At 45.2% G+C, this 118,673-nt stretch overlaps 1 protein-coding gene across 1 annotated transcript; it reads right to left on the reverse strand.

Annotated features, from left to right (window-relative positions):
* Positions 1-16,779: 16,779 nt before the first annotated feature.
* pot (papillote) lies at positions 16,780-107,516 on the reverse strand. The gene is made up of 11 exons (XM_070092090.1): positions 107,263-107,516; positions 76,430-76,502; positions 42,449-42,555; positions 30,240-30,474; positions 25,802-25,944; positions 24,039-25,218; positions 22,956-23,356; positions 22,550-22,693; positions 21,644-21,778; positions 20,856-21,129; positions 16,780-20,461 (listed from the first exon to the last, which is right to left on the reverse strand). Exons 2-11 carry the CDS (start codon positions 76,430-76,432, stop codon positions 20,081-20,083), a joined length of 3,003 nt encoding a protein of 1,000 aa, XP_069948191.1. The 5' UTR covers positions 76,433-76,502; positions 107,263-107,516; the 3' UTR covers positions 16,780-20,080.
* Between the last annotated feature and the right edge of the window lie 11,157 nt (positions 107,517-118,673).

Genomic DNA, 118,673 nt, shown 5'->3' on the forward strand with positions numbered 1-118,673 from the left:
CTACCCACCTTCACCAGCGCTGTATAGCCCTTGTGGCTTAGCGCTTCTTTTTGATTATAATAATAATACCCACCTTCACACCCGTTGGCAACAACATTGGTCTACTCTGCTCAGTAAAAAACTTCAGTCTATTAAACTGAGTATTGGTTACTGGCCGTCTTCTTGTCACCAGTGTCGAGGTTGGGAGACTACTCTCTCCCGTCTTCGCATTGGCCATACTCGTCTTACTCATGGATATCTCATGGAGAGGCGCCCTGCTCCTCTCTGTGAGAATTGTCAGGTTCCATTATCGGTCAGCCACATTCTATTAGACTGCCCACTTTATCAATGAGCACGCAGAATATACCTCCAACGTCGTCTTCGCTCCGCTGCTCTCTCTTTACCTTCCCTTCTCACTGATGGACCCTCCTTTCATCTGGACTCTCTCATTGACTTTTTGACAACAACTGACTTACTTCACAAACTCTGATGATACCTTCAGCCCTTTCTACCTCAATCTCTTGCTACCCTCTACCCCCGCACTACCCCCTGCCCCGCTGTTTTCTGTAACCTACTTGCCCCTCAAGGAAGGTTCCTTGATGTTGGTGAGGGGCTCTTGATTTAGGGAACTGGATCTGTGCTCCAGTTCCCCGAATTAAGCCTGAATGCCTTCCACATATCCCCCCCCCCCAGGCGCTGTATAATCCTCCGGGTTTAGCGCTTCCCCCTTGATTATAATAATAATAATATGTAACCTACTGATCATCCCTCCCCCCTTCTGCCACCCAATACCCTCACTTCCTTCCCTACCCTGCAGCGCTGCATAGCCCTTGTGGCTTAGCGCTTCTTTTTGATAATAATAATAATAATAATAGTAATTTTGTAATTACTGACTTGTACTCGTTGGAACGCAGGAGAGAGATATACATGTATCATAATCTACACTTGAAAAATCCTAGAAGGAATGGTCCCGAATCTGCACACAGAAATCACTCCCTACGAAAGTAAAAGACTGGGCAGGCGATGCAAAATACCCCCAATTAAAAGTAGGGGCACCATTGGTATGCTAAGAGAAAACACCACAAGTGTCTGGGGCCCAAGACTGTTCAACAGTCTCCCACCAAGCATAAGGGGAATTACCAATAGGCCCCTGGCTGCCTTCAAGAGGGAGCTGGACATACCTAAAGTCAGTGCTGGATCAGCCGGGCTGTGGTTTGTACATAGGACTATGTGTGGCCAGCAGTTACAGCCTGGTTGATCTGGCCCTGATCTGCCAGGAGACCTGGTCGTGGACCGGGCCGTGGGGGCGTTGATCCCTGGAATAACCTCCAGATAGACTCCGGGTATTTAAGAGTACAGTATTGGGAATATAAGTGACCTAATTTAAATCCTTTTCCCCACCTCTTGTATTGGGGGGGTTCAGTCTTCATTGATGCCTTGTGCCACACTGACTAAAGCTTCCTATGCCAGTGTGACTATAGTCACAGATACTAATCAAACACTTCTTCAGTTGCTTTTTCATGCTTATGCAGCACTTTAGTAGTTGTCGAGAGATTGCAGAGGTGGGTATTGGGGCTGGGATCATCATCTACTGGCTAGCAAGTTAAAGTATTAATTGAGCTGTTTCAGGAATAATGGATAAGTCATAAAACTAATAAACAGAAATAATGAGTAGATTTAAGGGTGCAGTATTAGCATGCAGTAGAAGTTTGTGGATATAGAATGATGGGTGCAGGTGGTAAGGGAGAAAAAGTTGGCATATGGAAAAGTGGAGAGAATATTTTGAGGTACCACAGCATGTTCACAGCCCTTTCTACCTCAATCTCTTGCTACCCTCTACCCCTGCACTATCCACTGCCCTGCTGCACTCCATGACCTAATAATCATCCTTCTCCCTCTTGCTACCCAATACCCTTGCATCCTTCCCTGCCTGGTGGCACTGTATGACCCTTGTAGGTTTAGTGCTTCTTTTTATTATAATAACCACTGCATGTTGAAGAAAGGGAGGCAGAATATCCTACAAGAATAAGGAAGAGTCAGATGTGAGTTTGGGGTAATATAATGTCCCATAGCTCGATCACTAGCGCACTCAGCTCGCACACACTGAGGTCCGGAGTTCGAATCTCCAGTACAGCTACCTGGAGGGGATTTCGGGGATCAACGCCCCCGCGGCCCGGTCCACAACCAGGGACGTGTTTCCATAAGACACCTGCTGTCCCTGTTCACCCATCAGGATAAAATGGGTACCTGGTGTGGGTCACATCCTGGGACAAAATTGACCTAATTCGCCTGAAATGCTCAGCATAACAAGCGGCTTTCTATATACGTAGTAGTATGTCATTGATATCAGCTAGGCCTGTATACCTTGTACATGTTCCTGTAGAAACATATTAACAACTGGTGCAATAAGCCAGTTTCAGTTAAATCAATCGGGGTTGCTTCTCAACCCAGGAAGCAACATCCTCTGCTAGGTTTATTCAAGCATTGATGCCAGTGAAGGACTCTTGACTAAAAGAATTAGAGCTAATATTGCTTTCCTTGGCTTGAGTATGATTACCTCCCAGTCCCCATGCAATGTATGACCTCTACAGGTTTTGTGCTTTCACCTGGTAATAATAATGGGTGTCTTTTTCCTAGGTGAGAGACTTTTGATTAAAGGAGTTTGAGCCATCATTATACTTCCAATTTCCCCGGGTGCTGGTGACCCCTACGGGTTCTGAGCCCCTCCCCCCCCCCCGCCATTGGATTCAAAATAATAGTCTCCATGAACATATAATTGGCCCGATAAATCGGAAAATCAATCGATGTTTGACTGCCAGCGAGGCATTACTCTCAGCTTGGCTGGTGCGAGTCCTGGCCCAGGTCTTGTCCATGAAGTGACCTGGGCTGTGAATCTTGCCTAACCTGCAAGTACCAGAGAAGAGAATCAAGAAGCCTCCATCGCTAATGATGAATGACCCACACGAGTTTAGCGCTTGGTGAAATACAAAAAAATATCTGCCAATACTCAGGTTCCTTGATGCTGGTGAGGATCTTTTGAGCCAAAGAATTGTTCCTGATATCTCTTTTATATCTCTAGACAGAACCATTTTCCCCAGGTGCTGAGTGAACTCTGAGTCAAGCGAGTCTGATGTAAATGGTTCAGAAAAGTGACAAGTTGAAGAATTAGGCACTATTGCAACATTTGGGAACACTTTTCTGAAGACTGATGGACTGAACACAACGACTCAAAGCTGAGGACAGCGCTGCATAACCCTTTTGAGTTTAGCGCTTAGTTATAATTATAATAAAAATCAAGGTTGATGGACTGATTACCTCAAATGCCTCTTTTTCCACCATTCATCTCTGTACCGGACTGAGGAAGCCACTTATTGACGAAACGTTTAAAAAATAGAGATTCTCAGATATTATAAGTGTAATACCCTTGTGGTTTAGCGCTTTTTTATTATAATAATAATACAAGTGTAATTCGTCAAGCGAGCTGTTCCCACGACTGACGGATGAAAGGTCTGCCAAATACGTCATGATTTTGTGTTAAAACATTTATTTTGTTTAATACCAGAAATATAATTACGGTTTGATTAAGGACGTCTTCTTGATCACCGACGGGTTTAGCACGTAGTTATGATTATAATAATAATAACTGATCACTAACATGGCCTTTCAAAGAGTTTCTTTTTTTTTACGGTACAGTGATCTTGATATAAAGAACCGCAGCTAACCGTACTCTCAGTTCCTCGGATTAAACCTAAATACTCCATCCCTTCCTTTCAGTCTAATTAGCAAATACTTCCCCCATTTATCACATGCGGGTTATGCGCTTCCCGGTGAATATATTAATCCCCATTCATTCCACAAACACAGAACTGCTCACAGAAAGTAGTGAGCTCTACAGATGACCAAGTTATATAGGATGTATGTATTGGAGCCTCATTCAACAGGACGAAAGAAAAAAAAACGAGCCTAATTTTTAATAATAGTACTTGTACAGCCAACTACAGTCCCCTAGTATGATTACTTCCCATTCTCGTAAGGGTCTGGTACATCTCTATAAGTATACCTGGATACCTGGAGGTTACCTGGAGGTTATTCCGGGGATCAACGCCCCCGCGGCCCGGTCCACGACCAGGCCTCCCGATGGATCAGGGCCTGATCAACTAGGCTGTTACTGCTGGCCGCACGCAGTCCAACGTACGAGCCACAGCCCGGCTGATCCGGCACTGACTTTAGGTATCTGTCCAGCTCTCTCTTGAAGGCAGCCAGGGGTTTATTGGCAATTCCCCTAATGCTTGATGGGAGGCTGTTGAACAGTTTTGGGCCCCGGACACTTATGGTGTTTTCCCTTAGTGTACCAATGGCGCCCCTACTTTTTATTGGGGGCATTTTGCATCGCCTGCCCAGTCTTTTACTTTCGTAGGGAGTGATTTCTGTGTGCAGATTTGGGACCATTCCTTCCAAGATTTTCCAAGTGTAGATTATGATATATCTCTCCCTCCTGCGTTCCAACGAGTACAAGCCAAGTGCTTCCAAGCGTTCCCAGTAGTTAAGGTGCTTGACAGAACTTATACGTGCAGTAAAGGATCTCTGTACACTCTCTAGATCTGCGATTTCACCTGCTTTGAATGGAGATGTTAATGTACAGCAGTATTCCAGCCTAGAGAGAACAAGTGATTTGAAAAGGATCATCATGGGCTTGGCATCTCTCGTTTTGAAAGTTTTCATTATCCATCCTATCATTTTCTTTGCACGTGCGATCGTGGCACTATTGTGATCCTTGAAAGTGAGATCCTCAGACATTGCTACTCCCAGGTCCCTTACATTATTTTCCGCTCTATTGTATGGCCGGAGTCAGTAGTATACTCTGTTCTAGTTATTATCTCCTCCAGTTTTCCATAACGGAGTAGTTGGAATTTGTCCTCATTGAACATCATATTGTTTACCGTTGCCCACTGGAAAACTTTGTTTATATCTTCTTGGAGGTTAACTGCGTCCTCAATAGATGACAGCCTCATGCAGATCCTAGTATCATCCGCAAAGGATGATACGGTGCTGTGGTGTACATCTCTGTTTATGTCTGATATGAGGATAAGGAATAAGATGGGGGCGAGTACTGTGCCTTGTGGAACAGAGCTCTTCACTATGGCAGCCTCCGATTTAACTCTGTTGACTACTCTTTGTGTTCGATTTGTTAGGAAGTTGAAGATCCATCTCCCCACTTTCCCAGTTATTCCTTTAGCATGTATTTTATGGGCTATTACGCCATGATCGCATTTGTCAAATGCTTTTGCAAAGTCTGTGTATATTACATCTGCATTCTGATTTTCTTCCAGTGCATCCAAGGCCATGTCATAGTGATCCAGTAGTTGTGAGAGGCAGGAGCGACCTGCCCTGAACCCATGTTGCCCTGGATTGTGCAGATTTTGGGAATCCAGGTGATTTGCAATCCTGCTTCTTAGCACTCTTTCAAAGATTTTTATGATGTGGGACGTCAGAGCTATTGGTCTATAGTTCTTAGCTAATGCTTTGCTGCCACCTTTATGGAGTGGGGCTATATCCGTTGTTTTAAGTGACTGTGGAATTTCACCCATGTCCAAGCTCCTCCTCCATAGTGTACTTAGGGCACACGAGAGGGGTTTCTTGCAGTTCTTAATGAAAACAGAGTTCCACGAGTCTGGGCCCGGGGCTGAGTGCATAGGCATGTTGTCAATGGCTTTTTCGAAATCTATCGGAGTTAGGGTAATGTCGGAAATCTGGCATACATTTATGGAGTTTGAGGCTCATTCATGAAGAAATCATTTGGGTCGTCGATCCTCAGACCGATTAGTGGTTTACTAAACACAGAGTCGTACTGGGATTTCAATATTTCACTCATTTCCTTGTTGTCATCTGTGTAAGTCCCATCCTGTCTGAGTAAGGGCCCGATACTAGATGTGGTATTTGCCTTGTTTTTGGCATATGAAAAGAAATATTTTGAATTTCTTTCAATTTCACTAATAGCTTTAAGCTCCTCCTGCCTCTCCTGGTTCCTGTAAGAGTCATTTAGCTTAAGTTCGATAGTTTCCACTTCCCTGGTCAGCGCCTCCTTTCGTGTATCAGATATTCTAGCACTCCTGAGGAGCTCAGTGACTCTTCGTCGTCTTCTGTAGAGGGAGCGTCTTTTTCTCTCCAGTTTACTCCTGCTCTTCTTCTTTCTTAGGGGAATATGCCTAGAACATGCTTCGGCTACCAGGAAGTTGATCCTTTCAAGGCACTGGTTTGGATCCATGTCATTTAAGACATCTTCCCAACATGTTTCATTTAGGACATGGTTTACCTGGTCCCAGTTGATGTTCTTGTTGTTGAAATTGTATTTTGTGAAGACACCTTCACAGGTACATGCATTCTGCTGTTCAGGACCCCTATGCATGTACGTCTGGACTTCGATTAGATTGTGATCGGAATTAGTTGTTTTTGATATTCTTATGTCTCTTATCAGGTCCTCATTATTTGTGAAGATAAGGTCAAGTGTGTTTTCTAGTCTTGTTGGCTCCACTATCTGCTGGCTTAAGGTGTGTTTTTCGCAGAGACTTAGTAGCTCATGTGTGTGTGACCTTTCATCTGCGCTACCTCCGGGGATTGTTTCAGCTATAACATTATTTGCTACATTCTTCCATTTTGTATGCCTTAGGTTGAAATCACCAAGCAGTAAGATGTTTGGGGATGGAGCGGGAAGGTTTTCCAAAAAGTAATCGATTTTCAGTAGCTGTTCCTTGAACTGTTGTGAGGTTGCATCTGGTGGCTTGTATACAACCACAATGACTAGGTTGGTTGTCGATCTTTATTGATAGAACTTCAACTACCTCATTTGTGGTGTTCAGCAACTCCGTGCAGATAAGGGACTCTTTGACATACAGGCCAACCCCCCCTTGTTGCCTGTTTTTTCTGTCGCATCTAAAAAGGTTGTAACCACTTATCCATATTTCACTGTCAAAGTGATCTTTTGTGTGAGTCTCTGTGAAGGCTGCAAACATTGCATTAGACTCCACTAGAAGTCCACTGATAAAAGGTATTTTGTTGTTGGTGGATGGCTTAAGGCCCTGTATATTAGCAAATGTGAACGAGGTTGTATTCTGTGTTTGTTGGGGGGATTTTGTTATTGGCATCAGTAGTTGTAATTCTGGAGGGCCATGGGTGGCCACTGGCTGCGCCTCCAGTCCAACAAGGCTCCAAGGTGGTGGACTATTTTTTGTTATTTCCTTCCATTTTCTTTTTTCGTTTCCTGCCACTAAAAAATCACCTGGAGTTGGGTTGTTGTAGCTACTATTGTTTGTCTTGTGGGGTCTGTGCCTCCTGGTCCCTTTTAGATGGTATGCAGCGTACTCGATGTTGTAACACTGTTTCTGGAGGACCGAGGAGTGGCACATTTTTGGGTGAAAGAAAGTACAGGAAGAAGAACGACACACTCCTTTAGACAGGAGGTCGCTACATTTTTTGGGATGGTCAAAGTTGCATGTCCCATTTTTTTCCCCTGTTATTCCATGCTTACAGATGCCCCAAGCATAATATTTGCACAAATTCACCTTTGGTTGAGAATTGTTGGGAGGTGTGTTGTCAATTTCTGCAGGTTCTGGGACTGCACTATAATCCTCAGTATCCAAGCCAGCTGGGTTACAAGTATCTTTGGCAGGTTAAATCACCACCACCAGATGTAGACCAAACGAAATGTAAACTTTGCCAGATGGACTATTGTCACACATTGCGTCATTATGTACTGGAGTGTGATAAAATTAATGAATTTAGAAACAACTCACTCAGAAGTGTTCAAGAAATGGCTAAGTATTTTATCCACAGTGGTATATTGCAGACCATTCTGGAGAAATACCCTGACTTTGCTAGCTGTAAATAAAGCATTACCACATGTGTGCATGTGTGCATGTGTGTGTGTGTGTGTGTCTGTGTGTGTGTGTGTGTGTGTGTGTGTGTGTGTGTGTGTGGGTGTGTGTGAGGGTGTGTGAGGGTGTGTGTGTGTGTGTGTGTGTGTGTGTGTGTGTGTGTGTGTGTGTGTGTGTGTGCGTGCGTGTGTGTGGGTGTGTGTGAGGGTGTGTGTGCGGGTGTGTGTGAGGGTGTGTGTGTGCGTGTGTGTGTGTGTGTGTGTGTGCGTGTGTGGGTGTGTGTGTGCGTGTGTGCGTGTGTGGGTGTGTGTGTGTGTGTGTGTGTGTGTGTGTATGTGTGTGTGGGTGTGTGTGAGGGTGTGTGTGTGGGTGTGTGTGAGGGTGTGTGTGTGTGGGTGTTGGTGTGTGGGTGTGTGTGTGTGTGGGTGTGCGTCCTTGTGTGTATGCATATATTTGTACGCTCGTGTGCACATGTCCGTGCGTGCGCCCTCGTGTGTGTATGTGTGCGCGCGCGCTAGTGTGGGTGTATGATCCACTTAATATTTGTATTTATAACTCATTACAATTGTGACCAGGTGTGGACGTATCAGTGGTTCATTACTTTGTAATTTGTTCATGACTGTAACCATGTATAGGAGTGAAGCTGATTCATTACCTCTGTAACTTGCCATGATTAGTGACCAGATCTACCTGGAGTTCATTACCTTTGTAACTAGTTCAGCTATCATAACTTTGGGGTCCAGTCACTGGACCCATTATGTACCTTTGTAATCTTTTGACTACCGCCCACAGGATGGGTATGGGGTGCATAAAGATATTAAACTAAAGTGTGTGTGTGTGTGTGTGTGTGTGTGTGTGTGTGTGTGTGTGTGTGTGTGTGTGTGTGTGTGTGTGGTGTGTGTGACTCAACAATCAATATTTGCACCAATAACTCATTACAGTTGTGACCGGGTGTGGAAGTGTGAATTGCTCATTACTCTATAATTTGTTCATGATTGTAGCCAAAGTATAAACGTAAGTAACCATTCTACAGAATTCATTACCTTTGTAACTTGTGAGCTCATTACCTTTGTACCTAGTTCAGCTATCAAAACTTTGGGGGCCCAGTCCCTGGACCCATTACGTACCTCTGTAATCTGTAAATACCTTTGTAACTTGTCATGATTGTGACCAGACTTACCTGGAGTTCATTACCTTTGTAAATTGTGAGTTCATTACCTTTGTAAATTGTGAGTTCATTACCTTTGTAAATTGTGAGTTCATTACCTTTGGGCCACCCCGTCCTGGATTCCATCTACTTTCCCCAGTAGAGGAAGAAGGAGGAGACTCCTCTCCAACATCTGTACTGTGGGCCACGGTCTTGTGCAATGATGGTTGTATATTTACTGTTTTTGTGGTGGTTTGGGTAGTGTCCCTAGGAGAGTCTGGGCTGGCAGTAAGGCTGGTGGCTGGGTCTGGGTCAGCACTGGGGCTGGGGGCTGGGGCTGGGTCTGGGTCAGCGGCTGGGCCTGGGCCAGCACCAGCACTGTGGGTATTTATTTATTTATTTATTTATTTAGTAATTTAAGCATACAAACAGAGGTACAAAAAATACAGGTAAGAGCAGCATGCCAAAGCCACTTATATGCATAGCATTACGGGCTGGCTTAAAATTAACTTAAGATTAACTAAGCAATGATGAAATCAGTGATAAAACATTATTGTAAACAGATAACTATAAAGCACAAATGAGTATTACAAAGACAGGTCATATGGTTGCTTGCATTGCTGTACATTCAGTCGAATGGAGTATTCTGTTAGGTAGTGTATTTAAAAAAATAATAAAGTTAGATTGGGTCCTAGGTTTAACATTTGTGTGACATAATTGTGAGTAACATATAGGATATACAATTTATAAGGTTCAGTTATTCAGTATTTATTTGGTTTTGAGTGAGTAAGTGATCTTTGAGAAGAGACTTGAATTTATAAACAGGTAGTGTTTCTTTTATATTTACAGGTAATGAATTCCAGATTTTAGGGCCTTTTATGTGCATTGAGTTTTTGCATAGAGTGAGATGGACACGAGGAACATCAAAGAGTGATCTGTGCCTTGTGTTATGGTCATGTGTTCTGTTGAGGTTGGCAAGGAGATGTTTGAGGGGAGGGTTAATATCAGAGTTAAGTGTTCTATGTATGTAATAGGTGCAATAATAAGTATGGATGTTTTGTATGGTGAGTAGGTTGAGTGTTTTGAATATTGGTGGAGTGTGTTGCCTGTAGTGAGAATTTGTTATCATTCTAACTGCAGCCTTTTGTTGGGTAATTAGTGGTCTGAGATGGTTAATTGTTGTTGAGCCCCATGCACAAATTCCATAGGTGAGATAGGGGTAAATAAGAGAGTGATAAAGGGCCAGGAGGGCTGACTGTGGAACATAGTACCGTATCTTCGATAGTATGCCTACAGTCTTGGAGATTTTCTTAGAAATTTGTTGTATATGTGTATGAAATTTGAGTCTATTATCGAGGTGGATTCCTAGGAATTTTCCCTCTGTTAGCTTTGTGATAGGTGATCCGTTTATTGTTATGTTAAGAGGTACATCTGTAGCTCTGTTACCAAACTGAATGAAGTAGGTTTTGTCAATGTTTAGTGTAAGTTTGTTAGTCCTCATCCAGGTAGATATTTTCTGTAATTCGGTGTTTACAGTATTGGCTAGCGTGACTGGGCTCGGGTGAGAGAAGACATATGTAGTGTCATCTGCAAAAAGTGTGGGTTTGAGTAATTGCGAAGCGTTTGGTAGGTCATTTATGTATAGGAGAAAGATAAGAGGGCCAAGGACACTTCCCTGTGGGACACCAACTGTAATTGGTTGTGCGGAAGAGCTTGCCCCATTTGCGTACACATATTGGCTTCTGTTGCTGAGGTAAGACTTGAGGTAGTTGAGGGAGTGCCCTCTAATACCATAGTGTGACAATTTTATGTTATTAGTGCTATGCCTGGGGGAGCCTGGGCCAGCACAAGCACTGTAGGTATTAGTGCTATAAGTAAGTAAGTAAGTAAGTAAGTAAGTTTATTCAGGTATACACAAATACAGTTACATAGAATTATCATACATAGCAGCATATGTGTAGAGAACCTAGGATAACCCAAAAAAGTCAGAGTGACTGGGGGATGGGTCTGGCTTAGCACCATGTGGGTGACTAGATAGTTTCGAGTCATCTGTTGTGGTATGGACATTCTGCATTTTTTGATACACTATCTCTTGCTCCCATGTTTTATATATTTTTGGTAGACTATCCAAGAGGTCATCCTTGTTTTCTTGATTATTTTTATCATTTATTACTCTCCTTAGTACCTTTCTGATACCTGCCCAAAGTTCTACATCTTTATTGCACAACCGAAAGCACCTTGCTAGTTCGAGGTCATTTTTTGAGGCTGTATTTAGTTTAGTACAAGAGATATGGTGTTTGGAAGAGCATAGGTTGTATGTGATTCTGGATTTCCTTCCAAGGATTTTTTTACATGTCCCACAGATATGCTGTGCTGACATCCTGTCTGTATCCTACTACACTCTGTATGCCACGGAAGAAAACTGATTTCCACTTTACCTTTCTCTTGCTGGTGCCAGTAATATGCAAGATGTATTTATACGAACCGAGTTTGCAGTATGTGGGTGGTGATGTAGGGTGGGTGGTGGGTGTAGGGTGGGTGTGAGCCGGGCAGACTTGCCCACACTGTCACACTTCACTATTTTTTTTATTACTATTATTATTATTATTATTATTATTATTATTATTATTATTATTTAAATTCCTTTTATGTAGTGCTGTACACTGGTTATCTCAAGGATATACACTGTATTCTTTCAAAATACACTTTTCACTGCGTTATACTGGGATCATTGTTTTATTATTTACAGAGCAGCTAGTCCTACGCTAACTTTACCCTACACTTCTATGAAAAAGATTATTTCCTGTTTAGTAGAGGTAACGGTTGTATGCTCAATTTATGTATGCTGTGATTCCCTGCACCTCAATGCTACCACCACTCGTTTCATATCTTATGACTATAGTAGTTACTTATCCGTTATTAACACTTCACTGGACCTCTGGCAATAGTTCGCTAGTGCCAGTCGCTTGTAAGATATTCCCCTATCTACACTTTATATTGTACGCTATACTTGGGGATAATTAAGAATACTCTTATCTACAATTTAGTTCACTATGTCACTGCACATATATATCCTTGTCACTCATTATATTACTTATAGATAGATCGATATTTGTTTATTTCCACTTGTGTCGACATCCGGCAATAATTCACTAGTGCTGGTCAGGTCTATTTCCCACGGTAACCGTTCCTCCACCGGCACTCTCCATGTGACACTATAATCCATATTTTCCTATTTAGCGTTCACTGATATTCCTTTTTTGTTTGTTCAAAGGAGTATATGCACTTTATGGTTGCACACGCTTATTTCCCGCATTCTGTTCCTTCTGCTACTATCAAGACACGCAGTTTTTGACGGAGCACAAACGCGCGCGACTGTCCCCTCACACTGTGCACATTGTATAATATCGAAAACAAATCCAGAGGTCTGGATAAAGGCGGCTCCAGCTCTGGTCTGCTCAGATTATTATTATTATTATTATTATTATTATTATTATTATTATTATTATTATTATTATTATTATTATTATTATTATTATTATTATTATTGTGGAAAATTGCATTTATCTGAATGTTACTAATTATGTACATAACAGTAAATGATAACAAAGATAATTATTATTTATCAATGTTACATAGACAAGTAGGAATTTGGGACACGTAGGTCGCAAAAAATGTCCCCCTTCGATACCTACCACTGTCATAACCACAAGTTGCTCTGGACCTATTAATTATATGAAATATACATACACCAGGAATGCTGGTAAATATATAAATTTGTGGACTGTATATTAAAAATAATAAATGGTTATATATATACACAATTACATAACAGAAGGAAAATATATCTTAATATCACTCACCAATTTAACCGGAGATTAATGTGCCATGTACAGGACCCCCCCTTTTTCCTGCATTTATGAAAATTTTTCTGGCCAGAAAATAAACATAAATTAGACAGCTTATCTGAGGTTCCTGGAGTTGTCCTGTCCTGTCGCCTGATATCTCAAGTTATGCAGGAATGCACATCCAACAATTTCGTCTCCTATTTGAGAGGTGTCAGCCCAATTTTAACCTCTAGAGCACGAAAAATTCTTCCCATTACACTAACGTTCTATTCAATTCAAAACCAAGATGGCGAGTCTCTTCTTTTTTTCGATAACATATTTCTTTTAAAAATACAATATAGGACATCTATTTACCTATAAATTACCGTATTTCCGGAAAATATATACAGTATTTTCCACAATTATTATCAGAAGTAGTAGTAGTAGTGACAGTATTACTATTATTACATTATTAGTATTTTGTTAGTATTTTATTATTATTATTACTTATTATTATTATGAAGAGGAGTGCCAGGTCAGTGGATATTATACAGCACTAGAAAAATGGGAGAAAATCAGATTTATTAAAAGGCGAGAGCAGTTGCAATTCTTCGGATCAGGAATCCTTTATCGGCATCAAGGTTTGTAAGGTGGCTGACCGGAGAACAGGTTACCATTGCTCTTGAAGGCAGGCAACCTGATACCAGTGAAGGGCTCTTGATTCAGAGAATTGGAGGGTCTCTCTCCACTTCTTGACTCGAATCTAAGTGTCACTCATTTCCCCGGACGCTGTGTGACCATCACAAGGTTATTATTCATTAGAGATTTGCCAGTACTTCCGGCCCGGGTCTTCTCCAGATGGCGACCCGGCGATCACAAGGTTTTGGCGTTCCTCATGAATGGAAAAATATTAACCTGGACACGATTAGCGGACGAAGAATTAAGTCTCCACCACTAGTACACAGGTCTATGATTCAATAAATACAATATATAGAGTACAATCCGGCAGGTCCTTATGGCCTCGTTTGCGAGGCTAAGAAATGTCTCCCGAATTTTTTCTTACAGTTTCTATGCTATTTAAATTACAAACAACAAGCTATTTTCATAAATTGTCATATTAATTTGACACTTCCACTATTTACAACATAGCAGCAAAAATAAAATATGAGAAGTTTAAAAAAATAAAAAAATGGGTGACTAAACGCTTGAAGTCCGTAGTCATTTTTTTTAATTACATATAAAATTTATTAATGCTACATCCTCAACCCGCCTTGTTGGATCACCGAGGGGGTGGCACAGATTGAGCGGCTTTGCCTAAGTATCCAGCAACACATGAAGCCTGGTCTCAGACCGGGCCGCGGGGGCGTTGACCCCCGAAACCCTCTCCAGGTAAACATCATATGGCCGACACTAGAGATTCTGACATAATATTTTGCTCCCCACGACGTAAGAGAAGGGAATCTCTTGATCAAACCAATTGTATCCCATTTCCAAGGCGCTGTATTACCCCCGTGAGGGTTTAGCAATCCCCCCATGAATGCAGTCGTTATTTAATCTTATTCATCAACATGAATGTAATAATTCGAAGGTTTGAAACCTACCAGCAGATATCAGAAATACTGATGGAACAAGTGTAGAAACCTTCAAAAGGAAACAAGTTCACTGTTTCTTCCGTAGAATGCCAGATCAAACAGGCTATGATGGATACGAGGGCCAGCGGGCCACCAACAGCAACAACTTAGTCGACCAGGAAGGCTTTCCTCTGGGGTAGCCGCGGGTGTGGGAAAACTCCCGAAACAGGTCAAAGATAAAATCAAAATAGTGCTCTTAAGTTATTGCACGGAAAACTTTGTAGAAAAAGAATCCCCTCTGGAGGTGCTATATCATCCCTAGAAGTGTAGAGCTTCTCCGTGATTTTAATAATAAAATATGGAATGAATTAGTACTAAAACAATATTTGTACTCAAAACGTCTGGGGAGAGATGTTCAGTGTACGAGGACAATGGCATCCCCACACACCGTCTTCACAATAATCTTCTTGAACAATTCCCAGCTGTGGGACTTTGTTTCAGTAATTTACACTGGAGCACTAAAGTTCTGATATAACTAATTACTGCAGGATGCAGTGCTAACACCACATTCACGTGGACTGTATTGGCTGAAGGAATATTCATAGATCAGTCACAAGTGATTCAGGATTCATTTTTACTAATTTAAAAGAGATTACGTTATGTGATTATTAAATCCTGATTACTTTTACTTTACATTATGCGTCATGATGCTACCTTTTAGTAACACATTACCAGGTAGCTTGAGAATATAATTTGGTGGCGTCAGGGAATTATGGACCCTCAGGCTGCTGGACTGTTTCCTCGGGCACAATTTACGCTCCTCTGATTCCTTTATAACAATTTATCCAGCACTATTTGAGCCTTGAGGAAAGATGTGGAAAGTCGCCCCGCGTCGACACTCCGTTATTAACGTGAAATTTAACTTAAAAAATGTTCCGTCAAGAGAGTACGTGTCACTTTCCCGAACTATGAAATAAGAGTTTAGTTAGTTTATGTTTATTATGCACACCATACTCATCCTGTGGGCGGTAGTCAAAAGATTACAGAGGTACATAATGGGTCCAGGGACTGGGCCCCAAAGATTTGATAGCTGAGCAAGTTACAAAGGTAATGAACTCCAGGTAGATCTGGTCACAATCATGACAAGATTGACTAACTTTGGCAACTTTTCGTCCGTCTTTCCCACACTCTTGCGAGGGAAAGTTCAGTTATTGGAAGACATTTATCTTTAATACTATTAATGTGATTATTAATGAGTCCAGCCCTTCAAAGTTTAGATTATTTAATAGGTTATCTGTCGTTGTTATTATTTTTACATTCATGGTGGAACGCTAAACTTGTAGGGGTTACATAGCCTGGGGGAATAAGGGGAGGCATCCAAATTCACTCCAAGGAAGGGGAAACACAATTCCACTTCCTTAGATCAAAAGCTCCCTCTCCGGCATCAAGGAACATCCCCTGAGAAAGGTATCAATTAGTATAGATTTAATGTCTCGGTTTAAATTAAACTTCCCAACATAAGTATGTTAACAGGATGATCAGTGACCAACCTGCGAGTGATTCAGCTTATGTTGATGACACCAGTAATAGTCAAAAGTACATTTTTTTAGTCATATTCGAAGAAGCTGAGAAGAATGGCGGTAGCCGGCTGGTACTTACCTATATGCGGTTTCAGGGGGTCGATTCATAGCTCCTGACCCCGTGCTTTGCAATGTTTGTGATAGTATGGTTTAATCGAGTATTATTGATATGTTTATAACTAAGGACGAAGCTACTCTAATCAATACAAATCGATTAATATTATTGACAGTGACACTTGTTACTGTCCCCAGGTTAATCTAATTAAAAATCATAATTCTTCCACTACCTGTACGTAGTAATAGGAATTAATATAATAAAGCTGAAAATCTTATTATATTTTTCACAAACAAGTTTCTATTAGAAATCCTTCAAAGGAAATGTCGATATTACCATGAAGTGATGTAGGTTATCATATTTAGGAAGCGCTAAACCGGTAGGGGAGTAATATAGCACCGGGGAAATAGGAGATAAACAGGTTCGATCCAAGAAAGGGGGACACACATTCAGTTCCTTGGATCACGAGCCCCTCACCAGCATCAAGACTCCTCTCTCTGTAGAGGAAGAACTGTTAGAGCCAAAAACTTGTATTACTATATATAAGCTCTTTATAAACCATACGGGTTTAGCACTTCTTTAATATTAAATTTAAGGGGACGCGGTAAACCATCCTCTCTTTCTTTTAAGAACCTGTCAACCTTCCAGTGTCTAGGGTATGACCCGCATGAGTTTAGCGCCTCTACATGCACATTATAACTCCCAGCAGAAGCCGCGGGGAAACTGAGGAAAATAAAACACAGGGAATATCATTAGAAACTATTATGGCCTGCATTTAAAGCATTAATACACAATGTGTTTACTATGCTTTTTTTTTTTTTCACTTGTTGAAGGATGAGATTTTTTTTTCCACTGATCAGGTACATCTGCGGGCCGAGCTGATATATTGAAGCAGGTTCCTGAAGTGCAGTCATCATACCATTTCACAAATTAGTTCATGGTACTGATTCACAGACAGGTTCCTGAAGCTGGTTTATGTGACATATTCATGAAACAGGGACCGATTCATTATACAAATCATTTTTTTTTTGTGGCTGAAGAAGTTAGTTCATAAATACCAATTCAGAAATCTTGTTTTTAAACAAGACGGATCGAGATAACCAACGTTCAGGATGATTTGTTTCTCAAAGAAATAATTATGATGTTTAGACAGGTTATTGGTTCTTCCTATAAATGAAGTGAAAATTTAATTTAAAATGTTATATGAGGTTCTATATGCACGTTTGGATTTAGTTTAGAGTAAGACTAATAAGCAGTGTTTTTTTTTTAATATTTTCACTGAATTCAGTTCACTTTGGCAGATTTTGAAATTCTTGGTGAAGCAAATTTATAAATTGTACAGTGAAGATAAGTAAATATGTTCACGAATAAAGCTCCAGTACTCGGCCCTGGGTGCATATTTTTCATGTGTAATAACGAACAAATATAAGCTCTAGGTACATGTGAAATACGTATTTTTTTAATCAACTGCAAAAACGAAACGCCAATTAAGGAGCAATTCTGTGCAATTTTGAGTTATGAAACAGTCTCTCTCACATACAAGTTAGAGCTCAAATTTGTTACCATGTAAACTAATAGGGCAGGAGTGTCTTTATGTAAAACTTAAGTAATTTGTTAAAGGTTAGTTGTATTATAAGATGCTTCAAATATTAATCTTGGTTCCTATCTACCTTCTTGCCAACTGCCTCAGCCCTTCTCTCGGTTCCAGAGGAACTTATACAGAACTTTCCTCTCACGTCGCACCTTTAAGAGAAACATTTCACAATATAATAAGCCCTATATATTAACTTTACCAGTCTTGTTTGGCTTGATTAAAATCCTCCAGAATAAAACAACAATACAAGCTTGTCACTATGTGATATTTCTCTTCACATTTTTAATGGACAATCTTTGACTTACAGGCGCACCTCAAGGAGCTTTAATGAAATCTAATAATTAAAACTGTCTTCATAGTTGTTATTGATCTTTCTTGCTTAATGAATTATATATACTATATATTAGACTGAGGCGCTGAACAGAATTATTTTCAAGATGAGATCATTCTCCTTAATGGCTCCTTAATGGCTACTTTTCTGAATGCCGCATAAAAACTGGTTATTTTTTACTCTTCTAGTCATCATCTACAACTCACATTAATCCTTACAAAATAGTCTTCATAACAAAATAAGCAATTAAAAATCTGTTGTAATTTTTACCTATTATGTATATATATTACAATATATGTATGATGTTAGTGAAAAAATACGAAATATTTGTATACAGAAAAGTTTTTTACCTGCCCTAAATAGCAATTTTTTTTTTTTACAGTGAATTTAGTCGGGAGAAAATGTGACCACGGTGACCCATTAATGGCTAGTCATATGGCCCTCATCTCAAATTCCCGAAAACATCCAAAGTTTATAAGCTTGTGTGAAAATAAGCACGTCGAAGCTTTGGCAAAAATTATTATTCTGCTTGTACCTGAATCAGATATACTCATCTGAGTTAAAAAAATCGTAGTGTATCTTGAAAGCTTAGAAGAAACAAAGTGGACGTTAGTACATTGAAAATCATGGTTAATTTCAATTGATCATACATCTCTATAACAAACGTTTCTCTTGTTATATTGGCTGACAAGTAACGTTTTTCCAGTCCGAATTCCCAAAGCCCTTTTCCCGAGCGATGCGAGAGCACTGCCACATCTCAAGGCAGGAACGTTTTAAAGAAGTCACAATAACCATCCATTCTTCACCGTAAACCCTCCACCCAACCTGTCCAATTTACAACCATTTCTCCTTATCGTTCGGTCACAGCCATCCTGTCATACAGTCAGTACATTTCATCGAACCCCCATCATCCAGCCAAAAGATCTGGGCGCAATCATTCCCTAGTCAGTCTAGTTACCCTTCACAAGATCACCAGTAAAAGATACTCACCCAATCATCGGCTTTTTATTTTTACCATCGAGTTATCATAATCACAGAAATTATCTGGTCAACTATTCTCTTTATTCCAAAATAAAATCATTAATCACATGATACTCGTCTTCCTAGACCTCACCACTCCTCAAGCCTCCACAAGTTATGCTTTCTTGTCTGACATTCTCCAACGAACAACTTTCTCTGAGACTTCCTTTAAAACGTTGACTGTTCAAAGCCAGTCAATCTGCCGTGGGTGTGGGAGCGACGGTCCTAGCGGCCCCTCATGACTGGTCAGTCCAACACACGGTGACTAGGAATTATAACTGTGGTTGTCCTGCATGTCGATGCACTGTTATTTCGTGCTTTTGGTAAACAAACGAATTTTATCCTCTAGTGGTAACAAGCTTTAAAAAAAGCTGCGTTAGTCTTGATGGTTAAAATGGTGCCAAACGTGTTTACACTCGTCAATGGTTTTAACAGTGCCTCGATGGTGTCAGTGCGAGGGGCTGATAAGAACACCGCTTTCGTTTCTCACCTGTATTAGTATGCAGTTTTTGCAAGCTGCGGCAAGCCTGCTTCGTAGCATGGCACCCACATGTCGAGGGTTCAGTAGCTACAGTATCCGCAGGGAGAATGCTCAGTAGTTACAGTACCTGCAGGGAGAGTGCTCAGTAGCTACTGTACCCGCAGGGTACAGGCCAAGTGCTCTGTAGCAACGGTTCCTGTAGTTACTGTACTTGCAGATCCAGTGCTGGGTCTGCGTCCTCCACCGCACTTTTATAAGCACCAGAAATATTCACTGGCACTAAATCTGCATTGTTACAAAACTTCTCCAGTGACAGTTGGCTTTGATTGTTAATAATGTTAGCATGATACACTTGTGCCCTTGGGCCGTTAGTTTACTAGTAGTGTCCATATCACTAGTGTTAGATTCAGGACCTTCACCTTCGGCTTGATGGTGTCCCATTTACGCTTTTCACGTCAGCCTATGCTCTGCCGATGGCTTAGTAAGCCCGTGTTCAGTGTATCCATGGGATTCTGTACCAATGTCTATATTGTGCGTGTTCCCGGCAGTGAAGTAAATCTTGGGACTTGGCGTTTGAGTGCCATCCACTGAGGCACTGAGTTATGAAGCCGCGGACTCGGACACTTAGTGTTTACGAGCCCAGCCAGAGACTTCTGTCTCTGCCACGGAGTACATCTCCTCGCGGCCAGAATGTGTTGAGCGATCAGAGCGATGCTCCTGCTGATGGGTGCGGCGCGTGGTCCGTACCACGAACTCTCCATCCACCACGTCTTCGTCCTCAAGGTAGTGCGGGTCGAACTGATCGTTGTCGAAGTCGTAGGAATGGTACTGGCGTTGGAACCTAGCTATGGGGCGTGGGGAGGCGTCTGGAGAGTGGTCAGGGGAGGTCATAACGTCGCTCAAGTGTGGTGGCTCTTCGAAGTACTCTGTGGTGGAGCGCTCTAACTGACGACGTTTGCTGTCAATGGATGAACCAGATACGTGGGAGTACCTGTCCAGTGGCTCCTGTATGGGTGGGGAAATAAAATATAAGTAAAACAGTAAACCATGTAAAACTGAACTCATCGATCATTTTAAAACTTTAAATTCAAAGCCTAATTAGACACCTTTACATCATATTAAATTTCACATCAAATCAAAGAACGGGTGGGAATCGAACCCAGGGCAATGTGAGTCCTAAAACTCTCACGCCAGTGAGTTAACCACCAATCAAAATATATATTTCTTAACACAATAGGATGGCCTGTTGGCATGGGCCACCACTGTGACCACAAATGCAGACTTTCATGGAAGAATCCCACATGGGTTCGATTCATCACATGAACTTATAACATAAACTATAACATGTGGCTCATTTAGAAAAATATAATTGAAAATTTGCGATGAAAAATCAACTCACGTGATGCCTCCAGTCTTCTGTGAACTCTGAGGCAGATCGTGCCAGAGACCTTCCGGTCCTCGCCGACATGCGATCATCGAAGTCAGTGTCCGGGTACTCATCGTCGGGCAGCACCGGCACATTATAGGTGATTTCGGGCTGTGAGCGGTCGGCTATGGAGCGAGCCCCACTGGCCATGCTGGGTCCACTAGCCTCACTCCAGGTGTCGGCCCGGGTGAAGTTCACCTCCGTCTCTGTCATGGATCGCACGTCTATCCCAGAGTGTATGCTCGACCTAAGGTAAATATGAGGGGCATAATATATTCAGAATAACAAGAAATCATGGTATATGTTGTCTGAAAATGTTGCATATGAACATTTAAATAGTGGGAGACGAGATACAAAGAAACAGGTGATGGGAAATACTGAGGCTTCTTCCACTTTTGCTGTGTCCTCAATGGATGTCACCCACTGAGAACAGAGTAAATTTCGAAGGTGATATAAACTAAGTCTTCAGTGGGCCATACAAAACGGTATGATGTTCAAAGAGAACAAATTTTAATTGCCTCGTTATGGGAAAATTTAGGAAATAACAGCTAGAACGGAGTAGGAAGATGGAAACAAAATGAAAATCAATATTTTGTTCCTAGCGATATGCACTTTGTTCGAAGAACAATTAACACTGAGCTCTGATATCGAAATGCGCTTGTTTAATCACCAAACACTAGCAGATATACGAGCTACCAGGCATAAAATTAACTTAGCCAATGTAGAATGTTGTGAGTGCTACAAAGTAAACCAGAACTGACTTCGAGGACCGTCGGGAGCGAGCAGAGGGTGGTCCAGGGCGACGGAGGATGACAGGGTTGCCCTCAGAGTCATACTCGTACAGTGGAGGCAGTGACGGTCGTCGCCCGGACGGGACGCTCTCGTGTTTACGGTACCTAGGGAAAGCGAAGAGGTTAATGAAGGCTGAAGGTGTGGATGTTCTTGCTACAAAGATTCCTTGAAGACAACTAGCTTAAGATCAGTGGCGCAGCCAGAATTTCAATCTAGGAGGGTCTTAAAACATCACAAGATGCTGAAATAGTTAAAGCAATCTTTAAGAAAAAAAAACATGTTATCAGTATATATGTGAAATTTCACTGTATTATGCTGACCAAGAGCTTTCGTGGTCACTGGTCAATATAATATAGTGAAAATTACCTATTAATTGAAAAATAAAAAGTTTTGCATCTGGGAATTTTTTTTAGCCTCCCCCGTGGCTGTGACACTGAGTTAAACGTCAGAGTGGGATGTGAAGCTTTATATTATACCTCAAGTAGAATTAGAGGGAAGGTGAGGGAGTGTCATTCCTTAGCAAACTGAGGAAGAGTGGGCAAGAGGTGAGGAAAAACGGGAAGGCTTAGGGAAAACCCACACTACTGGTACAGTGAGAGTATTTGGAGAGTATGTGAAGAATATTTAGAATATATGCATTTGCATAGTGTAGATTAACTGAGATGAACTAGGTATAGTAAGAATATAGAAACGGATATCTAGGAATATACTTGTAAACTTTAAAGGTCATATGAAAATAACAGAATGTTGGTATGTTGAGACAGCAAGATTACTTCGTATTATGTAACGAGTATTATTAGGAATTTTTATTTATCAAGTTTACCAAGATAATATTTTTGGCCAGCGTATGTTTAAGATTAGAATGAAAGATTTACCTTCGGCCGTCCCTCGAGGGCAGACTCTCAGTGTCGGCTTCAGACGGAGCCTCTGAGGAGGAGTCTACACGGTCATGGGTGTACGGTGGGGAGAGGATCCTGATGATCACGTCCCACTTGCGAGGCTCAAACAGCTTTTCGTACCTGATGTCAATGGAAAACGTTTCTTGCTCATAAACAACATAAACTATTAAACACCTCGTGTATTACGACTGGTGTATAGTGGCACAATGTCTCCTAAAATATGTTCATGCCAGATATTTAATGATATACCGATACATGAATCTGTAAACAACTTAGTTGAATGGCTATATATATCCTTGTCTGTGGTCACAGGCGTCTGAGAATCACTTCTCAAGTGAATATCCCAGAAAAACGATCTAAACATCAGAGATTCGTTGCATACCTCTGGTCGTGACGAATACGCTCGTAATCTTCCTTCACAGTAGCATAAGTGAGCATTGTACGCAAGGTAGACTCGGTGGAGATGATTTGACGCCACTTCTCTCTGTCCTCCTTCGTCAGAACGTACTGGATGGCCTTCTCCGTGGGTGGAGGCTCCAGCACACGCAGGAGAACATTCCAGTTAGGTGGATGCGGATGTTCCAGTGCCTCCACCTCCAGCTGAGTCAGATCATCTTCATCAGCATGGAACATGTGCTGGCGGAAGACGTCTGAGCCAGGCTCACTGTAACCTTCCCATTCAGGTCCGGATGACTCGACCTCGTCGGCATATTTGGGTCCAGGATAGTGACGGATGGCAACGTTCCACTTGGGTGGAGGCAGCGCCTTGGGCTTCACGTGGTACTGTTGGGGGGGGGTAATAGATAATGTTAAATAAGCTTTCCACGTGCGAAACAACGCTAACAGTTAAGGACATTATCCTGAGGTGCCAAGTATACCAGGTGTGTGTGAAATTCAGTCTGAGATAGAGCAAACAAATAATGGCACGCATGTAAGAAATATTTACATACAATAATTTTCAGAGTAATATGTGCATATGAATAAATGGTTTAGGAAATCGACACGTTGCACAAGTGTTTCGTTTAAATAACAAAAAAAGGCACAATACCGTGACTGGAAAGACACACAAATAACCCGCACATGAAAGAGAGAAGCTTACGACGACGTTTCGATTAGACTTGGACCATTGACAGTCACACTGTGACTTTGTCAAAGGTCCAAATCGGACCGAAACGTCGTCGTAAGCTTCTCTCTTTCATGTGCGGGTTATTTGTGTATAAGTGTCTCGTTTATCAATATGTGCATAATTCTAACCAAAGAAATAAATAACCCTAGAAAATAGTGCAAATATGTACATATGCATATATACCTTAGATGACGATGTGAGTAGTGTAGGATCTACTTTTATTTATTTCATTTTAATCAGGGTGAAAGTGGTAAACGGTAGGCGGTTATGCAGCGCCTGGGAATGGGAAGAAATAAGGTTTGATTCTGTAGAGAAAAAAGAGAGATCAGTGTAGCTTACTTGTTTGATGAAGCGTCTATGTCGTTCTATGTCCTCCGTGGTGCGTGTCTCCGTGATGGTGGAGACGTGACGGTCGTCCACGACATGGCTGGTGATCTCTGGTTTCCTGGGCACCACTGACAGCTCCTCCACCACGTCGGTGACGCTGCGCGCCTCTGATGGGTACTCTGAGTCTGGCTCTGAGGGAGGAGGAGGACGGATCATGTAGCGGCGCCCGTGGCGTTCCACCGTCTCTTGGATGTCTGTAGTTTCTGTCGTTATATTCTCGATGTTTTCGATGTGTCGGAGATCTCGTCGGATGTTCTCGCGTACGTCCAGTTGGAGGTCGTGTTCTGACACTGATCGTGCCACCGAGCTAAATTCGGAGGGTGGAGGCGGCACGCCTACAAAGCGTTCCAGCGTGTTACGGTGGATTTGGGCGTACGATGGCGGCGGCACGATCACAGGTGGTGGGATTAGGTCCCCGGGTTCAGACACGAGCAGGGCGTGCTCGGACCCCGGCAGACTCTCTGCTCGGAAGCTCTCGTCATTCTCCAGGATAGTGGTGAGGGACTGTGACTGAGCCAGCTGAAGTGGGTAGTCTGGCTCAGGCGTCTTGGGAGGCGTCGGGGCACGCTTGACCCTTACCATGAAGGTGGGCTGCGGGGGACGGCTCACCTGTGCTGCTGTCACCAGTTCTGCGTCACTCTGCATCATGGCGTCTGAGTACACGGAAGACAGTTTGTCTTCGTCCATGATAAACGCATGGTTCTGGAAGGAATGAAGCCTCTCCTCTTGCATTTGCATGTGAGCTGAGATCATCGAAGACCTGCGTTCCACTGACCGCATATCCAGCTCCTCCACTTCCGACCCACTGGAAGGTGGATCAGACGGGTAGTCGGAGGGAATGGTGTCCGACTGCGAGACAAGCGCGGTGTCGGAGTCGGAGGTGGAGGTAGCGTGGGCTCGCGGGATCTTGACGCCATCGAACATAAGCGAAGACCCAGACATCTTGGTAATGTCTGACGGCGCCAGGGACATGGGTCGTCGACGCACCAGTTTGATGTTGCGCTTCTTGAGGCATGTGTAGGAGCAGGCCATCCCCACTAGCAGCAGCGCCAGGAACACGATGGCGCAGATGATAAGCAAGATCTCCACTTCACTCACTGGCGCCGGCACTCCTATGGGAGCAGGAGGCGCTCTGTGGAAAATAGTCACGTGTCAACTTGTAGCGTAATTCTGTTTGGTATGGCATACAGTTAGGGTTGATAAAGACACAAAGTTAAGATTGCAAACGTTGGAAAATGGTATGGTGATATCGACAAGATGTTGAAAGACACTTATGTACAGTTGAGGACATTTATTAGAGGAAACACTTCCTCTAATAAATATCCTGAACTACATAAGTGTCTTTTTCCACAATGGAAACTTTATTTAGCCTTGAAAAAGTCTTGCACTGGCGATGTTATCTTAATGAAGTTTCTACATACTTTTTTGTGTCTTTATCAAACTATAATTTCAATATGTATAATAATATCCAGCATTATGTCTCGTTATCGTATATAAAAACGTGGGACATGTCCCTCCTCTCCATATAAGAACTACTGCTCAACTCAAAATTTTAACGAGCAATGATGCCAGCATTAATGCTCTGAAATCTGAGAGTTAATAATACCTAAAAAATGATTGCAAACCCCCAGAAAGTGCTTAATCAGAATTATTATTATATTCATATCCAACTATAAACTCGTGTGGGTGAGAAAGAAGAGGTGTGAGGAACGTACATGATAGGGACGGGAGGACCAGGAGGAGGGATGACCTTGGGACTCGGGTATCTACATATAATAGTCTTGATCTCGTCGCCTTCTAGTTCCAGGCCCGGGTGGAACCTCACGATGATATTGTTGACGAACACACGACGCTCCACCTGTGGGTGGACGTGATGGTTAGTGGCGGGGAAGTGGAATGAAGGATGTAGGGGGAGTAGAATGAAGAGTGTAGGGGGAGTGGAATGAAGGGTGTAAGGGGAGTGGAATGAAGGGTGTAGGGGGAGTGGAATGAAGGATGTAGGGGGGAGTAGAATGAAGAGTGTAGGGGAGTGGAATGAAGGGTGTAGGGGGAGTGGAATGAAGGGTGTAGGGGGAGTGGAATGAAGGGTGTAGGGGGAGTGGAATGAAGGGTGTAGGGGGAGTGGAATGAAGGATGTAGGGGGAGTAGAATGAAGAGTGTAGGGGGAGTGGAATGAAGGGTGTAGGGGGAGTGGAATGAAGGGTGTAGGGGCAATGGAGTGATGGCTACAGGTGCAATAATAATAATGTTTATATAAGTACATGATACAACTTATACAGACCATGGCTGTCATCAACTATATACTATATAGAAAGCTCCTGTTTATGCAGAGCATTTCGGGAAAATTAGGTTAATTTTGCCACCCAGGATGCGACCCACACCAGTCGATTAACACCCAGGTACCTACTTACTGCTAGGTGAACAGGAACACCAGGTGTCTTAAGGAAATATGTCCAATGTTTCTACCCGTTCAGGGGATCGAACCACGGACACTCAGTGTGTGAGCTGAGTGCACTACCAGTGCATAATTGAATAATACAACTATTAGTATTTGCCACAAGTGTATATGACACCAGCATGTCACTGCTACTGTGTGGGTGCCATGTGACACCAGCATGTCACTGCTACTGTGTGGGTGCCATGTGACACCAGCATGTCACTGCTACTGTGTGGGTGCCATGTGACACTAGCATATCACTGCTACTCTGTGGGTGCCATGTGACACCAGCATGTCACTGCTACTGTGTGGGTGCCATGTGACACCAGCATGCCACTGCTACTGTGTGGGTGTCATGTGACACCAGCATGCCACTGCTACTGTGTGGGTGTCATGTGACACCAGCATGTCACTGCTACTGTGTGGGTGCCATGTGACACCAGCATGTCACTGCTACTGTGTGGGTGCCATGTGACACCAGCATGTCACTGCTACTGTGTGGATGCCATGTGACACCAGCATGTCACTGCTACTGTGTGGGTGCCATGTGACACCAGCATGTCACTGCTACTGTGTGGGTGCCATGTGACACCAGCATGTCACTGCTACTGCGTGAGTGCCATGTGACATCAGCATGTCACTGCTACGGTGTGGGTGTAATATGACACCAGCATGTCACTGCTACTGTGTGAGTGCCATGTGGCACCAGCATGTCACTGCTACTGCGTGGGTGCCATGTGACACCAGCATGTCACTGCTACTGTGTGGGTGCCATGTGACACCAGCATGTCACTGCTACTGTGTGGGTGCCATGTGACACCAGCATGTCACTGCTACTGTGTGGGTGTCATGTGACACTAGCATGTCACTGCTACTGTGTGGGTGTCATGTGACACCAGCATGTCACTGCTAATGCGTGGGTGCCATGTGACACCAGCATGTCAGTGCTACTGTGTGGGTGCCATGTGACACCAACATGTCACTGCTACTGTGTGGGTGCCATGTGACACCAGCATGCCACTGCTACTGTGTGGGTGCCATGTGACACCAGCATGTCACTGCTACTGTGTGGGTGCCATGTGACACCAGCATGTCACTGCTACTGTGTGGGTGCCATGTGACACCAGCATGTCACTGCTACTGTGTGGGTGCCATGTGACACCAGCATGTCACTGCTACTGTGTGGGTGCCATGTGACACCAGCATGTCACTGCTACTGTGTGGGTGCCATGTGACACCAGCATGTCACTGCTACTGCGTGAGTGCCATGTGACATCAGCATGTCACTGCTACGGTGTGGGTGTAATATGACACCAGCATGTCACTGCTACTGTGTGAGTGCCATGTGACACCAGCATGTCGCTGCTACTGCGTGGGTGCCATGTGACACCAGCATGTCACTGCTACTGTGTGGGTGCCATGTGACACCAGCATGTCACTGCTACTGTGTGGGTGTCATGTGACACTAGCATGTCACTGCTACTGTGTGGGTGTCATGTGACACCAGCATGTCACTGCTACTGCGTGGGTGCCATGTGACACCAGCATGTCACTGCTTCTGTGTGGGTGTCCTGTGACACTAGCATGTCACTGCTACTGTGTGGGTGTCATGTGACACCAGCATCTCACTGCTACTGTGTGGGTGTCATGTGACACCAGCATCTCACTGCTTCTGTGTGGGTGTCATGTGACACCAGCATGTCACTGCTACTGCGTGGGTGCCATGTGACACCAGCATGTCACTGCTTCTGTGTGGGTGTCCTGTGACACTAGCATGTCACTGCTACTGTGTGGGTGTCATATGACACCAGCATCTCACTGCTACTGTGTGGGTGTCATGTGACACCAGCATCTCACTGCTTCTGTGTGGGTGTCATGCGTCACCAGCATGTCACTGCTACTGTGTGTCACGTGACACCAGCATGCCACTGCTACTGTGTGGGTGTCATGTGACACTAGCATGTCACTGCTACTGTGTGGGTTCCATGTGACACCAGCATGTCACTGCTACTGTGTGGGTGCCATGTGACACCAGCATGTCACTGCTACTGTGTGGGTGTCATGTGACACCAGTTACAGTGGTGAATGTCACACGAGCAAGTAAAAAACAAACACGCAAAAGGAGGCAGAAAAACGAGGAGAGAACTGTGCTCTGGAATTGTAATTTTTATGTCAATAGTACTGTAATGTGTGTGTGTGTGTGTGTGTGTGTGTGTGTGTGTGTGTGTGTGTGTGAGGAGTGTAATTTAAAAGCAGAGTTTCGTCTGATAATTAACAACGTCATCAAAACTACACTGATCAGGTTAGGTAACTTCCCAGTTGCATACGACTGGTATACAATACCGCCAAGATGAAGAATTACACATGTACAACATCTGGGCAACTTTACTGTAGACGTTTCGCCATCCAGTGGCTTTATCGGCACAAATTCAAGGATATAACTGGAAGACAGTAGAAGTATGTAGAAAAGATGAGATAATGAGTCCCTCAGTCTTGGAGTTGGTGTGAGGAACACCGTAGTCGTCAAGAATCTAGAGCACAGGCAAGAAGGCTGGCGCTTATTCTTGACGACTACGGTGTACTTCACACCAACTCCAAGACTGAGGGATTCATTATCTCATCTTTTCTATATAATTCTACTGTCTTCCAGTTATGTCATTGAATTTGTATTGATAAAGCCACTGGATGGCGAAACGTCTACAATAAAGGTACCCAGATGTTGCACATGTGACTAATTTTTCAACTTCCCAGTTCCTGAAATATAAGGCTGTCAACAAACAAAATATAAGGCTGTCGGCAAAAAAAAAGGGGGGTCTCTCATTGGTTAAATTTTCCTACGAAAATCGAGATATAGAATTAACCTACATATAAAATGTATATATTTATTAAAAGAACATTTTACTTGCAAAGGTATTGAGTGGAGAGAGTGTGGCAGACTGTGGCGTCCTTGTGTGTTGGGGGCGAGAACATCCCCAGAGGCACAGAGCCAAGAATGTGGCCCTTTTGGACGACCCTCCAGCCCTAAGCTACACTGCTTTCCTAACCTTACGTAACTAAATTGTGCAAATATTACATCACAGGTTGTAAATAAATTTTTATAACTTATTATTGTCAGACTTATATAAGGCTAATTATTATTATTGTTATTATTATTATTATTATTGTTATTATTATTATTCGGCATGCATAGCTTTTAAAAATTATATCAATAACACCTCTTATCAGTTATGATTTCAGTAGTCATCTAGTAACTGGAAAATGTTAGTGTGAAATACCTATTTTATTTATACTGGGGATAATGTGGAGAATAAGCCACGTGGGGATGGAAATCTTTAGCTCTAGATCTTTCACACTTTCGTGCATCGTCAGGAGCTATGCAATGCTGCAAGACAGCAACAAATAGAAGGGGAAATTCTCTGAAGCAAGGTAGAAAGTATCAATAGCTGTCCATAATACAGAGTGTCATGGATTCCCACTGATACCTTCTGCCTTGCCTCAGAGAATTTCCCCTTCTATCTGTTGCTGTCTTGCAGCATTGCATAGCTCCTGACGAAGCACGAGAGTGTGAAAGGTCTAGAGCCAAAGATTTCCATCTCCATGTGGCTTGTTCTCCAATGTTAAGATCGCCTGTTTGCGACTGTATTGCATGGGAATAATATATGAATATGGTTGCAAGAGACTACTACTAAGTTCGCAGATTTTGAGTTTCAACTGACCCTGTTAGTGCCGCAGCCTTTGAGTGGTAGTTCGAGGTGGTACTTGGTCTTGCCCTGGCCCTGGATGCGGCACGCAGAGTTGCGGGAGCCATTAGGATAGATGATTCCGTAGAAGGGTTCTTTAAACTCCACGTCCACCAGCATGTACCCCGAGGCACAGTTGAGTGTGGTGTTGGTCTTGTCTGTGTAAATCTTGGGACCGATCTGGTCCAGGTCTCGCGATGCACCGCCGATCCTGCACCAGAGAAGGAAGGTACTAGGTAAATCATGACACGAAGACCAAAACCTTCCACCCTACACATACACATACACACACACACACACACACACACACACACACACACACACACACACACACACACACACACACACACACACACACACACACACACACACACACACACAGTGGTGGAGGCAATCTCCATACACAGTTTTAAGAACAGATACGACAGGGCCCACGAAGCTAAAAGGGAGTGCATCTACGAAGTGGCAAATTAAGAGGCAGGGCCATGATCTAAAAATCGACCTCTGCAACCACAAATGAGTATACACACACACACACACACTAGGTGAGTACACACACACACACTAGGTGAGTACACACACACACACACTAGGTGATTACACACACACACACACACACACACACACATACACAAACGTTCACGGGAGTACTTTACGAAGTGATTCAATGTGATTCTTATAATCTAAGTCGATAATGTATCAATTTAGATAAACCAAAATCAATATGCACAATGAAACAAAGACATTTTGTGCATTTATATAAATAGCTTCATTCCTTTACACCTTCACGCCCATGTCTGCCACCCACTGTGACTATCCCCACGCCCACGCCCATGCCTGATACCTAAAGAAATAAAAATTGTATTGTGTATTCCCTTGCCCTATTTTTCTGCCATTTCAATGTTGCCATTCACTCGACGACCATACCTGTGACCGACTTCATGAGTCCTTGCCGTCTTGTACGCAAGTCTAGGGTCAGCCAGGCTTCCCTGGTGAGGCAAGCTGTGTCTGCCCACGGTCCTCAGGCCCTCACAACCACCACAACCTGGCCGATTAGGCATTTCCTGCAGAAATTCCTCTGGTTTCCCCCCTAATCATTTCTACATTTGTTCCAGCAACGTCTCTTACATCTGAGGTAGAAGGTTGAAGAGTCTTGGCGCCATGGATGCTGACACATATTCACTAATTGTACCAATGGCGACCCTGCTTTTCACTGTGTTTATACCATACTTCCTCTCACCTTTCAAATTTCTCATTCCAGTAATTTCTTATGGTAGTGTGCAGATTGGGCCCAATATAACATAATATGCACACACACCCACACATACAGGACCAGGAGTTATGAATCGACCCTTGCAACCACATACAGGTGAGTACATACATACACACGATAATGTTCATGGAGCTGGAGAAAGTGGACCTAGAAGAGACCAGCGAAAGGGCCAGGAGCTGTGACACGACCCCTGCAACCGCAAATAGGCGAGTACACACACACACACACACACACATATATATATATATATATATATATATATATATATATATATATATATATATATATATATATATATATATTATATATATATATATATATATATATATATATATATATATATATATATATATATATATATATATATATATATATATATATATATATATATATATATATATATATATATATATATATATATATATATATATATATATATATATATATATATATATATATATATATATATATATATATATATATATATATATATATATATATATATATATATATATATATATATATATATATATATATATATATATATATATATATAAATATATATATATATATATATAAATATATATATATATATATATATATATATATATATATATATATATATATATATATATATATATATATATATATATATATACTGGAGGTATGAAGAATGTTGCAGAAGTGAGAGAAGAAGGAATTTTAAGAGTACCATCAGTGTCGTGACCGGACTGATTTTAAAATTTATAATCCAGCCTATCACCTCATCGGCCCTGGCTCCATTTGCTTTATTGAGTTCTCTAAACGATAGATAATGTGGCATTATTACTCCCAGGTCTTTCACACGCTCCCTCCTTTCACTGATAAGGTTTAAGTGTTTTCTGCGTTCGTGTGAACTTTGTCACTGTTGAACACTACATGATTTAACTTCGTCCACTGGAAGATTCTGTTCTTATAATTCACATGCAGCTACCCCCCACATGCTCCAGCTACCCCCCACATGCTCCAGCTACCTCCACATGCTCCAGCTACCCCCACATGCTCCAGCTACCCCCACATGCTCCAGCTACCCCCACATGCTCCAGCTACCCCCACATGATCCAGTTACCCCCACATGCTCCAGCTACCCCCCACATGCTCCCAGCCACTACTCCCACATACTCCCAGGCACTTCCCACACCGACTTCTGTCAGACGTCAGGTGTTCAACACATCTCCAGAGAATGTTTCGAGTCGTTCTGACACTCGGGCTGCGGCCTGAGTGCCAGGAATGACTCAAACTGGAGTTGAAAGAGTCACCGTGCCCTTGTCATAGAGCTGCCCTCACCACAGGGCTGTGTACTCTACTTGATACGAAGTCGACTCGCTGCGCCCTTGCCATAGGGTTGCCCCCGCCATAGTGCTACAAGAATGTTCACCGTGTCCCTGCCGTAGGGCTGTAAACGGTACATCACCTGTATAAACTCCGACACTCCTTTGGGAGTCACATAAACATTGAATGAACTTCCCACACGCTCCAACTCCCCCCACATGTTCCCAGCTACCCCCACATGCTCCCAGCTACCCCCACATGCTTCCAGCTACCCCCACATGCTCCCAGCTACCCCCACATGCTTCCAGCTACCCCCACATGCTCCCAGCTACCCCCACATGCTCCTAGCTACCCCCACAGCCTCCAGCTACCCCCACACCCTCCAGCTACCCCCACACCTTCCAGCTACCCCAACACCCACCAGCTACCCCTACACACACTCCAGCTACCCCTGCACACACTCCAGCTACTCCCACACCCTTCAGCTACCCCTCCACACCCTCCAGCTACCCCTCCACACCCTCCAGCTACCCCCACATCCTCCACCTACCCCCACACCTTCCAGCTACCCCCACATATTTCAGCTACCCCCAAATCCTTCTAGTTACTTCCCACACACCTCAAGCCTCTCCTATACGACTCCCAATCACTTCTCACATACCCCAAGCTTCTTCTACACGCCCACACCCACTTCCCACACACTCAAGCCTCTTCCACGCGTCCACAGTCACTTTCCACACACCCCAAGCCTCTTCCAGACGCCCACAGACACTTCCCACATACCCCAAGCCTCTTACACGCGTCCACAGTCACTTTCCACACACCCCAAGCCTCTTCCACAGGCCCCCAGTCACTTTCCACACACCCCAAGCCTCTTCCACAGGCCCCCAGTCACTTTCCACATACCCCAAGCCTCTTCCACAGGCCCCCAGTCACTTTCCACATACCCCAAGCCTCTTCCACAGGCCCCCAGTCACTTTCCACATACCCCAAGCCTCTTCCACAGGCCCCCAGTCACTTTCCACATACCCCAAGCCTCTTCCACAGGCCCCCAGTCACTTTCCACATACCCCAAGCCTCTTCCACAGGCCCCCAGTCACTTTCCACACACCCCAAGCCTCTTCCACAGGCCCCCAGTCACTTTCCACATACCCCAAGCCTCTTTCACAGGCCCCCAGTCACTTTCCACATACCCCAAGCCTCTTCCACAGGCCCCCAGTCACTTTCCACATACCCCAAGCCTCTTCCACAGGCCCCCAGTCACTTTCCACATACCCTAAGCCTCTTCCACAGGCCCCCAATCACTTTCCACATACCCCAAGTCTCTTCCACAGGCCCCCAGTCACTTTCCACATACCCGAAGCCTGTTCCACAGGCCCCCAGTCACTTTCCACATACCCCAAGCCTCTTCCACAGGCCCCCAGTCACTTTCCACATACCCCAAGCCTCTTCCACAGGCCCCCAGTCACTTTCCACATACCCCAAGCCTCTTCCACAGGCCCCCAGTCACTTTCCACACACCCCAAGCCTCTTCCACAGGCCCCCAGTCACTTTCCACACACCCCAAGCCTCTTCCACAGGCCCCCAGTCACTTTCCACATACCCCAAGCCTCTTCCACAGGCCCCCAGTCACTTTCCACACACCCCAAGTCTCTTCCACACACCCACAGTCACTTTCCACACACCCCAAGTCTCTTCCACACACCCACAGTCACTTTCCACACACCCCAAGCCTCTTCCACACACCCACAGTCACTTTCCACATACCCCAAGCCTCTTCCACACACCCACAGTCACTTTCCACACACCCCAAGTCTCTTCCACACACCCACAGTCACTTTCCACATACCCCAAGCCTCTTCCACAGGCCCCCAGTCACTTTCCACACACCCCAAGCCTCTTCCACACACCCACAGTCACCGGCCTCATTCATCACGCCTCTGCCATTGCAATCAGCCAAGGTCCATGGTATTAAAGATAAAACTGGTGAGACTTTCACTTTACACGCAAGACCAGACCAGGGCAAGCCAGGCCAGGCAAGGCTAGGCCAGACCTGAGCAGCACAAGTCAAGCCAGGCTAGTCCAGACCAGACCAGACCAGACCAGGCCAGACCACGCCAGACCAGGCTCTCCGAAGCTCTTTCGGTAAAAGAGTCTGCCTTTGTTATGGCATTTGTTCTGGATTATCTTAAAGCAACATTATCTCTGTTTCAGTCCTGTTCATACATTTGCTTGTTCGTTCTCCCTTTCTCCTCCTAACTTTTACTTTCCCCTCTCACCTCTCTCTCTCTCTCTCTCTCTCTCTCTCTCTCTCTCTCTCTCTCTCTCTCTCTCTCTGTGTGTGTGTTTATGTGTGTCACATCCTTACAGAGAATGCAGTAGTTGCTGCTCACATAAGCCATGTCACAATTCATCGTCTAGACCTGAAGTACTTAATCTTTTTATGATTTCAGACGCCCAGTGGATTGCCCATACCCCCTTGTTACAAAAAACGCGATTCTAAAAGGTTAGAAATCTCCAGAGAATACTAGAAAGGACTGCCCTTCTAGCATCCAGCCTGTTACTGGGTTTTCGTAACAAGTAGTCAGTATCCTTGTCCAATTATCCAATAAAATTCAGTATGGTTCAATAGTGCTTTAGGATTACAACTGGTAGGCTACTAACTAGAGAAATTAAAATTTAATAAATTTATTAAGTCTATAAGTTGTCTAGAGGTATATTATCAAATTAAATTAATTACAACAATCAAAATAAAATCAATCTCTCGAGTTCAATATTATTGTGCTGAAAGCACATATCACATTTATAATTCTTAAGTACCGTCAGGTTCATTAACATTTAATAAGATATTACAAATATGTACAAGTGTGTGTATGCGTATAAGTGCTCTTAAGTAGTTAGCTGTGTCTCAAGACTCGAATTAGACTTAAACAAGTGACTGACAAAGTCCTCAAATAAACTAACTTCTTGACCGACTGGCAACCCGAACAGTCTGCTTGAACAACAAAGAATGCTAAGCCCAATAGCAATGCAATATCAAGCGACTGCGACACAGAATCAGGAACTGGGAAATAATATAACGACACTAAGTAGGGACCATCTGCAGATCCTCCACAAGTTACAAAACTCCCATAAAACTGAATCTACGTTCAGCATAGGAAAAACTGAGACTGTGACAATACACAGGAACCAGTACAAAGTTAGGTCAGAAGCTATAGCTCGGGACCTGAGATGCTCAGAGTGTCTATGTGACACACAACCTCAGTACAACGTCGAAAATCACTAAGTCTTTACAATGTTCTGTGAACAAAGTTCTACAGAACTAACAAGAATAATGAGACAGACAATCTGTACAACCAGCAAGCGAGTCTCCAGCAGACTGAATACTTCACACGAGGTGAGGACACCCCCCCCTCGATCACGTGATAGCTACGTGGACAACTGCAGCTCAGAAGCCGGCAGTATAACGAGCGACAAGCGATAATTACAGTAGTTTGACAATCAAGACTAACTGAGCACATTTTATGGACATCCTAACAACATAAGCTAAATAACAATATAACAGTCAAATAATAATATAAAGTCATACATTTACGATTTAGCTATTATCGCAAATATAAGCAATATAAAATTAAATGAAAAGATAATATACATTACATATATACATAATAATCATTGTAACCCATTCAGGGGTTGCAACACCCCTTCACCAGACTCTGGAAATCATCATCATCAGTCCTATAAGATACCATCACCAGTCCTATAAGATACCATCACCAGTCCTATAAGATACCATCACCAGTCCTATAAGGTACCATCACCAGTCCTATAAGGTACCATCACCAGTCATATAAGGTACCATCACCAGTCCTATAAGGTACCATCACCAGTCCTATAAGGTACCATCACCAGTCCTATAAGATACCATCACCAGTCCTATAAGGTACCATCACCAGTCATATAAGGTACCATCACCAGTCCTATAAGATACCATCACCAGTCCTATAAGGTACCATCACCAGTCCTATAAGATACCATCACCAGTCCTATAAGGTACCATCACCAGTCCTATAAGGTACCATCACTAGTCCTATAAGATACCATCACCAGTCCTATAAGGTACCATCACCAGTCATATAAGGTACCATCACCAGTCCTATAAGGTACCATCACTAGTCCTATAAGATACCATCACCAGTCCTATAAGGTACCATCACCATTCCTATAAGATACCATCACCAGTCCTATAAGGTACCATCACCAGTCCTATAAGATACCATCACCAGTCCTATAAGGTACCATCACCATTCCTATAAGATACCATCACCAGTCATATAAGGTACCATCACCAGTCATATAAGATACCATCACCAGTCACATAAGGTACCATCACCAGTCCTATAAGGTACCATCACCAGTCCTATAAGGTACCATCACCAGTCCTATAAGGTACCATCACCAGTCCTATAAGGCACCATCACCAGTCATATAAGGTACCATCACTAGTCATATAAGATACCATCACCAGTCATATAAGGTACCATCACCAGTCATATAAGGTACCATCACCAGTCCTATAAGGTACCATCACCAGTCCTATAAGATACCATCACCAGTCATATAAGGTACCATCAGCAGTCATATAAGATACCATCACAAGTCCTACAAGGTACCATCACCAGTTCTATAAGGTACCATCACCAGTCCTATAAGGTACCATCACCAGTCCTATAAGGTACCATCATCAGTCCTATAAGGTACCATCACCAGTCCTATAAGGTACCATCACCAGTCCTATAAGGTACCATCACTAGTCCTATAAGATACCATCACCAGTCCTATAAGGTACCATCACCAGTCCTATAAGATACCATCACCAGTCATATAAGGTACCATCACCAGTCATATAAGATACCATCACCAGTCACATAAGGTACCATCACCAGTCCTATAAGGTACCATCACCAGTCCTATAAGGTACCATCACCAGTCCTATAAGGTACCATCACCAGTCCTATAAGGTACCATCACCAGTCATATAAGGTACCATCACTAGTCATATAAGATACCATCACTAGTCATATAAGGTACCATCACCAGTCATATAAGGTACCATCACCAGTCCTATAAGGTACCATCACCAGTCCTATAAGGTACCATCACCAGTCATATAAGGTACCATCACCAGTCATATAAGATACCATCACCAGTCATATAAGGTACCATCACCAGTCATATAAGATACCATCACCAGTCCTACAAGGTACCATCACCAGTCCTATAAGGTACCATCACCAGTCCTATAAGGTACCATCACCAGTCCTATAAGGTACCATCATCAGTCCTATAAGGTACCATCACCAGTCCTATAAGATACCATCACCAGTCCTATAAGGTCCCATCACCAGTCATATAAGGTACCATGAGTCCTATAAGGTACCATCACCAGTCATATAAGGTACCATCACCAGTCCTATAAGTCATATAAGGTACCATCACCAGTCCTATAAGGTACCATCACCAGTCCTATAAGGTACCATCACCAGTCATATAAGGTACCATCACCAGTCATATAAGGTACCATCACCAGTCATATAAGGTACCATCACCAGTCCTATAAGGTACCATCACCAGTCATATAAGGTACCATCACCAGTCATATAAGGTACCATCACCAGTCATATAAGGTACCATCACCAGTCATATAAGGTACCATCACCAGTCATATAAGGTACCATCACCAGTCATATAAGGTACCATCACCAGTCATATAAGGTACCATCACCAGTCATATAAGGTACCATCACCAGTCCTATAAGGTACCATCACCAGTCATATAAGATACCATCATCAGTCCTATAAGGTACCATCACCAGTCATATAAGGTACCATCATCAGTCCTATAAGGTACCATCACCAGTCCTATAAGGTACCATCACCAGTCATATAAGGTACCACCATCAGTCCTATAAGGTACCATCACCAGTCATATAATATACCATCACCAGTCATATAAGGTACCATCACCAGTCCTATAAGGTACCATCACCAGTCCTATAAGGTACCATCACCAGTCCTATAAGGTACCATCACCAGTCCTATAAGGTACCATCACCAGTCCTATAAGGTACCATCACCAGTCCTATAAGATACCATCACCAGTCCTATAAGATACCATCACCAGTCATATAAGATACCATCACCAGTCATATAAGGTACCATCACCAGTCCTATAAGATACCATCACCAGTCCCATAAGGTACCATCACCAGTCCTATAATATACCATCACCAGTCCCATAAGGTACCATCACCAGTCATATAAGGTACCATCACCAGTCATATAAGGTACCATCATCAGTCATATAAGGTACCATCATCAGTCCTATAAGGTACCATCATCAGTCATATAAGGTACCATCACCAGTCCAGATACCATCACCAGTCCTATAAGGTACCATCACCAGTCATATAAGGTACCATCACCAGTCATATAAGGTACCATCACCAGTCCTATAAGGTACCATCACCAGTCATATAAGGTACCATCACCAGTCCTATAAGGTACCATCACCAGTCATATAAGGTACCATCACCAGTCATATAAGGTACCATCACCAGTCCTATAAGGTACCATCACCAGTCATATAAGGTACCATCACCAGTCATATAAGGTACCATCACCAGTCCTATAAGGTACCATCACCAGTCATATAAGATACCATCACCAGTCATATAAGGTACCATCACCAGTCATATAAGGTACCATCACCAGTCATATAAGGTACCATCACCAGTCATATAAGGTACCATCACCAGTCATATAAGATACCATCACCAGTCATATAAGGTACCATCACCAGTCATATAAGATACCATCACCAGTCATATAAGGTACCATCACCAGTCATATAAGATACCAACACCAGTCCTATAAGGTACCATCACCAGTCCTATAAGATACCATCACCAGTCCTATAAGGTACCATCACCAGTCATATAAGATACCATCACCAGTCCTATAAGATACCATCACCAGTCCTATAAGATACCATCACCAGTCCTATAAGGTACCATCACCAGTCCTATAAGGTACCATCACCAGTCCTATAAGGTACCATCACCAGTCCTATAAGGTACCATCACCAGTCCTATAAGGTACCATCACCAGTCCTATAAGGTACCATCACCAGTCCTATAAGGTACCATCACCAGTCATATAAGGTACCATCATCAGTCATATAAGGTACCATCACCAGTCATATAAGATACCATCACCAGTCCTATAAGGTACCATCACCAGTCATATAAGGTACCATCACCAGTCATATAAGGTACCATCACCAGTCATATAAGGTACCATCACCAGTCCTATAAGGTACCATCACCAGTCCTATAAGATACCATCACCAGTCCTATAAGGTACCATCACCAGTCATATAAGGTACCATCACCAGTCATATAAGGTACCATCACCAGTCATATAAGGTACCATCACCAGTCCTATAAGGTACCATCACCAGTCATATAAGATACCATCACCAGTCCTATAAGGTACCATCACCAGTCATATAAGGTACCATCACCAGTCATATAAGGTACCATCACCAGTCATATAAGGTACCATCACCAGTCCTATAAGGTACCATCACCAGTCCTATAAGGTACCATCACCAGTCATATAAGGTACCATCACCAGTCATATAAGGTGCCATCACCAGTCCTATAAGGTACCATCATCAGTCCTATAAGGTACCATCACCAGTCATATAAGGTACCATCACCAGTCATATAAGGTACCATCACCAGTCCTATAAGGTACCATCATCAGTCCTATAAGGTACCATCACCAGTCATATAAGGTACCATCACCAGTCCTATAAGGTACCATCATCAGTGTCACTCATACTGTGACAGTACTGGACAGTGTCACTCATACTGTGACAGTACTGGACAGTGCCACTCATACTGTGACAGTACTGGACAGTGTCACTCACACTGTGACAGTACTGGACAGTGCCACTCATACTGTGACAGTACTGGACAGTGTCACTCATACTGTGACAGTACTGGACAGTGTCACTCATACTGTGACAGTACTGGACAGTGCCACTCATACTGTGACAGTACTGGACAGTGCCACTCATACTGTGACAGTACTGGACAGTGTCACTCAACTGTGACAGTATTGGACAGTGTCACTCATACTGTGACAGTACTGGACAGTGCCACTGATACTGTGACAGTACTGGACAGTGCCACTCATACTGTGACAGTACTGGACAGTGTCACTCATACTGTAACAGTACTGGACAGTGCCACTCATACTGTGACAGCAACGGACAGTGCCACTCATACTGTGACAGTACCGGACAGTGTCACTCATACCGTGACAGTACTGGACAGTGTCACTCATACTGTGACAGTACTGGACAGTGCCACTCATACTGTGACAGTACTGGACAGTGTCACTCATACTGTGACAGCAGCGAACAGTGTCACTCATACTGTGACAGTACTGGACAGTGCCACTCATACTGTGATAGTACTGCACAGTGCCACTCATACTGTGACAGTACTGGACAGTGTCACTCATACTGTGACAGTACTGGACAGTGCCACTCAAACTGTGACAGCACCGGACTGTGCCACTCATACTGTAACAGCACCGAACAGTGTCACTCATACTGTGACAGTACTGGACAGTGCCACTCATACTGTGATTGTACTGCACAGTGCCACTCATACTGTGACAGTACTGGACAGTGTCACTCATACTGTAACAGCACCGAACAGTGTCACTCATACTGTGACAGTACTGGACAGTGCCACTCATACTGTGATAGTACTGCACAGTGCCACTCATACTGTGACAGTACTGGACAGTGTCACTCATACTGTAACAGCACCGAACAGTGTCACTCATACTGTGACAGTACTGGACAGTGCCACTCATACTGTGATAGTACTGCACAGTGTCACTCATACTGTGACAGTACTGGACAGTGTCACTCATACTGTGACAGTACTATACAGTGCCACTCATACTGTGACAGTACTGGACAGTGCCACTCATACTGTGACAGTACTGGACAGTGCCACTCATACTGTGACAGTACTATACAGTGCCACTCATACTGTGACAGTACTGGACAGTGCCACTCATACTGTGGCAGTAATGGACAGTGCCACTCATACTGTGACAGTACTGGACAGGGGCACTCATACTGTGGCAGTACTGGACAGTGCCACTCATACTGTGACAGTACTGGACAGTGCCACTCATACTGTGACAGTACTGGACAGTGTCACTCATACTGTGACAGTACTGGACAGTGTCACTCATACTGTGACAGTACTGGACAGTGCCACTCATACTGTGACAGTACTGGACAGTGCCACTCATACTGTGACAGTACTGGACAGTGCCACTCATACTGTGACAGTACTGGACAGTGCCACTCATACTGTGACAGTACTGGACAGTGCCACTCGTACTGTGAGTAAACACGGTAAACACGGCACTACAGAAGTACCATTACAACACAAACAGCTGACACGCCAATAGCGACATTTCGCCCCAGAAACATCAATCTACTCACACTGCCGTCTGTTGTATGTTAGAGAGTTTTTCCTCCCCTATGTACTGGGCGGCCGCCCACGCCCACACCGCCGCCCACACCACCGCCCATATCTTGTGTCGAGACATCTGTAGAATAAAGAAAATAATAGATTAGAAAAACCGTAAAATTATTATTTGACTTTTAAGCAAACAATACAAGGAATACAAGCAATACAATACAAGCAATACAATACAAGCAATACAATACAAGCAATACAATACAAGCAATACAATACAAGCAATACAATACAAGCAATACAATACAAGCAATAAAATACAAGCAATAAAATACAAGCAATACAATACAAGCAATACAATACAAGCAATACAATACAAGCAATACAAGTAATGCATTCCATACTTCGAGAGAAAGCAAAGAATAACATCACACAGGATTGGTTACCCCTATCACACTCCATCACACAGGATGGGTTACCCCTATCACACTCCATCACACAGGATGGGTTACCCCTATCACACTCCATCACACAGGATTGGTTACCCCTATCACACTCCATCACACAGGATGGGTTACCCCTATCACACTCCATCACACAGGATGGGTTACCCCTGTCACACTCCATCACACAGGATGGGTTATCCCTGTCACACTCCATCACACAGGATTGGTTACCCCTATCACACTCCATCACACAGGATGGGTTACCCCTGTCACACTCCATCACACAGGATTGGTTACCCCTATCACACTCCATCACACAGGATTGGTTACCCCTATCACACTCCATCACACAGGATGGGTTATCCCTGTCACACTCCATCACACAGGATTGGTTACCCCTATCACACTCCATCACACAGGATGGGTTACCCCTGTCACACTCCATCACACAGGATTGGTTACCCCTATCACACTCCATCACACAGGATGGGTTATCCCTGTCACACTCCATCACACAGGATTGGTTACCCCTATCACACTCCATCACACAGGATGGGTTACCCCTGTCACACTCCATCACACAGGATGGGTTACCCCTATCACACTCCATCACACAGGATGGGTTACCCCTATCACACTCCATCACACAGGATGGGTTACCCCTGTCACACTCCATCACACAGGATGGGTTACCCCTATCACACTCCATCACACAGGATGGGTTACCCCTATCACACTCCATCACACAGGATGGGTTACCCCTGTCACACTCCATCACACAGGATGGGTTACCCCTGTCACACTCCATCACACAGCATGGGTTACCCCTATCACACTCCATCACACAGGATGGGTTACCCCTGTCACACTCCATCACACAGGATGGGTTACCCCTATCACACTCAATCACACAGGATGGGTTACCCCTGTCACACTCCATCACACAGGATGGGTTACCCCTATCACACTCCATCACACAGGATGGGTTATCCCTGTCACACTCCATCACACAGGATTGGTTACCCCTATCACACTCCATCACACAGGATGGGTTACCCCTGTCACACTCCACACAGGATGGGTTATCCCTGTCACACTCCATCACACAGGATGGGTTACCCCTGTCACACTCCATCACACAGGATGGGTTACCCCTGTCACACTCCATCACACAGCATGGGTTACCCCTGTCACACTCCATCACACAGGATGGGTTACCCCTGTCACACTCCATCACACAGGATGGGTTATCCCTGTCACACTCCATCACACAGGATGGGTTACCCCTGTCACACTCCATCACACAGGATGGGTTACCCCTGTCACACTCCATCACACAGGATGGGTTACCCCTGTCACACTCCATCACACAGCATGGGTTACCCCTGTCACACTCCATCACACAGGATTGGTTACCCCTATCACACTCCATCACACAGGATGGGTTACCCCTGTCACACTCCATCACACAGGATGGGTTATCCCTGTCACACTCCATCACACAGGATGGGTTACCCCTGTCACACTCCATCACACAGGATGGGTTACCCCTGTCACACTCCATCACACAGGATTGGTTACCCCTATCACACTCCATCACACAGGATGGGTTACCCCTGTCACACTCCATCACACAGGATGGGTTACCCCTATCACACTCCATCACACAGGATGGGTTACCCCTGTCACACTCCATCACACAGGATGGGTTACCCCTGTCACACTCCATCACACAGGATGGGTTACCCCTGTCACACTCCATCACACAGGATGGGTTACCCCTGTCACACTCCATCACACAGGATGGGTTACCCCTGTCACACTCCATCACATAGCATGGGTTACCCCTGTCACACTCCATCACACAGGATTGGTTACCCCTATCACACTCCATCACACAGGATGGGTTACCCCTGTCACACTCCATCACACAGGATGGGTTATCCCTGTCACACTCCATCACACAGGATGGGTTACCCCTGTCACACTCCATCACACAGGATGGGTTACCCCTGTCACACTCCATCACACAGGATGGGTTACCCCTGTCACACTCCATCACACAGGATGGGTTACCCCTGTCACACTCCATCACACAGGATGGGTTACCCCTATCACACTCCATCACACAGGATGGGTTACACCTGTCAAACTCCATCACACAGGATGGGTTACCCCTGTCACACTCCATCACACAGGATGGGTTACCCCTGTCACACTCCATCACACAGGATGGGTTACCTCTGTCACACTCCATCACACAGGATGGGTTACCCCTGTCACACTCCATCACACAGGATGGGTTACCTCTGTCACACTCCATCACACAGGATGGGTTACCTCTGTCACACTCCATCACACAGGATGGGTTACCTCTGTCACACTCCATCACACAGGATGGGTTACCCCTATCACACTCCATCACACAGGATGGGTTACCCCTGTCACACTCCATCACACAGGATGGGTTACCCCTGTCACACTCCATCACACAGGATGGGTTACCCCTGTCACACTCCATCACACAGGATGGGTTACCTCTGTCACACTCCATCACATAGGATGGGTTACCCCTGTCACACTCCATCACACAGGATTGGTTACCCCTGTCACACTCCATCACACAGGATGGGTTACCCCTGTCACACTCCATCACACAGGATGGGTTACCCCTGTCACACTCCATCACACAGGATGGGTTACCCCTGTCACACTCCATCACACAGGATGGGTTACCCCTGTCACACTCCATCACACAGGATGGGTTACCTCAGGATGGGTTACCCCTGTCACACTCCATCACACAGGATGGGTTACCCCTGTCACACTCCATCACACAGGATGGGTTACCCCTGTCACACTCCATCACACAGGATGGGTTACCCCTGTCACACTCCATCACACAGGATGGGTTACCCCTGTCACACTCCATCACACAGGATGGGTTACCTCTGTCACACTCCATCACACAGGATAGGTTACCCCTGTCACACTCCATCACACAGGATTGGTTACCCCTGTCACACTCCATCACACAGGATGGGTTACCCCTGTCACACTCCATCACACAGGATGGATTACCCCTGTCACACTCCATCACACAGGATGGGTTACCCCTGTCACACTCCATCACACAGGATGGGTTACCCCTGTCACACTCCATCACACAGGATGGGTTACCTCTGTCACACTCCATCACACAGGATGGGTTACCCCTGTCACACTCCATCACACAGGATGGGTTACCTCTGTCACACTCCATCACACAGGATGGGTTACCCCTGTCACACTCCATCACACAGGATGGGTTACCCCTGTCACACTCCATCACACAGGATGGGTTACCCCTGTCACACTCCATCACACAGGATGGGTTACCCCTGTCACACTCCATCACACAGGATGGGTTACCCCTGTCACACTCCATCACACAGGATGGGTTACCCCTGTCAAACTCCACACAGGATTGGTTACCCCTGTCACACTCCATCACACAGGATGGGTTACCCCTGTCACACTCCATCACACAGGATGGGTTACCCCTGTCACACTCCATCACACAGGATGGGTTACCCCTGTCACACTCCATCACACAGGATGGGTTACCCCTGTCACACTCCATCACACAGGATGGGTTACCCCTGTCACACTCCATCACACAGGATGGGTTACCCCTGTCACACTCCATCACACAGGATGGGTTACCCCTGTCACACTCCATCACACAGGATGGGTTACCCCTGTCACACTCCATCACACAGGATGGGTTACCCCTGTCACACTCCATCACACAGGATGGGTTACCCCTGTCACACTCCATCACACAGGATGGGTTACCTCTGTCACACTCCATCACACAGGATGGGTTACCCCTGTCACACTCCATCACACAGGATGGGTTACCCCTGTCACACTCCATCACACAGGATTGGTTACCCCTGTCACACTCTATCACACAGGATGGGTTACCCCTGTCACACTCCATCACACAGGATGGGTTACCCCTATCACACTCCATCACACAGGATGGGTTACCCCGTCACACTCCATCACACAGCATGGGTTACCCCTGTCACACTCCATCACACAGGATGGGTTACCCCTGTCACACTCCATCACACAGGATTGGTTACCCCTGTCACACTCCATCACACAGGATGGGTTACCCCTGTCACACACCATCACACAGGATGGGTTACCCCTGTCACACTCCATCACACAGGATGGGTTACCCCTGTCACACTCCATCACACAGGATGGGTTACCCCTGTCACACTCCATCACACAGGATGGGTTACCCCTGTCACACTCCATCACACAGGATGGGTTACCCCTGTCACACTCCATCACACAGGATGGGTTACCCCTGTCACACTCCATCACACAGGATGGGTTACCCCTGTCACACTCCATCACACAGGATGGGTTACCCCTGTCACACTCCATCACACAGGATAGGTTACCCCTGTCACACTCCATCACACAGGATGGGTTACCCCTGTCACACTCCATCACACAGGATAGGTTACCCCTGTCACACTCCATCACACAGGATGGGTTACCCCTGTCACACTCCATCACACAGGATGGGTTACCCCTGTCACACTCCATCACACAGGATGGGTTACCCCTGTCACACTCCATCACACAGGATGGGTTACCCCTGTCACATTCCATCACACAGGATGGGTTACCATCAGGTGTGAGAAACATTGCCTGACCAGGTAGAATCATGTATCCTGCATGAATTGCCATCTTACTGTGTTATCGTAACTTAATTATCCATTGTACAGTTTGGTCTGTTCATAAACGTAAGTTAAAAATTTAATTATGTAAAAATAATAATAATAATAATAATAATAATAATAATAATAATAATAATAATAATAATAATAATAATAATAATAATAATAATAATAATAATAATAATAATAATCTTTATTTCTACATATGGCACATACACAGACCATAGCTGACATCAATGACATACATATGGAACATTTCAGGTAAATTAGGTTATTTTTTCCCAGGATGCGACCCACACCATTCTACTAACACCCAGGTATCTATTGTACTGCTAGGTGAACAAGGACAGCAAGTATATTAAGGAAACATGCCCTAATATTGGCATCCGTACCGGTGATCGACCCATGGACCTCAGTGTGTGAGCTGAGTCCGCTACCACTCGACCTTAAATAAAAGCATAACTGCTTATTGGCAATACACCCCACTGAGTATATTTACCTCCTGAGGTGTATATATCTCAGTGTATGTACCCCTTGAGGTATAGATCTCTCAGTGTATGTTCCACTTGAGGTATAGATCTCTCAGTGTATGTTCCACTTGAGGTATAGATCTCTCCATGTATGTACCTTGTGAGATGTATTTCTCAGTGCATAATAAGAGTTGACTTTAATCCCCATTTTCTAGGTGTTAAATTATGCTTGAGATTCTTGTAGTCGATAAGCTTGTAGTCTTGTAGTCGATAAGGCCTGGTCACAGACCGAGCCGCGGGGGCGCTGAGCCCCGGAACTCTCTCCAGGTAAACTCCAGGTAAACCATGACTTAGACCGGTTGATCATATTTCAACGGAGGACCCAGGAGCTGATTCTCAATCCCAGCTAGTATAAGCTAGCGAATATACTTGTATAACTGCTGCTGACGAGTGGGAAGATCAGGATAAATAAGAGGACGCTACATTTCGCTCATTTAGAACTTCACCAAGCCTACTGTATGCGCGAAACGTTTATTAAATAAACAATTTACTCTATAAACAGCGTCCTCGTATCAAAGATAGTAGTTGCAAGCAGTGGCGGACCTACATTTCTGGGGCCCTGAAGCTTGAACTGGTATGGGGCCCCTCCGGAACCCCTTCTCATGCAATAGACCCCAAAAAATTAAGTAATGTGGACAAAAGTGGATTCTAGGACCCCTCCGGAATTAGGGGACCCCTGAAGATTAAGCTTCATTAGTTTGATAGTAGATCCGTCCCTGCTGACACGTAGGAATGGGTAATGACGAGTGTAGTTAAAGTACGCCAGGGATCTTGAACGCTGTGAAGGGTTCAAACCGCGGAAACCAACACACGGGAGGTTCAGAACAATAAGAACCTTGAACCGGGGGATATTAAAGTCATACCCACACACACACACACACACACACACAAACATCAGAAGGTTAAGCGGGTTGAGTAACTGGTATTGGACTCTCGCGTGGACATAATGTATGTGTGTACTCGTCAGGTACTCACTAAGTACTCGATGAATACACACATCATGTAGATAAGAGAATAAATTAAAGTCAATGTGAACTATTTCCATTAAGGCTAGTAAAGTACTTGCATAACCGTTCGTCAACACACACGTTTAGTGGTCAGCATAAAACCTGAGGTTTTCGCCTCAGTTGAGACATGAAAAAGGCAACAGCAGTCACTCAAGGCCCTCCTGTCTCCATACAACAGTCACTCAGGTACTCAAGGACCTTTCGTGTCCATACCACAGCCACCCAGTCATTCAAGGACCTCCTGCCTCCATACAACAGTCACTCAAGTACTCAAGGACCTTTCGTGTCCATACCACAGCCACCCAGTAATTCAAGGACCTCCTGCCTCCATACAACAGTCACTCAGGTACTCAAGGACCTTTCGTGTCCATACCACAGCCACCCAGTCATTCAAGGACCTCCTGCCTCCATACAACTTTTCCTTATTTTTTTCCCCTCTAACTGGAACCTGTCATGACTAGTGAAACCAGGTACTTCATAACGCACACCTCAGTGAACTCAGGTACCTCTTAACTCTCAACTCAGTGAAGCCAGGTACCTCGTAACGCAAGTTATAGAGCATTCGAGTCACAACCAAAAAGACTATAAGATAAGAAATAAGATTTTCTTCGGATTTTTAACCCTGAAGGGTTAGCGACAACGTGACAACAGGTGTAAGGAAACACGTCGAAAAGTTTTCACTCCGCCGGGAATCGAACCCGGGCCCTCCGTGTGTTAAGCGAGAGCTTTAGCCACTTGTGCGAGGGGAGATATAGGTGGTTATAATTATTATACTTTCATTTGCTTCTACAAGTGCATGATACAACTTATACAGACCATAGCTCACATCAATGACATACTATATAGAAAGCCCCTGGTTATGCAGAGCATTTCGGGTAAATTAGGTAAATTTTGTTCCCGGGATGCGACCCACACCAGTCGACTAACACCCAGGTGCCTACTTACTGCTAGGTGAACAGGGACAGCAGGTGTCTTAAGGAGACACGTCCCCATTGTTTCCACCCGTACCGGGGATCGAACTGTGGACTTTAATGTGTGAGTTGTGTGTACCATCAACATATGCGTAAACTACCTACCATAACCCCCAAAAAAGTCAAGACAAAGCGACTTATTTCCATTGAGGACCTTGATTTCCATTGGGTCCCTGATTTTCACTGGGGTCCCTGATTTCCACTGGGGTCTCTGATTTTCACTGGGGTCCCTGATTTTCACTGGGTCCCTGATTTCCACTGGGGTCCCTGATTTTCAGTCATTGATTTTTCAGAAGTCCCTGATTTGTACTGGGTTCCTGATTTCCATTGGGTCCCTGATTTCCACTGGGATCCCTGATTTCTATTGAGGTCCCTGAAGGTGTCCCGTGGCCTGGTAGGCAACGCTCTAGCTTCATACATTGAGTGGTCATGTTTTGATCCCCGGCCGGGTGGAAACACTGGGTGTGTTTCCTTACACCTGTTGTCCCCGTTAACCTAGCAAGCAAGTAGGTACCTGGGTGTTAGTGGACTGGTGTGGGTGGCATCCTGGGGGACAAGACTGAAGGACCACAATGGAAATAAGACGGACAGTCCTTGATGGAGCATTGACTTTCTTGGGTTATCCTGGGTGGCTAACCCTCCCTACCCTGAGTTATCCTGGGTGGCTAACCCTCCCTACCCCGGGTTATCCTGGGTGGCTAACCCTCCATACCCTGGGTTATCCTGGGTGGCTAACCCTCCATACCCTGGGTTATCCTGGGTGGCTAACCCTCCCTACCCTGGGTTATCCTGGGTGGCTAACCCTCCATACCCTGGGTTATCCTGGGTGGCTAACCCTTCGGGGTTAAAAATACAAAAAAAAAATTCTCTCTCTCTCTCTTATCTGTCACACCGATTGAATTTCTCGGATTATCCTAGGTAATATACACAAATGCTACTATATAAGACAACTGTAATCACGCAAAACTCGTGTGATTGTACTCATGGATAATTGTACCTTAGATAATTTACACTATATGTGGACCCCCGCATAACGATTACCTCCGAATGCGACCAATTATGTAAGTGTATTTATGTAAGTGCATTTGTACGTGTATGTTTGGGGGTCTGAAATGAACTAATCTACTTCACAATATTCCTTATGGGAATAAAATCGGTCAGTACTGGCACCTGAACATACTTCTGGAGTGAAAAAATATCGTTAACCGGGGGTCCACTGATAATTGCAGTTACGTGTGCCAGTACCTAAATGAACATCCTCACCTATTTAACTCAATTTTATTTTAGATTCCCCTTGAAGGACTTCGTTTTATATTATTTAATGGCATCGTGAAGCCCATTTTCTAATGTCCATTATTAAGTTTTTATTCAGATACACATAAATACAGTTACATAAATTATCATAAGCCCGAATGCCTTCCACATTCCCCCCCCCCAGGCGCTGTATAATCCTCCGAGTTTAGCGCTTCCCCCTTGATTATAATAATAATAATAATAAATTATCATACATTATTATTATTATTATTATTATTATTATTATTAAACAGGATTGAATGTGTCAGCCTGAGCTGGGAGACTTTCTTAATTAAGTGATAAAGATATTGTCAAGGACCTATGGGTACAGTAACTATGGTAGCTACAAAGGTTACTTCACTGTGGGTACAGTAACTATGGTAGCTACAAAGGTTACTTCACTGTGGGTACAGTAACTATGGTAGCTACAAAGGTTACTTCACTGTGGGTACAGTAACTATGGTAGCTACAAAGGTTACTTCACTGTGGGTACAGTAACTATGGTAGCTACAAAGGTTACTTCACTGTGGGTACAGTACCTATGGTAGCTACAAAGGTTACTTCACTGTGGGTACAGTAACTATGGTAGCTACAAAGGTTACTTCACTGTGGGTACAGTAACTATGGTAGCTACAAAGGTTACTTCACTGTGGGTGCAGTACCTATGGAAGCTACAAAGGTTACTTCACTGTGGGTACAGTAACTATGGTAGCTACAAAGGTTACTTCACTGTGGGTACAGTAACTATGGTAGCTACAAAGGTTACTTCACTGTGGGTACAGTACCTATGGTAGCTACAAAGGTTACTTCACTGTGGGTACAGTAACTATGGTAGCTACAAAGGTTACCTCACTGTGGGTACAGTACCTATGGTAGCTACAAAGGTTACTTCACTGTGGGTACAGTAACTATGGTAGCTACAAAGGTTACTTCACTGTGGGTACAGTAACTATGGTAGCTACAAAGGTTACTTCACTGTGGGTACAGTAACTATGGTAGCTACAAAGGTTACTTCACTGTGGGTACAGTAACTATGGTAGCTACAAAGGTTACTTCACTGTGGGTACAGTACCTATGGTAGCTACAAAGGTTACTTCACTGTGGGTACAGTACCTATGGTAGCTACAAAGGTTACTTCACTGTGGGTACAGTACCTATGGTAGCTACAAAGGTTACTTCACTGTGGGTACAGTAACTATGGTAGCTACAAAGGTTACTTCACTGTGGGTACAGTAATTATGGTAGCTACAAAGGTTACTTCACTGTGGGTACAGTAACTATGGTAGCTACAAAGGTTACTTCACTGTGGGTACAGTACCTATGGCAGCTACAAAGGTTACTTCACTGTGGGTACAGTAACTATGGTAGCTACAAAGGTTACTTCACTGTGGGTACAGTAACTATGGTAGCTACAAAGATTACTTCACTGTGGGTACAGTAACTATGGTAGCTACAAAGGTTACTTCACTGTGGGTACAGTAACTATGGTAGCTACAAAGGTTACTTCACTGTGGGTACAGTACCTATGGTAGCTACAAAGGTTACTTCACTGTGGGTACAGTAACTATGGTAGCTACAAAGGTTACTTCACTGTGGGTACAGTAACTATGGTAGCTACAAAGGTTACTTCACTGTGGGTGCAGTACCTATGGTAGCTACAAAGGTTACTTCACTGTGGGTACAGTAACTATGGTAGCTACAAAGGTTACTTCACTGTGGGTACAGTAACTATGGTAGCTACAAAGGTTACTTCACTGTGGGTACAGTAACTATGGTAGCTACAAAGGTTACTTCACTGTGGGTACAGTAACTATGGTAGCTACAAAGGTTACTTCACTGTGGGTACAGTACCTATGGTAGCTACAAAGGTTACTTCACTGTGGGTACAGTACCTATGGTAGCTACAAAGGTTACTTCACTGTGGGTACAGTACCTATGGTAGCTACAAAGGTTACTTCACTGTGGGTACAGTAACTATGGTAGCTACAAAGGTTACTTCACTGTGGGTACAGTAATTATGGTAGCTACAAAGGTTACTTCACTGTGGGTACAGTAACTATGGTAGCTACAAAGGTTACTTCACTGTGGGTACAGTACCTATGGCAGCTACAAAGGTTACTTCACTGTGGGTACAGTAACTATGGTAGCTACAAAGGTTACTTCACTGTGGGTACAGTAACTATGGTAGCTACAAAGGTTACTTCACTGTGGGTACAGTAACTATGGTAGCTACAAAGGTTACTTCACTGTGGGTACAGTAACTATGGTAGCTACAAAGGTTACTTCACTGTGGGTACAGTACCTATGGTAGCTACAAAGGTTACTTCACTGTGGGTACAGTAACTATGGTAGCTACAAAGGTTACTTCACTGTGGGTACAGTAACTATGGTAGCTACAAAGGTTACTTCACTGTGGGTGCAGTACCTATGGTAGCTACAAAGGTTACTTCACTGTGGGTACAGTACCTATGGTAGCTACAAAGGTTACTTCACTGTGGGTACAGTACCTATGGTAGCTACAAAGGTTACTTCACTGTGGGTACAGTACCTATGGTAGCTACAAAGGTTACTTCACTGTGGGTACAGTAACTATGGTAGCTACAAAGGTTACTTCACTGTGGGTACAGTACCTATGGTAGCTACAAAGGTTACTTCACTGTGGGTACAGTAACTATGGTAGCTACAAAGGTTATTTCACTGTGGGTACAGTACCTATGGTAGCTACAAAGGTTACTTCACTGTGGGTACAGTAACTATGGTAGCTACAAAGGTTACTTCACTGTGGGTACAGTAACTATGGTAGCTACAAAGGTTACTTCACTGTGGGTACAGTAACTATGGTAGCTACAAAGGTTACTTCAATGTGGGTACAGTAACTATGGTAGCTACAAAGGTTACTTCACTGTGGGTACAGTAACTATGGTAGCTACAAAGGTTACTTCACTGTGGGTACAGTAACTATGGTAGCTACAAAGGTTACTTCACTGTGGGCACAGTAACTATGGCAGCTACAAATGTTACTTCACTGTGGGTACAGTAACTATGGTAGCTACAAAGGTTACTTCACTGTGGGTGCAGTACCTATGGTAGCTACAAATGTTACTTCACTGTGGGTACAGTACCTATAGTAGCTACAAAGGTTACTTCACTGTGGGTACAGTACCTATGGTAGCTACAAAGGTTACTTCACTGTGGGTACAGTACCTATGGTAGCTACAAATGTTACTTCACTGTGGGTACAGTACCTATGGTAGCTACAAAGGTTACTTCACTGTGGGTACAGTACCTATTGTAGCTACAAAGGTTACTTCACTGTGGGTACAGTACCTATGGTAGCTACAAAGGTTACTTCACTGTGGGTACAGTACCTATGGTAGCTACAAAGGTTACTTCACTGTGGGTACAGTACCTATGGTAGCTACAAAGGTTACTTCACTGTTGGTACAGTACGTATGGTAGCTACAAAGGTTACCTCACTATGGGTACAGTACCTATGGTAGCTACAAAGGTTACTTCACTGTGGGTACAGTAACTATGGTAGCTACAAAGGTTACTTCACTGTGGGTACAGTAACTATCGTAGCTACAAAGGTTATCTCACTATGGGTACAGTACCTATGGTAGCTACAAAGGTTGCTTCACTGTGGGTACAGTAACTATCGTAGCTACAAAGGTTACCTCACTATGGGTACAGTACCTATGGTAGCTACAAAAGTTACCTCACTGTGGGTACAGTAACTATGGTAGCTACAAAGGTTACCTCACTATGGGTACAGTAACTATGGTAGCTACAAAGGTTACCTCACTATGGGTACAGTAACTATGGTAGCTACAAAGGTTACCTCACTATGGGTACAGTAACTATGGTAGCTACAAAGGTTACTTCACTGTGGGTACAGTAACTACGACAGCTTCAAAGGTTTCTTTCCAGAAGAACTGGAATCACTATTACCTGGGAATTTCTGATTGTGTGGGAGGGATGGGGAGTGGGCGACCTCGACCTGCTGCCCCACTCTATTACTCCCATCACCTCTCACCCTCCCTTCCATCCCTCCTTCCCACTCTCTTCCTCATCCCTCCCCCTCCTTCCTTCTCTTTGTATTTCACTATACTGTTATTCCCCATCTTGGACTATTTACTATTGCCACTACTAATAATATTACTATTATTACTGTTACTACTATTACCACTAGTACTACTACCTGGTATTATTAATACTCCTATTACTACTACTACTGCTACTAGCGCAAAAGGGACTATTATTCAAGGCTTGAAGTCCATTCTGAGACGTGTAATTATCGTTCGTAAGGTCTCAGACCACAATGGTTTGTAAATAGATCCTGTCTCAGGAGAGAGGGATGCTAGTTCTCTCTCTCTCTCTCTCTCTCTCTCTCTCTCTCTCTCTCTCTCTCTCTCTCTCTCTCTCTCTCTCTCTCTCTCTCTCTCTCTGCAGATACAGTGGGGGTAGTTTGTTGATTTTTGTTGTTCATGATACTGTTGTGAATTGTTCCAACTGTGATTGGCAGAAAAAGACTTAGGAACTGAGGTTAGCAGAAAAGACTTAGGGGCTGTGGTGTGGTTAATAGAGACCTGAAACCAAGGCAAACAGTGAGTTAAGTGTCAGCAATAAGACTAATAAGACTTCTTGGCCTTATAACAAGACGTATAAGAAAAGTCTCAGGGCTATACTGCAAGTCTGTGGCTGCTGGTATGTCCTCTTGTGAGACACAGTATAAACAACAATAAAGCACAATACCGTGACAGGAACAATACACGAATAACCCGCACATAGGAGATAAAAAGCTATCTACAACGTTTTGGTCCTACCATTTACAAAGTCACACTATGTGACTCTGTAAATGGTTCAAGACGGACCGAAACGTCGTCATTAGTTTCTCTCTCCTATGTGCGGGTTATTTATGTCTTCTTGTGGGACATACTCCACACCTGTGGTCTCCAAATTACACAGTGGACATTCCCTCGTGTCCCGGGACTGGTCATGCAAACCTTCGGACCATTTGAAGTGTCCGAACAGATGTTGGGTTAAATGAGGCGACTGGTATGACACAGGTCGTTTACAAGGTGTTTCTATAAACTTCTCTAATATTCGTGAAAGCTATCCCTGGGAATCCCCACCCTGCCACAAGTGTCCAAGCTATGTGACTAACGCGCACCTAGAGAGATATGTTGGTTGTAGTGCTCATCCCCAGGCCCTTCATCGATGTTTATTGCTTACAATGAAATTTCTGTAAGAAATTGAGGTTACTTCAGGCTGTTGCTTCTCACTGGCAGTTGTTACCCTGCAATTGGCAAAAATCCTAACTTACAGTAACTCTGCTCAATACTACGGTCCTTACACGCCGGAGGGAGTGAAGGATGGGGTGAGACCCTTCTGATTTTCTGTTCTTGACTCTTACACCTAGATAATCCAAGAAAGTCCTTAATCTAGATAGAGGTAGATAGTTCTTGGCAGACAGCCTAAGTGTGGACTCCCAGGTCCTCTGCTATCCGTCTTTTCCTTGTACTCTCATGTACTCCACACTTAGTTAATGCTGCTCTTGTTAACACTACATTAACTTGGTCTTAATCATGCTTAATGCTGCAGTTGGTTTCGCTGTCGCATTCAGAAAAAGCGACAGCATTTTGAGCAGATTTCCAGAGTCTGAAGAGTGAAAATTAAGTGATTTCTCCACTTATTTAAAGGAGATTATTTGAGGAAGGTTGTGGTGAAGTGAAGGTGGCGGTGTGGTGGTGGGGTAGAGACAGTGGTGGAGACAGCGGTGGAGAGAGTGGTGGAGACAGTGGTGGGGTATGACTCACAGGATGGGTGGAAGGACTGGTGCTGGGGAGAGAGTGGGATGATGCATTACTGTGAAGGTGCTCATGTTTCTGCCTGTTTCCTTACTGTGTCTGGGGAATGGAGGAGGAGGAGGAGGAGGAGGAGGAGTATCAGGAGGAGCAGTAACAGGAGGAAAGAGCTGTAGCAGGAGCGAGAGGAGGTTATACAAGAGCAGCAGATGGTTGAGGAGGAGGGGCTGTAAGGCAGAGTCGTTGTGAAAGGTAACAGGCACACAGGTAAATACCAAGGTGAGAAGTGATGTGTTCAGTCGCACTAGAGAGTGCATGTTCCGTGTTCCTCCAGTATGGGAGGAGTACAAGGAACTAGGTGAAGGCAGACTGCAGCAGACCTACGTTCAGTTGAGTAAGCAACGCAGAGTACAATATTATATACTACATTCCTCACGTGGAACCACATACTTGCCTGCCATCAAGAGTCATTTTTACTGCACTGTAGTTCATTACCTGTCTGAATGAGTGCATTATTTTAATACTGGGTTTACCTGGAGTTTACCTGGAGAGAGTTCCGGGGGTCAACGCCCCCGCGGCTCGGTCTGTGACCAGGCCTCCTGGTGGATCAGAGCCTGATCAACCAGGGTGACTACTTGGTAGTACTGGATGTATACTAGTCAGGGCGAGGGAAGGGAGCCCCCTCGGGTAGGTTACCTTGCATGTAGGAGCAGCCCTGGAGCTTGAGACCCTCACGAGCCTCGAGCTGGTTAATACCTCACCAGAATCTGTCCTCTGTATGAGTGTCTGCAGCTGTAGCAGTTAGAGTATTCATACTCACATCTCTTGCAAACCACTCACATTATGATATTCACTAAACCTACTGTATAATCCATGTAAATAAGTTTGGTGGGAATGCACAGTAAATCAAAGAGTTAACATCTGGTATATACTTTATTCCTCATTCTCTTAATTACCATACTGAGTGTGTTTATGCTGGTGTCTAAGACAGGTACAACAGGTCTTTGAAAGTACTAAACGTGTCGTGATAGGCTGCATCACGGTGTGTTCTGTGTTCCTCTAGTGTGGGAGGAGCAGGAAGTACATGGTACAGGTAGGTTAGAACACAGAGTTAACAGGAAAGTTAAACAGGTGCAGGATATAACAGATTTAACAACAGAGTTGTAACAAATGTTAACACGTATATAACAGGTATATTTTAAGTGATGAGGGGAGGGGGGGTTAGGTCGATTCTTGGTAATACTTAAGAAATGTTAAACCTGCTGCTGTCCAAACCCAGCCACCCATACCACCAGCCCACCCAGCCACCCAGCCACCCATACCACCAGCCCACCCAGCCACCCACAAAGACTGACATGAACTGCAAGTCATTTATTTAGAGGCAGCAATTGTTTTAATTTCTTTGTGTTTAACCTCAATCCTCGATACTGACCCCACCACCACCACCACCAAAGGAGGGGTTCTGGTTGGGGTGAAAGAGGAGTTCAGTAAGGGGTGAAGGGGTTCTGGTAAGGGTCGAGTAGTAGCTCATGAAGGGGTGGAAGAGGCTCATTTTAAGTATTTGTGGGAAAGGTGGAAGTTTGACGAGGAAAATGATGTAATTGGGAGAGGGGGTCGATGGGGGGAGGGTGAGAGGAGAGGGAAGGTATGAAGGTGGTGACGGTGGTAGTGGGAAGGGGGTGGTAGAAGGGATGAACTGACCAGCTGCAACATCCAAGAATAACCATCTTCTGACATTGGTATTCGTTATGCTCACACACACACACACACACACACACACACACACACACACACACACACACACACACACACACACACACAAGAACATAAGAAAGAAGGAACACTGCAGCAGGCCTACTGGCCCATGCGAGGCAGGTCCAAGTCTCCTACCGGCTTAAGCCAATGCACCCAGCCTAGTCAGGTCAGGTCACATTCACTTAAAGAAGGAACACGGCAACTGACCTGGTAGCACATGCTAATCAGGTCCAACTCACACCCACTCATGTATTTATCTAACCTATTTTTAAAACTACACAACGTTTTAGCCTCTATAACTGTACTTGGGAGTTTGTTCCACTCATCCACAACTCTATTACCAAACCAATGCTTTCTTATATCATTCCTGAATCTGAATTTTTTCAACTTAAAACCATTAGGCTAAATATTTTCAGCACGTTATTTACATCCCCTTTATTTATTCCTGTCTTCCATATGCTCCCTAATTCTACACCTTTCTAGAGAGTGCAGATTCAGGGCCCTCAGTCTATCCTCATAGGGAAGGTTTCTGATACATGGGATCAACTTTGTCATCCTCCTTTGTACGTTTTCCAGAGCATTTATATCCATTCTGTAATACGGTGACCAGAACTGAGCAGCATAGTCTAAATGAGGCCTAATCAAGGATATACAGAGTTGAAGGACAACCTGAGGACTCCTATTATTTATGTTTCTTGATATGAAGCCAAGGATTCTGTTAGCTTTATTGCGAACACTAATGCACTGTTGTCTTGGTTTCAGATTACTGCTAACCAGAACTCCTAAATATTTTCGCAATCCGTAATATTAAGATCTACATTATTTAGTTTATATGTGGCATGGTTGGTAGATAAGACACATAGGCAACATTTAGGTAACTTTATTCCGAAACGTTTCGCCTACACAGTAGGCTTCTTGAGTCGAGTACAGAAAGTAGGCAGGAGCAGTAGAGATGAAAAGACGATGTAATCAGTCCATCACCCTTGGCATGGTTATTTTCCTGTCCAACATTTAGAACTTTGCATTTGTCTATATTAAACTGCATCTGCCACTTCTCCGACCACTGCATCAGTCTATTCAAATCATCCTGGAGTGCTCTAATGTCCTCGTCAGAATGAATTCGACGGCCTATTTTGGTGTCATCGGCAAACTTGCTGATGTCGCTCTTTATGCCCTCATCTATGTCGTTTATGTAGATTGTGAACACCAGGGAGCATAAACTGATCCTTTGCATGAAGGAAATGTATCATAACTGGAAAAAACTGGAATAATACAAGAAACCAGTGTGGTACGAGGACACATACACGTGTGTTACGAAGACGCATACATGCGTTACGAGGACACATACACGTGTGTTACGAGGACGCATACACGTGTGTTACGAGGACACATACATGTGTGTTACGAGGACACATACACGTGTGTTACGAGGACACATACACGTGTGTTACGAGGACACATACATGTGTGTTACGAGGACACATACACGTGTGTTACGAGGACACATACACGTGTGTTACGAGGACACATACATGCGTTATGAGGACACATACACGTGTGTTACGAGGACACATACATGCGTTACGAGGACACATACACGTGTGTTACGAGGACACATACACGTGTGTTACGAGGACACATACACGTGTGTTACGAGGACACATACACGTGTGTTACGAGGACACATACACGTGTGTTACGAGGACACATACACGTGTGTTACGAGGACACATACACGTGTGTTACGAGGACACATACACGTGTGTTACGAGGACACATGGTTTAGAAAGACACGTAAGCAAACACTATAACATATTTATTAGAAAACGTTTCGGTCCTGGGACCTTGAGAAGTGATCAAGGTCCCAGGACCGAAACGTTTTCTAATAAATATGTTATAGTGTTTGCTTACGTGTCTTTCTAAACCAACTTGTCGGTATTTTATTACCAAGGTTTATACCACGAGGACACATACACGTGTGTTACGAGGACACATACACGTGTGTTATGAGGACACATACACGTGTGTTACGAGGACACATACACGTGTGTTACGAGGACACATATACGGTGTTAGCATGAAACATCACTGAGCAGGATACAGAGAAAGACCAGACAGGACCTTGAAGACTGGACGAGGTCAAGTAAAATGAAGAATTGACGATATATAACTTTTTTTAAGCTCGTCTAGGAGTTAGTGAAGGTGCGGCTATTATGCCTCAGCTGCAGCAAGTTGTGTGCTGCTGCCGTATGTTTTCCACCTGTTTAAAACACCTGGAAGACATCTCTCCCCCCCATATAGCTAAAAAAAAGACTTACGTGTGTGTGTGTGTGTGTGTGTGTGTGTGTGTGTGTGGTGTGTGTGTGTGTGTGTGTGTGTGTGTGTGTGTGTGTGTGTGTGTGTGTGTGTGTGTGTGTGTGTGTGTGTGTGTACCACGTTCAGTGTGATATCCCAGTTTTCAGTTTTCTTCCATATTTCTTGGTTTATTTTCCCTTACAACTCCGAGAACTTTTGTGGTTAAGTCTGGGTAAAGAGGACTTGAGTATATATAGTGTGGAGAGTCAGGTGGAGAATGTTGGGTATAAAATACCCACCTATATATACTCATGTCCTCTTTACCCAGGCAGATCTGTTTGTGACTTGATAAAGTCCACCGTGTGGGCGAAACGTAGTCAATAAAGAATTGCATTATAGTGACGTCACCCCAGGAGGGTTCAGATGCTCACCTTGACGTCATAGTAAACAAGTGGGAATGGAATTACCAGACAAGAAATGACCTGTGGGTGGAAATAGGCAGCAACAGCAACAACAGTAGCAGCAGTGATGATTACCTCATACTCCTCCTCTCCTTACGCCTTCCTCTTTGTATTGGACTGATGAAGCCACTGTGTGGCGAAACGTTTCCTGAATAAAGATTCCCATATGCTGCATAAGTGTCTCAATCTTCAACAGTAGCAGCAGCAGCAGCCACACAGTGGCGAAACGTCTTCAACCTGTCTCGTCTTCAACCTGTCTCGTCTTCAACCTGTCTCGTCTTCAACATATGTCTGGTCTTCAACACACCTGGCAGTACATTTTCATCCTTCCGGATGCTTGTTGTGTCCTCACAAATTTTAGTACAGTCTGTAAAAAATGGTACAACGCTATGATGTGTGTTTTTGTTTATATCAGATAAGAGAATGATTAAAATAATATAAGACTGCGGGTTCTGTACCTTGGATCCGAATGGCATCTTACCAACAAGTGTGAAAAAGAAATACCAGTTTATTGAACCAGCTGTTTCTGCGCCTTGAGGAACAGAGATTTTCAAGGTAGACATCTACTTTCACCTTGTTGTCAATTATTATTTGGATCTGACTTTTTTTAGAACGTTAAATATCCATCTGCCCAGTTTTCCAGTTATTCATTTTGCAAGAGGTTTGTGTGTTGCAGTGATCACATTAACAGAAGTCTCATGACATGATACTTGTCTTGCAGTTCGTTTAGAATTATGTAGTGATGTAGCGGTTGAGATGAAGACACATGTACAACAGTTGGGTTTCTTTACTGATGAAACGTTTCGCCTATACAGTAGGCTTCTTCAGTCAAATACAGAGGCATTGTAGATGAATGGTTCAGAGAACCGACACGTTGATAAATTAGACACATGTGCAACTCTTGGGTATCTTTATTGAGGAAACGTTTCGCCACACATCGACTCAAGGTTGAGGGTCTGATTACCTCATTCTCCTCCTGTTTTTCAAGTTTCTCCTATGTTTGGACTGATGAAGCCACTGTGTGGCGAAACGTTTCCTCAATAAAGATACCCAAGAGTTGCACATGTGTCTAATTTATCAAATACAGAGGCAGCAGGTGTAGTGAAATCAAGATGATGTAATCAGTCCATCAACCTTGGAGAAAAAAGTATCTGAGGTGGTCAGTTCCTCAGCTTGAAAAAAGAGTTCTGCTCCATGGAGCAGAACTCTTCTCCATAGGGGTCCAGTACCACAGGGGCCCAGCACTGCAGGGGTTTAGCACCACAGGGGTCCAACGCCTAAGGTGCCTCCCCGGAGTTAACACCAACGAAATGGACAGTGGTAGTTATCTTCATAATTGCTGTCTTCCTGGTGACGGTGATTACTTCCTGAGAGGTGCTACGACCACCCACCACCTCACTACGTCTCTAACAACCCCCACCACCTCCCTTGCCCCATCCAAAAAGCGTACTGGACACAATAGCGAATAAAAAATTCACGCTTGAGAGCAAGCTGTAACTGGAACACCCTTTCCCTCAGTGCAGAGCTCCACACAGAGCCAAAGACTTGTGCTTCTCCCCCTTCCTTTCCTCCCTCACCAGCAACTCCAGTCACCTTCCTCACCCCCAGCAACTTCCTCTCCTCCCTCACCAGCAACCCCAATCACCTTCCTCATCCCCAGTAACTTCCATCCTCGCCCATGACCGGTTCAGAGGTAACCACCATCTGGGAGGTCGGTGAGGTATCAAGACCTTCCAGAATGATTTCTGAGGTACGTGTTTGTAGGCGACGAATGGTAAACACTTTAGTGCCAGGCTCCAACAATGACACTATCTGGATCTTATAATGTTACTACCTGGATTCAATAATGACACTAACTGGATCCAATGAAAACAATATCTGGCTCTGTTAAGGACACTGTCTTCTTCAAGCGTGACTCTGTTCACACTTCGAAGATTAACATCTTTACTGTTGGATCGATAAACAATGGTTTGGACACTGTAGGGATCCTCCCTAAGGACTCATGTTATCAGCTGAATACTCAGTCGTCTCTGGTGAGTTACACGCTGTCCTCAGTGCTCTCCTGTGCACCTGCTGAAGAGGGTAACACTTCAACATCTAACTCCCGGGGAGCTGTGCTGGCCTTGGCAATGCATGGCCAAGTACCCGGGTGTGGTCCAGTAGATCCAGTTACTGGTCGACTTTTGTTTAATATTGGCCCAGGGACGTGGAGTTCTGCTGAGGTATTCCTGTCAGACACAGCAACATCTTGGGATCTTGATACAGGGAATTCTTCGCTTACCTAACCTATAAGCATGACCTACTTCCGCCTGTGGATTTGTCCAAGGTGATGCAAAATGCCCCCAATTAAAAGTAGGGGCGCCATTGGTACACTAAGGGAAAACACCATAAGTGTCCGGGGCCCAAGACTGTTCAACAGCCTCCCATCAAGCATTAGGGGAATTGCCAATAAGTCCCTGGCTGCCTTCAAGAGAGAGCTGGACAGATACCTAAAGTCAGTGCCGGATCAGCCGGGCTGTGGCTCGTATGTTGGACTGCATGCGGCCAACAGTAACAGCCTGGTTGATCAGGCCCTGATCCACCGGGAGGCCTGGTCATTGACAGAGCCGTGGGGGCGTTGATCCCCGGAATAACCTCCAGGAAGCCTACGACTACTTCACCTCACCTGTCTGCATTATATAAGCCCTTTCTTCGCGCATAATTTGTATTCTTATCAAGACTGATGCACTTATTACATCGAATCCAGGCTGAACTGAGGAACTGATTACCTCAAACTCCTTCTGATCTTCACCATTCTTCTTTGTATTGGACTGATGAAGCCACTGCGTGGCGAAACGTTTCCTTAATAAATATATGCAAGTTCTGCGCATGTTTCTAATTAATCACTCTGTTGGGACATATTGGCTTCCAGGGTAATGAACATGTGAATGCTGAGGTGAAGGCTGCTATCTCAAGTGTGCTCTATTTTTCAATTCTGTTGACATATTGTGCTGCGCCGAGTTCCCTGCCGCAACTGCCCTGCGACACAATTCTAGCAGTGTCGTGTGGTCAGCAGTCCCGTCCGGATGTCGAATTAACATAGAGTGAGGTCCTTTAGCGGTACTTATGTGAAACAGATATGGGGTAGACATATTGTCTACAGTATTCTGGGAAAGTGATGGACCCAGTTGGTCCCGCAGACGAGCAGCAATACGGGTTCAACAGAGTGCGGCGTTCTCTCGTTCTCTTCCACGGGAACCATCACCCAGGGATGATCCACAGGGAATCGCCATCCTGGGATGATCCACAAGGAATCATCACCGTGAGATGACCCACGGGAAATCATCACCGTGGGATGATCCACAGGGAATCATCACCCCGGGATGATTCTCTCTTCACTTACAAGTGAATAATACCCCTGATACACCCATGGATGTCGTCTTGCCAGTCACTGCTCCTCTATATAGACGCAGCACGTCCTGTGTTTAGAAAGAAACCTCTGTAAACACTAAGAAATATTAGGAAACGCTTCAGTCCTGGGACCTTGATTAGGGTCCCAGGACCGAAACGTTTTCTAATAAATATGTCCTAGTGTTATCTTACGTGTCCTACTAAACCAGTTTGTCGGTATTTATTACCAAGGTTCATTTAAGCCAGCATGTGCTGTACTGCTCACTATATATCTGTTATTTTCACTGTTTTACGAGTCGTATTCTTTATAATGGTCGAGGTGTCTGTCCACACCTTGCTCACCTGATAATTATATTTTTAACCTTTTAGGGACGCGTTTACTGGGTGTGTCTGTGTGGTTGGTGGTGTGTGGTTGGTGGTGTGTGGTTGGTGGTGTGTGGTTGATGGTGTGTGGTTGGTGGTGTGTGGTTGGTGGTGTGTGGTTGGTGGTGTGTGGTTGGTGGTGTGTGGTTGGTGGTGTGTGGTTGGTGGTGTGTGGCTGGTGGTGTGTGGCTGGTGGTGTGTGGTTGGTGGTGTGTGGCTGGTGGTGTGTGGCTGGTGGTGTGTGGCTGGTGGTGTGTGGTTGGTGGTGTGTGGTTGGTGGTGTGTGGATGGTGGTGTGTGGTTGGTGGGTGTGTGGTTGTGTGGTGTGGTGTGTGGCTGGTGGTGTGTGGTTGGTGGTGTGTGGCTGGTGGTGTGTGGGTGGTGGTGTGTGGCTGGTGTGTGTGTGGCTGGTGGTGTGTGGTGGTGGTGTGTGGCTGGTGGTGTGTGGCTGGTGGTGTGTGGTTGGTGGTGTGTGGCTGGTGTGTGTGTGGCTGGTGGTGTGTGGCTGGTGGTGTGTGGTTGGTGGTGTGTGGCTGGTGGTGTGTGGCTGGTGGTGTGTGGCTGGTGGTGTGTGGTTGGTGGTGTGTGGCTGGTGGTGTGTGGCTGGTGGTGTGTGGTTGGTGGTGTGTGGTTGGTGGTGTGTGGCTGGTGGTGTGTGGCTGGTGGTGTGTGGCTGGTGGTGTGTGGCTGGTGGTGTGTGGCTGGTGGTGCGTGACTGGTGGTTTGTGGCTGGTGATGTGTGGTTGGTGGTGTGTGGCTGGTGGTGTGTGGTTGGTGGTGTGTGGCTGGTGGTGTGTGGTTGGTGGTGTGTGGCTGGTGGTGTGTGGTTGGTGGTATTACCTGGAGTTTACCTGGAGAGAGTTCCGGGGGTCAACGCCCCCGCGGCCCGGTCTGTGACCAGGCCTCCTGGTGGATCAGAGCCTGATCAACCAGGCTGTTGCTGCTAGCTGCACGCAAACCAACGTACGAGCCACAGCCCGGCTGGTCAGGAACCGACTTTAGGTGCTTGTCCAGTGCCAGCTTGAAGACTGCCAGGGGTCTGTTGGTAATCCCCCTTATGTATGCTGGGAGGCAGTTGAACAGTCTCGGGCCCCTGACACTTATTGTATGATCTCTTAACGTGCTAGTGACACCCCTGCTTTTCATTGGGGGGATGTTGCATCGTCTGCCAAGTCTTTTGCTTTCGTAGTGAGTGATTTTCGTGTGCAAGTTCGGTACTAGTCCCTCTAGGATTTTCCAGGTGTATATAATCATGTATCTCTCCCTCCTGCGTTCCAGGGAATACAGGTTCAGGAACCTCAAGCGCTCCCAGTAATTGAGGTGTTTTATCTCCGTTATGCGCGCCGTGAAGGTTCTCTGTACATTTTCTAGGTCAGCAATTTCACCTGCCTTGAAAGGTGCTGTTAGTGTGCAGCAATATTCCAGCCTAGATAGAACAAGTGACCTGAAGAGTGTTATCATGGGCTTGGCCTCCCTAGTTTTGAAGGTTCTCATTATCCATCCTGTCATTTTTCTAGCAGATGCGATTGATACAATGTTATGGTCCTTGAAGGTGAGATCCTCCGACATGATCACTCCCAGGTCTTTGACGTTGGTGTTTCGCTCTATTTTGTGGCCAGAATTTGTTTTGTACTCTGATGAAGATTTAATTTCCTTGTGTTTACCATATCTGAGTAATTGAAATTTCTCATCGTTGAACTTCATATTGTTTTCTGCAGCCCACTGAAAGATTTGGTTGATGTCCGCCTGGAGCCTTGCAGTGTCTGCAATGGAAGACACTGTCATGCAGATTCGGGTGTCATCTGCAAAGGAAGAAACGGTGCTGTGGCTGACATCCTTGTCTATGTCAGATATGAGGATGAGGAACAAGATGGGAGCGAGTACTGTGCCTTGTGGAACAGAGCTTTTCACCGTAGCTGCCTCGGACTTTACTCTGTTGACTACTACTCTCTGTGTTCTGTTAGTGAGGAAATTATAGATCCATCGACCGACTTTTCCTGTTATCCCTTTAGCACGCATTTTGTGCGCTATTACGCCATGGTCACACTTGTCGAAGGCTTTTGCAAAGTCTGTATATATTACATCTGCATTCTTTTTATCTTCTAGTGCATTTAGGACCTTGTCGTAGTGATCCAATAGTTGAGACAGACAGGAGAGACCTGTTCTAAACCCATGTTGCCCTGGGTTGTGTATTATTTATTATTATAATCAAAAAGAAGCGCTAAGCCACAAGGGCTATACAGCGCTCCTGGGTTGTGTAACTGATGGGTTTCTAGATGGGTGGTGATCTTGCTTCTTAGGACCCTTTCAAAGATTTTTATGATATGGGATGTTAGTGCTATCGGTCTGTAGTTCTTTGCTGTTATGATGCTTGGTATGTTGTAAGATTTCCTACTTACGTACCTGCAACTCCTCCCACTGACAGACACACACATACATACATACACACACATACATACATACACACACATACATACATACACACACATGCACACACACACACACTCCTTATCAACCCTCAGGTGACACAATGCTCCAGTCAGCCCTCAACTTTTAGTCCCCTTCCCCCCGTCTCCCACACCCACGGTCTTCCTTCCCCCCCTCTCCCACACCCACGGTCTTCCTTCCCCCCCTCTCCCACACCCACGGTCTTCCCTCCCTCCCTCCCTCCACTTGATATGCCCACAATTCTTGATTAAAAGTAATTGTTGGACTCCCAGGATGTAGTCAAAAATCTTTTCGTGCTCTGAAGTGTTATGGGGCGGGAGGGGGAGTTGTGGGGTTAACTGGGGGTGGAGGTAGTGAGGTGGGGGGTTGTGCAAGCACCTGAATGACGTATATGAGGGTATTTGTGTGTGTTTAGGATGAGGGAGGGGGGTGGGGGAGGACAGGCGCATGTGGGTTGGGGCGTGTGTGTGTGTGTGTGTGTGTGTGTGTGAATGAGGGGAGGGGTGGGGTAGGGGCGTGGTAGGGGGGGTGATGGAAGTGTTCAGCCACATTCTCGTCACAGCAGAATAAGCTTTCACTCTTACTATTAGCAAACCTGTAAATATTTCCCCTCAAGCGGAAAGCAGACCTCAGCAGACCAGAATATTACCTGTACCATACAGGTAGCAGTAGCTTTCAGCAGACCAGAACACTATAACCTCTTTTGGGCCTTCTAGATCTCAGCAGACTTCAGCAGACCACAAGATATTCACTAGCAGCAGCAAAAACAGTAGGCTTAAGCAGGCCAGCAGGCATTTACCTGCATCAGCAAGCAGACTTGAACAGACAAGACCAGCAGACACAGCTATTGTTATCAAGGCACAATAGCCATCTTTCTGAGCACTGTTTTGCTTCTGTCTCGTTGATGTTTCTCTAACACCCTCCTCTCTCTTGAAACCAGAGAAAGGTGGAGTGGGAGAGACGGAACAGTGATGGACATACAGGACGAGGAAGAGGAGGAGGAGGCGGCGGGACAATAAAGCACAAATACAGTATAATGCAATTCTTTATTGACAACGTTTCGCCCACACAATGGACTTTATCAAATCCTAAACAGATCTACCTGGGTAAAGACTCTCTACACTATATATACTTATGTACTCTTTACCCAGGTAGATCTGTCTGTGACTTGATAAAGTCCAGTGTGGGCGAAACGTTGTCAATAAAGGATCGCATTATACTGCATTTGTATGTAATTCTTCTATCATGTGGGTATTTTATACCATTTAATTCGCGGAGGAGGAAGAGAGAAGGAAAGTAAACTGGCGAGTGTGGAGAAGGTGGTAGGGAGGAGGAGAAGACGGAGAAAGTATGAACGTGAAGAACGTGAAGAACGTGAAGAACATGAAGAACAAGAAGAACAAGAAGAATGGGCGAAGGAGGAGGCACAGAAAAGAGGAAGAAAAGTGAGAAGAGGGAAACGAACAAACAAGAGACAAACAGATAGAAGCCGAATAAAGAAAAGAAGAGAAGAAGACGAAAGGAAGGAAGGAAGAAAGAAAGGAAGGAAGGAAGAAAGAAAGGAAGGAAGGAAGGAAGGAAGGAAGGAAGAAACAGAAGCAGAAGTAAATTTTTTAAGCCAATATCAGAGTATTTAAAATCCCTTTAATCAAAAAATAGAGATCCCTTTCAAAAAAAAAAAAAAAAAAAATAATAATAATAATAATAATAATAATAATAATAATAATAATAATATTATTATTATTATTATTATTATTACTATTATCAAAAATATGCAAAAAAATCTTTTTCATTATTCCTTGCTTTTTGAACAGATGAACAAGCATCACAAAAAGAACAAGGTAAGGAGAGGAGGGAGGAGGGGGGAGGGGGAGGGGGGAGGGGAGAGGGGGGAGGCGGCCTTGATTCCCACTGGGACTTTCTTTGGTCCCCGTCAAGTGTAACAGCCATGATTAGGCCTAATCCAGTGAAAGGCTGTAAAGTCGTCTAAGGGAACAAAGATGATGTGGACATTTTTAATTAAGGGGCACGTCAGTTCCCGTCCCTTCCAACAATGTGTTATTTGTCCCCTATAATCTACCTTGTCCATAATTTGCTTTCGTAAGATAAAGTCCAGGATGTTTCCTTAATTCATGGTGTAACTTAACAAATGTTTTAGTAAAATTGTGTTTCCAAAATCTGAGCTTTGGTTTAATTTAAGTTTGAATTAATTATAATGTGTAAATACCCTCCCCCTCTCTCTCTTTCTGACCACATCGTCCTCCTTTACTCAGGTCAGAATTTCCGAGAGTTGGTGAGGAACTCAGAAGTAGGACACCAGAACGGTGGTCAATAAAAATAAAAGATTCGTGATTGGTTCTAACCACTCAGGTGTGCAGCCAATCACACTCAAGCAGTCTCAGGTGGTTAGCCAGACCGCAACATACGTGATAAACTTAATTAACCTCGAGTGAGAGTGAGCTAGATTCTAGTGACTCTTAAGAGCTGTAAAACTCTCAGTGATTGGTTCAGAAACATAAGTAAGCAAACACTAGGACATATTAGAAAACGTTTCGGTCCTGGGACCTTGATCACTTCTAACATACAGAGGTTAAACAGACAGTATATATAGACTGAAAGTGAGGTATGAATGACCTGAAGAATGACATACTGAGAGGAGGACAGGTAAACAACGGGATCATGTGACTCCTGTGTTGTGGCACATCATAGTACCTACTTACCTGGAGTCTACCTGGAGGGTGTTCCGGGGGATTAATGCCCCCGCAGCCCGGTCCATGACTAGACCTTGTGGTGGATCAGGGCCTGATCAACGAGGCTGTTACTGCTGGCCACACGTAGTCGAACGTAGAAACCACAGCCCGGATGATCCAGCACTGACTTCAGGTATCTGTCCAGCACCCTCTTGAAGACAGCCAGGGGTCTCTTGGTGTACACAAGCATACAATGGAGTGTAGAAGTGTACAGTGGAGTGTACAACGGAGTGTATAATGGAGTGTACAAGTGCACAATATTGTACAAGTGTACAACGGAGTGTACAAGCGGTTAAGGGCAGTAAGAAACAAAGAGGCAGGATCTAAGAGAGAAAGCTTCTTACTGAGACAATGTTAGTGTACGAATGACGTCACAACCTTGAAACCTTACTGGTACTTAAGCTGTGGGAGGGGGTGCTGCAACTGCTGTGTTGATACTGCTGTTATGGTGCTGTTGTGGTGCTGCTATAGTGGGAATAGTGTTGTACTGCTATGTTGCTGCTGTTCTGGTATACTGCTGTTATATTGCTGATATAATGCTGCTGTTCTTCTTTCATTGCTGTTATATTGCTGTTAAATTCCCGCTATACTTCTGATATGATGCTGTCGTTCTTCTGTTATGGTGTTATACTGTTGTTATATTACTGTTATACTGCTGATATACTGTTGTTCTTCCTTTATTACTGTTATATTGCTGTTATTGTGCTGTTCTGCTTCTATTGCAGTGCTGTTCTGTTGCTGCTATCCTCTTGTTATATTCACGTTATCGTGCTGTTCTGTTAAACTGTTGCTCCACTGCATTTCAACTCTTGTTAGACTGGTATTATATTGCTGTTCTTCTGTTATATTGCTGTCCCGCTGTTATATTGCTATTCTGCTGTTATATTGCCGTTCTTCTGTTATATTGCTGTCCCGCTGTTATATTGCTATTCTGCTGTTATATTGCTGTTCTTCTGTTATATTGCTGTTCTGCTGTTATATTGCTGTCCCGCTGTTATATTGCTATTCTGCTGTTATATTGCTGTTCTTCTGTTATATTGCTGTTCTGCTGTTATATTGCTGTTCTTCTGTTATATTGCTGTTCTGCTGTTATATTGCTATTCTGCTGTTATATTGCTGTTCTTCTGTTATATTGCTGTTCTGCTGTTATATTGCTATTCTGCTGTTATATTGCTGTTCTGCTGTTATATTGCTGTTCTTCTGTTATATTGCTGTTCTGCTGTTATATTGCTATTCTGCTGTTATATTGCTGTTCTTCTGTTATATTGCTGTCCCGCTGTTATATTGCTATTCTGCTGTTATATTGCTGTTCTTCTGTTATATTGCTGTTCTGCTGTTATATTGCTGTCCCGCTGTTATATTGCTGTTCTTCTGTTATATTGCTGTTCTTCTGTTATATTGCTGTTCTGCTGTTATACTGCTGTCCCGCTGTTATATTGCTATTCTGCTGTTATATTGCTGTCCCGCTGTTATATTGCTATTCTGCTGTTATATTACTGTTCTTCTGTTATATTGCTGTCCCGCTGTTATATTGCTATTCTGCTGTTATATTGCTGTTCTTCTGTTATATTGCTGTTCTGCTGTTATATTGCTGTCCCGCTGTTATATTGCTATTCTGCTGTTATATTGCTGTTCTTCTGTTATATTGCTGTTCTGCTGTTATATTGCTGTTCTGCTGTTATATTGCTGTTCTTCTGTTATATTGCTGTTCTGCTGTTATATTGCTATTCTGCTGTTATATTGCTGTTCTTCTGTTATATTGCTGTCCCGCTGTTATATTGCTATTCTGCTGTTATATTGCTGTTCTTCTGTTATATTGCTGTTCTGCTGTTATATTGCTGTTCTGCTGTTATATTGCTGTTCTTCTGTTATATTGCTGTTCTGCTGTTATATTGCTGTTCTGCTGTTATATTGCTGTTCTTCTGTTATATTGCTGTTCTGCTGTTATATTGCTATTCTGCTGTTATATTGCTGTTCTTCTGTTATATTGCTGTCCCGCTGTTATATTGCTATTCTGCTGTTATATTGCTGTTCTTCTGTTATATTGCTGTTCTGCTGTTATATTGCTGTCCCGCTGTTATATTGCTGTTCTTCTGTTATATTGCTGTCCCGCTGTTATATTGCTGTTCTTCTGTTATATTGCTGTTCTGCTGTTATATTGCTATTCTGCTGTTATATTGCTGTTCTTCTGTTATATTGCTGTCCCGCTGTTATATTGCTATTCTGCTGTTATATTGCTGTTCTTCTGTTATATTACTGTTCTGCTGTTATATTGCTGTCCCGCTGTTATATTGCTATTCTGCTGTTATATTGCTGTTCTTCTGTTATATTGCTGTTCCGCTGTTATATTGCTATTCTGCTGTTATATTGCTGTTCTTCTGTTATATTGCTGTCCCGCTGTTATATTGCTGTTCTTCTGTTATATTACTGTTCTGCTGTTATATTGCTGTCCCGCTGTTATATTACTATTCTGCTGTTATATTGCTGTTCTTCTGTTATATTGCTGTTCTGCTGTTATATTGCTGTTCTTCTGTTATATTGCTGTTCTGCTGTTATATTGCTGTTCTGCTGTTATATTGCTGTTCTGCTGTTATATTGCTGTTCTGCTGTTATATTGATGTTCTGCTGTTATATTGCTGTTCTGTTATATTGCTGTTCTGCTGTTATATTGATGTTCTGATGTTATATTGCTGTTCTGCTGTTATATTGCTGTTCTGCTGTTATATTGCTGTTCTGCTGTTATATTGCTGTTCTGCTGTTATATTGCTGTTCTGCTGTTATATTGCTGTTCTGCTGTTATATTGATGTTCTGATGTTATATTGCTGTTCTGCTGTTATATTGCTGTTCTGCTGTTATATTGCTGTTCTGCTGTTATATTGCTGTTCTGCTGTTATATTGCTATTCTGCTGTTATATTGCTGTTCTGCTGTTATATTGCTGTTCTGTTGTTATATTGCTGTTCTGTTATATTGCTGTTCTGCTGTTATATTGCTGTTCTGCTGTTATATTGCTGTTCTGTTATATTGCTGTTCTGCTGTTATATTGATGTTCTGATGTTATATTGCTGTTCTGCTGTTATATTACTGTTCTGCTAGGGACTTCTAGCATTCTAGGTGGGAGGGGAAGCAGGTGGGAGGAGAAGCAGGTGGGAGGGGAAGCAGGTGGGAGGAGAAGCAGGTGGGAGGGGAAGCAGGTGGGAGGGGAAGCAGGTAGGAGGGGAAGCAGGTGGGAGGGGAAGCAGGTGGGAGGGGAAGCAGGTAGGAGGGGAAGCAGGTAGGAGGGGAAGCAGGTGGGAGGGCAAGCAGGTTGGAGGGTAAGCAGGTGGGAGGGGAAGCAGGTAGGAGGGGAAGCAGGTGGGAGGGGAAGCAGGTGGGAGGGGAAGCAGGTAGAAGGGGAAGCAGGTGGGAGAGGAAGCAGGTGGGAGGGGAAGCAGGTGGGAGGGAAAACAGGTAGGAGGGGAAGCAGGTAGGAGGGGAAGCAGGTGGGAGGGGAAGCAGGTGGGAGGGTAAGCAGGTGGGAGGGGAAGCAGGTAGGAGGGGAAGCAGGTGGGAGAGGAAGCAGGTGGGAGGGGAAGCAGGTGGGAGGGGAAGCAGGTGGGAGGGGAAGCAGGTGGGAGGGGAAGCAGGTAGGAGGGGAAGCAGGTGGGAGAGGAAGCAGGTGGGAGGGGAAGCAGGTGGGAGGGGAAGCAGGTGGGAGGGGAAGCAGGTGGGAGGGGAAGCAGGTGGGAGGGGAAGCAGGTGGGAGGAGAAGCAGGTGGGAGGGGAAGCAGGTGGGAGGGGAAGCAGGTGGGAGGGGAAGCAGGTGGGACGGGAAGGTGTTGTTGCTGTTATTATTGCATCACCTAACTGCTTCACCTACTGTTGCTGTTGCTGATGCAGCAGGTGGTGCTGACAATAACAGCAGCTGGTGCTGTCAATGCCAGCAGCAGCTGGTGCTGTCCGTGCCAGTAGCAGATGGTGCTGTAAATGCCAGCAGCAGGTGGTGCTGTCAGTGCCAGTAGAAGATGGTGCTGTAGATGCCAGCAGCAGGTGGTGCTGTCAGTGCCAGAAGTAGGTGGTGCTGTCATTGCCAGCAGCAGGTGGTGCTGTCAGTGCCAGTAGCAGATTTTGCTGTAGATGCCAGCAGCAGGTGGTGCTGTCAGTGCCAGAAGTAGGTGGTGCCGTCATTGCCAGCAGCAGGTGGTGCTGTCAGTGCCAGTAGCAGATGGTGCTGTAGATGCCAGCAACAGATGGTTCTGTCAGTGCCAGAAGTAGGTGGTGCTGTCATTGCCAGCAGCAGCGTGGTGCTGTCAGTGCCAGTAGCAGATGGTGTTGTAGATGCCAGCAGCAGGTGGTGCTGTAGATGCCAGCAGTAGGTGGTGCTGTCAATGCCAGCAGTAGGTGGTGCTGTCAATGCCAGCAGCAGGTGGTGCTGTCAATGCCAGCAGTAGGTGGTGCTGTCAATGCCAGCAGTAGGTGGTGCTGTCAATGCCAGCAGCAGGTGGTGCTGTCAATGCCAGCAGCAGGTGGTGCTGCTGCTACAGCTGTGTCAACAACACAAGTGAACGTACAGAAGCCACCATAAACACTTGTATATTACCGTAATTATCTCTGCGATAATCACCTTCCTCATTATTCTTTTTATTACATATTATTGGTAAAAAATTTATCGCCACTTTGGCTAAGTCTTGTTCTTTGGCGAAAGAGGGAAGAGGAATAGAGGGGAATTTAACCTGGTCAGTAAAAACACTGACTTATCGTGGGAGAAAAAAAAACCACAACAAACACATAACTCACTGCTGGATGCTGGGAGATAATCTGATCCACAACAAACACACAACTCACTGCTGGATGCTGGGAGATAATCTGATCCACAACAAACACACAACTCACTGCTGGATGCTGGGAGATAATCTGATCCACAACAAACACACAACTCACTGCTGGATGCTGGGAGATAATCTGATCCACAACAAACACACAACTCACTGCTGGATGCTGGGAGACAGTCTGACCCACAACAAACACACAACTCACTGCTGGATGCTGGGAGATAATCTGATCCACAACAAACACACAACTCACTGCTGGATGCTGGGAGATAATCTGATCCACAACAAACACACAACTCACTGCTGGATGCTGGGAGACAGTCTGATCCACAACAAACACACAACTCACTGCTGGATGCTGGGAGATAATCTGATCCACAACAAACACACAACTCACTGCTGGATGCTGGGAGATAATCTGATCCACAACAAACACACAACTCACTGCTGGATGCTGGGAGACAGTCTGATCCACAACAAACACACAACTCACTGCTGGATGCTGGGAGATAATCTGATCCACAACAAACACACAACTCACTGCTGGATGCTGGGAGATAATCTGATCCACAACAAACACACAACTCACTGCTGGATGCTGGGAGATAATCTGATCCACAACAAACACACAACTCACTGCTGGATGCTGGGAGATAATCTGATCCACAACAAACACACAACTCACTGCTGGATGCTGGGAGATAATCTGATCCACAACAAACACACAACTCACTGCTGGATGCTGGGAGATAGTCTGATCCACAACAAACACACAACTCACTGCTGGATGCTGGGAGATAATCTGATCCACAACAAACACACAACTCACTGCTGGATGCTGGGAGACAGTCTGACCCACAACAAACACACAACTCACTGCTGGATGCTGGGAGACAATCTGATCCACATCAAACACACAACTCATCTACTCACCATGTCTGTTATTTTATGAGTTGTCTATAATTTCATTATCTGCTGATGAGATTATCTAGAAGGAAGACGTCATCTGAAATAATTAAAATAGCATTAATATAATCGTTGATATAACAGAATGTAACATCACATTATGTGAGAAATATAATTTTGATAATGACTAAGTTGCCTTAATGTTATAATTATGATAATGATAGAAGGTAAATTATCAGTCATCTGATTATTATATCATTACACAGGAATACTTATAGTTTTAAAGGTAAGGATGAGTCTGTGGGAAAGAGTGAATGAGAGAGAGAGAGAGAGAGAGAGAGAGAGAGAGAGAGAGAGAGAGAGAGAGAGAGAGAGAGAGAGAGAGAGAGAGAGAGAGAGAGAGAGAGAGAGAGTATGTGTGTGTGTTTACAGTCTCCGCCATAGGGCTGTAAACGGCACTCGACACGAGGACTCACCGTGCCCTTGTCATAGGACTGCCCCACCATAGGGCTGCCCCCACCATAGGACTGCCCCACCATAGGACTGCCCCACCATAGGGCTGCCCCCACCATAGGACTGCCCCCACCATACGGCTGCCCCACCATAGGACTGCCCTCACCATACGGCTGCCCCCACCGTAGGGCTGCCCCCACCATAGAACTGCCCTCACCATACTGCTGCCCCCACGATAGAGCTGCCCCCACCATAAGGCTCCCCACCATAGAGTTGCTCCCACCATAGGGGTGCCCCCACCACATGGCTGCCCCACCACATGGCTGCCCCACCACATGGCTGTCCCCACCACATGGCTGCCCCCACCACATGGCTGTCCCCACCACATGGCTGCCCCCACCACATGGCTGCCCCACCACATGGCTGCCCCCACCACATGGCTGCCCCACCACATGGCTGCCCCCACCACATGGCTGCCCCACCATAGGGCTGCCCCCACCACATGGCTGTCCCCACCACATGGCCCCCACCACTGCTGCCCCACCACATGGCTGCCCCCACCACATGGCTGCCCCACCACATGGCTGCCCCCACCACATGGCTGCCCCACCATAGGGCTGTCCCCACCATAGGGCAGTAAAGGGTACATCAGCTGTACAAACTCCGACACTTCAGGAGTCACTGTCGGGTCACCACATGAACAACACCCGGGGGGGCCACAACACCCGGGGGCCACAACACCCGTGGGCCACAACACCCTGGGGCCACAACACCCGGGAGCCACAACACCCGGGGGCCACAACACGTCATTCCAAATCTACTTGGTGTTGCCAGTTATGTGTCTCGACCCCCATGGACTCTGGTAGCCAATTACAGGTTGCTAATTACCCCCCTCCTCCCTGCCTCCCCTCCTCCCTGCATCCCCTCCTCCCTACCTCCCCCGCCTCTCTACCTTCCCTCTCTCTCCCTCACTGCACCGGTAACCTTCCCCCTACATCACCCCTGCTCCCCAGCTCCCCCTCCCCCTACCCTCATGCTTATGTTGTAATATGTCTGACCTACTGTGTCTCCCCCCCACCTTTCTTCCTCCTCTCCCTCGTGCCTTTAATACTCCCTCCTTCCCTCCTTCCTTCCCTCCCTCCTTCCCTCTCTCCCTCCCTCCTTCGTGATCCCATCTTTCCCCTTCTTTCCCTCTCTCACTCTTCGATCTCTTCCTTCCCCTCCTTCCTCCCCTCCTCCTCCCCCTCCCCCTCCCTCCTCTCCCTCACCACTTCATCTGGTAAAATGGAAGGCGTTACTCCGCCAATTTTCCTCTTCTCACCACTTTCATTTTCTAGCCGTGATTGTTGTTGTTGTTGTTGTTGTTGTTGTTGTTGTTGTTGTTGTTGTTGTTGTTGTTGTGAGTGGTGGGGGTGATGGTGGAGATGGCGGGGGGAGGGACGGATTCTGCTGCTCTTCAACATCAAGAGCCTAAGAGCCGCAGTTCAGCACACACTCTCAAGGAGGACCCAAGAGTTGCAGCTCAACATACACAAGGACCCAAGAACTGCAGCTCAACATACACAAGGACCCAAGAACTGCAGCTCAACACACACACAAGGAAGACCCAAGAGCTACAGCTCAACACACTCTTGCAAGAGTTGTTACACAGTCAGACCAACACAAGACAAGCGTAGCTGTCAGACCTTGCGCGGTGGAAGACCTTCAAGTCTTGATACCGACTACACCTGCAGCCGCCCACACCTGCAGTCACCCCACACTTACAGTCACCCACAATTACAGTCACCCACACCTGCAGTCACCCCACACTTACAGTCACCCACAATTACAGTCACCCACACCTGCAGTCGCCCACACCTGCAGTCACCCCACACTTACAGTCACCCACAATTACAGTCGCCCACACCTGCAGTCACCCCACACTTACAGTCACCCACAATTACAGTCACCCACACCTGCAGTCGCCCACACCTGCAGTCACCCCACACTTACAGTCACCCACAATTACAGTCACCCACACCTGCAGTCACCCCACACTTACAGTCACCCACAATTACAGTCACCCACACCTGCAGTCGCCCACACCTGCAGTCACCCCACACTTACAGTCACCCACAATTACAGTCGCCCACACCTGCAGTCACCCCACACTTACAGTCACCCACAATTACAGTCACCCACACCTGCAGTCGCCCACACCTGCAGTCACCCCACACTTACAGTCACCCACAATTACAGTCACCCACACCTGCAGTCACCCCACACTTACAGTCACCCACAATTACAGTCACCCACACCTGCAGTCGCCCACACCTGCAGTCACCCCACACTTACAGTCACCCACAATTACAGTCGCCCACACCTGCAGTCACCCCACACTTACAGTCACCCACAATTACAGTCACCCACACCTGCAGTCGATCACACCTGCAGCCCCTACACCTGTACTTCACTCTCGTGTTCCGGTGGTCAACTGGGATCAGCTCATAGCAAATGTTCAACCAAGCTTTAGCAACATCGGCCAATCTTAACGGCACCGGCCAAGCCTTACGATGTCGGCCAAGCCTTACGACGCCGGCCAAACCCAGCACCTGACCAACAGGGAGGCGAGGTAGCAACAGACACTAGTAGAGACAGGCCAAACACATGGCCCTGGCCAGTATTCAATTCCACCCCCCCCCTTCCCTCCCAGCATCAGCTTAGACCTTGGTGGCTAATCTTAGACCAGAGACAGCACAAGAAGCCCCTAAGCAGGACTAGACGAGGCACGCCCACTTAGCGGGGAACTGTGGGCGTGGGCGTCGCCTGGCTTACTGGTTCCACCACACCTCCGCCCACAACACCTGCCCCACCTTGAAACAATATCTTGTTGACACAGTTAAACATATCACCATCCATGTTATCGCATCCAGGGAAAACACAGAGGAAAGTATATACACTGAGAGGTGTACATCTCTCAGTGTATGGATGCTGAGAGTATAGATTCATATAATATCTGGACAGTATCCAGGGGTATTTTGAGTGATTCCACAAGCCAGACCTGATCTAACTCTTCCATAGACAACGGTGAAGGAAATCGATTCCTAACTTATTGTTCTAAGTGACCTCAGAGATGCTCCATAATATTTAGATCCGGCGACTGTGGCGGCCAGTACAAGTGTTCAGCTTCACTTTTATATTGTTCATGACAGTTATGAACAACTCTAGTGGTGTGAACTGCTGGATTATCGTCTTAGAAAATAGCGCAAAAAGTGACCTTTAACACATTTAAAGTGATTATTCAGTCATGCAACAGTACGACATTTCAAGCAGCAGGTGTTCATATTATATGTCCAACCCACGTATTTTAACCCCTATTTTAGAGATTTAAACCTTGTCTGGTGGTGATGAGGTTACATGCAGTCTTCAAGACCCTCGTGTAGTCGACAGTCTTGAAATACAATTAACCAGCTATAAATACAAGGGAAAACTACATTCCCATATGGTGAATAATAATTCACTCACTTTCCACTAACTTGTAAGGGAAGAAAATATACATACACGTTGAGATTCTCCTAAATTAAAGAGGCACCTAAGTTCTCCAGTCTTTTAATAGCATATTAATTTTTCCACTATAATCTACCTTGTCCATAATTACTATCGCTCTTACTTTGTCTGTTTGGTCAGGTGAAGTCCAGGATCTTTCCTTAATTCAAGGTGTAACTTAAATCTTTGAGGACAACTGTGTTGTAGAGGTGTGAGCAATGTTCAGACCTCTGCAAAACAACTCTCTCTCTCTCTCTCTCTCTCTCTCTCTCTCTCTCTCTCTCTCTCTCTCTCTCTCTCTCTCTCTCTCTCTCTCTCTCTCTCTCTCTCTCTCTCTCTCTCTCTCTCTTTCTCTTTCAAATACTAAATTGTACCAGAACTGTACCACAACTCTGTATATACCTGTATATTGTTTCAGCTGTAAGATGCCGAACTGTACTCACTCAGCGCTGCCTCTCACTCAGCACTGTCACTCAGCATAGCACTGTCAGCACTGCCTCTAACTTGCCTCTCACTCAGCTGTAAGCATGTCTCTCACTCGACTGTTTCACTCAGCACTGTCTCTCACTCAGCACTGTAGCACTGTCTCTCACTTCACACAGCATCTCACTCAGCACTGCCTCCCACTCAGCACTGCCTCTCACTCAGCACTGCCTCTCACTCAGCACTGCCTCTCACTCAGCACTGCCTCTCACTCAGCACTGCCTCTCACTCAGCACTGTCGCTCAGCACTGTCTCTCAGCACTGCCTCTCACTCAGCACTGCCTCTCACTCAGCACTGCCTCTCACTCAGCACTGTCTCTCACTCAGCACTGCCTCTCACTCAGCACTGTCTCTCACTCAGCACTGTCTCTCACTCAGCACTGCCTCTCACTCAGCACTGTCTCTCACTCAGCACTGCCTCTCACACAGCACTGTCTCTCACTCAGCACTGCCTCTCACTCAGCACTGCCTCTCACTCAGCACTGCCTCTCACTCAGCACTGCCTCTCACTCAGCACTGCCTCTCACTCAGCACTGTCTCTCACTCAGCACTGCCTCTCACTCAGCACTGTCTCTCACTCAGCACTGCCTCTCACTCAGCACTGCCTCTTACTCAGCACTGCCTCTCACTCAGCACTGTCTCTCACTCATTACTGCCTCTCACTCAGCACTGCCTCTCACTCAGCACTGCCTCTCACTCAGCACTGCCTCTCACTCAGCACTGCCTCTCAGCACTGCCTCTCACTCAGCACTGCCTCTCACTCAGCACTGCCTCTCACTCAGCACTGCCTCTCACTCAGCACTGCCTCTCACTCAACACTGCCTCTCACTCAGAACTGCCTCTCATTCAGCACTACCTCTTACTCAGCACTGTCACTCATCACTGTCTCTCACTCAGCACTGTCACTCAGCACTGCCTCTCGCTCAGCACTGCCTCTCACGCAGCACTGCCTTTCACTCAGCACTGTCACTCAGCACTGTCTCTCACTCAGCACTGCCTCTCGCTCAGCACTGTCACTCAGCACTGCCTCTCACGCAGCACTGCCTTTCACTCAGCACTGTCACTCAGCACTGCCTCTCACGCAGCACTGCCTTTCACTCAGCACTGCCTCTCACTCAACACTGTCTCTCACTCAGCACTGCCTCTCACTCAGTAATGCCTTTCACTCAGCACTACCTCTCAGCCTCTCACTCAGCACTGCCTCTCACTCAGCACTGCCTTTCACTCAGCACTGCCTCTCACTCAGCACTGCCTCTCACTCAGCACTGCCTCTCACTCAGCACTGCCTCTCACTCAGCACTGCCTCTCACTCAGAACTGCCTCTCATTCAGCACTACCTCTTACTCAGCACTGTCACTCATCACTGTCTCTCACTCAGCACTGTCACTCAGCACTGCCTCTCACTCAGCACTGCCTCTCACTCAGCACTGCCTCTCACTCAGCACTGCCTCTCACTCAGCACTGCCTCTCAGCACTGCTTCTCGTTCATCAATGCCTCTCCTCAGCCTCTCAGCACTGCTTCTCGTTCATCAATGCCTCTCCTCAGCCTCTCAGCACTGCTTCTCGTTCATCAATGCCTCTCCTCAGCCTCTCACTCAGCACTGCCTCTCACTCAGCACTGCCTCTCACTCAGCACTGCCTCTCACTCAGCACTGCCTCTCACTCAGCACTGCCTCTCACTCAGCACTGCCTCTCACTCAGCACTGCCTCTCAGCCTCTCACTCAGCAAGAGAGGCAGTGCTCCTTCACCTCCGGTAATGGAGGTGGTGGGGGTAGTAGGGGAGGTGACAGGGGGGTGGGAAGAGGGGGAGAGAATATGTTGGGGGCTAGAGGAGGGGGAGACATTTGCAGGGGTAAACGGTGAGGGGTAGGGGTAGGAGAAACCTGTTTCTGGAGGGTTGGGGAAAGAAGGTTGGGGAGAGGTCGTGCTGGAGGGGACGGGAGGGGGGATATTATAGATGCCAGCAGTGGAGGGGTTAATATGTGAGATCCGTTATGTACCTTCCTCAGTAAGACCTGTTCCAACCCCTTCCTCTCCTCCGAGGTCACCTGTGTAGGAGGGGGGTGTTGGGAGAGCCAGTGGTGGGGGAGGGTGGCACTTAGTAGTGGTGGCGATGATGGTGCTGGGTTGTGGTGGTGGTGACAGTGGGTAGTAGCTGTGGTGTAGACAGTGAGTAGTAATTGTGGTGGGGACAGTAGACAGCAGCGTGGTGGTGACAGTGGGTAGCAGTTGTGGTGGGGACAGTGGGTAGTAGTTGTGATGGTGACAATGGGTAGTAGTTGTGATGGTGACAGTGGGTAGTAGTTGTGATGGTGACAGTGGGTAGTAGTTGTGATGGTGACAGTAGGTAGTAGTTGTGATGGTGATAGTGGGTAGTAGTTGTGATGGTGATAGTGGGTAGTAGTTGTGATGGTGATAATGGGTAGTTGTGATGGTGACAGCGGGTAGTAGTTGTGATGGTGACAGTGGGTAGTAGTTGTGATGGTGATAGTGGGTAGTAGTTGTGATGGTGATAGTAGGTAGTTGTGATGGTGACAGTGGGTAGTAGTTGTGATGGTGATAGTGGGTAGTTGTGATGGTGACAGTGGGTAGTAGTTGTGATGGTGACAGTGGGTAGTTGTGATGGTGACAGTGGGTAGTAGTTGTGATGGTGACAGTGGGTAGTAGTTGTGATGGTGACAGTGGGTAGTAGTTGTGATGGTGACAGTGGGTAGTAGTTGTGATGGTGACAGTGGGTAGTAGTTGTGATGGTGACAGTGGGTAGTAGTTGTGATGGTGACAGTGGGTAGTAGTTGTGATGGTGACAGTGGGTAGTAGTTGTGATGGTGACAGTGAGTAGTAGTAGTTGTGATGGTGACAGTGGGTAGTAGTTGTGATGGTGACAGTGGGTAGTAGTTGTGATGGTGACAGTGGGTAGTAGTTGTGATGGTGACAGTGGGTAGTAGTTGTGATGGTGACAGTGGGTAGTAGTTGTGATGGTGACAGTGGGTAGTAGTTGTGATGGTGACAGTGGGTAGTAGTTGTGATGGTGACAGTGGGTAGTTGTGATGGTGACAGTGGGTAGTAGTTGTGATGGTGACAGTGGGTAGTAGTTGTGATGGTGACGGTGACAGTGGGTAGTAGTTGTGATGGTGACAGTGGGTAGTAGCAGTTGTGATGGTGACAGTGGGTAGTAGTTGTGATGGTGACAGTGGGTAGTAGTTGTGATGGTGACAGTGGGTAGTAGTTGTGATGGTGACAGTGGGTAGTAGTTGTGATGGTGACAGTGGGTAGTAGTTGTGATGGTGACAGTGGGTAGTAGTTGTGATGGTGATAGTGGGTAGTTGTGATGGTGACAGTGGGTAGTAGTTGTGATGGTGACAGTGGGTAGTAGTTGTGATGGTGACAGTGGGTAGTAGTTGTGATGGTGACAGTGGGTAGTAGTTGTGATGGTGACAGTGGGTAGTAGTTGTGATGGTGACAGTGGGTAGTAGTTGTGATGGTGACAGTGGGTAGTTGTGATGGTGACAGTGGGTAGTAGTTGTGATGGTGACAGTGGGTAGTTGTGATGGTGACAGTGGGTAGTTGTGATGGTGACAGTGGGTAGTAGTTGTGATGGTGACAGTGGGTAGTAGTTGTGATGGTGACAGTGGGTAGTAGTTGTGATGGTAGTTAGTGTTGCAGCGGAAGTATTGCAAACTAAATACATATAATACTTACTTCTCACCTCTCACTCTTTGACTCCATCTTACTGCCTCGCTCATCCACTCCCTCATCCACTCCCTCATCCACTCCCTCTAACCAGTGACTCTGGCGACTGAGTACACAGAGCAAGGATTAACCTGGCGTAGGCCCAGAGGACAAGGCAGAAGGAGAAGGAATGAGGGAGGCAACGAGAACGAAGTACACAAGGAAGAAGGAGGAGCAGGAAGAAGGACGGGGGGGGGTCATCTGCTATCTGTTGTTAGAGGTTGTGGGAATTATCTTCCCCAGGCCACGGTCTCTGACCAAACTATTAAGAAGTGCATAGGACAGTGAAAGTGTGTTTACAGTGAATGTGAGTAGAAGTTTGTAAGATTTACCTGTTATCTTACGTGTTGATGGGACAGTAAGATTTACCTGTTATCTTACGTGTTGATGGGACAGTAAGATTTACCTGTTATCTTACGTGTTGATGGGACAGTAAGATTTATCTGTTATCTTACGTGTTGATGGGACAGTAAGATTTATCTGTTATCTTACGTGTTGATGGGACAGTAAGATTTATCTGTTATCTTACGTGTTGATGGGACAGTAAGATTTACCTGTTATCTTACGTGTTGATGGGACAGTAAGATTTACCTGTTATCTTACGTGTTGATGGGACAGTAAGATTTACCTGTTATCTTACGTGTTGATGGGACAGTAAGATTTACCTGTTATCTTACGTGTTGATGGGACAGTAAGATTTACCTGTTATCTTACGTGTTGATGGGACAGTAAGATTTACCTGTTATCTTACGTGTTGATGGGACAGTAAGATTTACCTGTTATCTTACGTGTTGATGGGACAGTAAGATTTACCTGTTATCTTACGTGTTGATGGGACAGTAAGATTTACCTGTTATCTTACGTGTTGATGGGACAGTAAGATTTACCTGTTATCTTACGTGTTGATGGGACAGTAAGATTTACCTGTTATCTTACGTGTTGATGGGACAGTAAGATTTACCTGTTATCTTACGTGTTGATGGGACAGTAAGATTTACCTGTTATCTTACGTGTTGATGGGACAGTAAGATTTACCTGTTATCTTACGTGTTGATGGGACAGTAAGATTTACCTGCCATCAGCAATCCCACCAGAGTGCAAAACATCTAACAGGTTGCTGTTTTACACACATGTGAAATATGACTGTCTATCCTCCTGCAACACTGAAACAACAAATAAGAGGCAGACAAGGAAGGTCGAGGAAGAGGGGTGGGAAGGGAGAAAGTGGGAAGAGAGAGAGAGAGAGAGAGAGAGAGAGAGAGAGAGAGAGAGAGAGAGAGAGAGAGAGAGAGAGAGAGAGAGAGAGAGAGAGAGAGAGAGAGAGAGAGAGAGAGAGAGAGATAGAACCAGGACACAACAACAATAATAATAATAATAATAATAATAATAATAATAATAATAATAATAATAATAATAATAATAATAATAATAATAATAATAATTAATATTATTGTACTGATAAAGTCATTGGAGGGCGAAACGTCTAAATATACCCGGACGTTGCACATGTGTCTAATTCTTGAGTCAGTTGCCACTCACTTGACCCCGTCAATGATCACAGTCATCACTACAATAATTCTCCTTAAAAAAAAAAAACTTGAAATCGTTGAAAATTTTTATCAAATTAGACATGTATATACATGCATTTATTTTACATGTATACGTAAATGCAATACTTACACACGTACATATGCAAAAGTGCACATTCATACATGTAAACATATGGAAGTGCTTACACAGATCCGTACATATATATACACACAAAAATACATACATACATTCCTACTCACATACGTACACGTACATATGCAAGTGTAGAAATACATATGTATGTACAAGCGTTCACAAAAATACACATAAACATACACACTAATTATATATATATATATATATATATATATATATATATATATATATATATATATATATATATATATATATATATATATATGTATATATATATATATATATATATATATATATATATGTTTGTGTGCGTGTGTGTCGAAAATACATACACACATGTACACATACGAGTGTACATACGTATATAAATTCATACATGTATACATATTTCTATACTCTGCCACACTGGAACTTGGTGACCATCCTGTACGTGCGTTGAGGCAGATGAGGCTGGGCTTGTGCAACACGGGGATACCTTTCTCGGATCCCGCAGCTACCGAAACGCACTCCATTACTATCATAATGAAGGCCACGAAGCAGGTGGGTGCGGCAGGTGCGGCAGGTGCGGCAGGTGCAGCAGGTGCGGCAGGTGCGGCAGGTGCGGCAGGTGCGGCAGGTGCGGCAGGTGCGGCAGGTGCGGCAGGTGCGGCAGGTGCGGCAGGTGCGGCAGGTGCGGCAGGTGCGGCAGGTGCGGCAGGTGCGACAGGTGCGGCTTCTGGTTGCGCTCACTCTAGCGTATAGCACAATGGCTCCTGGCTCAGACGAGGAGTAAACAGGGGAAAAGGTAGACAAAAGAGAAGGTAGACAGGGGAGAGGGTAGACAGAGACGAGAGTAGACATGGGAGAGGGTAAACAGGAGGGAGAGTAGACAAGGGAGAGAGCAGACAATGGAGAGAGTAGACAGGGGAGAAAGTAGACAGGGAAGAGAGTAGACAGGAGAGTAGACAGGGGAGAGAGACAGAGGAAAGAGTAGACAGAGGAGAGACTGGACAGGGAAGAGTCTAGACAAGCTGGAAAGTAGACATGGGAGAGAGTAGACAGGGGAGAGGGTAGACAGAGAAGAGAATAGACATGGGAGAGGGTAAACAGAAGGGAGAGTAGACAAGGGAGAGAGCAGACAATGGAGAGAGTAGACAGGGGAGAAAGTAGACAGGGAAGAGAGTAGACAGAAAAGTAGACAGGGGAGAGAGACAGAGGAAAGAGTAGACAGAGGAGAGACTGGACAGGGAAGAGTCTAGACAAGCTGGAAAGTAGACATGGGAGAGAGTAGACATGGGAGAGAGTAGACAGGGTAGAGAGGTTGATGTCTTCCTGTCCTTAATGGTGAACAGGCTTGTTATGACACCATTAATAGGGTACACATCTTTATTCACAAAAAATGGGAAATCCTGTATTCTTCAGGAGGATATATGATAAGTGGGATTGTGAAAGAAGTTGGTGGGGGAGGTTGCTGTGGTTGATGGGGCAGGGAGGGTATTGTGGTTGATGGGGAGGGAGGCTGTTGGGTTGATGTGGTTGAGAGAAGAGGCTTTTGGGATTCATCTGGTTGATGGGGGAAGGCTGTTGAAGTTGATGTAGTTGATGGAGAGGTTGCTGGGATTGATGTAGTTTGAGGGAGGTTGTTAGGATTGGTGTGAATAATGTAGTTAATGGGAAGGTTGCTGGGGTTGACGTGGTTGATGGGGGGATTGCTGGGGTTGATGTGGTTGATGGGGAGGTTGCTGGGGTTGACGTGGTTAATGGGGAGGTTGCTGGGGTTGACGTGGTTAATGGGGAGGTTGCTGGGGTTGACGTGGTTGATGGGGGGACTGCTGGGCTTGATGTGGTTAATGGGGAGGTTGCTGGGGTTGACGTGGTTAATGGGGAGGTTGCTGGGGTTGACGTGGTTGAGGGGGGACTGCTGGGCTTGATGTGGTTAATGGGGAGGTTGCTGGGGTTGACGTGGTTAATGGGGAGATTGCTGGGGTTGATGTAGTTTATATGGGAGGTTGATGTGGCTGATGAAAGAGGCTGCTGGGGTTGATGTGGTTGATGGGCAGGTTTCTAGAATTGATGCCTCCCAGGTGTGCCCTGTGTAAGAAGACAGATGTTAGGGAAATACCAAGCACCTCACACTTGACCAGGAAGACAGGTGTGCCTGATTTACGAAGGCAATGCCTGCCTCCTGACACCTGTAAGGCACAGATGTGTGTTCCTGACACCAGGCTGTAATGCACAGATGTGTGTTCCTGACACCTGGCTGTAAGGCGCAGGTGTATGTTCCTGACACCTGGTTGTAAGACACAGGTGTATGTTCCTGACACCTGGCTGTAAGACACAGGTGTGTGTTCCTGACACCTGGTTGTAAGACACAGGTGTATGTTCCTGACACCTGGTTGTAAGACACAGGTGTATGTTCCTGACACCTGGCTGTAAGACACAGGTGTGTGTTCCTGACACCTGGTTGTAAGACACAGGTGTGTGTTCCTGACACCTGGTTGTAAGACACAGGCGTGTGTTCCTGACACCTGGTTGTAAGACATAGGTGTGTGTTCCTGGCACCTGGCTGTAAGACACAGGCGTGTGTTCCTGACACCTGGTTGTAAGACACAGGCGTGTGTTCCTGACACCTGGTTGTAAGACACAGGCGTGTGTTCCTGACACCTGGTTGTAAGACACAGGCGTGTGTTCCTGACACCTGGTTGTAAGACACAGGCGTGTGTTCCTGACACCTGGTTGTAAGACATAGGTGTTTTGTTGAGGAAATAGCCATGAGTTCACTCTTGTTGACCAGACCATGAAGAAAATATGTCTAAGTTACACCTACTTCCTTCAGGAGTACCTAGTGACATGTCTAAGTCACCTGCCTCCTTTAGGTGTACCTAATGACATGTTTAAGTCACCTACCCCCCTTCAGGTGTGCCTAGTGACATCTAAATTACCCACATCCTTCAGGTGTACCTAGTGACATGTTTATGTTACCTACCTCCTTCAAGTGTACCTAAAATGAACTAGAATGGCCCTAGATGTAGTAGGGCCACTCCTGGCCCTACTACATGTAGCACTACTACACCTGGCCCTGCCACACCTGCCTCTACCACACTTTCCCAAGGAAGTGTGGTAGAGGCAGCACACGCCCAAAACCCACCCACCCAGCACACGCCCACCACCCACCCGCCCAGCACACACCCACAACCCACCTGGCCAGCACACGCCCACCACCCACCCACCACTCACCCGCCCCAGCATACGCCCACCACCCACCGGTGTTAGTACACGCCCACCACGGTGTTAGTAACGACCAGTAACGGGATATGGCACCTGTGACGGTGTTACTAACACCAGTTATGGTGTTAGTAACACTAGTGTCGGTGTTACTAACACCAGTGACGGTGTTAGTAACACCAGTGACGGTGTTAGTAACACCAGTGACGGTGTTACTAACACCAGTGACGGTGTTACTAACACCAGTGACGGTGTTAGTAACACCAGTGACGGTGTTACTAACACCAGTGACGGTGTTACTAACACCAGTGACGGTGTTAGTAACACCAGTGACGGTGTTAGTAACACCAGTGACGGTGTTAGTAACACCAGTGACGGTGTTAGTAACACCAGTGACGGTGTTAGTAACACCAGTGACGGTGTTACTAACACCAGTGACGGTGTTACTAACACCAGTGACGGTGTTAGTAACACCAGTGACGGTGTTAGTAACACCAGTGACGGTGTTAGTAACACCAGTGACGGTGTTAGTAACACCAGTGACGGTGTTAGTAACACCAGTGACGGTGTTAGTAACACCAGTGACGGTGTTAGTAACACCAGTGACGGTGTTAGTAACACCAGTGACGGTGTTAGTAACACCAGTGACGGTGTTAGTAACACCAGTGACGGTGTTAGTAACACCAGTGACGGTGTTAGTAACACCAGTGACGGTGTTAGTAACACCAGTGACGGTGTTAGTAACACCAGTGACGGTGTTAGTAACACCAGTGACGGTGTTAGTAACACCAGTGACGGTGTTAGTAACACCAGTGACGGTGTTAGTAACACCAGTGACGGTGTTAGTAGCACCAGTGACGGTGTTAGTAACACCAGTGACGGTGTTAGTAACACCAGTGACGGCGTTACTAACACCAGTGACGGTGTTAGTAACACCAGTGACGGTGTTAGTAACACCAGTGACGGTGTTGCTAACACCAGTGACGGTGTTACTAACACCAGTGACGGTGTTAGTAACACCAGTGACGGTGTTAGTAACACCAGTGACGGTGTTAGTAACATCAGTGACGGTGTTAGTAACACCAGTGACGGTGTTAGTAACACCAGTGACGGTGTTAGTAACACCAGTGACGGTGTTAGTAACACCAGTGGCGGTGTTAGTAACACCGTGGCGTAAAGTCAATTATTTTGAACTATTGTGACCTAATATGCACTAACATCACATTTTTGCATGGAGCGTTAAACCCGCAAGAGGTGGTGCAGGCTCGTCCCTCCGTCTCCAAATCGTGTCTCTGTCTCTTACTAATCACACCGCCAACTGATTTGCCATCTCTTACCAATCAAACTACCAACTGATTCATCATCTCTTACCAATCAGACTACCAACTGATTCACCATCTCTTACCAATCAAACTACCAACTGATTCACCATCTCTTACCAATCAGACTACCAACTGATTCACCATCTCTTACCAATCAGACTACCAACTGATTCACCATCTCTTACCAATCAGACTACCAACTAATTCGTTCTCTTTCCACATTAACTTGAGTTCAATGGTGCAGGTGAGGTCAGGTATCTGACTCAAGGCTCCGGACGGTCAGACACACTTAAAACAATTGACAATCCACTCATTGAACACAGAAACATTTGAGTGAACAATGGAACATTCGGGAGATAAGAGGAGACCATGAATTGGTTGGTTAGTTTAGCGGGTGTGAAGCCTGTTGACTGGATGAGGGTCATTAAGGCTACGTGTAACCTGTACACCAAGGATACTTTTGTATATGTGAGGATTAAGGTAAACTCTCGGAGTATATATACTGAGAGGTATACACCTCATAGTTCGTGTACACCGAGATACATACATCTCACGGTGTGTATACACTGAGAGACACATCTGACAGCGTATATACACTGAGAGACACATCTGACAGCGTATATACACTGAGAGACACATCTGACAGCGTATATATACTGAGAGACACATCTCACAGTGTGTATACACCGAGAGACACATCTCACAGTGTGTATACACCGAGAGACACATCTCACAGTGTGTATACACTGAGACATACAAAAATCTACCCTACTAAAATCACGTACGGCGCTATTAAAATCACGCACGGAACTATTAAGACCACGTATGACAATATTAAAGTCACGTACGACACTATTAACATCACGTACGACACTCTCTTCTTTCTTCTATTGAATATTATTTTTTAAATAGCCTCCCCTGCCTCCCTCCATCAAAATAAACAGAGAATAATGTGAACCAGGTTCACCCAGCACGGTCAACTATCTACAACATATTTACATTAACGGATTTGTAAAGTTAAGTCACGCAAGACAATGTTTACAATTATGCGTGAGAGGCAGGAGAAACATGCCTAACACAATACCAAAGATGACCATTGTCTTAAACTAAGATATACATATATATATATATATATATATATATATATATATATATATATATATATATATATATATATATATATATATATATATATATATATATATATATATATATATATATATATATATTGTGGAAACGTTTCGCCTACACAGCAGGCTTCTTTAGTCAAATAAGAAGGTTTCTTGCTTCGTCGGCATTGCTATTTTTTTTTGTTAACACATTTGCTGTGTCTCACCAAGGCCGGGTGACCCTAAACTGAAGAAATACTTTCATCATCACTCACTCCATCGCTGTCTTGCCAGAGGCGAGCCTACACTAGAGTTCATGAACTGTAACATATGTCCACCCCTCCTTCAGAGTGCAGGTACTGTACTTTTCCACCTCCAGGACTCGAGTCCGGCTAACCGGTTTCCCTGAATCCCGTCATAAATGTTGCGTTTCTCACACACTGTTATTGCAGTGCACTGTATACATTATAATAACTGAGAGGTACATTTCTCGATGTGTATCCTTGAGATACAAACCTCCGGGTGTAAATGTATTGAGATACATCTAGGTGCATATACATTTATATAAATCCCTGTCCGTGTATATACACTGATATGCACACCTCTCGCTGCATATGGGATAAGTCAGTTTGTGTGAGGGAAGTTTAGGTAATGTGGAGGTGTTACTGGGCACGGAGGTGAGCCTGGAAGAGGAGGAGGGGGAGGAGGAGTGGAGGAGGAGGAGTAGGAGGAGGAGGAGGAGGAGGAGGAGGAGGAAGACTGAAGGGGGAGGCTGTAGCAAGCAGGGACTCGCGTGTCACTGAACGCTGGCTGGGCCCCACCCACACTCCTCCTCCTCCTCTTCATCCACCTCTTCTCTTCTTCCCCTCCCGCTTCCCCTCTCATCTTCTCCTTCACCTCTGTCTCCTCCTCTCCTTCCCTTCTCCTGCCTGCACCTCTTCCTTCCTTCACCTCTTTCTCTCTTCCTTTCTCTTTCATTCGTGAGAACAGGTGCACGTTTTCAGCTTCGTGCACGTGCACAAACGTCTAAACTCCAATGGAACACGCATACAAGCATTCGTACACCAAAGATACACATACACACGTTCATACACTACAGATAAACACACAAACGTTCACACATCACAAAAACAACCAGGGCGAGGCTCGTTCAGAAATCTAATTAGCAGTTTGTTACGGTTATCACAGCTGTTGTTTGTTCAATGTTAACTAGTTTAAGATAGTTGACTTCGTTTAGCCTTGGTGGCATGAACGTCTTCAGTATTGCTCAGAGTAACAAAAGCTCTTAGCTAGCTGCTATACCTTTCGCCTACCTAGAACTTTATTGAATTCGTCAGTATAGTAGGTAGGTGGTGTTGGCGTAGTACTAGATAAACCAGAGGAAGACAGAAGTTGTTACTAGTGAGTACAACACTTGCTCCAACCTTTAAAGTCAAGCATTCACAGCGATCTGGTAACACCAGAAGGAAATGTCCACTGGAGCGGGCCACTCCTTTCCCCAGAAGCGGGCCACTCCCTTCCCCAGGAGCGGGCCACCCACCGTGAGAGTGTAGACAGTGATAGTGTGTTTCAATCTCGGCCGCCTCGTTGCCCCTCAGTGATTTCAACGCCGAACAGGAAGGAATCCAGCACCCGGCCCAGCAGTGAGCCAGTCTTGTTATTGTCATCTCCCAATGATTTCAACGCCGATCAGGAAGGAATCCAGCAACCGGCCCAGCAGTGAGCCTGACTCGTTGTTCCTGTTGGTTTATTCGTCAGGAAAAACTCCCTCAACACGGCTCTTAAGTCACAAGATGACTAGGTTACTGGTTTTATAACTAGATGAAGGTGCTGCAACAGTGACCTAGACTGGGCTCTGTCATCTGAGTGTCACTACGGTAGACCACAGCAACAGTGACTACTGGTCTGAGTGTCACTATGATGGTTCACGGTAGTAGTGACCGCTGGCTTGCCAGTGATCTAAGTGAGCCAGGTCTTATGGTAGGTTATCAGGTCCAGGTCCTAAGGCGGGGTACCAGGTCCAGGTCCTGCCTCTAATGGTGGCTTCGCATGCACCAATCACAATATCCCTTTCTCCCACACTAAAAATAAAACAATCTCACACTCACTTGCACTCTCCACAACCTACACATTCCCACGCCTGCTGAGGTTCATAGTCCCACCACCCACGCCTGCCACCCACGTCTGCCACCCACGTCTGCTAATCACGTCTTCTGAAGTTCACAAGCCTGCCACCCACGCCTTATGAAGTTCACAAGCCCGCCCATGCTTAAACTCCACACCCATTCACAGACCTTGGGTAGACTGTCTCCAGCCAATCAATCATCACATCCTCTTCCTCCCAGCTTGTTCTTGTGTACACACCACCATCACCACGAGCACTACAACAACAACTACCCATCATCACCACTACAACAACTACCCACCATCACCACTACTACCACAAAAACTACCCACTATCACCACCACTACAACAACTACCTACCACTATGACAACCATCGCCACAAATGACCAAAACCACTCACTATCACTCACCACCACCACCAACCATCACCACCACTACCACCCACTATCACTCACTACCACCACCAACCATCACCACCACCACCACCAACCATCACCACCACTACCACCCACTATCACCACCACTACCACCAACCATCGTAATTGTTTATTGTGTATGTGTTCTTTATTTTTATTAGTTTGTTACGTCTGTTGACGCTAGTTAGACGTACAGTGAACTCTTAAATATAACTCCTCAGTATTATTTTTTTTAGAAAATACTATTGGGAAAAGTACATTCAAAATTGAACAGTACGCAAAAATAAATCACAGTATGCAAACAAAAAAATCCCAGTATATGGAATAAGTTGGAAGAGAAGTTCCTGTAATGTGATGTGTGTTTACTGCACGTGTCTAACTTGATTGTTGATTAAACATCTGCCAAACTAATTCCAAACTTAATAGAAATGACACCTTGCTACTTTTTTTTATACTAGATTCGATCGAATAGAATTTCGTGACATTATAGGGGCAGTTAGAAGAGGTTGTCGTTGTTCAAATATCACGTCGTGTGTAGAGGGAATAGTTCCTAGTTCTTTTATATATTCATATACTCCTTCACTACTATCCATAAGATGGATTTGAGGTGTACAATAAACTAGCCACTGCTGTCCACAGGATGGATTTGAGGTGCACAATAAACTAGCCACTGCCGTCCACAGGATGGATTTGAGGTGCACAATAAACTAGCCACTGCCGTCCACAGGATGGATTTGAGACGCACAATAAACTAGCCACTACCGTCCACAAGATGGATTTGAGATGCACAATAAACTAGCCACTGCCGTCCACAGGATGGATTTGAGGCGCACAATAAACTAGCCACTGCCGTCCACAGAGTAGATAGAATGAACAGTAAACTAGGCATTACCATCCACAAGATGTATAGAGGATGTACAATAAGCTAGCCACTACAGCCTACAAGATAAATATGGGATGCACAATAATTACTTCAAGGGCAAAAGTCTGAAACTCTAAGATGGGGGAAAAAAGGAAGTTAAAGATTGAATCCTGACGTGCAGGTAGCGTCCAAGAAGAAACAATTACAGAGAGGCAAGCAAGGAGGGTCAAACCTGGCGCAAGCAACACACATTGAATCAGGCAAGACAAACACTGTGATGGACCAAGGACCAAGGCACGCAGAGACACACAGACCTACTGATTCACAGGTGAAGACGTCTCAATGACTTCTGAAGACACGCACGCAGCTAAACAGTGAGAGAGAGAGAGAGAGTGTGAGAGAGTGCATATGCCAGGAAAAATGCATCTACGTACACTGACATTTATTTATATGGAGTCTTCTAGGAAGAGTCTAGAGGCCCTTCCTAGAATCTGCGTGAGTACTAGTCTTCTCCTACCATCCTAATACACACACGCACATACACACACAACCATATATTATACAGTGAGAGCATGAATATTTACATAAGGGGTAAACAGACATAGGTACAGTATATCAATAACAAAAATAAGGCATAATACCGGGTTATTTGTATACAGTATATCAAATGATACACAGACACTAACAGCTTTCAGTTCCTGTGTCTGGGAAATCTCAAGGCAGGAACGAAGGAAAGAGAGGGAAGGGTAGGTGGTGAAAATGGAGATGGTTAAGGAGAGGAAGACGAAGAAAACGGGTAGGGAAGCAAATGAGAAGACGTAAGAGGACAGGGAAGAGAAAAAAAAGGAAAGAAGTAGTATAGGGACGTGAAAAAAGAAAGCCAAAAGTAGGTGAGGGCGAAAGGGATGTGCAGAAAAAAAGAGAGAAGTAGGAAGAGAGGGAGGCGAATGAAAAGAGGCGTGTGTGTGATGAAAGGTAGGTGAAGGAGTGGGAAATATAGGAAGATGGGAAAGCGAATGAGAAGAAAGCGTAGGAGATGGAGGCGGAGACAAAAAGGGCACAGGAGGAAAGAGGGGCGTAGTGGGAGAGCGAAGCGAAGAAGAGGGAGACGTTGAAGGCAAAAGAGGCGATGGAAACAGAAGGAAAGAGAAGTAGGAGAGGAAGACAAAGGAGAGTTTGGCGGAAAAGGGTAGAGAGAGAGAGAGAGAGAGAGAGAGAGAGAGAGAGAGAGAGAGAGAGAGAGAGAGAGAGAGAGAGAGAGAGAGAGAGAGAGAGAGAGAGAGAGAGAGAGAGAGAGAGAGAGAGAGAGAGAGAGAGACAGAGACAGAGGCAAATAAGAAGAATTATGCCACGTCGCAGCCATTACTTGTAAGTTGTCTCAAGAGCGAGAGTTCTGAGAGCTTCTGGTGGTGCCTGAGGTTTCCGCTCCCTGGCCTCCCACCACTCCGCACCCTCACTTCTGACTCCGGCTACAACCTCTCTTCTGCACCGCTTCCTCTCTAGTTACGCTGTGCATCTTCGTTTAACACGTATCAAAGGCGCAAGATGCCAAATATTACTTATCCTAAACATACTGTTTATATTTTTGAAGTAATAGGTACCCTTATGGAGGCGTGGATGAGAAACGAAGCCAAGGGATAGCGGGCGGTGACGGCTACACACCAGGAGTAATAACCAACCACATCACCGGAAACGCTTGCACCTGCCTCTTGCTTACATTATTTCTTGACTTAAAGATTAACACCAGTCTACGAAAGGTCTACCCACATGCACGTCTAATTTCGCACTAGCTAAAACTACAGCAGCATCTCTTGTTAATGAACTTGCAGACCCATTGGTGAGTGTGGGAATGAGTGGGTCGTCAGCTTACACACGCTTTATGGACAAGCCACGGTACGGGTGGTGCTTGAACTGGTGGCGAGTGAGTCAGAAAACTGCAGGCCAACGCGTAAACTACTGGGCCAGCTGGCTATAATAAGATTAATCCAACTAGCTATATTTATACACCATAGGGTGGTGTATAAATATACACCATAGGGTGGTTAGCATGGGTTCCACCGGGACCCATGCTTACCTCCCTATTGTAGCCAGCTGGCCCAGTGGCTTACTCGCTGGCCTGGAGTTGTACGACTCACTTGCCGCCAGTTCAAGCCCCACCCGTATCGCGGGTTGTTTGCAATCGTGTCATTACGATTTCGTGAGACACGCTCTATAGGGTTACATTTCGTGATTATTTCCATCAGGCCAGTGACTGCTAATGCTTGTGTAATCACGATGAATGAACGACAGCAGAGACACGTGTTGCCGACCTCACAGCGGAACCACAGCTCTTCCTTGTTCTCACATCAACAGGCATTAATGCTAATTTCGTTTTTTCTTCTTAGACACGAAGCTTTCGTCAGTCAGTTTCAGATAATTATTTGTTTTTGCTGAGGGACTGATTACCTCAGACTCCTTCTCATCTTTGATCGTTCTTCTTTGTATTGGACTGAAGAAGCCACGTTTCCTCAATAAAGACTCCCGAATATTGCACAAGTGTCTCATTCTTCAAAAAGTGTTTGCCTACTTATTTTCTGCAATACTGCAAGCTCCTAATGATGTGTTGACTTCGACACGAAAGGTCTAGAGCTGTCATTCAATTCCCCCCGTGGTTGTCTTGTATCGTTTGTTCGCGATATTTGCAAAACAGAGGAACGTATTGTGAGGAGGCTCACAGTGGAGGTGGAGACAAGTACCCACACACACACACACACACACACACACACACACACACACACACACACACACACACACACACACACACACACACCTACGCCACCGAGATAATTGTAACCCAGCACACACAATGCCCTTGGTAGAGAGGTAGGATACTCGACCCACGTCTCCTAGGTCTGCTGATCGCATCTAAACACGATTCTTCTCTCCTCATAATGTAGTTCAAGCTACTTAATCTTTTTTTTCAAACCTCTGTAAGCCTGTCGGTGGACAGTACCCAGACCGAGGCACTGATTGCCTTACCTTTTGCATATAGTTCGTGAAATTATGTCCTCGAATTTTAATTGATAAAGGCACTGGATGGCGAAACGTCTACAATAAAGATACCTGGATGTTGGACATGAGTCTAATTCTTCACCTTGCGGCACCGTCGACCAAACACGACTGGGCGAAAGTACTGTTTTGTTCACTTGAGTTATATTGCATAACTAATATCAGTTGGTATCACCTACTGTGAACTTTAACAAACTTTATTCACTTTGGGGTTTTATGCATCATTTTCTTCCCCCATTTAAGTGGGATATGAATAAGAGGTGACCCTATCTGTGAAAATACTATTATTTCTATTCAAAATCTACCACATTTTCCCATTAGGTTGCATGTTTCTCACTAGGTTGCATGTTTCTCACTAGGCTGCATGGCTTGGCCCGGGGAAGTGGAGGGCAGGGAGAGCCTTATTATCCGCTTCAGATTCATACCTGTAATGATCCTGGATGAGATTGGCTTGGGAAACACTTTGGGCGTTCTTCCCTCCGTCAGGATGTGCCTGGGTGATTCATGCCTTGGGAACACTTACAGAATAATTTCCTTTCTCATACCTGCCTCAATTTTGATTCCCAGAACCCACTGAGTCACTTGACGTGTGTGTGGGGCGCACTTCTCAAATTCTGGCTACATTTTTATTAGCACTGCGTAAGTACCTTGGTATCTCTGTGGTAATTTAAAAGGTTATGACATGAGTTAACTAATTATAACCATAATTTTTAAAAGGGCGGACCGGTAAGCCAGTGAAAGGCCTCGAATACATGACCAAAAGTTCCAGGTGTAGGTCATCATATGACTAAGACCCGCATCAGGAAACACTTGTCCTGTTTACTCACAAATCTGCCTAACTTAACCTAGATAACTGAGACACTTTTGCAACATTTGGGTTATTTTCATCCAGAATAAAGATACCTAAGTTTTACAAAACTGTCTCATTTATCAACGTGTTGGTTTTGTCAACCATTTATTTTAGAATTAACTATGTTTAACTAACATAATAGTCACGAATGACGATATTCCTCTTTTCCTTAAGCGTATACACTTGAGTCAACGAGCATAAACCACTGGTAATGAACATACACCACTGGTAATGAACATACACCACTGGTAATGAACATACACCACTGGTAATGAACGTACGCCACTGGAAATGAGTATACATTAGAGATGATGAGTGTACACATGAGATAATAAGGACTTTCTTCTCATGTAAAGGACCCCAATGGAAATAAGTCACTCTGTCTGACTTTTTTGGGTTATCCTAGATTCTCTACACATATGCTGCTATGTATGATAATCTATGTATTTGTGTATACTTACATTCACAATCACTTATGATGATTTTACACATAATATAATTAAGTCGATTTTAGTTGTACACTTATCACATGACGTGTTTACACTCAGATATTGAAGTGTGTCAGACTTTAGTTAAGAGACTTCAGTAAAGTGATGAGACCATCTCAAAACACTCCACCACAAGTAAGGTTCGTCAGGAACCAGGACAATTGTTACCTGACGCGGGTCTTAGTCTTATGATGACCCGCCACTAGAGCTTTTGTTCATCTGGTCGAGACCTTCCACTGGCTTACCCCTCCACTCCTTTAAAAATATTATACTACGTGAATGAGCTCAGTAACCACGGTAACTTCAAGGATTACTTTCTATTCAAGGTAAGCGCCTTGCTCGAAGCACCAAACCTGATTACCTCCCATTCACCAGGCAATGTTTGGCCCCAGCGAGTTAAGAGGCGCTTGAGGTTCTGTCTCCTAATATCATGTTTATTTTACCCTATAATCTACCTTGTCCATAATTACTATCGTATTTACTCTGTCTGTTTTCGTTAGGTGAAGTCCAGGATCTTAATTCATGGTGTAACTTAACAAATCTTTGATGACAGTTGTGTTGCAGAGGTCTGAACATTGCTCACACCTCTACAACAACAATTGTCCTTAAAGATTTAAGTTATACCATGAATTAAGGGAAAATCCTGGACTTCACCTTACGAAAACAGACAAAGTAAGTGCGATAGTAATTATGAACAAGGTAGATTATAGGGGAAAAGTAACATTATTAGAAAAAAATGGAGAATTGACGTGCCCCTTAAGCGCTTCCCCATGGAGACAAAAATTTCTTTCCGGGAGTGCTGAAGTTTGAGACATATGTGCAAGACGTGGGTACTTTTATTTAGAAGACGTTTCACTAACCAGTGACTTGAATTCAATATTAAGTTTATGCTTCAGACTGATCAAGACTGAGGTGGTGAAGACGGCCTAGTAAGAGGGACTGATATATATCACCTCATACAGTCTCCAGCTAATAAGCTCTGCGCTCAAATAATAAAGCCAGTGGTTAGCAAAAACATCTTATTAATAAAGACAGTGAGGTGGTTCACCTGTGTTTAATTCACCACCTTGACAGGACTGTATATAATTAATGTTATGATGTATGTTGACGCTACGAAATCATGGCCTGAATTTCTCTGTTGAAATTGGTGCTAGAAGTATGAGTCTTAGGTAACTAGTGATGCAGTTTTCTAGCCAGTGAGTTAGGTAACTGGCAATGCAGTCTTCTAGCCAGTGAGTTAGGTAACTTGTATTGCAGTCTTCTAGCCAGTGAGTTAGGTAACTGGTATTGCAGTTTTCTAGCCAGTGAGTTGGGTAACTGGTAATGAAGTCTTCTAGCCAGTGAGTTAGGTAACTGGTATTGCAGTTTTCTAGCCAGTGAGTTGGGTAACTCGTAATGAAGTCTTCTAGCCAGTGAGTTAGGTAACTGGTATTGCAGTTTTCTAGCCAGTGAGTTTCTGGTAATAGCTTCTAGCCGGTGAGTTAGGTAACTGGTATTGCAGTTTTCTAGCCAGTGAGTTGGGTAACTCGTAATGAAGTCTTCTAGCCAGTGAGTTAGCTAACTGGTATTGCAGTCTTCTAGCCAGTGAGTTAGGTAACTGGTGTTGCAGTCTTCTAGCTAGTGAGTTAGGTAACTGGTAATGCAGTCTTCTAGCCAGTGAGTTAGGTAACTCGTAATGAAGTCTTCTAGCCAGTGAGTTAGCTAACTGGTAATGCGCACATGAGTCAGGTAACTGGTAATGAAGCCTTCTAGCCAGTAAGTTGTGTAACTGGTAATGAAGCCTTCTAGCCAGTGAGTTAGGTAACTGATAATGAAGTCTTCTAGCCAGTGAGTTAGGCAAGTGGTAATGAAGTCTTCTAGCCAGTGAGTTGGGTAACTGGTAATGAAGTCTTCTAGCCAGTGAGTTAGGCAAGTGGTAATGAAGTCTTCTAGCCAGTGAGTTGGGTAACTGGTAATGAAGTCTTCTAGCCAGTGAGTTAGGTAACTGGTAATGAAATCTTCTATCCAGTGAGTTAGGTAACTGGTAATGAAGTCTTCTAGCCAGTGAGTTGGGTAACTGGTAATGAAGTCTTCTAGCCAGTGAGTTAGGTAACTGGTAATGAAATCTTCTATCCAGTGAGTTAGGTAATTGGTAATGAAATCTTCTATCCAGTGAGTTAGGTAACTGGTAATGAAGTCTTCTAGCCAGTGAGTTAGGTAACTGGTAATGAAATCTTCTATCCAGTGAGTTAGGTAACTGGTAATGAAATCTTCTATCCAGTGAGTTAGGTAACTGGTAATGAAATCTTCTATCCAGTGAGTTTCTATGCCAGTGAGTTAGGTAACTGGTAATGAAGTCTTCTAGCCAGTGAGTTAGGTAACTGGTAATGAAATCTTCTATCCAGTGAGTTAGGTAACTGGTAATGAAGTCTTCTATCCAGTGAGTTAGGTAACTGGTAATGAAATCTTCTATCCAGTGAGTTAGGTAACTGGTAATGAAGTCTTCTAGCCAGTGAGTTAGGTAACTGGTAATGAAGTCTTCTAGCCAGTGAGTTAGGTAACTGGTAATGAAGTCTTCTATCCAGTGAGTTAGGTAACTGGTAATGAAATCTTCTATCCAGTGAGTTAGGTAACTGGTAATGAAGTCTTCTAGCCAGTGAGTTAGGTAAGTGAATCTTCTATCCAGTAAGGTAACTGGTAATGAAATCTTCTATCCAGTGAGTTAGGTAACTGGTAATGAAGTCTTCTAGCCAGTGAGTTAGGTAACTGGTAATGAAGTCTTCTAGCCAGTGAGTTAGGTAACTGGTAATGAAGTCTTCTAGCCAGTGAGTTAGGTAACTGGTAATGAAGTCTTCTAGCCAGTGAGTTAGGTAACTGGTAATGAAATCTTCTATCCAGTGAGTAGGTACTGGTAATGAAGTCTTCTAGCCAGTGAGTTAGGTAACTGGTAATGAAATCTTCTATCCAGTGAGTTAGGTAACTGGTAATGAAGTCTTCTATCCAGTGAGTTAGGTAACTGGTAATGAAGTCTTCTATCTTCTATGAAATCTTCTATCCAGTGAGTTAGGTAACTGGTAATGAAGTCTTCTAGCCAGTGAGTTAGGTAACTGGTAATGAAGTCTTCTAGCCAGTGAGTTAGGTAGGTAACTGGAAATCTTCTATCCAGTGAGTTAGGTAACTGGTAATGAAGTCTTCTAGCCAGTGAGTTAGGTAACTGGTAATGAAATCTTCTATCCAGTGAGTTAGGTAACTGGTAATGAAATCTTCTATCCAGTGAGTTAGGTAACTGGTAATGAAGTCTTCTAGCCAGTGAGTTAGGTAACTGGTAATGAAGTCTTCTAGCCAGTGAGTTAGGTAACTGGTAATGAAGTCTTCTATCCAGTGAGTTAGGTAACTGGTAATGAAGTCTTCTAGCCAGTGAGTTAGGTAACTGGTAATGAAATCTTCTATCCAGTGAGTTAGGTAACTGGTAATGAAGTCTTCTAGCCAGTGAGTTAGGTAACTGGTAATGAAATCTTCTATCCAGTGAGTTAGGTAACTGGTAATGAAGTCTTCTAGCCAGTGAGTTAGGTAACTGGTAATGAAGTCTTCTAGCCAGTGAGTTAGGTAACTGGTAATGAAATCTTCTATCCAGTGAGTTAGGTAACTGGTAATGAAGTCTTCTAGCCAGTGAGTCAGGTAGGTAACTAGGTAACTGTAATGAAGTCTTCTCTTCTAGTCTTCTAGCCAGTGAGTTAGGTAACTGGTAATGAGTTGTCTTCTAGCCAGTGAGTTAGGTAACTGGTAATGAAGTCTTCTAGCCAGTGAGTTGGGTAACTGGTAATGAAGTCTTCTAGCCAGTGAGTTGGGTAACTGGTAATGAAGTCTTCTAGCCAGTGAGTTGGGTAACTGGTAATGAAGTCTTCTAGCCAGTGAGTTAGGTAACTGGTAATGAAGTCTTCTATCCAGTGAGTTAGGTAACTGGTAATGAAGTCTTCTATCCAGTGAGTTAGGTAACTGGTAATGAAGTCTTCTAGCCAGTGAGTTGGGTAACTGGTAATGAAGTCTTCTAGCCAGTGAGTTAGGCAAGTGGTAATGAAGTCTTCTATCCAGTAAGTTGGGTAACTGGTAATGCGCACATGAGTCAGGTAACTGGTAATGAAGTCTTCTAGCCAATGAGTTGGGTAACTGGTAATGAAGTCTTCTATCCAGTAAGTTGGGTAACTGGTAATGCGCACATGAGTCAGGTAACTGGTAATGAAGTCTTCTAGCCAATGAGTTGGGTAACTGGTAATGAAGTCTTCTAGCCAGTGAGTCAGGTAACTGGTAATGAAGTCTTCTAGCCAGTGAGTTGGGTAACCAAAGTATTAGGAACTGACAGTAATTTTAGGCATGTGCACAGCGCTGCCTTGGTAACTGATACCTTACTCAAGCCCAGTCATTATCCACCACTAACACTGCCTCAACGCTTAGAATATTAATTTAGCGGCGGAAGCTGTGTCACTGCGTCCAAGGACTCCTAGCACTTAGAGCTTATGTACTTCAAAGAATAAATCTTTGAATTCTATTGCCTGCAGAATCTAGATAGCTGGTCACGGTACCTAGATGGCTAGTGATAGTACCTGGATAGCTAGTCATGGTACCTAGACAGCTAGTCACAGTAACTAGATAACAGCATAACGACTACATCTGAAAATTACTGTCGTCGCGACGATGCATATTTGACCAAGCGCTGAAATCAGCTACAAGGCCACAATGTAATTACTAGATATCGTAAGTTAATGTAAACGGGATGAAGATAATTTAGGAAAAGGAATGACAGGTGAACAGTTACCCATGTGTAATACATGCTATCCTAAGAACTTAAAACCAAGATAGCGAGCCGAACACGAGAATAATTCTATGTATTTAGCGACCAATGGGTAAAACCGTTCATTACTCTTAAGAACCGAACGTGCGAGAGTATGTGAGGATATGTGCGTGTCTCGAGATAACTTCGATAGCCTACTGCTATTACGTTTCGCATCGAAACTAATGATATCTCTTGTGAATAATAAAAGTCCTATTTATACCTGATTCTGTGAATCAGAGATTAGCCAGTCAGATTTACACAAGAGTGGTGGGTAAGTACCCTTACTCAACCAACGACTCAGTACGCGTTGTAGCTTACTCTTGCAAACTCTGTAGTGTCATACTCAAAACACTGCAGGAGGTGAGAAGACTAGTCAGATGTTTAGCAGAGTTGTAGTATTGTATACGAGAGTGAAAGCTGAGTAGCTGAGAACGCGTTTAGAATGTGAGTGTAAGAGTGAAAGTGATTGCTGCTGCCTGAGAGTGGAAGCCATGTACTTATGAAAGCGGTATCCTTGTGCTGGGGAGATCTGTAGCCTTATCAGCGTAGACGAACACGATTCCACCGTATATATATATATATATATATATATATATATATATATATATATATATATATATATATATATATATATATATATATATATATATATATATATATATATATATATATATAACCTAATATTATATAATTTAAAAACCACAGTAGCCCAGCCTCCCAAGCCACCACCAATTTTTTCTATATAAAAATCCAGACTGACCAAACGGTGGCCTGCAAGTCACCACTAGGTCTTAAAGACACTTAAACATCCTTCTCCATGTGAACGACTCAGCGCCAACATAATGTTCCTAGACGTCTATTATTTGCTCAAAATATTTAGCTATCAGAGCACTTACACGATTAACAGGTGATCAGTGTACAATTAAGAGAGAATCTGTGGCCAGCTACACTACAATTACTGCCATAGTAATAACCATTAAAACTCGGACATACATTGTGAAAAGTAACCAGGATCCGCCCTTGAGTTAGGCTTCACCTCTGATATACTCTTCTTCATTATCATCACATTGTATTGGCAAGAAAAATGCTGGGAATTTTTTTTTATAGTTCACTTGGTTACATTAGATGAAATTTTACAATGGATAGACTTTCGTTATTTACTATTTTAGACGTTTCTATAATCAGTCGACACATAGGAGGAGCTTACGACGACGTTTCGGTCCGACTTGTACCATTGACAAAGTCACCAGTCAGACCGAAACGTAGTCGTGAGTTTCTCTCTCTCTTATGTCCGGGTTGTTTGTGTATTGTTTCAGTCGGTATTATTTTTTTTTTTTTGTTCTCTAGACATTTCCACTAATTCTAGAATAAACACACACACATAAAACATAAACCGATGTACAACTTACCGATTTTTTAAACCGTTTATGCCTTAAAGTTAAAGATAAATGACCACAAAAGAAAACTGTCGAAATTTAAGAATTTCGGATAATGCAAAAGTATTTTCCCCGCTTGACTTATTAAATTATAATTTTCGAACGGCTGTCACATTCGAGTGGAAAATATTATAGAAAATAAAACCACAAAACCACTGACGAAAATCGGAAAAAAATCTTAAATAAATCAAAATTTTATTCTTCTTATTTTTCACACAGTTTTATAAACCTCTGGAATGAACTCAAAAATTTAGTGCAAATAAATAATGCAAATTACTTAAAAAATTAAATCAGTGTAGAGAAATGTAGAATATTCTACGTAAATAATGCAGGAAGTTATCTAGAAGCTAAAATGTAACTGTCCGCTAAGTGTGAGAGGTAGCTATGTGAGGTAGAACCTCCAGGAAGACGCCTCCAGAGCACACTTCACTCCTGGAAGTCGCTAAGCGGGGCAGCACCTCCAGGAAGATGACGCCCACACAACACACGTCACTCCTGGAAGTCGCTAAGCGGGGCAGCACCTCCAGGAAGATGACGCCCACACAACACACGTCACTCCTGGAGGTCGCTAAGCGGGGCAGCACCTCCAGGAAGATGACGCCCACACAACACACGTCACTCCTGGAGGTCGCTAAGCGGGGCAGCACCTCCAGGAAGATGACGCCCACACAACGCACGTCACTCCTGGAGGTCGCTAAGCGGGGCAGCACCTCCAGGAAGATGACGCCCACACAACACACACGTCACTCGAGGTAAAACTCAAGAGTGAAACAATCCACTCGAGTGCTCAACACCGAGATTCATGAGTGCACACTTAACGATGAAAAAAAGTAATATTTCAGCACTCAACGAAACAAAACATTATCGAGAAGCGCTAAACGAGTGAGGTCATTCAGCATTAAAACAAAACGAACACTTCTGCTGTAGAGGATAATAAAGATTAATATAAGTCATGTAAGTTAAACAATATATATTACAAAATACACCCAAGGAAGACCTCGCCTTCAGGACATACACAAAAATAATGAATTTAAGGATGAAATAAAGAACCGTAAGTTGCACACAATAGCGGATTTATTGCGGAAAACGAGTGAAAGAGGAGAGGCAGTGGAGCGTCACCAAGGGAGTGCAATAACACTGGGAAGCCTGCAACAGGACACTTAATCCTGCAGGCTCCTGCAGGATACAAGGCCACTTGCAACTCCTGCAGTCCACAAACTGAGATCCTCCAGCATCACAGACCTCCTCCAGAACGCTCAGCCTGACAGCCCACAGTGACAAAAAGAAGGAAACAAGGGGCGTTGCAACTTACAGTGAAGCGAAGGGATCATGTTGAAGACATTGCAGGTGCAATATTTTTTTTTAATCCAGGCGCTGCAATCACTCCTCCCAGTTCGATATCGCATTCCCGTACACTGTTAGTTTGTAATATCTTCCCCTCCCATGTGCATATATTCCAAAAGGAGGGCAGGTGAGAGTTATCTCAATAGACACAATAAATGGGGGCTGAGAGACACGAGTGCCAACACCCTCCCACTTCCCGTCCCGACCAGACACTGAGGAGTTATCTTGTGGGTTGCCCTGGCTAGTGTGGCTCCTACCTGCCAGACGTACAAGCTTCGGTACTTGCAGTGTGGCCACATCCCTACTTCCAGACATCACATCCTTCGTTCCAGACATCACATCCTTCGTTCCAGACACTATAACCCTAGTTCCAGACAACACATCCTTCGTTCCAGACACCACATCCTTCGTTCCAGACACCACATCCTTGGTTCCAGACAACACATCCTTCGTTTCAGACACCACATCCTTGGTTCCAGACACCATATCTTTGGTTCCATAAACCACATCCTTGGTTCCAGACAACACATCCTTGGTTCGACAACACATCCTTCGCTCCATACATCACATCCTTCGTTCCAGACATCACATCCTTCGTTCCAGACACCATAACCTTGGTTCCAGACAACACATCCTTCGTTCCAGACACCATAACCTTGGTTCCAGACAACACATCCTTCATTCCAGACACCACATCCTTGGTTCCAGAAACCACATCCTTGGTTCCAGACACCACATCCTTCGTTCCAGACAACACATCCTTCGTTCCAGACAACACATCCTTCGTTCCAGACACCACAACCTTGGTTCCAGACACCGCATCCTTCGTTCCAGACACCACATCCTTCGTTCCAGACAACACATCCTTCGTTCCAGACATCACATCCTTGGTTCTAAACACATCCTTCGTTCCAGACACCACAACCTTGGTTCCAGACACCACATTCTTGGTTTCACACACCACATCCTTGGTTCCAGACAACACATCCTTCGTTCCAGACACCACATCCTTGTTCCAGACAACACGTCCTTCGTTCAAGACACCATATCCTTGGTTCCAGACACCACATCTTTGGTTCCAGACGCCACATCCTTGGTTCCAAACAACACATCCTTGGTTAGACAACACATCCTTGGTTCCAGACAACACATCTTTGGTTCCAGACACCACATCCTTGGTTCCAGACACCACATCCTTGGTTCCAGACACCACATCCTTAGTTCCAGACGCCACATCCTTGGTTCCAAACAACACATCCTTGGTTCGACAACACATCTTTGGTTCCAGACAACACATCTTTGGTTCCAGACACCACATCCTTGGTTTCAGACAACACATCCTTGATTCCAGTCACCACATCCTTGTTTCTAGACACCACATCCTTGGTTCCACACCACATCCTTGAGTCGATAACACATCCTTGGTTCGACAACATATCCTTGGTTCCAGACAACACATCCTTGGTTCAACACACAGTGTACAACTAACCTTATCAATTATGATAAGACTCCTGATTATTCAGGATGCCACCCACAACAGTCGAGTAACACCCACATACCTATTTACTGCTAGGTGAACAGGTGGAACAAGTGCGAGACTTCCCTTACGTCTCACCCGGTCAAAGATGCCACACACAACGGTATACTACACCCAGGTACCTGTTTACTGCTAGGTGAGCAGAGGTAGCAGGTATAAGGAGACTTACCAGCTCGTATCATCCCGCTCTGCACTGAACCCACATATCTTTGAATTATGAACAGGACAGAAGGATCTGCCACTGAGATAGGAACACCTATCTAATGTATCTTCCTACCTAGCTTACTTGTAGCAGCCTTGTTTGAGAACTTAGGCTACGTACTGTTATACTGAATATTTGTATAGAAAGACTTGCAGGCTGGAGGCAGCCAGATCGTCCCACAAGCACCAGGCTGAAGGCAGCCAGACCTTCCCACAAACACCAGATTGAAGGTAGCCACACCTTCCCACAAGCACCAGGTTGAAGGCAGCCAGACCTTCCCACAAACACCAGATTGAAGGTAGCCACACCTTCCCACAAGCACCAGGTTGAAGGCAGCCAGACCTTCCCACAAACACCAGGTTGAAGGCAGCCACACCTTCCTACAAACACCAGACTGAAGGCAGCCACACCTTCCCACAAACACCAGGCTGAAGGCAGCCACACCTTCCTACAAACACCAGACTGAAGGCAGCCACACCTTCCCACAAACACCAGGCTGAAGGCAGCCACACCTTCCTACAAACACCAGACTGAAGGCAGCCACACCTTCCAACAAACACCAGTCTGAAGGCAGCCACACCTTCCTACAAACACCATACTGAAGGCAGCCACACCTTCCTGCAAACACCAGACTGAAGGCAGCCACACCTTCCCACAAACACCAGGCTGAAGGCAGCCACACCTTCCTACAAACACCAGACTGAAGGCAGCCACACTTTCCTACAAACACCAGACTGAAGGCAGCCACACCTTCCCACAAACACCAGGCTGAAGGCAGCCACACCTTCCTACAAACACCAGGCTGAAGGCAGCCACACCTTCCCACAAACACCAGGCTGAAGGCAGCCACACCTTCCCACAAACACCAGGCTGAAGGCAGCCACACCTTCCCACAAACACCAGACTGAAGGCAGCCACACCTTCCCACAAACACCAGGCTGAAGGCAGCCACACCTTCCCACAAACACCAGGCTGAAGGCAGCCACACCTTCCTACAAACACCAGACTGAAGGCAGCCACACCTTCCTACAAACACCAGACTGAAGGCAGCCACACCTTCCTGCAAACACCCGAAAATCCCGACATAGTCTTAGAAATAACAAAAATATTATTTACTTACATTATTATGATTGTAAAACCGTTTTGTGGTGATAAAATGTCCTCGCCTGGCGGTGTGGTCATACTGGTTACCTTGGTAACAGCACCTGGTTGTTTCTGATGGCTGTGTTCGTTGTAGCAGTGGTAGAACAAACAACAGAAATCAAGGCGAGGGCTTACGTTTAGGCTGAGTGGCACTGCTGGATGAGAGTGGCACTGCTGGGTGAGAGTGGCACTGCTGGGTGAGAGTGGCACTGCTGGGTGACAGTGGCACTGCAGGGTGACAGTGGCAATGCAGGGTGACAGTGGTACTGCTGGGTGACAGCGGCACTGCAGGGTGACAGTGGCACTGCTGGGTGACAGTAGCACTGCAGGGTGACAGCGGCACTGCTGGGTGACAGTGGCACTGCAGGGTGACAGTGGCACCGCTGGCTGACAGTAGCACTGCAGGGTGACAGTGGCACTGCAGTGTGACAGTTGCACTGCTGGATGACAGTAGCACTGCAGGGTGACAGTGGCACTGCAGGGTGACAGTGGCACTGCAGGGTGACAATGGCACTGCAGGGTGACAGTGGCACTGAGCAGTCGTAGCACTACTAGGGATAATAACAGTTGTGTAGGGAACAGAAAATCAAATTACGAACTGAGAAGGGGAAAGATGAAGAGGATAAAAAGGAAGAGGAAAAAAAGGAAGAAGATAAGAAGAACAATGATAAGAAGGAAGAGGTAAAGAAGGAAGGAAACGATGAACTAGGAGGGCAAGGAATAGAGGTGGGAAAAAGGGGGAGGGACGGAAGAGGAAGAAACAGAAGGAAGAGAGAGAGAGAGAGAGAGAGAGAGAGAGAGAGGAGAAGATGAAAGAAGTAAGAAAGAAGACGAAAGATGAACGATAAGAAATATGGAACAGATGTAAGACGAAGCGCGTGACGCCAGCACGCGCTAACCTCGCGTCCGCACGCGCTAACCTCGCGTCCGCACGCGCTAACCTCGCGCTTGCATTAGTTAGAATCTCACAAAAAGATAATCACACGGCCTTGTTTAAACCATATGCTTCAGCGTTACTGCAAGTGTTTTGTTAATGTTGTTCATCAGGAGACTAAGGGGACTGACCACCTTCCGCCATGGCTGAGGGTCTGACCACCTTCTATCAGGGCTGAGGGTCTGACCACCTTCTATCAGGGCTGAGGGTCTGACCACCTTCTATCAGGGCTGAGGGTCTGACCACCTTCCGCCAGGGCTGAGGGTCTGACCACCTTCTATCAGGGCTGAGGGTCTGACCACCTTCTATCAGGGCTGAGGGTCTGACCACCTTCTATCAGGGCTGAGGGTCTGACCACCTTCTATCAGGGCTGAGGGGCTGACCACCTTCTATCAGGGCTGAGGGTCTGACCACCTTCTATCAGGGCTGAGGGGCTGACCACCTTCTGTCAGGGCTGAGGCCTCAGTCTGACCACCTTCTATCAGGGCTGAGGGTCTGACCACCTTCTATCAGGGCTGAGGGTCTGACCACCTTCTATCAGGGCTGAGGGTCTGACCACCTTCTATCAGGGCTGAGGGTCTGACCACCTTCTATCAGGGCTGAGGGTCTGACCACCTTCTATCAGGGCTGAGGGTCTGACCACCTTCTATCAGGGCTGAGGGTCTGACCACCTTCTATCAGGGCTGAGGGTCTGACCACCTTCTATCAGGGCTGAGGGTCTGACCACCTTCTATCAGGGCTGAGGGTCTGACCACCTTCTATCAGGGCTGAGGGTCTGACCACCTTCTATCAGGGCTGAGGGTCTGACCACCTTCTATCAGGGCTGAGGGTCTGACCACCTTCTATCAGGGCTGAGGGTCTGACCACCTTCTATCAGGGCTGAGGGTCTGACCACCTTCTATCAGGGCTGAGGGTCTGACCACCTTCTATCAGGGCTGAGGGTCTGACCACCTTCTATCAGGGCTGAGGGTCTGACCACCTTCTATCAGGGCTGAGGGTCTGACCACCTTCTATCAGGGCTGAGGGTCTGACCACCTTCTATCAGGGCTGAGGGTCTGACCACCTTCTATCAGGGCTGAGGGTCTGACCACCTTCTATCAGGGCTGAGGGTCTGACCACCTTCTATCAGGGCTGAGGGTCTGACCACCTTCTATCAGGGCTGAGGGTCTGACCACCTTCTATCAGGGCTGAGGGTCTGACCACCTTCTATCAGGGCTGAGGGTCTGACCACCTTCTATCAGGGCTGAGGGTCTGACCACCTTCTATCAGGGCTGAGGGTCTGACCACCTTCTATCAGGGCTGAGGGTCTGACCACCTTCTATCAGGGCTGAGGGTCTGACCACCTTCTATCAGGGCTGAGGGTCTGACCACCTTCTATCAGGGCTGAGGGTCTGACCACCTTCTATCAGGGCTGAGGGTCTGACCACCTTCTATCAGGGCTGAGGGTCTGACCACCTTCTTTCAGGGTTAAAGGACTGATCCCCTTATGTTACATATGAGGGAATGATCACCTGCTGTCAGGACTGAGGGACTGGCCACCTTCTGACAAGGCTGAGGGACAGACCACCTGCTGTCAGGACTGAGGGACTGGCCACCTTCTGACAAGGCTGAGGGACAGACCACCTGCTGTAAGGACTGAGGGACTGACCCCCTTCTGTCAGGACTGATGGACTGACCCCTTTCTGTCACATATGAGGGGACTGACCACTTCAAAACCTCTCCACGTCTTCTGTCTCCAGTGTTATATTTTCCTGTATTCGACTGAAGACGCCAGTCATAGAGGCGAAATAAAGATATGTCCCAATAAACCAGATGCTGTCTACCGCTTCTTGCTGCTTAAGAGAAGTAGAATGATCAATACAAGAAGAAGAATGCTGAGTACAAGAAGTAGAATGATGAGTGCAAGAAGTAGAATGATGAGTACAAGAAGTAGAATGATGAGTACAAGAAGTAGAATGATGAACACAAGAAGTAGAATGATCAGTACAAGTGGTAGAATGACGAGTATAATAAGTAGAATGATGAGTACAAGAAGTAGAATGATCAATACAAGAGGTAGAATGACGAGTACAATAAGTAGAATGATCAGTACAAGAGGTAGAATGATCATTGCAAGAAGCAGAATGATTAATACAAGAAAAAAGAATGACCACTTCATAAAACAAAGTGATCACTACAAGAACTGAAATCACTACCAATCAGCAGCAGCATAACATGGGAAACAAGCATTAATCATCCCACCTACACCACCTTTCCTCCGAACTCATCCCGCAGGAGAGCTGAGGCGTACAAAACCGTACGAGCTGGAGCGTTATACAGTAAGAACGATCGAAGGAGCAGCGATAAACCCACCGAAAGAGCCAAAGAAATCGAAAGGAATGTGTGATGAGGGCTATTAAAGATTCGACCATTCGCTGACCATAGTAACAGCCACAGGAGGAGGCACACCTGCTGCAGCAACAGGAGTCACAGCAGAAACCTCAGAACTCGAATAAGACAGTCACAGCTTGTCACAGGACGCAGGACATGGCAGGTTCACATCAAGCAGGTTGATCCCTGGATCGACCTGCTATATCCATATACAAGGCAGATAAAGCAAGAAAAATAAGCTAACACGTCAAACTGCAGGACACACTTGTGCAGGTCAGGCATAGAGAGTTAGGTTTCAAAGCAATCTGCTATGCACACTAGAGCCTAGAGATGAACACAGTGGGAGAACTAGAGGTGAGGAGGCTCCTGCCTCAGCCGTGCAGTGCAGATATTGCACGGGTGGGCATGATGAGTGAGTCAGGTAGGCTAGCCATGCCCCTAGGCGGCCTGCACCGCCCTCTGACCGTCCTGCTGCGGCCGCTACCCACGGCCCAGGACCGAGCAGTCCATGAAGCACGCTCACCCCAGTCCAGCCGCCCGCCCCGCTGCCCGCCAGGTCGTTGATCCTCTCCTCCCGCTGCCCACAACGGCGAGGCGACAACGCAACACAGCCTCGACAAAGACAAAGCAACATCAGCACCCTCCCCAGCGGGAATAACAACGACACCCACGACGAAGCTCATGACAACCCTAACAACTACACCACGACGACCATACCCTAGTCTGGAATTGAGTGCCCAGACAAGTCGTACTTTGTTATATGTATAACCACAGCTACCTGTCGTTCCTGACAACACGGATGTCGTTTTAAAGAAGATTGTGTCGTGTTCATCTCTTGGATAAACAGGAAAACATCAGAAGTTAGATGCTTCTAGATTCAAAACTAACCTTCCCTTACCAGGAGAGCACACTAAATACGACATTTCGATCCTCCCTGGACCATTTGCATATCGCAAACCTTAACTGAATATTTCTATCTAATGAAACAAGTTGAGGTAGTGTTGTGTTGTGGTCGAGTTCTGAGAACCATCTCTTGATAATTCTCCCACTACCCGAGTCTGAAAAGTAGGAAAAAAAGAAACAAGGAACGGATTGAGATCGAGCCCATGGCAAGTGTGTCCTGAAACTCCAAGCCAATGAGTTAATCACTGGGCCAGCTGGCTCTAATAAGATTCATCCAACTAGGTATATTTCTATACACCATAGGGAGGTAAGCATGGCCACTACTGTGACCATAAATGTCCGAGCAAACAAAACTGTGTTGATTGTAGTGTTGTGGAGAAAGTATACCAGAAACTATATTAATCCAGGAGATTGTACCAACGTAAGACCCAGGAGACTGTACCACAGTTAGATCCAGGAGACTGTACCATCGTAAGACCCAGGAGACTGTACCATCGTAAGACCCAGGAGATTGTATGACAGTAAGATCCAGGAGCAAGACATAACTAGTATTTTCCCTGTTTATCACGACACCCAACCGTTGCAAGAGAAGACTTCCGTCGGGTCCCACATCTTTACTGAGAAAGACCCAGCAACTGCAGAATAGGTCTCTCGTTAAGTCCCACATTTTCCCCGCCCAGCAAAAGCAATGAACAGTGCAATGGTCTGTTTGTCAAGCGAAACATGACCCAGTCCATCCACGGAACATTGGATCTTATAATGAACTAAGTCCTGAGAAAAACCTCAGCAGTGAGGCTCAGGGTAACGCACCAGTAACGCCACGTTTTCAAAATTAAGAAACAATTCTTGAATACTTCCTTTACAGCCTACTCGATATTTGGCAACACCCCTTCCCTCCTTTCTCAATCCCCTTCCCTCCTTTCTCAAATCCCTTTCCCTCCTTTCTCAATCCCCTTCCCTCCTTTCTCAAATCCCTTTCCCTCCTTTCTCAATCCCCTTCCCTCCTTTCTCAAATCCCTTTCCCTCCTTTCTCAATCCCCTTCCCTCCTTTCTCAAATCCCTTTCCCTCCTTTCTCAATCCCCTTCCCTCCTTTCTCAAATCCCTTTCCCTCTTTTCTCAATCCCCTTCCCTCCTTTCTCAAATCCCTTTCCCTCTTTTCTCAATCCCCTTCCCTCCCTTCTCAAATCCCTTTCCCTCTTTTCTCAATCCCCTTCCCTCCCTTCTCAAATCCCTTTCCCTCCTTTCTCAATTCCCTTCCCTCCCTTCTCAAATCCCTTTCCCTCTTTTCTCAATCCCCTTCCCTCCCTTCTCAAATCTCTTTCCCTCTTTTCTCAATCCCCTTCCCTCCCTTCTCAAATCCCTTTCCCTCCTTTCTCAATCCCCTTCCCTCCCTTCTCAAATCCCTTTCCCTCCTTTCTCAATCCCCTTCCCTCCCTTCTCAAATCCCTTTCCCTCCTTTCTCAATTCCCTTCCCTCCCTTCTCAAATCCCTTTCCCTCTTTTCTCAATCCCCTTCCCTCCCTTCTCAAATCCCTTTCCCTCTTTTCTCAATCCCCTTCCCTCCCTTCTCAAATCCCTTTCCCTCTTTTCTCAATCCCCTTCCCTCCCTTCTCAAATCCCTTTCCCTCTTTTCTCAATCCCCTTCTCTCCCTTCTCAAATCCCTTTCCCTCTTTTCTCAATCCCTTTCCCTCCTTTTTCAAATCTCCCCGACACTGTGCTCTTTACGCCTGCTTTGTAAAATTTGAATTCATTACCAGTTCACAGCTAAAAAAAAAATGATCCTTTATCAATTTTTGAGTTTGTGTGATAATGTGAGTTCTATTTTTTGCGTGTGAGAGAAGAGTGTGTTGTGAGAGTGCGTCTCACGCGTCTTCTGGTGCTGGTGGGAACCCTCGCCTGGGCTCCTTGAAGGATGGCTGGGAATTATGAGACGTCCATGATTACTAACTACGTGTCATTACTGAAGATGAGAATAAGTGAGTTTGACCTTCAAAACTTTGAGATTTCAATGCGTGGGAATATCCTTTTTTTCCAAATTGTGTGTGTGTGTGTACTCTCCTAAGTGTGGTTGCAGGGGTCGAGACTCAGCTCCTAGCCCCGTGTGGGTGTGTGTGTGTGTGTGTGTGTGTGTGTGTGTGTGTGTGTGTGTGAGAAAGAGAGAGAGAGAGAGAGAGAGAGAGAGAGAGTTATTGTCATAGTCACGGGGGACCTGCAAACCCGTAGGCTTTCCAAGGATCAGATTTGATCCAAGGAGAGGGAGGGTGACTCCAATTTCTTGAATCAAGAGCCCTTTGCTAGTATCAAGGCACCCTACTACCACCTTTGCCTCATCCCTAAAGGACGCGAAGTCACGTGCCCAAGAACGTGTCACGTACAAAGTGTACACGAACCCGAGGGAACGGAAAAAAATAAGACCTGACTGGGCAACTTTAAGAACCCCAGAGCTTCAGCAAGGCTTTCTCGAGGAGGAACATGAGAGTCTGTAGAAGGTATCTCCATCAGAGGCTCCAGAAAGGCTCCCTCGAGAAGAAGCAAAATGAGGCACTGAAGATACCTCCGTCCGTCAGAGGTCGTGAGTCTAACTGAACTCAGCGTTTCACTATCCACCTAGCTAACCAACCCTCACTCAACCTAATCAACTTTGTCCATCCTCGCTTACACCTTTACCTATTAATCACTCTATATCTATTCCCTCTATCTACAAACTTGTGTATTGAGGCTAGTGTCCCGTCTTCAGCGAAGAGGAGTCAGCCTCACCCACCATCCACGATGTACTTCGCGGTGAAAGTCGTAGAGATTATGAGAACTTCTCGCACCGCACTTACATATTAAGATTTTCACTTCCTTGTTTTCATTTCCAGGTAAGTTAAGTGGGCAGGAGACCCTGGTGATGAGGCGTAACCTCAGGTGAACTCAGGTGACCTCAAGTGACCTCGCTTCTACAGTGCTGATAAGGATGGCTGGTTGTTACAACCGTGTAGCGGGTAGGGCTGATGCAGGGTGGTGGTGGACGCTGTTTGTGTTATGGTGGTGGTGGACGCTGTTTGTGTTATGGTGGTGGTGGACGCTGTTTGTGTTATGGTGGTGGTGGACGCTGTTTGTGTTATGGTGGTGGTGGACGCTGTTTGTGTTATGGTGGTGGTAGTGAGTCCAGAACTCGCAAAACATTCATTCAATTTATTATTATTAATAGAAATAGTAGCAGTAGTAATAGTAGTACATTCACGGGAGAGTGTTAAATGCGTAGGTTTCAAGTAGTGTATGGGACAACGGGATACTATCATGTTTGAAGATTGGCATTACCTGTGATTTACCTGTCATTATTTTCAAGGAACAGCGCCCCCGCAGCCCGGTCCCAGACCAGGCCTTCTCCTGGTGGCTGACCTGATCGATTAGTATGTTGGTGGCAGCAGCCCGCGGACCAACCTGTGCACCACAGCCCGGCTGATCAGGAACCTTCCTGGGGAACTCCTCTATTTCCCTCCGGAAGAGTACTAGGAATTTGTTGGTAATTTTTTCATTATGTAGGATCGAAGGATGTTGAAGAGTCGTGGCCCCTTTACACTTATGTTAATAAATAAGAAGATGCATGGATAAGGAAGAAGATTTCCGGGAAGGGTAAGAAGCAAGGATCAGATGAGAGAACTCTTACCCAAAGGATAATGATCGTTGCTGACACCTGGAGGCAGCAGGGAAGGCAGGGGAAAGGAAGTAGAAACAGGAAGTAACGCTGGGAGATAAACAGAAAACAGAGCAGGAAGAATGAACACAATTCTCTCTCTCTCTCTCTCTCTCTCTCTCTCTCTCTCCCAAGACAGTTTAGATCTGTTTTAAGAAGTTTTACCATCAAAACACTGAGGCCAGACACACATACACACACACACACACACACACACACACACACACACACACACACACACACACACAAAATAAACAACAACAACAACAACAAGACTAGTCCCAGAGCTAAGGGGGGGGTCCTAGGATGAGAGGTTAAGGGAACTCAACTTGACGTCACTGGACGACAGTAGGGATTAGGGGACATGATAATGACGTAGAAAATACTGAGAGGAATTGACAAGATGGATAGGGACAGAATGTTTCTGAGTTTTTCAACTGGAAATTGAAAACTTAGATGAGTCACTGGGATGTTAGGAAGTACTTCTTCAGTCATAGAGATATCAGGAAGTGGAACACTCTAGAGAGTGGTGCACTGGAGGCAGGATCCATACATAGCTTTAAGAAGAGGTACGATAAAGCTCATGGAGCAGGGAGAAACAGTGATCCTA

The sequence above is a fragment of the Cherax quadricarinatus genome, chromosome 38, assembly GCF_038502225.1.
Source record: "Cherax quadricarinatus isolate ZL_2023a chromosome 38, ASM3850222v1, whole genome shotgun sequence".
NCBI lineage: Eukaryota > Metazoa > Arthropoda > Malacostraca > Decapoda > Parastacidae > Cherax > Cherax quadricarinatus.

What these genes read in the sequence shown, in the direction of transcription:
- pot (XM_070092090.1), bottom strand. An exon ending in AACATACAACAGACGGCAGT is followed by an intron (nt 30,475 to 42,448) that starts GTGAGTAGATTG and finishes TCTCTGGTGCAG; the next exon opens with GATCGGCGGTGCATCGCGAG. An exon ending in CGCTCCCGACGGTCCTCGAA is followed by an intron (nt 21,130 to 21,643) that starts GTCAGTTCTGGT and finishes TATTTACCTTAG; the next exon opens with GTCGAGCATACACTCTGGGA.